A 144,179-nucleotide genomic window follows, 5' to 3' on the forward strand; every position below is an offset into this window, starting at 1 on the left:
AAGGTGATGAAGAATTTGATTAGGAATAACTTACTTATGTCCAGTAAAATTTCGTTCATCACTTTTTCTAGAACTATGTATAATTTTCAATTTATTACAACGTTTGTATTATCTGTAAACGAAAGTGCCTTGACATCTGACATTGCTACTGATGAAAGGTCACTAGCATTGCCGTGAGTTGTAGTGCCTGCTGTTGGGCGTACCAATTAGCATTGGGCACTGCGGGCCGCCAGCTCAAACCCGACCACCAGCATTTGTTTGTACTCATCATTATGTTCATTTTTTTAATGGATGCACTCTACTGTACGCCTAGGAGTTCAGATCTGTTCTGAATATATGTTGATGTTTATAACAAACGTGTCTACAGTCTTCATTGTTGTATTTCACTGACGATACTTCTTCATATTTGGAATCGACTGTGGTTGCGACGTGACATTGTTTTGTGGGGGCGACGTGTCCTTTAAAGCATCAGCATAATCGTGGCTCTATTAACTAGGCAACGTAAGAGTCGCCGCCCACGTAGACATGAAACGGAATACTTACGGGGCGTTTGTTTCAGCTCGAGACAACTAAATATCTCGAAACACAGCGCACGAAAAAAGTGTCCGAGGTGAGAAGTTATTATTGCTAAAGGTGACATCTATCTGTGATACGACCGCCAATCCATTAATAGTTGACAGGATAAACTTTGTGTTTTCAAATGGAAATTCCCCCCCCCCCCCCCCACAACCCCCCACCTCACCCCAACGACCTCCTCAAGTTTCATTGCATTTTCAGATTCTACGCCAAAACCTACGTATATTTTACTCAGACCATAATCGATAAACGTCAAGTATACTTTTTTTCAATTAAGAACAGACGCATTTGATTCTAGACTTAATTTACGATGTAAATGTAAACCTTTATGATCTAACCGTTGATATTTATGTTCAAAATTTACTTTAGTGTTGCAAATTTGATCGTATAGTACAATACGGTAAACTGTTTCGATATCTGATTAGAAACTGCGTCCCGCACAATTCGGGCACAACGACGAAGATGTAATAGTTTTCTATTCCCACCGAGATGCTTAATGTTGGTGAGTTCCCTTACCTCTCACCATTGGGGTGTTCGATTTCGGTCCCCTTGCCTCTCAACGTTTCAGTGCTTGATTTCGGTGAACGTGTGACTAAATATGTGTGCAGGTACGCCTGTCACTACCACTTCGTGGACACTTTGCCTTATTACATTCGCTGTGTAACATAGCGGTCATTGTGTCAATTATGGTGGTCCCATGCAAACACACAATCAAATCAGTTACGCTCACGACCGAGTTCGAGGATGGCCACCGGTTTCAAGCATGCCGATGGTCTGAGGTCTCACTATAGTCACCGTCATAGGGAACAAAAATATTTTGCTTATTTGTCAGAAATTTTAATGTCTAGCCCTGTTATTGGAAATGTCTAATCACATTCGCAACACTCAATTAACGTTTCAACATCAGTATTAAGCGTTGGTGCACAAAAGTTTACATTTACACCATAAATGAAATGCAGAATCAGATGCGTCGGTTCTTATTTACAAATGCACCCATACTTGATATTTGTCGATTACAGCGCCATCTACCACGAATGAGAAAAAATGGTTTGAGTAAAAGTGCGTATTTTTCGGCGCAAAATCTAAATATGCAGTTAACTGGAGGGTCCCCCATTTGAAAATAGGAAGTTGAACCTCCCTTCCCCCCACACAAGAGGAGTGGTTAGAGGGCGGTAAGTTGTAGTACGGACAGATTTCCCCTTCACTAATATTACCGTTTCATCTGGAACATGCTTTCCGTACGATGTGTCATTTTCAAGATATTTTGTTGTCTCAGTTAAAACAAACACCTTGTGGTTCCTAAAGTATGTGTATTCTACAAAGAAATGGATTTTTATTAGAGACGTTGGCCAGGATTCGATGAAACAGTTGAGAGGATTCCATCAAGTCCACAGATACGACAGATACAAGTTCTACTTGGATGGCGTAGTCAAGCAGTGGTTCGAGAACAAAGAAGAGTTGCTCGATAGCTGGGACAAATTCCAGGCCGAACTGAAGAGAACGTGTAAACATGTGATTATAGCCAGCAGCAAGTCTGCTTAGCAGAAGAACAATTGAAGAACGGTGCCTAAAGTCATGTGAAACGATACAGTCGTAAAGTACAGAATCTCTCTGTATCGTACCACGATGTGAAACGGAAAAAATGTCAAACTTGATGAAAGAGGGCACTGGTGCCATGTACCGACTCTTCTGTTAAATAATGTCACAATAATTGAAGAATCAAGTGGTGCCAGCACATCGAAGAAAAGCAACAGAAAAGTGTGTGACGGAAGAAGTATGGCTGACTCCTGTATGTGATCGCTATGGCAGTTATGCAAGGTCACCACGACCTCGCCTCTCCCATACGTCAGGTAGTAAGAGAAGACATACAGCATATTACGTCAGCGAGAACAGTCGGATTCAACAAACAAGAGTTAGGAACCATGAGTACCTACGCCATACATCAGGAAGAAGCGGTGTATCCACCTTTAGTACCAGTCTACGCCATTAGTCGAACACATCAGTAAGAACGGACTCGACTAACAAGGAATTATACCGCAGCCGTCAAATGACAGTGCAGCACCCGACCAACGAAGATTTAATAAAATTCTCCGCCACGTATAACACCCAGCACAAGAACTCTCATTTAGGTTAAAATGGTTCAAATGGCTCTGAGCACTATGGGACTCAACTGCTGTGGTCATCAGTCCCCTAGAACTTAGAACTACTTATACCTAACTAACCTAAGGACATCACACACATCCATGCCCGAGGCAGGATTCGAACCTGCGACCGTAGCGGTCGCGCGGTTCCAGACTGTAGCGCCTAGAACCGCTCGGCCACTCCGGCCGGCTCTCATTTAGGTGACAGAGGACAATGCCCCTGTATTTTCTCACGTAAACATCCTGGACAGTTCGTACACTACTACAGAGAGAGAAGTTTTCGATGACTACTACGGCGACAGATGTCAACCTTCACAACAGTTGTAATCACGGCAGTCAATAGCAGACGATTATAGTCGACAAGTGGGACGAAGGCCCACACTGCATACCAGACATGTCGCTACCCAACACACTGTAGCTGTTCCCCATCATCAGAGATATTATCCGCTCGCCTATTCGCCGAATTCAAGGAAACTAAGCAAGGCGACCGCGTATGGATGTGAAGTCGCCACAGATTAAAATACTCTATGCACAAATACCAAGAAATCTGAAAATCACATTGGCATCATCACTGATAGCCACCTTTGTCAGTGCCCCAATCTACTAGGGAGCTACCTTTCCTCTAATGTCGAATTCTCATCGCCGCCAGATGAAGAAGACTATGTTTCGAAGTACGAAAACGATTGTGCTGAAAGTCACAAATGAAAGTGCTCGGCTGACTGGATCATACATTGCAACAATAACTATCAATGACAGAAAACAGACTTCGAACTCGTCGATTAAACATAATGTTGTCGCGATGAAATTCTCCATTGCAGGCATCACATGTGGTCATACGCTGTGAAATATTAGTGCTCCAGATTGACGAACCTATTTCATTAAGCTTTAAATCATCCCTAGAAGTATTTACGTAGGGATAGGCGAACCATTACAGGAAGGTCAGCTTAATGCCATCGGCGAAGAATCGTACTCTGCTGGCACTACAGACTACATTCCAGAAAGCCACTGCTGAAATGACAATACGATCTGGCCTGACAGGAACAGTGTCAGCAAGTGTTAGCCGTCCTGCACCAATTTTTGGATGATTTCGATACCGAAGTGGAGAAAGACAATCCAAGCATCCCAGGGTAAAACAGTGCACCAAGACTAAGGACTGTCTACAAATATACCTGTTTCCAGAATGAGATTTTCACTCTGCAGCGGAGTGTGCGCTGATATGAAACTTCCTGGCAGATTAAAACTGTGTTCCGGACCGAGACTCGAACTCGGGACCTTTGCCTTTCTCGGGAAAGTGCTCTACCAACTGAGCTACCCAAGCACGACTCACGCCCCGTCCTCACAGCTTTACTTCTGCCAGTATCTCGTCTCCTACATTCCAAACTTTACAGAAGCTCTCCTGCGAACCCTGCAGAACTAGCACTCCTGAAAGAAAGCATATTACGGAGACATGACTTAGCCACAGCCTGGGGGATGTTTCCAGAATGAGATTTTCATTCTGCAGAGTCTATGTGATCGCCGTAAGCTTATTGACACCAGTGCTTACTAATTTAAGTTATATATTACAGCACTGAAGATGGTCACTAAGTGACCGAAAATCGATTTTGCGATAATAAACAAAAATATACGACCAATGCTGTCTCTCCTTTCAAGTATACCCATTATCTGGTCGTAGTGCACAGGACACCATGGAGTCGCCAATCAATAAGATCCAATATTGCTCCAAACCTTGAAGAATGAGGAGCTTACCAAAAGCGAATTCGAATTAATAAATGGAACATGCTCTAAGAGGAACTGTGATCTGATGTAGCATAAATGGTTGCTCCTCATCCCAGCTCATCTAAGATTAGCTATCCTGAATTCTTTCCACGACACTCCAACGTCTGTTTACTAGGAACACATGAAAACTCTTGTTAGAATATGACGCAAGTATCACTGTTCAGACTTGTACCACTCTGTTGGACTTTTACAGCGACTGTAAGGAAAGCCAGTGCTGGAAGCACAAGCTGCACTCTCCTCCTAGATGAATGTCACCCGCTACAGCCACATTCCACCGAATAGCAAGCGACTCTTGGGGAAATCCAAAGCCAAAAAACGGCTCTCAGTGAATAATTGTCTGCACTGGCTTCCCTGTCCGCTATGCTGTCACTAATGCAATACCTACTGCCAAGGCCCCAGGAACTGCAGAGCACCTCGTAGAAGACGTCATTTTCAAGCACAGAGCACCCCGTTAGATGATCTCTGATCGTGGAAAAGTTTTCCAATCGAGACAAGTGCCAGAAGTTATTCCTAGTTGCGACTTCACCCACAGAATGACAACTGTCTACCACCCACAGACGAAGGGCCTCACAGCTCACATAATGCTTTGATAAGACGTTAATAGGTATGCTCTCGATATACAGTGATATCGAACAGAATGATTGGGGGACAATACTGCCAGCCGTGGCAGTTGCATACAACATATCAAAGCAAGACATTACAGGTTTCTCGCCGTTCTTCCTGCTGCACAGCCAGGAGGCCGAAACAACATTCGATACATTGTTCCTTTTCGAACTGAATGACAGGATGAATACGTGGAATACCTGACCACCGAGACTGATGAAGCAAGACGTGTGGCTCACACATTAAGGACCCTGGACGCCGCGGGGAAGGATCGAGAGCGCTACAACATCAAGCACCAGCCCATATGATACGGCATGTGAGAACTAGTACGGGTATTTACGCCTGCGCGCACAGTGAGATTATCAAAAGAATTACTGAAACGCTACACTTGGTCGTATCATACCATTTGTTTATAGTGGAACGTCACGTACAAAGACGAAGATTGCGACCCATCAACAAGAAGAGAAAAGCGGTGAGACTTCTTCATTGTCCGCCGAATGAAGCCCTACTACAGTACTGAAGCACAGATCGACGACGGGGGCTTCTCGTTCGAAGAAACCGAAGACACACTTAATGATTACGAAGCTTCTTTGTAGTGAAGAGGATGTGTCAGCGCGTCCGGAAGGCGAAGATCCGCTAGCGCTACCATGCAGAAGACGATTAACGAGATCCAAATCTAGGGTGCTGTAGTCGGTTCCATCGAGAAGGTCTGCAAGTGCGTGCAACGTTGAGCAGAGGTTAGGGACGTAGGTGTCATTCTGCACGTCGGCAGCTCTAACATGTTGTTGTTGTTGTTGTTCCGGTCTTCAGTCCTGAGACTGGTCTGATGCAGCTCTCCAAGCTACTCTATCCTGTGCAAGCTTCTTCATCTCCCAGTAGCTACTGCAGCCTACATCCTTCTGAATCCACTTAGTGTATTCATCTCTTGGTCTCCCTCTACGAGTTTTACCCTCCACGCTGCCCTCCAGTACTAAATTGGTGATCCCTTGATGCCTCAGAACATGTCCTACCAACCGATCCCTTCTTCTAGTCAAGTTGTGCCACAAACTCCTCTTCTCCCCAATTCTATCCAATACCTCTTCATTAGTTATGTGATCTACCCATCTAATCTTCAGCATTCTTCTGTAGCACCACATTTCGAAAGCTTCTATTCTCTTCTTGTCCAAACTATTTATCGTCCATGTTTCACTTCCATACATGGCTAAACTCCATACAAATACTTTGAAAAACGACTTCCTGACAAATCAATACTCGATGTTAACAAATTTCTCTCCTTCAGAAACGCTTTCCTTACCATTGCCAGTCTACATTTTATATCCTCTCTACTTCAACCATCATCAGTTATTTTGCTCCCCAAATAGCAAAACTCCTTTACTACTTTAAGTGTCTCATTTCCTAATCTAATCCCCTCAGCATCACTCGACTTTATTCGACTACATTCCCTTATCCTCATTTTGCTTTTGTTGATGTTCATCTTATATCCTCCTTTCAATACACTATCCATTCCATTCAACTGCTCTTCCAAGTCCTTTGCTGTCTCTGACAGAATTACAATGTCATCGGCGAACCTCAAAGTTTTTATTTCTTCTCCATGGATTTTAATACTTAATCCGAATTTTTCTTTTGTTTACTTCACTGCTTGCTCAATATACAGATTGAATAAGAATGGGGAGAGGCTACAACGCTGTCTCACTCCCTTCCCAACCACTGCTTCCCATTTCATGCCCCTCGACTCTTATAACTGCCATCTGCTTTCTGTACAAATTGTAAATAGCCTTTCGCTCCCTGTATTTTACCCCTGCCACCTTTAGAATTTGAAAGAGAGTATTCCAGTCTACATTGTCAAAAGCTTTCTCCAAGTCTACAAATGCTATAAACGTAGGTTTGCCTTTCCTTAATCTTTCGTCTAAGATAAGCCGTAGGGTCAGTATTGCCTCACGTGTTCCAATATTTCTACGGAATCCAAACTGATCTTCGCTGAGGTCGGCCTCTACCAATTTTTCCATCCGTCTGTAAAGAATTCGCGCTAGTATTTTGCAGCTGTGACTTATTAAAGGGATGGTTAGGTAATTTTCACATCTGTGAACACCTGCTTTCTTTGGGATTGGAATTATTATATTCCTCTTGAAGTCTGAGGGAATTTCGCCTGTCTCATACATCTTGCTCACCAGATGGTAGAGTTTTGTCAGGACTGGCTCTCTCAAGGCTGTCAGCCACCTCAATTATTTAGCATTCATCGTTTCTGGAAGGTTCTCCCAATTTCTTATGTTAGTATATTATGAAATATTCGAAGTTTGTATAAATAACCGCTTGTAGTTCACTTTTGTTGTCCCTGTATGTAGGTGTTCATAATATTATACTCATGCTTTCAGTGCTAAGCGTTGTATTAGTCGACCACGGTGTTGCTGCACCTGAGAGTGAGGTGGCTTCGGTTGGCTCGTGTGTTTAACTGTCCATCTGAAGCCGATAAGAATGCGCTCTGCTGTTTTAACGGCCAGACAACTTGCTCTTGAAGCTATTTGAACTTAAATAGTGTATACGACAATAGTAAAAATTGATGAGGTTTTTGTTTATTATAATGTCACCAGGTGTTTCTGATAACGGCCACGGGAGGCCAAGTGCAATTATATCGTATGGTAGTGCATCATTCAAGACCCTGCTTTCGCAGTTTGATTTAATAGTGGTTACTATGTGACAATAGACATAAGATAAAGTTATGCTCCCATGAAAACATCTATCGGGATACTATAGGTAATTAGTATCCTATTGTATGATGTCTCGTAACTTAATATGCAACACTTTGCTATCAGCACGCTTTATTTCTGGTCTCAGAGGTCTGATTGGATCGTTTGTGGCATTTCCTGTTACATCACATTATTATAATTTACTTAATTGTTCAAGGATGTATAAATGTTCCACCTGTCCATGTAATATGTTTATTTCAACTAAAAATCTGCCATTTGGAAACTGAACACAAATAAAACCTTAATGAATAAAGAATCTCCATAACCAAAAACTGCTGCGTAATTAAATACGTCAGTACACAAGTTCAGTGTTTAGCAAGACGTATCTCGTAGTGTTTGAAGGATAAATAAATCTGAAATTTCCAATCTAAAATTACATGCTGGATGCCCTTGCGTGGTAAATACATTATTATTACTTCGTATCTGACGAGCGATATTGTGTAGCATGCGAATATAAATTTAATTTTCCACCTCGTAACTGGAATGCGAGCTTCAATGAATTAATCAAACGGAAGATCCGTTCAAAGAGAAAAATTCATGAGCAGCTGCACGGTGGGCTATGGCTGTGAAGTAGATCAACGACAAACATTCGGACGAGTCTGTGTGTTCTGCAACAGCGGCTGGAAGGCAGTGTGCAAACAAAAGGCAGAGCTATACAAGTAGTAACAGACGTAAATGGACGATACGCTGTGTTACGTTAACTATAGTGAAAAAGTTCCCGGTGCTAAATAAATAAATATTTTTTATCTGGTCAATGCTCGTGAGAAATTATTTGAAGATTTTTTCTCCTCGTGCGCTACTGTCACTGTTCATGAGAATAATTGGATTGTTGCCTTCTTAAACAGCACGTCGCAATTACTTTATGCGTATGTAAATATAGTGTACAGCGAAACAAGTGGAAGGCAATGTGCAAATCTAGTTCAAAGTAAAGGCCTAACACATTTAAAAAGTAATCCCTTTTGTAAAGGCCGGCCGGTGTGGCCGTGCGGTTCTGGGCTCTTTAGTCTGGAACCGCGTGACCGCTACGGTCGCAGGTTCGAATCCTGCCTCGGGCATGGATGTGTGTGATGTCCTTAGGTTAGTTAGGTTCAAGTAGTTCTAAGTTCTAGGGGACTGATGACCACCGATGTTAAGTCCCATAGTGCTCAGAGCCAGCCATTTTGTAAAAACAATTTAAGTTACTTTACAAGACAGGTTTTTTTCTGTGAATCAACAGTCCTCTTTGATAACTACAAAAGTAACAGTTTTAGTTCGTGTCCATATACATTCCAAATTTAGAGTCGTTTCCTAGTACAGAATTCGACATTTTCAGACGTTATGCAACTCCTGTATTTTACATATACAAGCACAGTGACGGAAGATTTTATACCTACGTCATTCTGTTGTGTTGGAATTTAAGAACGCGATAGTTTTCTACTGTATGTGATGAACTAGTCTTATGTGTCGAGACAGTAGTCGAAACACGTGATCCACGGGCAGCCTTCTTGTAACTGAACTACGAAAAATCGTCTTACGCACCAACTCAAAGCTTCTGTCTATTGTCTTGTGTTTATTTGTATCAGTATTAACAGTATTATTTTATCGCAGGTGAATAGAGACAAGAGCAGAGAGTCAAAAGCTAGCTAGTTTTCTTTGAACTGAGTTTAGTATGGTGAAAGTGATCGCTAAAAGCTATTTTTCGCCTATCGTTGCGTCACCATATCTTATGCAGCTTTATTTCCCCACATAATGTTCCAAGAAATCCACTGGAAAAGTTTTGTATTCCAGACAATTTTCCATTCCTTTCATCAAACAAGCAGATTAAATTTTACAACGAAAATTTTCGTGGCACATGGCAGCCGTAGTTAATTAGCCGTACGTTTCAGTTTCAGATTCTCACTCTCAATTTTATTACGCTCCACAGAGGTTAGCCGTGGTGCGCCTTTTCTGGCACACCAGCTCTTTGGTACGACTATCGATTACCCGGCTGTACTACGATCTTTGCCCCTGTTGTGATATGGTGGCGAGTATTTGCGGTTGGGGAGTTGGTGTCGGACTCGCTACGAGGCGCTAGGATGTGCTTGAGGGGACGAGGAGCAAAACACGCCAGCTCGCCCAGCAACGGCGCGGCCGGTCTACCATGCAGGACGGTCACAAGTTTGTGGTGCGCCTGCCTGATGTCAACTCCGGGAGCTGCTCGTCGCATTGCTTTGATTCCTGTTTTCTCGGACAGATCCATTCCTCGAGACCGCCTCGAACAAAGCTCTCCATCGAAGGTGTAAGTGGTTTTGGTGCCTTCGTTTCGTGGAACTATTTTATTTGTAGCGACTGTCACTTGTTGGTTAGTTGGTTGCTCTAATGTATGTGTTTTTGAAGTAAGAGCAGCCGCTAAGGTGTGTGATCGCATGGAGACCATCAGCTACTACTTCCTTTAAGGAAATACCTATCCCCAAAATATGTCGTAACTGTAAGGTATTGAAGATATTAGCTCATAGTCTAGTTCTGATTTTCTGCATACCAAGCTTACACAATTGGCAGTTACATTGCAGACCTATGCAACGAAATTAAAGTACACAAACCTAGTTTTGTTGTGATGTTGTGCATTTGAATAACCTGATATTATCTTGAAATTATTTCCATTTCATCTTTGGACACACTGTCGGCCTTAATCATATGTGTAAATATTGTTGGGTAAACTATGAGAGTGTAAAGATCTGATATTATTTTACATCATTGCATTTGTGTAAAAGTCTTAGTTCAAAAGTTTTACACCACTGATATTGCTCCAAAATTTAAGTAGTTTCTATTGAAAGCACTTATTGGTTTTTAACTTACACTGTTTAATGATCTCTTAACTTATATTAATTGATGTTTGCTAGGTGTTTGCCTTGTTTTCTGCGGTCTGTTTGTGTTCCAGATTTCGGCGAGTTAGGGTGTGTGGGAGCGGCGCCACGTTCCGCTTCGGTGCACAGAAGCTGTACCGTGTCGTCTAATGGGAAGTGACTCCCGGTTGGGCCCCGGCGTTTAGGTGTTGTTTTGGACGGCTGGTCTGCTGCTTCCGGTATTTTAAGTTAAGTCACCTTTCGCCCAGGGCGTCACTGCCCAATTGATAAACATTTAACATCTCTCATGTATTAAAAAAAATTTAAATTTGCTTGCCAATTAATTATATTAAGTGAAACGTATTGTACTGGCTGTGTTACTGCGCAAAAAATATTTTATCTGAGCCACCTTTTTAAATTACTTCAGATTTATTGTTCATTAAATAATTCTAATTTTCTGCTTGCTTCAGAAGGAAGCTATTGGTCATTTTGGATATTGTTTTTAAGACTGCCATGTGTTGATTGTATGTTAGCTGTTTTACAAATGTGGTCTTGAATAAATTGTTAATTTATTGATTTACTAGTTGTCTTGAAGTACTGACATTGTAGGGGCCTCGACCTTCCATGCTAATCCCGAATTCTTAAGTCACAAGGGGATCAATTTTTTTTCATATTTCGCCTAAGTTTTAAACTTTATACCCTTGTGAGCAGTACGATCTTGATATTGATCTTGTACAGTTTGGCAAATGAAGAGACTTACGCGGAACTCACCTTTGCTAACGAACAGGAAAACTGCTTATCGCAGAATAAGCTGGAATCTGTGATTTCGGTGCACTGATCGGTCAGATATTTGCTCATGCGCATCTATGGAGTGCTCTGTATTGAATACTACGCTCTGTCTTTAAGTCTGAGTGAGTGAGAGCAGCAAACATGTTTAGCGATCATTTGACTCCAATACAAAATGATGCTCGCAACAGAACTGCGTGTGTTATTATTCGAGAGTTACGCGAAGCCCAATTCGTGGAAAATGTGAGCGGAACTGCTTGCTCAAGAGTTTAAGGCTGGAAGTACAATATAGTCCGAAATGCGAAGTTTAATGGCAAAATTGTGCGCAAAGGGCTCTGTAGCGATTAACTAACGGAAAAGTGTCCGAACTTCACCAAACACTACTTGACTGAAGGAAAACATGGAATAAAGAAATTGTCGTGTCAAAAAATTGTCAAGAAGGTCATGCATCTGTATACAAAGGTACTGTTGCGCTGCGAACTACAGCGTCCAGACGAACTGTCGCATGTTACGTTCTGCGATTGGTTTATGAGTCAAGTGGAATCTTGACGTGGCCTATTGCAGCGTTTCAGGGATTGTGAACTGCTATAACATACGCTATTATCCATCAGAAAATCCCTACCAGTACTTTGAAGAGCCGTTGCATAATCTCAAGATTGGTGTTTGGTGCAGTATGTCTGGCATCCGCATCGCAACACAATTCTTTCACCAAACTATTAATGTTAACCGGTATGCCTAGCATCTGTTTAATCCGTATGTGGGTCTACACACAGAAGATGAACGCCTGTATGTATATTGTCAGCAAGATGAAGCAACAGCACGTACTGTCTTGACAACATAGTATTGGTAGGGGAGAACAATTAGCAGAGGCACAAAGAGAGTGCAATCTTTTGGCCAGGTCAATCGCCAGATCTCTCTACCTGTAGTTTCTAGCCGTGGCAAGTTGAAGAATAAGGTGTAGTCAAAGTGTTCTCATACACTACAAGAGCTACAGCACAACAATGAAAATGCTGACACAGCACTGTATCGGCATCCTTTCCAGCATCTTCTGTCACATTCTTAACGGCTTCTTTCGTGTATATATAATGTGACATATGTATCAATCTTCTCCTCTCTCCACCCATCACCTTCGTGGCTTTCATCTGTCCAATTCCTCGTAACCCCAATTTCTGCCAATCTCCTCCTCCCCACTCTTTGCCCGTCTACTCCTCCCTCTCTCTGGCAATCTTCTCCTAACCTCTTCGCCCATCACGTTTTCCCTACTCACTCTTTTCATCTTTTCCTTCCCTCTGTCAGCCGATCGCCTCTTTCCTCCCCTCCTCTGACCACCTCGTTCTCCTCCTCTTTCTGTCCATCCCCTGCTTTCCATCTCTCTCTCTCTCTCTCTCTACTCATCTCTTGCTCCCCCTTCTCTCCTTGTCCATCACCTCCTCCCCCTTCTCTCTGTCCATCTCCTCTATCCCACTCCCCATATCCATCTTCTCTTGGCTTCCTCTCCACCTATGCACCCCCCCCCCCCCCAGCCCCCTCGTTGCAAATCGTCCTCCATCCCTTCCTTCTGTTCATCATATGCTCACTGCAGATTGTGAGATAGGAGAGGGCAGTTGATCGACAGTGAGTGTTGAGGGGGGGGGGGGGGGGGCGTGCTAGCTTCGCCCGCAGATGTGTTTTACATATATATTACAGATATCTCCTCCTCCCTCTCTCTATCCATTCTCTTCTCCCCAAACTCTTAATGGCCAGCGCCACCTGCATCTCTCTCTGAACATCTCCTGAGTCCCCCTCTCTTTAACCATTCCCTCTTCCCTCCATCACTATCCATCTCCTCTTCTCCTCCCAGTCCATCTCCTCATTCCCTCGCACAGTTCCTTCCCCCATCTCTATACTGCCTATAACGAAGGAGTTGGAAACAGTTGCATGCATCTAACTATAAATAGCACTACAAAGCAGGGCTGGAATGCAGGCCAGTACTATTGCCAGACAATCTGCTTGTCATGCAGGACAGTCTAGTGACAAGTGCTGGAGACAGCACGTTTTTGCCCACATCTCCATTCCTATTGGAGCTTTGGGGCTATAAACCCCACAGTGCTAATACTTATATGGTCTGCTGTTTCTGCGCCAAATTTGGTTCAAATCAGTCTAGAGTTTTAGAAGGAGATCTCAGACCTATGTACATACAAACATACATGCACGCTGCTTTACATACCTAGAGAGATATTTTCTGGACCAGTTTTGTATTGCCTAAAACCTGAGTGAAGGAACAACTGGGAAGGCAAATGCCTGAGATCAACATCACTCACATATTTTCTTACTGCTGAAGATGAGATGGCTATGCATCTCGCCGTTAAAAACTGTATTCCTTATTACGTGGGTTGGGTTGATTTGGGGGAGGAGACCAAATTCCGAGGTCATCGGTCTCGGGAAGGATGGGGAAGGAAGTCGGCTGTGCCACTTGGAACCACCCTCGCATTTGCTTGAAGCGATTTACGGAACTCACGGAAAACCTAAATCAGGATGGCCGGAGGTGGGATTTAACCGTCGTCCTCCCTTATAACATGAACATCATTTCAGAGGATAAGCACGTTGTTCAACCATCAGTTCTTCCTTCTACTCTAAAAATGCTGAATACAGTATTTACTAGTGGGGCTGGGGTAGTGGGGTTAACCTTGCATGCAAAATCAAAATAAGTGCTATAGTGTTGGTGCTGTAGGTCTTACAATATATGATAGTTCTGTTGGCACACTGCCTTCGCTGACAGAAGCGAAGCAAAGCATCTCGGCACCGAAGTTACTGGACTCTGACATCAAACAAACGGCAAATCTAACCTTTTCTGGCTTATTGGTCACTGTTAGTAAAGGGCTTAGTTCCATAACAGTTATACCTAAAAATAAGTTTCAACTTTAAACCCTGCAAGTTCCAGTGTGCATGTTATCACGTTGTAGGAACGGAAAACATCAAGTGCCGCTTATGCAAACTAATTCCAAATTATGTTGCAAACATAACGTTTGTATTACTAAATAAATTTTATGATGTAGTTACAGACGAGAATTCTATGCACCGGACCACACACACTCAGTAAAGTATACTAGCGCCTAAGCTACGTTAATATAACCAGAAAGTCGTCTCTGATCACAAATCGTTGAAGTGCTGTTAAAAACTGGTTTTCAAATTTCGTTTCTCATGCGTATATTTCATTTCAAATCATTCTTTCATAATAGACATTCCCACACAGCGTTAACGTCCAGTGACTGCATAAAGATCATTTATAACTAATATTTCAGAGTGCAGTGGCCAGATCATCTATAACTAATATTTCGGAGTGCAGTGGCCCTACTGCTGGAAATCTAATAGCAATACCTACGTAAATTTCTAAGTAGAATTTTACTACGACCTGTCCAGTTTCAGAACACTACAAACTTGCCTCACACGAATTGTACCAAGAGACGAGACGTCTCTGATGTCATTAACAAAGGCTGTGGCCTCCCAACCGCGACAATGAGATAAACCCAAGGCGCGAGACTTGCCAGTGTCAGTACTCTCACTTCCCTCCCATTATTGACTTCCTCTAAGTGATCACTGTCAGACTTACTTAATGACATTCACTTAAGAAATTGTCAGTCCACTGACTGGTCCGATATGGTCTGCCACGACTTCTTATATTGTGCCAACCTCTTGCTTTCCGAGTAGCTCTTACCCCCAGCTTCCTCAGTTGTTTGGCGTATACAGGGTGGACCATTGATCGTGACTGGGCCAAATATCTCACGAAATAAGTGTCAAACGAAAAAACTACAAAGAACGAAACTTGTCTAGCTTGAAGGGGGAAACCAGATGGCGCTATGGTTGGTCCACTAGATGGTGCTGCCATAGGTCAAACGGATATCAACTGCGTTTTTAAAATAGGAACCCCCATTTTTATTACATATTCGTGTAGTACGTAAAGAAATATGAATGTTTTAGTTGGACCACTTTTTTCGTTTTTTGATAGATGGCGCTGTAATAGTCACAAACATATGGTCCACAATTTCAGGCGAGCAGTTGGTAACAGGTAGGTTATTTAAATTAAAATACAGAACGTAGGTACGTTTGAACATTTTATTTCCTTTGTTCCAATGTGATACATGTACCCTCGTGAACTTACGATTTCTGAGAACGCATGCTGTTACAGGGTGATTACCTGTGAATACCACATTAATGCAATAAATGCTCAAAATGATGTCCGTCCACCTAAATGCATTTGGCAATACGTGAAACGACATTCCTCTCAACAGCGAGTAGTTCGTCTTCCGTAATGTTCGCACACGCATTGACAATGCGCTGACGCATGTTGTCAGGCGTTGTCGGTGGATCACGATAGCAAATATCCTTCAACTTTCCCCGCAGAAAGAAATCCGGGGACGTCAGATCCAGTGAGCGTGCGGGCCATGCTTCGACGACCAATCCACCTGTTATGAAATATATTATTCAGTACCGCTTCAAACCCACGCGAGCTATATGGCGGACATCCATCATGTTGAAAGAACATCGCCATTCTATCATGCAGTGTAACATTTTGTAGCAATATCGGTAGAACATTACGTAGGAAATCAGCATACATTGCACCATTTAGATTGCCATCGATAAAATGGGGGGCAATTATCCGTCCTCCCATAATGCCGCACCATACATTAACCCGCCAAGGTCGCTGATGTTCCGCTTGTCGCAGCCATCGTGGATTTTCCGTTGACCAGTAGTGCATGTTATGCCGGTTTACGTTACCGCTGTTGGTGAATGACGCTTCGTCGCTAAATAGAATGCGTGCAAAAAATCTGTCATCGTCCTGTAATTTCTGTTTTTCCCAGTGGCAGAACTGTACACGACGTTCAAAGTCGTCGCCGTGCAATTCCTGGTGCATAGAAATACGGTACGGGTGCAATCGATGTTGATGTAGCATTCTCAACATCGACATTTTTGAGATTCCCGACTCTCGCGCAATTTGTCTGCTACTGATGTGCGGATTAGCCGCGACAGCAGCTAAAACACCTACTTGGGCATCATCATTTGTTGCAGGTCGTGGTTGACATTTCGCACGTGGCTGAACACTTCCTGTTTCCTTAAATAATGTAACTATCCTGGGAACGGTCCTGACAATTGGAAGATGTCGTCCAGGATATCGAGCAGCATACATAGAAAACGCCCGTTGGGCATTTTGATCACAATAGCCATACATCAAAACGATATCGACATTTTCCGCAATTGGTAAACGGTCTATTTTAACACGGGAAATTTATCACGAAGCAAATACCGTCCGCACTGGTGGAATGATGCGTGATACCACGTACTTATACGCTCGCGACTATTACAGCGCCACCTATCACAAAGCGAAAAAAGTGGTCCAACTAAAACATTCATATTTCCTTACGTACTACACGAATATGTAATAAAAATGGGGGTTCCTTTTTAAGAAAATGCTGTTGATATCCGTTTAACCTATGGCAGCGCCATCTAGCGGGCCAACCATAGCGCTATCTGGTTTCCCCCTACAAGCTAGACGAGTTTCGTTCTTTGTAGTTTTTTCGTTTGATGCTTATTTCGTAAGATATTTGGCCCGGTTACTATCAATGGATCATCCTGTATATTCCAGTCACCTTCAGCTTTTACGTTCTACAGATTTTTCAGTACCCCTGCGTCGATTTAGTGGAAGTAACGCGCTGTTTGACATAGGTTCCTATCCATAACTAATCCTACTCACGTTATACCATTTTCTGTCGATTTTCCTCTGAGCAGAAACCCTTATTATCTTTACATTTTACTCCACAATATCGCTATATATATCCACTAAGCTTTTGCATTTCCGTTGTTCCATTTTCCGTACCACATGCAGGCTTCACACATTCCACACACCGACTCGTAGAATGTTCGGTTTTCATAGCTTAATCCATCTCTCGCTACTTCCCACTTGGCAGTCCCCTTACGGAGAACCGAATAGGAGCTAACACGAGATCCTTTGCCAAAGGAGAGAAAACCATGATACTTTCTCAATTACACACCACCAGTGCTGTGAATACACATTAAGTATCTTTAATGCAAGTGGTTCCTGTTCCCTTCTGCATCACAACGTGAAAGAAAACAAAGATTTCTGGTCAGACGAGTACGGGTTAATGTCAAAAACAGCAGAAAACGGTATAGCGGGAGTAGGATTCGTTATGCACAGGAAACTAGGAAAGAGAGAGAGTGAATTGCTGTGATAGAGTTGCACTCATCAGAATCGACAGCAAGTCAACACCTAAATTAATACTTCAGGTATACATGGCCGACCTCGCAGGGTATATCAGGATTCCGAACGGGTGATTCAGCATGTAGAGAGGGAGCTGTAGATTCGCGTGTGGAATGAAATGGACTACCGTTTCGATGTTTCTCGCATGTTGCTCGTTCTGAACGTATGGCATCGTGTCTGTAGAAATATACACTTTGGACCACCTCCTATCCAGAGACAGGCGCAATGTGTTTCTATCTTTCGCAGTTTGTCTGTCATAAACAATTGGAATCTGTTCTTTCTTTTCGAATCACCCTGTGTATTGCTTCAGTTAGTTATTAGAATGTATTAGGTGAATGCAGTCTTCCCATGCAACCTTTCTTTGAAGGCAGCGATGAATGATTCCCATGTACGTAGTCAACTGTTATCGTTATCGTTTAGTAGTGTATCTGTGTAGCACAAAAGCGGAAACTACGAGAGTTTGCTTCCACAACATCTTGCGACATCTTATGTTTGTTAGATGGTGTTATCATGTGAATTAAGCACTTCCTGGTCACCTTTGAGGATATAATTTTGATGACATGATTTTCTATCAGAACTTTCAATTATGTACCACATTATTTTGCAAGTTAACAACTAAGTAAAATAAGGTGTTACAGAAATGAAAGTTATGATACAACATTTCCTAGTAAGGAAAATCATAGTCAGTGACGAGAAACTTCAGATTTTGAACCGACCATATGGAGTAATTCTTGTTGTATGCTATGTCATTTGTTCATTTTCTAAGGACAGAAATACACTGCAGTAAGTATGTTCACCGAACAACTTAGTATTGAACAAACTATTATTAAATTAAAACATGTGACAAGTAGCTGATAAGCCATACTGGAGAACTATCTCAAAACAGGAATCTTCACAAATTTAGTCCTATGTCATAAACGACTTCGTATAAAATTCGTATGGTCAATGAGACAATAAAACAATATTCGCCCTTCAGGCGCTCTACGTCCTTCGCAAAATCATGTCCTTTAAGTTGTCTCGTAGCTATTGACTTCAAGGTACTCCAACTTAGGGAGCTATAGCCGAAAAGAATTGCTAACACATCACAAAGTAGTATCGAAAATTATGTATTGCCAACTATTAGCTATTCACTATAACTGCAAAGGAAGTGGAAAAGATGTGTTTAACAAGGTAACAATGATAAAAAAATCCAAGTTAAAACTACCATCTTCTAATATGTAACGCAGGATCTGACCAAGAACTTCGTGGTATGGATGTGAGGTTATGAGGTTTGATGGCATTATTAATAACATATTGGGAAAGAAAAACAAAGTAAAACATCACCCGATCCGGCTGACGTAGAAGAGAAAACATCGAAATGGACACTGCACTCACCTGTGGCCGCAGAAATTAATGCCAAGGTCAGGTTCTAACGTCTACCTACCGAGGTAGACGTTAGAACCTCACCTTGGCACTAATTGCTGTGGCCATGAGTGAGCACAGTGTCCAGTCTGGGCACGACGTTGCCAAGCGATTTAAAGGTAACTACTATGCATAAACTCACAGCTTGATATCTGCAGTTAGATCGAACGACTTACTCAACGAGACGAGCGAATAAAGCTGAGGCTACAGCATGGGTTACTTAAGTATCTTCTGTGTGTTATGGGTGTCCGTTTCAAATAGGTAGAAAACTGGACTTCAAAGCTGGAGATCCGAGTATCAGTTGTCGATAGGGTGCCTGGATTTTCTCTTGTTCCAGTCCATTGAAGATGGTCCCAGATCTACTCTGCCTGCTGTCAAATGAATAGCGGAGATTTTTGCCCGGGGAATAAAAGGCTGTTGTGGCGATGGACCCGCCACACTAAACCCTTCCTAGTGCCGCGGCGAAGATAGGCCATACCCCACTCACAGTCACGCGTATAGGCCGATACAGGTAGGCGCCACAGACTTTACATTATTTGTGTATCGAGTGGAAGTGCCTCCACTGACGTGCTACTTTAATGAACCAACAAAACGTGTTAACAAACGACTAGCATCGAACGTAAAGTGGCCTTAGGATGGGCTCGGTACTGTTTCCACGTTGATAACTATTGGTCTGTTCCACCTGTGTGAATGTGCTTTGATGTATTGCTTGTCTGAGAGGCACACATGTGGTTGCGGTTATGATAAAAATTTTTATGCTGCAGTAATAAATTAGAGTGATGTTCACTCTACATGCTCGGTTAGGGAACACATTATAACTCGGAAACGAAAGTTTTACATGACGTAAATACACATTTAATTAATAATACACTTACATTGTCATTGAATGACTCTCTGGAGTAAGATTTCAAGAGCTCAGCAGATATGTGGAAACTATAGACTGAAATTGTTGGAATTTAAGTGGATGTTTAAGTAGTTTTCAGACTATATACACTCCTGGAAATTGAAATAAGAACACCGTGAATTCATTGTCCCAGGAAGGGGAAACTTTATTGACACATTCCTGGGGTCAGATACATCACATGATCACACTGACAGAACCACAGGCACATAGGCAACAGAGCATGCACAATGTCGGCACTAGTACAGTGTATATCCACCTTTCGCAGCAATGCAGGCTGCTATTCTCCCATGGAGACGATCGTAGAGATGCTGGATGTAGTCCTGTGGAACGGCTTGCCATGCCATTTCCACCTGGCGCCTCAGTTGGACCAGCGTTCGTGCTGGACGTGCAGACCGCGTGAGACGACGCTTCATCCAGTCCCAAACATGCTCAATGGGGCATAGATCCGGAGATCTTGCTGGCCAGGGTAGTTGACTTACACCTTCTAGAGCACGTTGGGTGGCACGGGATACATGCGGACGTGCATTGTCCTGTTGGAACAGCAAGTTCCCTTGCCGGTCTAGGAATGGTAGAACGATGGGTTCGATGACGGTTTGGATGTACCGTGCACTATTCAGTGTCCCCTCGACGATCACCAGTGGTGTACGGCCAGTGTAGGAGATCGCTCCCCACACCATGATGCCGGGTGTTGGCCCTGTGTGCCTCGGTCGTATGCAGTCCTGATTGTGGCGCTCACCTGCACGGCGCCAAACACGCATACGACCATCATTGGCACCAAGGCAGAAGCGACTCTCATCGCTGAAGACGACACGTCTCCATTCGTCCCTCCATTCACGCCTGTCGCGACACCACTGGAGGCGGGCTGCACGATGTTGGGGCGTGAGCGGAAGACGGCCTAACGGTGTGCGGGACCGTAGCCCAGCTTCATGGAGACGGTTGCGGATGGTCCTCGCCGATACCCCAGGAGCAACAGTGTCCCTAATTAGCTGGGAAGTGGCGGTGCGGTCCCCTACGGCACTGCGTAGGATCCTACGGTCTTGGCGTGCATCCGTGCGTCGCTGCGGTCCGGTCCCAGGTCGACGGGCACGTGCACCTTCCGCCGACCACTGGCGACAACATCGATGTACTGTGGAGACCTCACGCCCCACGTGTTGAGCAATTCGGCGGTACGTCCACCCGGCCTCCCGCATGCCCACTATACGCCCTCGCTCAAAGTCCGTCAACTGCACATACGGTTCACGTCCACGCTGTCGCGGCATGCTACCAGTGTTAGAGACTGCGATGGAGCTCCGTATGCCACGGCAAACTGGCTGACACTGACGGCGGCGGTGCACAAATGCTGCGCAGCTAGCGCCATTCGACGGCCAACACCGCGGTTCCTGGTGTGTCCGCTGTGCCGTGCGTGTGATCATTGCTTGTACAGCCCTCTCGCAGTGTCCGGAGCAAGTATGGTGGGTCTGACACACCGGTGTCAATGTGTTCTTTTTTCCATTTCCAGGAGTGTATTATGTGCGTTCCCGCTTCGATGTAGATATCAATGAGTGCTTCCTGCAGGAAGCCAGGTGAACTGGTGAAGGTTTAGCCTTTGGATGGGAGGGGCAGTGGCCACTGAGCTACCGATTTTAAGTATCATTCTCAAAAGTGATCGCGGTCCTCTGGTTTGGAGCCAAGTTGCAGGCTTGGTTTGTAAGCCCTAACGATTCTGTGACTATTGCACATTTATCGACGTCTACTATCAGGGGGAGATTTGTAGGACCCAGTACTCACTAGAAGCAGCCAGTAGGGAAGCAAAGTAAGTTGGTGTGTGCTGTTTTTTTTTTTTTTTTTTTTTTTGTTAAGGGGAGAGATATCATTCCACTGGCCTGTTAAATGCTCTGATTTTAGAGTAAAACAACAGACACAATCATTTACGGATGAAAAATCCATCTGGCAGATAGTAGAAAGAGAAAGGTATTCGTTAGCTGCAGGAGCATCCATGCAAAGTCCCGGAAATAGTATCGCTTGTAATTAGTAATAATGCATACATAGTGCTAGTGACAGAATGGTAAAGGAAACCAGTTGTTATTCTAAAATTTGAAATTTCGAATAGAGTGCGTACCACAAAAATGGGCTGGACACCCGTGGGGGAGGCGTTTGTATAGCCGTAAGTAATCCGATTGTATCTAGTGAGATTAACAGAGATTCGAAATACGAAATTATTGAAGGTGGATCATACATAGCAGTCCGATTCTTTCACTAAAACACTGCCTTACGAGCAGCCGTGGCGGAACATTCCAAGAAAAACCTGTGATGGTTGTAAGTGAATTTCATGGTCACTTAGTAGTATTACTAGGAGATTTCAACTTATCGACTATAGATGGGAGACTCAAGTCATTAGAGCGGACAACATCGGCAGGGAATCGTGTGAAGTTATTGTAAATGCCTTATCAAATAATTACCTTGAGCATTTAATAAGAGGACCACGTCGTGAATGTAACATCAGAGACCTCCTGAACAGAAACGCCTCGATAGAGCAGGGTATCAGCTATCAGAACGTCGTTATAAATCACTGACTACGAGCGTCAACAGGATTGTAGAGAAAGGTAGGCTGATATTTCGGCTTAGTAAGTGCGACAAGGAGCATGTTTCAGATTACCTTGGTAGTCAATACAAGCTAGTCATCTATCTCTGTAAAGGCTGAGTAAAATGGTCGAAGATAAAAAGTGTTGTACAGTACGCATTAGACAGGCATGTGACGAGCAAAGTTGTGCGGAATGGGAAATATCTCCGTGGGTCAACACCCGTGTTAAAAAACCACTCCGAAAGCAAAGGCAGCTTCACATTTAAACGTAATTAAAGCCTTCTCGACAAACAAGGCTGAACGAAGCCTAAATAACCCTAAGGAGAGCTGTACGTTGAAAGTTAAACGAATTCAAAAGTAAAATTCTACCAGTCTGTCAGAATATCGTAAGAAGTTTTCGGTTCATACGACGTCAGTAATCTGTGTCTCTCAAGACCCTTAGTGGTCATTGATATGGAGAATTGCAGAAGTAAAATAAATTAAAATTCATTTTCCACCATTAAATCGTTGCTAAAATTTAAAAATGACATAGCGAACTAGGTGACAACTAAAGAGAAAACCGACAAAAATATCCTAAAGAGGAAAAACAATTGGGCCTGATTATACACAGACACCATTATACATAGAACATGCAATATAACTGCGTCTCTTCTAGCAGCCATCTACCTTAGACCGCTGCAGAAACAAAGCGTTCAAAGTGATTTCAGAAAAGCGCAGATGATAACCGTTTTCAAGGGTGGTCGAACAGTCTTACAGTATTGTAGGCCTATGTCAGGGCGTCAGTCTGCTGTAAAGCCTCGAAACACGTGCTATGCTCATGTGTTACGACCTTTCTGGAGATCTAAGGTCTCCTCTGTAGGAATCAACATTCCGTATAGAGGTAAGGCGTTTGTTCAGGAGACCCAGAAGGCAGTAAACACCGGCGTCCAGGTTCTTGCCGTGTTTCTCGTCCTCCGGAGCGCTTTCGGTACAGTTCCACACAGTCATTTAATAACAACGGAAGGAATGCGAGAAACAGAAATTCATCGAAGAATATCACACGTGTGCTGAGATCACTGAATGTCCTTTGTAAGAGTCGAGGCGAAGCACAAACGCTTCTAGAGACGACAGATGTTGTTGTCGATGATGCACAGTCTGGAGCGCCACTTCGCATTCCCAGTGCTACTGTCCACAACTCGGATGCCTTGTCAAAGACCAACGAGTTACGTTAGCAGCCACTGCTGCAGAGGTCGGATGCAGTTCGAAATTGCAACGGACAGACTGCTCTCCGTACACTTGTGCCATTCTTCGACGAATTTCCGTTCCCCACACTCCTTCTGCTCTCGGGAAACACGCTATACCCCTTAGCTCTTCTTTTAAAGCATCCATTGCCCTATTTACAGTACGACTGAGAGCACAGGATGACTGATGATGGCGTCTGTTTGCTGCGTTTCACGTAGGTGTCCGCTCCGCGTCCCTCTAATGCTAGTTGGGGCCTCAGCGCTGGTATGGCGACCGCACCTTCTTAGACAGGCAGTGACATTACTATCTTTCCTGCAGTTTTCATTTCATAGTCTCCAGCTTTTTTGTCTTAATGTATCTTATACTTAAAAAACATAGTTGATAACGTCGGAAGTTCCATAAGGCTTTTGAGGATGAGTTTGTGTAGAAAAAAGTGTCAACACTATCAAACTGTAGTGAAATGCAGTAGGCTTCCAGAACTTCGACTCCTGGTCCAGAATTGGTCGTTGATCCTCAACAGAAATAAATGTAACTGTTTATGAGTTCTCAGTCTTTTGACTGGCCTGACACGGATCGCCACGATTTCCTCTCCTGTGCGAACCTATTCATCCCAGAGTGACACTTGCAGCCTATATCCTCAATTATTTGCTGGATTTATTTCAATCTCTGAAGCTTTTACCCTCTACATCTACATCTAGTACCATGGAAGTTACTCCCTGATGTCTTAACAGATGTCCGATCATCCCATCCTTTCTTCTTGTCAGTGTTCCCAACGTATTCCTTTCCTCGCCGATTCTGCGGAGAAACTCCTCATTCTTTAACGTATCAGAAAACCTGGATATCTACATTCTTCTGTAGCACCCTTTCTCAATTGCTTCGATTCTCTTCTGTTCCGATTTTGCCACAGTTCATGTTTCACTACACGTCAATTCTGGGCTCCAAACATACATTCTCTGAAGTTTCACTGCCATACAATGCTGCGCTCCAAAAGTAAATTTTCGGTTAGTCTCTTTCATGTTCGACGATGACGCCAGGATTCTGCGACCACCAATTTTTTACATTATGGCACTTCACTCGATAGATGAGACGTCGATTCGTCCGAAAAGATGAGCCATTCCGAAAAAGCGTCCTCTGCCATATCCTAGAGAATCGAAATGTAAAATCCGTACCTTCTATTATGGTTGTCGGGATACAACTGCTGTAGCAGCTGTAACTTGTAAGGCTTCATATGCAGGCATCGTTTCAGAACAAACCACACCGTTATTTGAAGATATACATGTTCCTGGCTTAATCGTCTTGTGGACTTCCGAGTGTTTCATGTGAAGCGTTTCGGATACGCTCGACATTTTCATCAGACGTGTGTGGCCGACCACTACTCTTCCCTCTGCATATGCAACCAACTTCCAAGAATTTAGTATGCCAGACATAAATTTGCTTGTGCAGAGGCCGCTTGTTGCTTAATTGACGGCAGAATGCACTTTGTGCTTGAACAATGAAATGACTTCGTACGAATTCGAAAACAAAAAATTAGTTCTCTTACGTCGTAGTCACCAGGTTGCTACAAACAATCAACGGCACAGCTTTGTCAAACCTTCGAACTTTCTCTATCCAGTAACACGGCCAATGTGTTTCCATCTTTTATAGTTTATCCGTAATAAACAACTGATACCTTTTCTTCCTTTTTGCAGTTAATAAAAAGGTCTTTTAACAAAAGGATGATACAGGACACGTTCAGCGGTTGATTAGTATGTTATGAGAACTGCATCCCGACTATATTTAAAAAAAATAGAAAAAATTAATTGCTACAACGCTGAAAAACTTTTCAAGTTAGACGTTACCATCCAAAGCCAATAAAACAGTAACCATATTTGGAGAATCAAGTTACGGGAATTCAACATCTACACAGAAAACATCGACTGTTAATAAGGAAAGTAAATTAACATCTGTGTTGATGATACTATTTGTTTGAGACTATCTGCAACAGTTCTCTGTTATGCGCGTTTCAAAAAAAATGTTTAAAATTCGTGTGAAATCTTATGGGACTTAACTGCCAAGGTCATCAGTCCCTAAGCTTACACACTACTTAACCTAAATTATCCTAAGGACAAACACACACACCCATGCCCGAGGGAGGACTTGAACCTCCGCCGGGACCAGCCGCACAGTCCATGACTGCAGCACCTGAGACCGCACGGGTAATCCCGCGCGGCGTATGCACGTTTCAATAAAAGTCTCAGGTAAGAACGAACAGTGATACATTTCTCTAAACTTATGAAGAAAGAAATAGATAAACTGCATTCTAGGGGATATGATAATCAGGAGTTGGTAAAATTAGTAGACCGTCCAGAGTGAATATACTGTAAGCACTATTCACTTAACTGCTGGTTAATTGTTCGTTTATAGCAAGTCTGATTATCATTGCTGCTTAACAACAAAATCCGTAATCAGTGTTGCTTGGCGATATTACTGATGGAAATCGATACGCGAAGTTATTATAAACTATTAACATTGACGCTCACATTGAATGGCAGGGTTATTGTTAGAAATTATGACCAATTTGTCCACTCGCATTATTTTTATATTTCTAGGAAATAAGATTGGGGATATTAAACATGAGAGACAGTTTCGAACAATTTATATTTTTCCGACTGAAGTGTAGATATGATAGTTTGATGAGCCAAGAATTCGGCAAACCAACATATAATACATACTCCTTCTGCAATTACAGTTTCGTTAAGGAAGAGGCTACATTACAAGAGATATTTCGGGAATGTAGAACTTATCTGCCGCTAAGACCTAACATCTAGGCAAAAAGGATTTTACTTTCTGGTCTTCTTTAAAGACCTGCTGTTAGATGCAACTAAAGGGACGTATTATTTAAACGTTATTGATTTCAGTCAAGATTTGATAATTTCAACTTATTGCTTTTTTACAACTCACAGGCGCGTACAAAACAACGTCCACAGAGTTCTTATTAGTAAACTTAGGACTATACACGACGTACCTAGAAAATCGAAGACTAGGACTTATTTACGAGTTACGAAGAGGAAACGTAGAGAGTGCGAAAAAAAGCTGTGGAGGTTCTTGGTAGTAGATATGCAGTACGGAAATGCGTGGACAAGGAATGGAAACGAATGTGGTCCAGTGCATTTACAGGCAATAGGGTGCGTTCACTTCTGCCAAACATTACAGCCTGGAGAAGAATGAAAAGCTTAGTTCCCACAAGAGGCCTCGTCCATCTATGAGCATAGACAATGTTCCTCATATCCATACAGTTTTAAGTGTAAATAGCTGTGAGTGCGTTGACATTGAAACTGCAGATCATGTCGTTCTTCATCCCGATACCGAACGCTATAGTTGTTCAATCGGACAAACGCCTATGCACGAAATGTTGCGGTCCAGAGAGACTTGTGACCATTGTGATATGTTGCAGGTATTCACTCACAAAAGAAACAACAAGCGTACATCACTGCAGAACGTGAAAAGTGATACTCCAACAACAATATGCGAAGGTGGCAGGAAGTTACAATGTTTGCCTCTGCAAGTGCAAGGGCACTATACACGCAGAGCGGAAAGACGCGTGCGGTTCCAGCAAGTAGAGCTACGTGACTTGCCAGACACGAAATCTACTTTTACTGAGTCGTCTCAGGCACCGATCCCTGGTCGTCGAGGTTTTTTTGAGTTATCAGTCTTCTGACCGGTTTGATGCGGCCCGCCACGAATTCCTCTATTGTGCCAACCTACTCATCTCAGAACAACCTATACAACCAACGTCCCCAGTTAGTGCTGGATGTACTCCAATATATGTTCTCCTCTACAGCTTTTACCCACTACAGCTCCTTTTAGTACCATGGATGTTATTTTCTGATGTCTTAACAGATATCCTACCACCTCGTTCCTTATTCTTGTCAGTGTTTTCCATGTATTCCTTTCCTCGTCGATTCCCCAGTGAACCTCCTCATGTTTAACCTCGTGAGTCCACCTAATTTTCAACATTCATCCGTGTTTCTTACTAGTAAACTTCTCTTTGTCAGGAATACATTTTGACTGTGCTGATTTTCTTTCTGTCTTCGTCACTCCGTCGCTCATAGATTATTTTTTTGCCTAAGCTGCAGAATTCCTTAAATTCATCTACTTCGTGAACACTAATACTGATACCAAGTTTCTCGCTGTTCTCATTTCTACGACTTCTCATTACTTATATCTTTCTTCGTTTTACTCTCAGTCCACATTGTGTACGCATTAGACCGTCCATTTCATTTAACAGCTTCTGTAATTTATCGTCACATTCAATGAGGATAGTAGTGTCATTAGCAATTCTTCTCATTGCTTTCATTATACCCTGAATTTTAACTCACTTTTGAACTTCTCTTTTATTTCCGACATTGCTTCTTCGATGCATAGATTGAACAGTGCCGGTGACAGACTACATCCCTGTCTTTACACTCTTTAATCCGATCACTTCATTCTCGGTATTCCAGACATATTTTTCCCTCTTGGTTCTTGTAAATATTTTATATTAATTGTCTTTCCTTGCTCCTATTTTCCTCAGAATTTCGAATATATTTTACTATTTGACGCTGTCGAATGCTTCTTCCAGGTCGACAAAGCTTATGAACGTGTCTCGATTTTTCTGCAACCTTGCTTTCATTATCAACCTCAACGTCAGAGCTGCATTGCTGGTACATTTACCTTTCTTAAAGCCAAACTAATCGTCATCAAACACATCCTCAGTTTTCTTTTCCATTGTTTTTCATATTATTTTTGTCAGCATCTTGGATACATGAGCTGTTGAGCTGACTGTGCGATACTTCTCGCACTTGTCAGTTCTTGCAGTCATAGAAATTGTGTGGATGGTATTTTTCCGAAAGTAAAAAAAAAAAATGGTTCAAATGGCTCTGAGCACTATGGGACTTAACATCTGTGGTCATCAGTCCCCTAGAACTTAGAACTACTTAAACCTAACTAACCTAAGGACATCACACACATCCATGCCCGAGGCAGGATTCGAATCTGCGACCGTAGCAGTCCCGCGGTTCCGGACTGAGCGCCTAGAACCGCTAGACCACCGCGGCTCCGAAAGTCAAATTATATATCACCGGGCCCATACATTCTACACACCAACGTCAGTAGTTGTTCTGTTGCCACATCCTCCAATGAATTTAGAATTATGATAGAATATTATCTATCCGTTGTGCCTTATTCGATCTTAAGTTTTCCAAAGCTCCTTTAAATTGTGGTCCTAAACACTGGATCCTCCATCTGTTCTGCATCGGCTCTCGTTTCTTATTCTGTTACGTCATCATACAGGTCTTCCCCCTCATAGACGCCTTCAGTGTACTATTTCCACTTATCTGCTCTCTCCTCTGAATTTAATAATGGAATTCCCATCGCACTGTTAATATTACCAACCATGCTTTTCATTGCAACAAAGGTTGGTTTGGTCATTCTATGTACCGAGTCAGTCATACAGACAATCATTTATTCTTGATTTTTTTTCATTTTTCAGGCAGCCATTTCGCCTTATCTTCACTTCTTTTTTATTATATTCCGAACTGATTCGTATTTCTGTGTTCCTGAATTTCCCTGAACATTTTTGTACTTCCTTCTTTAATCTATTTACTGAGGTATTTCTTGTTATCTACGGTTCGGTTTCTTCGCAGTTACTTTTCTTGTATCTATGTTTTTCTTTCCAACTTATGTGATGGCCCTTTTAGAGGGACATTTCCTCTTCAACTGAACAGCCTGCTGAACTATTTCTTATCGCAATGTCTATAGCCTCAGATATTTGAAGCGTGTATCTTCATTCCTTAGTACTTCTGTATCCCATTTCTTTGCACATTGATTCACCCTGAATAGTTCCTTAAACTTCAGCCTTCTCTTCATCATTACTGAATTCTGATCTATGTCTATATCTGCTCCTGGGTACTCCATAAATCCAGAACTCAATTAGACTTTGTCCTCTCTCATTCCCGGTACCAAGATCATATTGTCCCGTAACCCTTGCTTCTCCTTCTTCCCCTACAACCACGTTCCAAAACCACTATGAGTATTATATTTTCACCACTGTTTATGCACTGAATTACCTGTTGAGTATCTTCATATATTTTGTCTATCTAACAGTGATAATTCCATGTATTCTCTCCCTGAGGCCCGAGGGGATGGCGACCAAGGCCGCACGGGAAGTAGCTCGCACGAGCTAGCAATATAGCGGTGGATTGTCAGGTATGTTCACTATAGTTCGACTGCCTTTTAAAATACATTTGCAAGAATGAAAAGGTACGACGCACAATTCTTACGATAATTTTTTAATCTGTAATTGAGTGACGCACCATACATGCTAAAAGCTGTTAGATTAACGTGTCTTGAATTAATTTTATTACTTTTATTTTGTGAGGAAGAAATCTATTTTACACTGTTTAAATGTATTGTGTATGACTTAGTTTTACATAACTGTCGACAAATTGCAGATTGTGGCTCTAGGTGCATGTGGCAATCATAAAATTTTGTTATTTGTACAACCTATAGCGAAATGTTTCTAATATCACGTTTACGCAATTTTTTTTTAAATTTTTGCTGCCATTTTCCTGTCCCAACCCAAAACTGAAGAGCTTCAGCACATAGCGAAACCAGTATGTGATAAAAGTTTGTGATCCCGACGGTGTTTGTTTATCTGTCATAACAAGAGAGATCACTGTTCCTACGGCACGACATCCGTCATGAAGTACGTACCTAGTCGGTTGAAGAACGAAGTCAAGGGTTTGGAAAAGTTGAAATTTAAAATTATGAAAGAGAACAAAGTAATTAACTTTTAATAAGACCTATTTGCTACACTGCGAAATCAAGAGGTATGCTTAAGTGAAAATTTACAGTGTGTCACGGCTTGCAGGCTACAGTACACGTAAAAGTGAACAATTGTGTGTTAAACTGCAGGTAAGGGAGGATGATAAATGTAAATATTTGCTTAGTAAGGGATTACTCTAATGTCATTTACGTGTAAATAGCTTGTAATCTCCTTTACAATTGGAGCCTGTTTGGAATGTTATCGAACAAAAACAGTGTGTTATTATAAACATGCCAACGTCGCAAGCTGAAGATGAGGATATAGACGAAGCATTTGAGGATACTGAATGCATAGTTCAGTATTTAATAGGGGATGAACACCTAACAGGCATGGGTGATTGAAATACGGTTCTAGGGGAAGGATTAAAAGGATTATGGGGTAACATGGGGTTGGTAATATCAGTGAGAGAGCAGTAATAGTAATTGAGATCTGCAATCAATTTCAGCAAGTAATAACGAATACCCTGTTCAGTAATTGCAAGTGGAGGAGATACACTTGGAAAAGGCCACGACATACAATGACCAAAGAGAAGAGGATGCGGAAGGCAACGGAAACTACTGCACTAGAGGTACATAACGTGTATCCACAGGCCATCTGGCCAGTAACTCCAAGCGGTCATGATGATCTCTCCATTCGGATCCTCGGGAGAGAGCAACCAAGGGAGAGGTGACCATGAGAAAAAGGTTGAGTAATCGACGAAAGGATAACATTCTACGAATGTTAGAAGCTTGAAGGTGATAGGAAAGCTAGAAAATCTGAATAGGTAAATTCAAAAGCTCAATCCAGATGTATTGGGGGTCAGTGAAGTGAAATGGAAAGAAGATAGGATTTCTGTATATGAAGATGGTGTCTGTTCTTTCGGGACATGCACACGCATTGCCCGAACTCTTATGGGACTCGGTAACATTGTCTGCCGCAAGTAATGAGTGTAATCTGCAGGGACACTACGAACGTACTGTGTGGACATTAAGTTGGGAATGTGAGTCGCACGGGGTGCGTGCAAGGGATAAATCCCTGCAATCACACTATCCTCTGTGCCCTCGGTGGCTCTGGATAGAGCTTCTTCCATGTAAACAGGAGATACTGGGTTCGAGTCCCGGTCGGGGCACACATTTTCAACTGTCCCCGTTGATGTCTACAGCTTATGGTCTTGATTTAATTATCGTAAGGATATTTGTTTAGAAGAGTATAGAGAAACATCTACAGCAGCACTAAATGGTATAACGGGTGTAGGATTCATTATGAATAGGAAGGTAGGGCAGAGGGTGTGTTAGTGTTCAGTGATAGGGTTATTCTTATCAGAATCGACAGAAAACCAACACCGACAATTATAGTTCAGGTATACTTGATGACGTCGCAACCTGAAGATGAAGAGATAGAGAAAGTGAATGAGAATATTGAAAGGGTAATACAGTATGTAAAGGGAGATGAAAAATCTAATAGTCATGGAGACTGGAATGCGGTTGTAGGGAGAGGAGTAGAAGAATCGGTTAGAGGAGAATATGGGCTTGGGACAAGGAATAATGGAGGAGAAAAACTAATTGAGTTCTGCAATAAATTTCATATCGTAATAGCCAATACTCTGTTCGAGAACCACATGAGGAGCAGATAAACTTGGAAAAGGCCGGAAGGTACCGGAAGATTTCAATTGGATTACGTCATGGTCAGGCAGAGATTCCGAAGTCAGATATTGGATTGTATGGCGTACCCAGGAGCAGAGATAGACTCACATCACAACTGAGTAGTGACGAAGAAAAGGCTGATGTTCAAGAGACTAGAGAGGAAAAATCAATGCGCAAAGGAGTGGAACACGTAAGTACTAAGGAATGAAGATATACGTTTCAAGTTCTCTAAGGCTGTAGACTGCGATAATGAAAAGCTCAATAGGCGGTTCAGTTGAAGAGGAATGGACGTCTCTAAAAAGTGTAATCACAGAACTTGGAAAGGAAACCGCAGGTACAAGGAAGACAACTGCAAAGAATCCACGGATAACAAGAAACACTTCAGCTGATCGATGAAAGAACGAAATACTAAATGTTCAGGGAAATTCAGGAATACAGAAAGGAAGTGCAGAAAATCTAATGCGAAAAAGGTCTGGGGCAAAAAGGAGAGAGCAGAAAGGAGGAAATAATGTATTTGAGGCCACCATGAGGAGTAAGACTTGTATGATGACATGATAGAAAGAAAAGTGGTCGATATAGAAGAGACAGGGGATACGGTAATACTATTAGATTTTAAAGAGCTTTGGACGGCTTGAGATCAAATAAGGCAGCAGGTATAGACGAAATTCCATCGGAATCTTAAACTCATTGAATTCATTGGGGGAAGTCGCAACAAAACGACTATTCAAGTTGATGTGTAGATTGTAAGATACTGGTGGTATGCCATCAGACTTTCGAAGAAACATCATGCATACAATTCCAAAGATTGGAGCAAATGAAAACAGTTCATGAATTCATAATACATAGAACAATCGAAATCAAAATTTAGGATTTGTTACATTAAGAGTTTGGCCTTAGGAAAGGTAAAGACACCAGAAGGGCAGCTGTGACGCGATTGGTAACGGAAGCAAGACTAAAGAAAATCCAAGACACGTTGAAGATTCGTTGACCTGGAGAAAGCGTCCGACATTGTGAAATGCTGCAAGATGTTTGACATTATGAGAAAAACACAGGTAAGCTATAGGGAAAGAAGGGTATTAGATAATATGTACGAGAGCCAAGAGGGAACAATCAGACCAGAAGACCAAGAACGAAGCCCTCCGATTAAAAAAAAAAGTTTAAGACAGGGATCAAGGCTTTGGCTCTTATCGTTCATTCTGTACATCTAAGAAGCAATGAAGGAATAAAAGAAAGGTTCAAGAGTTTGATTAAAGTTCAAGGCGAAAGTATATCAATCATAAGATATCCTCAGTGAAACTGAAGAAGAATTACAGCCTTTGCTGAACGGAATGAAAAGTCTAATGAACTCACACTATGGATTTAGAGTAAACTGAAGAATGACAAAAGTAATGAGAAGCAGCAGAAATGACAGCAGCGAGAACGTTAACATCTGGATTGGTGATCATGAACTACGAGAAGTTAAGGAATTCTTCTACCTAGGCAGCAAAATAACTCATGATGAGCGGAGCAAGAAGGACATGAAAAACGGACTAGCATTGGCAAAACATGTATTACTAGCCAAGACAAACCTACTAATATCAGACATAGGCCTTAATTTGAGGAATACATTTCTGAGAAGGTACGTTTTGAGCACAGCATACCACGGTAGTGAAACGTGGACTGTGAGAAAACCGGCAAAGAAGGGTATTGAAGCACTGAGATGTATTTTGAAGAAGAATGTTGAAAATTGGATGGGCCGATAAGTTAAGTAATGAGGTTCTCCGCAGAATCGACGAGGAAAAAGAATATATTTAAAAGACTGACAAGAACAAAGGATAGGATGGCAGGGCATATGTTAAGACATGATGAAATAACTTCCGTGGTACAAGGGGGAACTGTAGAGTGTAAAGAGTGTGGAGGATGACAGAGATTTATATACACACAACAAATAACTGAGAATTTAGGCTGCAAATGTTACACAGAGGTGAAGAGGTTGGCAAATGAGAAGGGAAATAGAAGCACTAGAGAGGCGATTCTGTTGGTGAGGTTGATAATGGAAGCAAGGCTAAAGAAAAATAGACACCTTCATAAGATTTGTCGACCTGGAAGAAGTGTTCTACGGTGTCATACGGTGGAAGATGTTCGAAATTCTGAGAAAAATAGGGATGAGCTGTAAGTATAAGGAAAGAACATTAATATAAAATATGTAAAAGAACCAAGGGCGGGGGGGGGGGGGGGGGCGGGGGATAAGACAGGAAGCAGGAAGACCAAGAATGAACTGGTCGGATTAAAAAGGGTGTAAGACAAGGATGTAGTCTTTTGCCTGCACTTTTCAGTCTATGCATCGATGAAGCAACGTCGGAAATAAAAGCTGAAGAGTGAAATTAAATGACATTGCTATCTTTAGTGAAAGTGAAGAAGAGTTACAGAAGCTTTTGAATGGAGTGAAGAGTCTAATGGGTACAGAACAAGGACTGCGAGTAAAACGAAAAAAGATGAAAGACGTTAGAAGTAGAAGGAAAGACAACAGCGAGAAACGTAACAATCTGATTGCTGATCACGAAGAAGACAAAGTTAAGGAATTCTTATACCTAGGCAGCAAAATAACTCATTATGGATGGAGGTGTGAGGACGTAAAAGTCAGTCTAGCAATGGCGAAAAAGCATTTCTGACCAAGGGTAGTCTACTAGTATCAAACATAGGCCTAAACTGGAAGGAGAGATTTGGAGCACAGCATTATACGTTAGTGAAACACGGACTGTGGTAAAATCGGATCAGAAGAGGATAGAAGCGTTTGACATGTGGTACTATGAAAGAACGGTGAAGGGTGACTGATGAGGTAAGGAATATGGATGTTCTCCGCAGAATCGACGTTGAAAGAAACTATGGGGCAGGATGACAGGACATTTGTTAAGGCGTCAGGGATTAATTTGCATGGTACTAGAAGAAGCTGTAGAGGGTAAAACCTGAAAAACAGAGATTGGAATGCATCCAGAAAATAATTGAGGATGTAAGTTGCAAGTGCTACTCTGAGATGAAGAGTTTGGCACGGAAAACGAATTCGTTGCAGATCGCATCAAACCAGTCAGAAGACAGATGACACAAACAAATGTAACTAAAATTGACAAATAACCTGGAGATATGGTACAGATCAAACAAGGGGAGGTACCATGACATGACCGAAGAACTTGAAATTTATGCTGGCAAAGGAAACGACCATGATAAATCTCTTAACGAAGGGAATGGAATATCCCTGCAAAGGTTTCTTTAATACTTTCGATAACTTGCTCTAGTAGGCGTAGAATGGCTGATGATTTTCCTCGTTTCGCTAACACCAGCACGTTTATGATGTTCGCTGGCCATGAAGGAAGACAGTCCCTGCTGACTGCAGCCTGAGACATCCGTTAACCGACTACGGCATCGCTCGCCGCTCTGCCTGCTGTAGTATGTGTTGCAGTGCCCTCTAACAGCTCACTTTTGTCGAAGTATTAGCACCTAACTCCTCCGTTAATTCGTAGCAATTGTTTCGCTAAAGCTGTAGCTATTCTTGTAACTTAACAAACTTTTCCTCCCTTTTTTATCTTACAGCATGACTCCATAGTGTGCATTTCTTAAACTGTATGCAAATTGGTAAAGTTGTTTTTTAGTCTTTGGAGGGTTCAAGCTATGCGAATTAGATATATATTCTAATTTTGCACTGTCTTTCAAAGTACGTAAACAAGAACGAAACTATATGTGGCACAAAACATTTTTAAAATGCGTTATTATATGATGCTACATACAAGCTGAAATGTGTTACACTAACGTGTGCTTTAATTCTTAATTTTCATCAAAAACTTTTAATTTATTTTATGAAGAAGAAATCGCCTGTGCAGCGGTTTAATGTTGCCTACTTATCGATCATTTACGCACAGGTCATCTGATTACACGATTTTTTCGCACACCATATCCTTGTATTTACGTTATTTTTATGTAACTGCAATTTGAGGCGCCAGGTATGTACATACTTTTTGTTATTAGTACAAACTCGTACAATCTTTGAGCGAAGTGTTTGTAATATCTAGTTTACGGAATTTTTTACTGTTGTTGCGTTTTTTAGTGCTCTAATGTAGACCTGAAGATCATCTGCTATGCAAATTGATGCATAGTCGGTAATAAAAAACAGTGTTCCAGATTGTGTTTGTTAAGACAGAACTTTAGTTTCTTCTTGAATACGGAGTGTTGTTGGATAAGTCGCAGGTAACAGAATAATTTGTTTCACAGTCATGTGTCCGAAGAAGAATGGAATGGAGAAACACTGCTACACAAAGTTACAGCCAAGGTGCTGTACTCAAATTTGTCAGTAAAGAGCTATGACCTACACTTAATTGTGAAGGGTGTTAGAGGTAGCGGTATGGTTTCCTGGTACAATTTGTCACTAGGGCTCACAGATTCTGGTCCATAAAGTTGCACGAAAACTAAGTCACAGAAAAATAGTGGGAGATATGTCATCAAAAATGAGGCCAAAGCGTCGGTGGAAATCCAGTTTCCGTGCTCGGCAACCTTTCAGGTAATGACGCCACGTGTGCGTCCTTTTCCAGGAGAGCGTGTGCAGTTAATTAAAATCTGAGCGCCATCCGACGCGTGTCAGTGACAATAGCGCGGACGAGGCCGGCGGGACAATATTGGACGCACAATGAGGCTATTACTGCAGCCGCTTTTCAGCGTAAAACACCGGACAACCGTCTGCCCGCACGCGCCAGCGCCGAGTACTATGCACTCGGTCTGTTCATTGGTCTCGTCTCTCTGAAGAGTGAGAGTCTCTGCGACAGGAAGCCGACAGCTGTATTACGCATCTTATTAAACAAATCTCAACGGCTATAAAGGATATAATGCCACTCACTGTTCTGTGTGATTTTTAGCGACAGATTTCAGTTTTTTTATGACACAAAATTATATCTTTTAAGTCGAGAGCAATTTCTATGTATTTAACGATGACGTCGTTCTCTTATCCTTGTGTTCATCCCCTTAAAGCTGCATTAGTTTCTTTTAGGATTTCGCAAAGAGTATGCACACAGCCGCGCGGGATTAGTCGAGCGGTCTAGGGCGCTGCAGTCGTGGACTGTGCTGCTGGTTCCGGTGGAGGTTCGAGTCCTCCCTCGGGCGTGGGTGTGTGTGTTTGACCTCAGGCTAATTTATGTTAAGTAGTGTGTAAGCTGAGGGACTGATGACCTTAGCAGTTAGGTCCCATAAGATTTCACACACATTTGAACATTTTTTGAGTATGCACAAAGCTTTAGTGAAACACAGAGATTGTCGGTTAAAAATGATACCGTTCGTACTGCCTGAGGGAGAAAGTTATAATGAAATGTATTTTAAGATACTCTGCAGATTTACTATCGAAAATTATAATTTAACACAGTATACCGGAACCACTGTGTTATGTTAGTATATTCCCGAAAGGTAGAAATTGTGTCTCATACCGACACTCAAACCTTTGTCTTTGAAAAGAAGGAGGAGGTATAGGCGGAAGTAAAGTTGTGATGGTAATCGTCAGTGGCGCCTGGAGTGCGCAGTGTGCAGAGCAGTTTTCCGTAAAAGGCAAAAATTCGTGATTTTTAGGTCCCGGTCTGGTACGCGGTTTAAATCCGCCAAGAAGTTTTCAGATCAACGTAGACTTCACTCCAGAGGGAAACTTCATTCTGGATTTCAAATTAGTTCCGTAGAAGTAGAGCAGAATTCCTCTGCGATTACAAACACTCTAGCACAGCGCCAGGTCAGTGTCTTAACGTTCTTTTCAAAGAGAAGATTAGGGTTTAACGTATTGCCGAGTACAGGGTCACTACAGATGGAGCACACGCCCAGTTTGGAGAACGACAGGGAAGTAAATGTGCCATGCCATTTCGAAGAAATCTCGGGAACCTTAAAGAATGACCGTACAGGAAATTGTACCATCATCCTGCCTGATAAGTGCCCGTTGTCTGATCACGGCGTCACCTTCTGATGATAAATTTTATTTGGACTTTGAAAAACATTCACAGAACTCAAACAACACAAATAAAAATAGCCAACAATCACAAACACGGCTCGAAAAGACAAGACGGCCTTTATTCAGCGATGATGTTTCACATATAGATACTCTCACAAAATATCTAATTTTGCTGTAATAATACGGTACAAGCCTTGTCAGGATTCTATTTCATTTACGAGGAGTGCCCAGAAAGTAAGTTCCGATCGGTCGCGAAATGAAAACGACAGTGAAAATCCGATAAAGCTTTTCACAGATGTGTTGGGCAGTGTCTCTAATATGACCTTAGATAGCATCACTACGCTCTTCTCATTTCTGAGCTCACAGTGAGCGCGTAAAGATGTCTAGAAAATAGTGTCTCCCACCAAGTACGAGGGCCTGGTAGAAATTCCGTCTGAAGCTATGCAGCCAACATTACATAACTGTCGTGCGGTTTCTTCTTCAAGACAATTCTCAGCCGCATTCTGCAGGGGCAATGAAGATGCTCCTGCATCGTCTTCAATTGGAAATGTATGATTATCCACAATACAGCCCGTAATTGTCTCCCTCTGAGTTTCATCTCTGCTTACAGGAACCGCTGGGCATGAAGACAACATTTTGGCACAGATAACGAGCTGCAGGCCAGCGTAGATAATTGGCAGAAACCATTGGCGGCTGCCTTCTATGATGAGGGTATGGAAAGTTTTAATCAGGTACAACCGGCACATATGTGATAATGTGTGTATGGGAACACAAGCATTTTATACTAGCCTCAGCAATATTTACAAATTTTGTAGTACGAGTCACATCGAAAAATACGGTAATTACACGTGTATCAGTTGTGAAATCTAAACATTTGATTAGTGGAATCCAAACTAGATTTTAGATAAATAATGATGCGTGACTGTAACGTTAAAAATTTACACTGAAGTGACAGAACTCATGGGATCCTTCTTAATATGATGACGACCTCGGGACTGTATTTCAATTCCATGTGTAACGTTAGGATACTATCAAGACCATGTATATACCATTTGCTGGATACATGGAAAGTTAACCCATCAAATGAATATATCTTCTCCATACCATATCCATAGTCACTGAAAACATGTTCGCACTGTGTTTGTCAGTCAGTTTTAGTGCCTGAAGCAGCTGCATCTTGTAGGCATAAAGGCATAACCTCGCCTGCAAGACTGTGTATGCTGTTAATCGTAGCGTTGACAATACGCTCGCCGCCGATCACATTTTATCACACTCCTTCCAAACGCCTGGAGTATTTTGTCTACGTTGATGTCTGAGGTAAATAGGCGACCAGCATTCTGTTTACATGTTCCAACAAAATTCCAAGTACTTTCTCAGGGTGGGGGTTCCCTTCCGTATTGCGTCCAGATGTTTCATTGCACTTGGGTATTGGAATTCGTCTCTATGAATTAGGCTACACACTGATCTTACTTCCGTGATACCCATATTTTTCGTAAAATCTACGGCACCTGGAAATACAGAACCAACTGTATGAGTTATCCTGTTCCGTACTGGAAACCAGTTATTATTATCAAATATAGTTTTAAATGTATTGAAGCAGGAAGCTAGTTATTACAGCTCTAAATCTACTGAAGACTGTAATACCTCCACTGGTGGCAACTTTGACTTACAGCGCCAGTGGCCCAGCACAAGGTGAAGTAGACCCCCGCAGAGTGGGCGCCAGAGACACATTCCGCACAGGGGATAGCTTGAGTGGTGCCCTAGCTTCGCTCAAGAAAGGACACCTCCTGACGTGCCCGGCCGGTAACGATAAACGTGCCGAAAACTCAGTGACCCGTGCAGCCACTGGGACGAAGCACAGACACCAAAGTATCAAGAATGCATGCGTGAAGGCACATGAAACTGAAGAACTGCAGAAGAAGTCATTCTGCTGTAAAAAACGTTTTTTTGGACTGTAAGGAGGTTGCTTATAAATCATGACTGCCAGCAATTTCTTAGACTAAGCACAAGCATGAGACTCCCCATACCTCAGGCAGATATAATAGCTGTTACAAATAATATTATGTAGCTGCCTTCCTAGCAACTAAGGAACGCTGAAAAACATGGGCACAGTATGCGACCAACGCTGGGAACAGCCTTGACAGTAAAAATATGAGAAAGACACTAACTTTCGAGTCACACACCACCCCACACAACATAGAAAATATACACTTCGGTCTAGAAGGAGTGGTCATCAAACGGCGATGAGTCATTGGGCGGCACTGATAAGTTATCCCGCCAATGACAACGCTGGATGGAGGAAACTTTCAAGGAGTGATGGACGTGAGACTGTCGTTGAGAGAGTGTGGAAGAGAGAGAACATAGGAGCTCTTCCATCGATCGCCTACATCCACCTCCCGACACCGTGTTATCACTGCTTCGGCTACGGCTACACACGATGACAACGCAGAGACCGTACCTAGGCCTGGCTGCCGACTTCACCACATGACGAGTGACCACGAAGGATGGTGAGATGATGCATTCCCCCCTCCCTCCACTTAATAACTGAGTCACATCCACGCCCAGTCAAATCGGTCCTGAGATTTGTAATTTTGTTTTTGTTTTGTGTAAAAAACATGGAAATAAATGCAGCGTTTTCATGTTTTATCATCTTACCAATCTGTTTTAGTCTTACATGACTCCCTTAATCTCATGGCAGTTGTTCTTTGATTTCACATAATTTTTGATGTCATCTCTCCCACTGTAGAAAAATGGAATTAGTTAGCTGAGCATCAGTTTTTCCAAGAGATGAAAGCATTCTCAGTTCCCTACGTTTTCGGCGTCCAACGTAGGGCAATATCGTTACTAATTCGCACGTCAATTTAAGCAAGAGATCAAAGAATATCTCAATTAACTATATTTTTGGCGCCCAATGTGGGGCGATCACATTGGTGATTTGCATGGTGATTGATATCACCGAGAATTTTGAAGGATTCACTATAAGTCTAAGGTTGCGAAAATAATTTATGGACAACCTGCAGGTCCCTGTATCTCGCTATATATTCAGAAAACAGAGATTTCGGTCATCTGCGATCTTCAGGAAAATACGAGTCGCCATCTACATATGGACCAAATATTTGATGGCACCGGTACCTCCCGAAACCAATTTCCCGAAGCGCAGTGAGCGTTGTCTCTCCCCCTCCCCCCCCCCCCCCTCCTCCCCAGTTGAATGGGAAACCCCGCCGGCGACACTAAACGATGAAATTGTCCCAGTAACGGCGCGGCGGCAGGGCAGCGGGCGCGCTATTTCTGGCTGCTGCACGTGGTTAGTGGGCCAGCACCGCCTCCGCCCAGCTACACTGCGAGCCAGCTTCCTATTGTGCTGCAGATTCGCCCTGCGCGGGACGTAAATTTTGTATGTTATCGAAAGTCTATTCGTGTACACCACACACCGTCACACACTTTTCTCAGGGTGTAGAGTTCCTGTCTCACCACATCGGTACACGCAATACGAGTACTTTTCCTGGACGTATTCAAATAAACAAGAGAGTGGATCACATGGCGTGCTTTTCAGAATGTTCCATTCATGTATAAAGTTTGTCAACCGCTGCTCGATGTGTCATCGGTCTAATTTCATTTATTCACATAGGAAAGTGTAATGCTAACTTGATGATTAATAGGACGACCAATTTTAAGTTCAGTTTATGTGTTCCATAACTGAGAGCCTCGCATTACGTGGCAATAGACAATAACTTTGTACTTTTTTCGATTCATTGGTATGGATCTGGAATCGTATATTATTTCTACGAAGATGGACGCAAACTGTTTATTTCTGCCTTCATCACTCTTAACGGCATGTATGACTTCAAAGCAACGCTGTTTTGACTATGTAACTCTCGACTCACCTTCGATCTTATGATGGACAATCTGTCCTAGTTTTTGATGGATAAACTGCATCGTCTTTGTTATTTGGATGACTGTCGCTTTTTCGAAGACTTTTGAAGTACATGTAGGCTGCCTCTAAAACGCGCTGAAGTTATGTTCAGGCCGTGGGGCTCTCACCGAATGCGAAAAAGCGCCACTTCATCGACCAACGAATACAAATCTTGGAGCTCCTACGGAATAGCAACGGCGCCCGTTCTGATCCAGAGAAAATGAAAGCAGTCGCAGATTTCCAACTCCTCGGCACATTCGTGATATAATTATTCTTGCTATGTACTCGTACTACCAGTGATACACGGAGTGTCTCCCTGTAGTTGCTTTTCCAAGGGATGTACTGTGGCTCATCCCTTGCAAGACCTACTACAAGGAGACTGAGCCGTGGTAAAAATTGCTGTTTTGAAGAGAGCGCCGCGGCGCGAAGTGTGAAGCAGTCGCCCTCCGTTTCTGGCGGTGGCGTCGCTGTGGCAATCGCAGCTCTAGTGTCTCCCTCTGGTTGGAAAGGGGAAAGGTTGCCTGTTCACGTGCATTTAAGGGGCGCTATGAGCTCGCCAGTCAGTCAGTCTGGGTCAGTCTCTCGTCCCCAGCTTGCTAGTCTGTCACTCGTCCGCATTTGTTAGGCATTTAGTGTCTGTCGTTCGGATCAACCTTTAAAGCCGGCAAAATGAGAGTCTTTCCCCTCCGCCAGTAAGAGAATTCAGCGAATGGTCGCCCGGTCGGGGCTTAGTTCCTGCATCTGAGTCTGCGAGTTACGCCGCCAGTCTGTTCGAGTTTGCTCAGGCAATGGTCATTGGCGGTTGGATCGATCGGTTGGTCGGCCACGCACTGAGACACAAGATGACTTGTCCGTCTTGAGCGTCGGCGCATGTGAGGTCGCCACGTGAGTCCAGTGGGCCGCGGCATATAGCGAGGGGTAGTGACTTCACGGTCGTCATGAGAGCAACAGGATTCAATCCACGACATCAGTCTGGCCGGTGCGAGCTGCGACGCCATGAGACGGGAGATCGGCGCGCCTTCCTACGTCCATTGAAGCGGCTGGCAGCGGATGGTTCGGGAGAGCGATTTGGGGGTGCTGCGTCAGGTCTTCTCGAGAAATCGCAGTTTATTAGAAGTTAAGTGATTGGTGATATCTTGTTTGATTTACTCTTGTTAAATTCTACTTGTTTTCTTGGTGAGGTCACCAGCCGTCTCGCTTTGGGGTCGTCCCACCATTCTTCTCCGTTTTCCCAACCGCGCGAAGGTGTTTTTTTTATAAATTAGGTGGTCCACTTTTCCCTTGTGGAGTAGGGGCGGGTTAGAGCAACCTGCGGTTCGGGTTGTTGGGTAATCTCCATATCAATATACAGTACGTTGGTAGCTGCCTGTATCATGTTTGTCGGATTTTGTGTGTTAACCAATTTATTGCTTGGAGTGTAACGGCCTAGTACCTGAAATATGCTTTGATCTTTGGAAACTTTGGTATTATTGCCTATGATCTTGAGAGGCGGTATCTGTGTGCTGTAGAGCATCTTAACTGTTGTTTGGTCAACCTTGCAGAATTTTATATAAGATTGCATTTCATGGGCTTTTTCTTAAATTATCATTTTAGTATATAAAGTTGCCACCCTTTCACCGTAAGACTTTTCTTAGAAGTTAAAATCAAGTTGAACGTTTGGTGGCAAGGTTAATATTTTAATTGTTAGGGTTTTGTACCATTTCCATCCCTCCTGCAGGGGGGGTGTATAGTTTTTGTGCTTGTGTAAATTGTTAAAATTCGTACTTTAAAGTACTCTGGTGTGTTGCAGATTTGCACCAGTGTAGTCTTTCATAGGCTGTTGTGAGCGGTCGTAACTACGGCCGTGTCAAAAGGGAATGGCAAGGTTCTCTGCCCAAAAGCTCATACAGTCAAAACTTGTTTCTTTGTGTATCTGAATAAATTGTAACTTTGATATTTGGAGGGTACTTTCTGATTATAATTTTAAATCTGTTTCTTTTATAAAATGCTTTTAGGCACTATTAAAGTGAATAAAATTCCCATTTGTTAAAAGGAATTTCTTTATGATTTCAACAGTTACTCCCTGGCAACTACGTCCATGCTTACATAGTGTGATTAAATGTGTTAATGTTCTTGATGAATCGCTAGTAAATAAAATAAATTCTTAAGAATATTCTTTGAAAGTAAATCACGGTTCAGAGACATAAAATTTTCCTGTGATGTACAGGAATAATCTTTCCTCTTCCTTAAAAAGGCGCTAGCATTTCCTCCAGTTCTAGCACTGTCTCACGAGATTTACTACAAAACCAGTGGATGTGGCACAGATGCGGTTCTGGTACAAATTCGTAAGAGTGCTTCCATTGGACCGTCCAAGCCCAATAGGAACTACTCTACACATCCCAGAAAGAGCGTCTTGCAGTTGTTTGGGCCATCATTATGTTCTGGCCGTGTTTATTTGATAAACCATTCACCATTCTGGAGGATAACGATTCTCTATGCTGCCTGTCTAACTTGAAGGATTTGTCGCGTCAGCTGGCGCGATGCATACTGAAGCTTTAGGAAAAGGATGTGATAGTGCCAGCACAAGAATACCAACTGCATCTCAAGGGATCCTGAAGCAGGAAACAGCAGCTTGGACGAAATCCCAATCATCGCTGCATTAAATGACATTGTTACTGAAAGGAGGGAAGTTCCAGCATTGCTGAAAACCATTAAAACATTGGAGAATGAGGAATCTGCCAGAGGAGAATTTCATATAATAAAAGGAACAATGCAGCACAGGAGGTAGTGGGGCTATTTTGAATTTTTTTCACGACACTCAAAAATCTGGTCATCTGGGAGTATTGTAGTCTGTAGATAGAAAACGATGCAGGTATCACTGGCCAGGTCTCAACCGACATGTCGGACACTATGTAAGTCATGGTAAAGAATACCAATTTCGTAAGGCTGTGCCACAATCCGGGATATCTGGTACCAATTCCCGCTGCAGCAGTACCATTGTGCCCGAATTGAATCGACCTCTTAGGGAGGTTGCCCAAGTCGACAAACACCTAACAGTGGAAAATATTCACTGACTGCCTTTCCAGCTATGCTGTCGACAAAGCTATGCCGACTGTCAAATCTTCATAAATTGCGAAGATCCTTGCAGAGGACCATTTTCAATCATGAATGATGATCGTGGAAAAGTTTTCCAGCCCAGACTAGTATCAGAGGTAATTTTACGTCGCGAAATCACCCTCAGGATGACAATTCTCTACCACCCATAGACGAACAGTCTCACAAACGCTTTAATATGACATTTGCAGGTATGTTCTCGATGTGCTTGTTGTCGAGCAGAGGGGTGCGCTAGAACACCGTACCTCGTGACATTCGGATACAAGACATTGCTTGCTTGCTTCACACCTTTCTCTTTTCTCCGCGGTCATGGGGCCGAACCAGTAACGCATACACTCAGGATAACTACAAGATCCAAATAAGCAGCAAGACCAAAATAACCAAGGCAGCTGCTGGCTCGCAGAAAGAGGCCCAAGAGAAAGACCGACAGCACTTTAACGCAAAGCACCGGCCAGTGAGATTTGGTACGGACATTAAACTCTAACCTTCCTGCTTTTAAGACTTGACATGGATTTTTACGCCTGTGCAGAAGGTGGGACTGTTGGAAAAGTTATCACTGTTTTGGAGTGAGCTGTGTGGACTCATTCTATGTTCTTACCGTGGTATCAACGTTAGATACCACACTTGTTAAGTGTTGCAGTTATCTACCGCGGTCGGTATTAGTATCGTTGGACCTACGAGTCCAGTGCCGCTAGGGCCCTCCGCGGCTTGTATCAAGTTCTAGCGAGCTGTCGTCCACTCTTGCTCGGGACGTGGTAAAGTACGTAGCCTTCAGCTGATAGGAAGCTAACTCTAACAAGGCGCTTAGTAACTTATGACCTAAGTGAGGCCTCTGTTTATAATTATACGTATGCAGCCAAGAAGAATCCTGTACAACCAGTTAAGTACAATATACATTATTTTTTACCAGCGACTTCTAATTATTTTAGTCGTTGCAGATCCTGACCACGCAGCCAGCACCTTATCGATGTTACTGAAAAAAACCTGCTGTGATTTATATGTTTCTATTTAGCATTTGCCACCAGTCAACATTGGCGACGAGTCGTTCGCCGTCATCATAACACTTACATCCTTCCCTACTGGCGCGATCCGTCTCTGTCTCATCGCCGGGTGTCGCTTCGGTCGTCTGTTAGTTGACTCTTTGGTTGTAGTTTCTTGCAGCTGGTTGTTGACCGCAGGGGCAGGCTGCCTTTTGCAGGGAGAGAGAGATGGTGTGAGGGAGAGAGAGAGAGAGAGAGAGAGAGAGAGAGAGAGAGAGATGGTGTGAGGGAGAGAGAGAGAGAGAGAGAGAGAGAGAGAAGAGGCAAATGTGACGTACGTTGAGCTGTTCGCGGAGCTTACGGGCGCAAGATTGTCTAAGCGCCCGGTGGTCGGTAGAGCTGTGTTGGTTGGCAGTACTTGAGCCTAATGTAGACGCAACCGGTTTACTCTGAATTAAGGAGGCATAGTTGCTGATGTGGGTGTTTGAGTACTATTCATTTCCTGGTGCCGTCTGTACTGCCCTTTGGGGGTAAGGTACTCGTTCCTTGATTGACACATGTGCTCCCACGCCGAAGTTGCTCCCGCTACGCTGGATAGCCTGTCGTTCTCCGTCACATTGTCTCAAGTATTAAATTTACCTTTTGGTGCCTGTGTTTCAAATCATCCTAGTGCCATATTTGATGTGTTTAATTTTTTTTTTAATTGCAACTTGATCAGTACCTGCTTATCTTGTCATCTGGGCATGGAAATTAATTTTGTCATGTGTTCCAGGCCACCGCGTGTATTAGTGGCCACTGAGGTCGAAATTGAGTCTTATTTGTATTGGAAGTAGTTGCATCCCTGACTGAGGTAACGTCCGTGGTAAGCAACCGCTAGCGGCCCAGTGAATCTTGGCTCATTTGGGCAATTAAGTTTCCTAGCTCTGGTGACATTCTGCTCCTTTCAAGGAAATTAATATTTACTATTCTAAATATATACTACTGCAGTAGTTTCAGTTTTAGCCCTCAAGATTTGCCTGTAACCTTTTAAGTCACTTAAGTTAAAGTGTGTAATAACCATGTGATATCTTGGTTATTGTCTTAACCCGTTACATTTTATTGTAAGATTAACCTGTTAATCCACATACAGTTCTTGTTGTAACATTCTTGTTGTAATACGTAAGGTTTAGTTGGGGCTTGGGACCAGGTTCACTTTGAGTTTCTTGCCTTGGTCTAAGGATTTTCATCTGTTTTATGACTATTATGCATGAATTATATGTCTGCTTGTTTGCTCTCGGCTTTCTGAGCTGTTCTTAGCGTTTGGAGACGGCGCCCCGTGGTGTTACCTGTTACCTCCGGCTCACTGAACGTAGCCTATCCGCGCCGGCTGTGTACGTGCGCCCGGGCGACGCGCTGCTTCCCGTCTCAACATTGCCTCTGAGACGTTACGGCCTCGTGGCTTGCTACGGTATCCCTCATAAGTTGAGTTTCTATCTCGTAGAAATTGGTAGCTAATTTAACCCGAAGTGCTTGTTATTCTGACTCATCTTATTCAGGCCGGCCAGGGTGGCCGAGCGGTTCTAGGCGCTACAGTCTGGAACCGCGTGACCGCTACGGTCGCAGGTTCGAATGCTGCCTCGGGCATGGATGTGTGTGATGTCCTTACGTTAGTTAGATTTAAGTAGTTCTAAGTTCTAGGGGACTGACGACCTCAGAAGTTAAGTTCCATAGTGCTCAGAGCCATCTTATTCAGACCTATCCTGCCGTGCCTGCCCCTTCGATGTTTTCTCTGTTGGAAGTTTGGTTTTAACATAACAGTTTTAATTTTGGTGTAACGCTCAATTTATTAAATGGTATTTTATTATCTTCCCACGAAGATATCTTGATTATGACCAAGGAGCTTCACTGATTGATGAAATATTGGATATTTCTATTGAAAATTGTTCCCGTGTTCGTTGCATAAAATATTAGTACTTAACTGGCCTCAGCTCGTCAGATACCAGGCTTCTATAATCTAATGTTACTGCAGTTATCGTAAGTAACATTCGTTAATGTCAAGTACCCTCTGTGGCCAGTCAAATGTTGGAATTGTAAGCTTTAGCATTATTGCTGTCATTGTTTGCCCAGCGCTAAGGGCATGTTTGTTATATTTCATTGTGCTACTTGCTTGTCGATCCTTCCTAAATTGATGCATTTTATTCGTCTAAATTAACTGATTAATCATCAACTGTGTTAAGTGAAGAAATTTTGGAGTAACTGTCTGAATCATTTATATTTTATTAGTGTTTTGTGTTTGTGGCTGGGGGGGGGGGGGGGGTGTTAGACTGAATGGCGAAGGAATTCTTGCTGCATCGCAAGTGCTACCCACAGCTCCTCAGATAAGAAAGCTAATTATCCAGAGTTACGGTAGATACTTCTTAAAATCATACTTCCCTTTATTATTCCTCTCCGTTGCGGCACTTGCTTGACCTGCACACTGCAACTCCATTTAGAATAAGCCAAGTTAAAATATGTGCACTATACTTATTGTTGGTATATCACTTGATTGCTGCACTCCTTACTTCTGAATTGGCAGAAACTTGAAGACTTCAGGCTGTCAATGCTTTGTGTCTGACCACAGTCACTAATGGTAATAAAACAAATAAATAAATAATAATAATAATAATGCTGCTTACAGCACTATAGTAACCCTTATGTAATTACTGTTTTAGTGATGTCAATTAATTCATTTAACTGTTCCAGAGCGAGTAATGAAGCAATTTCTGGATTATTGCAGGTACTTTCTATCACTTTCAGAAGACATTTCCTTGAGACACTTAGCATTTGTTACGAATATGTCCAATTCTTACCATAAGCGATGGAAGGGGCAAAGCACTACATATCTGTTTAGTGAGTGGACTATGTGAGGAACCTGTAATATCCACAGCTTTAATGCTGCTGAGAAAATGTAATTATTGGTAACTTGTATAATCAATATTAGAGTCTTACAAAATTGTGATGCTAATCATCTTTTGAAAATAATTGAGTTTCGTTGAAACAGAATAGAATCGTTTTTTCACTCCTCATAAAATTTCATTTTACCCCAGAGGCGGTAATTACTCCCAAGTTCGGAGCCACTGATATAGATCCATGGTACTGTAATTGGCTCGAACGAGACATTTTGAAACAGTGGGTCACTACTTGGCCAGTAGAGAGAGTATCATCCCAAGTTTTGTGGCATGCAGGGTCGAGTAGAGATTAGTGTCGCGGCATACTTAGTGTCGTCAGTTCAATCCCGACAACTTACGATTATTTGTCATGTAGTATTTATTGTTTCTGAAGGTTCTCGGAATTTATTGTGTTTGTAACGTATGCATATTCAGCAATATTAGATGTGTGAATAAATAGCAGTTCTTTCCTTCAAGGAGTTTAGTTCTGTTCTGGCCGTACATTCACTTTCGCAACGAATATGCTTTTTAGTCCTAAGCGTTGTTCTTTATTGACGATGCGGTTTTCATATTTATTCTTTATTCTGTTTACAACGTGACGACATCACAGAACTGATAAAGTTTTTCTATTATTTCATTAATTCTTCGGACACGTTACTAAATCCGAAGAACGTTTCTGACAGGCTAGATGTACGAATTATCAATTAATTAAATATATTCCCTTGGAAATTGGTTTTGTAATGTGCATGAAACTCCCTGAGCACTTTGACTTGAAACTGTGAATATGCTCAGCCCGCCCAAGGGCTACTACTGCATTGGATGACCGCTGCCTACGGATTATGGCTCGGAAGAACCCTGACTGCCACGCTACCATGTTGAATAAAGCTTTTCGTGCAGCCACTCTCAAACTGTGCTCAATAGGCTGCATGATGTACTACTTCAATCTCGACGTCCACGACGAGGTCCATCTTTGCAACCATGACACCATGCAGCGCGATACAGTTGGGCCCAACAACATGTCGAATAAGCCACTCAGGATTGGAATCACGTTCTCTTCACCGATGAGTGTCGCATATGAATTCAACCAGACAATCGTCGGAGACATGTTTGGAGGCAATCTGATCAGGCTGAACGCCTTAGGCACACTGTCCAGCGAGTTCAGCAAGGTGGAGGTTCCCTGCTATTTTGGGTTGGCATTATGTGGGGCCGACGTAAATCGTTTGTTGGTCATGAAAGGCGCCGTAACGGCTGTACGATACGTGACTGCCATTCTCCGACTGATAGTGCAACCATATCGGCAGCATATTGGCGACGCATTCGTCTTCATGAACGGCAATTCGCGTCCCCATCGTGCACATCTTGTGAATGACTGCCTTCAGGATAGCGACATCGCTCGATTAGAGTGTCCAGCATGTTCTCCAGACATGGACCCTAACGAACATGCATGGGGTGGACTGAAGTGGGCTGCTTATGGACGACGTGACCCAACATCCGCTCTAAGGGATCTACGCCGAATCGCCATTGAGGAGTGGGACAATCTGGACCAACAGTGGCCTGATGAACTTGTGGATAGTATGCCACGAATGGACCAACAGTGGTCTGATGAACTTGTGGATAGTGTGCCACGACGAAAACTGGCATGCATCAATGCAAGAGGACGTGCTACTGGATATTAGAGGTTTCGGTGTGTACAGCAGTCTGGACCACGACCTCTGACGTTCTCGCTGTATGGTTGTACAACATGCAATGGGTGGTTTTCATGAGCAAGTAATGATGTTTATGTTGATTTGTATTCCAATTTTCTGTACAGGTTCCGGAACTCTCGGAACCGATGTGATGCAAACATTTTTTGATGTGTGTATTAGCCCGACGCAGATCAGCAGTCAGCAAACTAGCTATGTACTCAGGGTGGTTACGGGATTATAAATAATTAATTGTCTCTCTCTTGAATTATCACAGATTGTCCTCAATATATACCAAAAGTATAGTTAAAACTCATATGCTTATAGTACCACATAATAATTCGTAGGTCAGTTCAGTGTGAAATAGTAAAACCCATAACTCGAGATCGTGGTTTCGTCTCGAATGCCAATATAGGGTAAGAAGCATAAGCTTTTGCAGATGAAATCTTATACTAGAACTTGAATCCTGTGACCAGGCCTATCCAAAAGTGAAATATGTTCAGTTATTTGTAGCCGCCGCGTAGCTCGTGGAATCTGAAAGTAAGTTTGGTGTCCTAACCGGCGGCACGTCTCAAAGATGAGCTGAAAGAAAATTACTAACTATTTTCTAGTATAGCGCCTAACAATGGTCAATGTTCCGTTAAGGCCACGTCTACTCAGGATACGGAAGGACTAGGTTTACAAATTATTAAGTACCATACACAAGTTTGAAGTCATGAACTACCATTTTTTTGGTTTTGTTTACAACTTACATCGACTGTTACAGCAAGATGAACCTCAGACAATCGTTCCTTCCTCTTCGAGTCCAAGAACAGAACAACTCAACCAGAATAGAAAGTTCAGACACAGAATCGCCAATATCCATGGAATGTTCATCAAGGCATACATTGCAACGTAATGCATTTGTTTACTCGCTGGCATACATCGCCAGCTATTGATACAATAATTATCTATACATGGCATTTCCAAACTTCAAATTCATAACCACCCCAGGAGATAAACTATAATTGCCCCCTTGGATGGCTGGAACAAAGCTATTTATGCGCACCAGTCAGACCACCGTACTGTTCTATTATAGTTTCAAATTTAACAACAATGTTCATTTACGGTTCTTAAATTACCTTTTCAAATATCGTATGCACAAAATAGTAATTAACATATATGGTTTGCCTAATTCTATGGGAGGGTAACTACAATATTTCCCTTACCTATGTGGCAGATGTTTCAGTCCGGAAAGGTATTAATAAATCTCACCAGAAAATGAGTTAACCTCCCTGTCTAGGTTCGTGGGCACGGAGAAACCTGGAGTTGAAAACCAGCCCAGGGTCTTCAGACTGTCACCATGGCCACATCCATTCAGTGTCTCCCTAAATCCCAATTTAGATCTTGCCTCTACTCAATGACATGTTGATCGAATGTTGCTCAAGTGATCACATCAAGGAATGCAACATGAGAAAACAGTGAAATTATGATCAGATGAATAGAAATGAAATAAAAACAGTCTTCTTGTAGGTGATAAGCTGGGCATTTTTCACTTTTAGTGGAACACACACTTCGAATGATTCTACTGAAGCTTGTTACCACAACGTACGTGCACTCATCACACGTAATACACGTCGTTGATTGCCGATTTTCAGTCATTGCGACGGCGGTGTGACGAAGACGGTAATGCGACGATAGACGATACAGCAGGTGACGGAGCTTAAGGTATATCTAGCCTCGAGTGCCAATCTGATAATCCCGTCAGCTTTTCCCACAGCTAGTAAGGCACTACTGCAGGAGAAAGGGACGGTGCAATTATTCCCCAATATAGCATCCTCTTTATTTCCTTCGACACAGCCTCGCATTTACTCCAAGGCACGGAGTAGGAAGCAAGACAGAACGTCTGGTGCGGATATACCTGCATATCGTACATATAGCCTCAAATTATTTCTGGTTTTTCCGAAAATGTACCTGCGTATTTACTCAATAGTCGAGAAAGCTCATGCTGCTGTTCAGTAGTTAAATATTCTCACTCTCTGTCTTTTATTTGACTCTCTTGTTGTATTTTAACGAGTTCTTCATCATAATGTTCTTTTATTTCAGGATACGCCCTCAGTGGTACATTATGCTGTATGTTAAGTACAAAGGGTTCCACTTCTACATGTTCGAACTACCGACAGTACCTATTGTGCTTTGCCATTGTTTTGATGAATGGTAATTGCAAATTCTAGGTAGGCTTTAGTAGAAAGGACAAACCCTGAGATATGTCAATCATAGCGCTTCTTTCCCTCAGTATGTCCCATCGCAGGATGCAAGTTGAAGTTAAATTGTTAACAATGAATATCGCTTCTTTTCCTATTTCTGTTCCTGCCTGCACCTGAGCTTTGACGTTTTGCGGCTTTCCCTTTATTGCCTCCGTAATTTTACAATTTTGAACCGGCAACATGGGCAGTCTTTTATTTTCGTTAATGACATTGAAGAAATTTTCAGACATTACCGGCATAGCCGAGCCTGTGTCAGTTACAACCGTTGCGAATACACCATTTACTTTTACATGTACCACAGAATGTACGATCTCGGTTTGTTGGTCAGATCATTTACGCTGTTCTGTGACTAATTCCTCCCGCAAATCCTGGCCGTCATTATAATGCCGCATAGCAATCTGATTATTATCGTTTTCTACTTTGCCTTCGCTTCCATTCCTAGTGGCCGAGTGCCGAAGGCTTACATCTACCCTCTGTAGTTTTTTGACTATCATCAGTAACTTCTACCATTTTCACGTTGTGTTGTCTATTTGTACTATTCTGTGTGGTACCCGCGTTATTAACGCATGTCGACGTCGAAGTATTTGCTGGCATGGGAATAGCTTCTACATTACTGATAAGGATTCCTGTTCCTGCCTAGCTGACGGTGCCGACCAGTTAGCAGCCATATTCTGCCGCCTCTGGCTACCTCCTTGTTTCATACTTTTGGGCTGGAAATTACTTCCGTAATTATCCTCATTCTTCCTATTTCGATTCATCGTATCGCTTCTACTCTTATTGTGAGAGCAGTTACCGCTTAAAATACCATTTACTCTATTTCCATTCCATCCTTTTCTCGTTCAATCTCTCATGGTTATTACCAACACCTTCGTATCCCCAGTTACTATTCCGGTGTTGGTTTCCATAACCGTTATTCCTATTTTTGTGGTTATCAATTGTCCCTTCACCGTTATTATTTGGTTCTCTTGCATCCTCTTGTATCAAATCCAAAGAATCCACGACCGACATGAACGTCTCTAAATCACTGTCTGGTTCATGTGTCAACTCTCTCCGTATTGAGATAGGCAACCTGGATTTAAATAGCCTAAGCACTCGCGCGTGGCGATCGGATATGACCAGTACCTCGTTTTGTTGACATATTTCTAAAACATTGTCTGCGCGTTCCTAGCTTTAAACTGTACATCTCAGGCAAATATACTTGTTTCTGTAGTCTTTCTTGTATACTAACTGACCAAAACCTGGCCCAAAAATGTTGCTCGAGCTCGCTAAAAGAGAGACAGTTCTGTCACCTCTAATGCCAATAATGGCCATCTCCGGTAATATATGATATAACAAACTGTATCTTTTGCCTTTCCTGCCAAGGTGCAGATAACACATTTTTAAAACTCTTTATGAATATTACCGGATGAATAGGTTTCTTTTCTTCGGAAAACTCCTGAAAGTGTCTGTGTTTCAACAATGACTCTTCATGCAAGAGTGGGTACATCACTGCGCACATCTGTCGGTTTATTTCTACATGCATGCACTGCGTATGGACTAACAGTCACATTATTTGCTGGTGCATTTCCGTACGTGTCCCGATTTGACACATTATTACTACACTTCTGTACATTAAATGAACTACTGCAGCTCGGACTAGGAGCCGCACAGTTCATGATCCTATGATCACCCAATGGTTGTCCGATAATCTCTACGTCTTAAAGGTTCGTGGTTTATGTTTGTACCTTCATGACTTAGGTCCATCACGGTCAAGCATTACTAAGTTCAGCTTCTACCTTTCGTTCTATATTCAAAGAACTCTCCTCGATGCCCGTGGACAGTTGTTTGACTTTGGCATCAAGAGGTTCCTGTACTTTTTTGACCTCGGATACTTCTCCGGCCAAGTTGTTTACTTTGTCTGGTAAATCTTTCAAACTTCTTGTAACTTCAGACACATTTGATTCTACCTTTTCTATTTCGTTGTTAACGTGTTCTAATATACGTTGATCCCTGTCATCTAGAGCACGATTAAGCTTCTGGACTAACGCTTGTTCGCGCTTGACTAACATCTCGTCCACTTTAGCGTTTATGTTAGTCTCAATCTTTTCGAAAAACTCATTTTGCCGTTGGATATCTTCCTCACGCTCTCCTTTTCTCTGCTGTTCCATTATGTCCAATTTCTGGAACAGTAACGCAAGCATATCGCCTGGATTTGCTAGCTCTGCCTGCGTTCGTTTACTTGCGGCTGCTCTCTCGCAGATAATTTCAGCCGCGCGTCCGACAGTTTCTTGTCCATCCCAGCGGTTGTAAATTCTGTTGATAAATATCGGTCTGTAATTCCGCACTGTCAGGTGGGATCGTAATTCGTTCAGTTTCACTAACTACAGACCGTCCTGCCAACGATCCAGGAATATTCGCCACCTGGTCTTCCGTTTCATAACTTTCAAGTTCCAAAGGGTTACGTCTTGTACTTGGTCTAACCATGGAGCTAACCGATGTAAATAGCGTCACACGCGAAAGTGAGAGAATAAACAAACAACACTCTCTGCACTAAGTTACAATCGAAATGGTAGACGGAGACTACGTGGGAAGTTTGTTATGAATTGCATGCGCCCAGACACTACTAACTAGCTTCAATTAGGAACCTGGTCATGTGCATTCGATTCCTTACCTCAGTCTATCTTTGATGTCAGAAGCAGCGTGAGTCTGCGATCATTCCTCCAGATTCTCAGTCAGCTTGTCGGCATTGGCGTGCGTATAACACAAGTAACGGAAACGTTTTATTCATTAATTGCAATTAACTATATGCTTTTATACATACATTTAGTCCATGACAACAATGAAATTAGGTCTCAGTATTCTAGTTTGGATTTCGGCCTCACGAGTAAATGTTCAGTGCAATCAGCTCTTTGTGTACATGATCCGAGCTGCATATAAATATTATATATATGTATATATAATAAAAATATGATATATTAATAATTTTTATTTGAATATTAATAGTAGTAACCCATTCTTTGCCAGAGAGGCTAGATGTACGAATTATCAATTCATTATATATATTGTCTTTGAAATTAGTTTTGTAATGTGAATGTGAGTTAACTCACTAAGCACTTTGACTTGAAACTGTGAATATGCTTTGACAACTTTTAATAAAGTGACGCCAACATAAAAGACAAATAGCTCTAATAATACTATAATTACACTTCTGTTAGATAATTATGCACTCTGTCAATGATTAATAACGCAACATTACTGCTAGCCCCACGCTGATCAGCAATCAGCAGACTAGCTATGCACTCAGAGTGGTTACGGGATATTAATTAATTAATTGTCTCTCTCTTGAATTATCACAAATATTCCTCAATATATACAAAAAGTAAACTTACAGCTCATATGCTTATAGTACCAGATAATAATTCGTAGGTCAGTTCAATGTGAAGTAATAAAACCAGTAACTCCAGATCGTGGTTTCGTCTTGAATGCCAATATAAGGTAACAAGCATTATCTTTTGCAGTTGAAATCTTATACTAGAACTAGAATCCTGTGAACAGGATCTGCCTGGGATGTTATCTCGCAACCTTGAGAAAATCTGAAAGTGGAATATATTAAGTTATTCGTAGCCGCCGCATAGCTCATGTAATCTGAAAGAAAGTTTAGTGTCCTAACCGGCGGCATGTCTCGAAGATGAGCTGAAAGAAAATTACTAATTATTTTCTAGTGTGGTGACGAACAATGGTCAGTGTCCCGTTACGGCTACGTCTACTCAGGATAAGAAAGGTTTAGATCTACAAGTAATTATGTACCATACATAAGTTTGAAGTCATGAACAACTATATTTTTTGTTTCGCTTACAGCTTACATCGACTGTTAAAGCAAGATGAACGACAGACAATCGTTCTTTCCTCTTCGAGTCCAAGAACAGAAGATCTCAACCAAAACAGAAAGTTCAGACACAGAATCTCGAATGGCCATGGAATATTCATCAAGGCGCCCGCATCTCGTGGTCGTGCGGTAGCGTTCTCGCTTCCCACGCCCGGGTTCCCGGGTTCGATTCCCGGCGGGGTCAGGGATTTTCTCTGCCTCGTGATGGCTGGGTGTTGTGTGATGTCCTTAGGTTAATTAGGTTTAAGTAGTTCTAAGATCTAGGGGACTGATGACCATAGATGTTAAGTCCCATAGTGCTCAGAGCCATTTGAACCATTCATCAAGGCGTACATTGCAACATAATGCATTTGTTTACTCGCTGGCATACATCGCCAGCTATTCGTACAAAAATTATCAATGCGTAGCATTTACAAACTTCACATTCATAACGACCCCAGGAGGTGCAGTACAGTTTCCGGCGAGTATGTCAATCTATTTGATATTACACATGTACTCCCATACTTTCGACGTTAAAATCTGAACTTCAGTATGGGATTCTGTCGACACACATCGCAGTAAAAAGAAATACTGCAAACAAGCTTCAACACTGTTAACATCTAAAATTCACTATGATTTTCCTACAACAAAGTGAACAGTAACCTAATGATGTCGCTTGCGTAAAGAGTCTTTGTGAGGAACGTGTTCGTGACGACGTCACTCTCCGTATGATGGTAGGCCTCTGTCGGCGCTCAGGACAAAGACCAAACGATTGGAGAGGGGGTCCTGCCTCCGTCCATTAAACGGAGAGCGCTGGGAGTCGCTCGTTACCCGATACGCACTCGGGACGTGTTGTGACCCGCAGGATTCGTCTACATGGAGTCAGCAGCTACTTCCTGAAGTACGACCAGCCGTGGAAAGGTCGCTACCATCGCGTCACGTTAAAGGCAGCCCTCCGCTAATGGCCGTTTCAGCCACATTTCTACCTCCCAGCGTCCTTTCCACTATTTTGTTAAGTTTGTGGTTGAAATCTACAGCATTTTCATTTCACCAACCATTTCCATTGAGTTTTTCTTGCACCTCCGTACTAAATCGTGCAGTTTTTCCTTGCGATGGCATGCTCTGTTTTCTGATTTTTGTGGCATAGTATTTCGTCATATCGCACAACTCTACCAGTTGCGTTTCTCTCGACATTGATCCCCGAAGTGTCGAATCCTCAATCAAGCATCGGTTTCTCCCCTTCTGGTGAAATCACAAGATGTGCAGTAAGATAACTTTGCTATATGTTACCGAACTCAGTAATGTTGCATGTTTCACATTTTTAGACCTCCGTACCTTATAAGATCACTTTGATGTCTTAAAAACTCCTTCTCCTCAGGAACAAGAGGACGTATCAAGTTGAACTGCATGTCAGATACAAAAGGTGTATACCTAGAACGATGAAGTTTGTCAAGAATAAAGGTTTTACAGTACAAATCAACGAAAAATTTCGAAACTTGATAATTCATAATAACATCACACGAAAAAATATTTTCTTTGTTTTGTTCGACGTCAAACTGGAAATTGAAACCATCAGCAGTTTTGCATTCAGGCTGACTGCATGACAATGGTAAAAGTCAGACCTCTACCATGGAATGTCTTTATTGCTCATGTGACGCGTTTCGAAATTTATCCATTATCAGATATTCAGGAGCGATTCTTACACGTAGACTAGTGCGCGATTGTTTGTTTCTCGTACAACTTGAAACGTCATATCTCCAAGCAGCAGTCGCTTCTGAGTATCTGATGAACAAATTCGGAAAGGACGTGTTGAGTCTATCAGTAGATCAGGTTTTACCAGGCCTGGCCTGCACCTCAATAGGTATGGGAAGAGGAGGCTGGCAAAGCTTATAGGTGACGTTGAAGTGGATGGTAGTGCGATCACTCACTGAAAAATTCCTGTAGCAGTTGGTGTTGGAGCTGCACCTTTGTTAGATTGAAGTCAGCGGATAGGTATACCAGCTTAAAGGAAGTCCCTCTAACTAAGGGCTCGCCTTCAGACGACATCACGTTTCTAAGTAGAGAAGGCATTAGCGTATTTCATCAAAATATAAGACGTGTTTGAGATAAAGTTAGTGAACTGTTGACTCTGAAATTATTGGTATATCGGAGCACCACTTAAATAATTTGACAATTCAGAGGCTTCCTTTACCAGGATACAGATTAGCTCGCTGTTTTTCGAGGAGTTCCTTGCGGAGTTGGTGAGTGGCCATGTACGTAAAAAACCAAATTCCATTTGAGTCCATAGACGTATCACGGCACTGCACTGAACAGATACTTGAACGCTGTGCAGGGGCAGTTGAATTTAGCGAAACTAAACGACTAATTGTTGCTGTTTATAGGTACCCTAACTCTGACTTCAGAGCATTTCTGCTCAAGCTGGAGAGGGTTCTTGATTCACTTTATAGCAAGTACTAGTAATTAGTTATATGTGGTGACTTCATTATTAATTTGGTATATGACGGTGGAAGAAGAAGGATGTTGCTAGAACTCCTAAATTCATATGATCTGATTCAGAGTGTGTTTTTTCCAACTAGGGTGCAAGGGAACAGTAACACAGTCATAGACCATATTTTTATTCATTCTTCGTTACTAGATGGGCATTCTAATAGTAAAAGGGTGACAGGATTTCAGACTATGATGTACAAATTTTAACACTAAAAGGTTTTTGTACTCAAACAAATGTCACATATAATTATATAAACTATGTAGGAAAGTTAATCGAACAGCAATAGAAAGTTTTTTTAAACCTCGTCAAGGAACAACAGTTGCAAGATGTTTATAGTGCCGATAACATAGATGACAAATGTAATGCTTTCCTTAACACATTTCTCATGCTCTTTGAGAGATGTTTTCCATTATAACGTTCTAAGCAGGGTACCAGAAGTAGAAGGCAGTCTGGGTGATTGCCTAGTGGGATAAGGATATCATGTAGAACAAAGCAGGCATTATACCAAAATTTTAGAAGTAGTCACCCTCAAGCTACAGTAGCCCACTATAAACAATATTCTAAGGTGCTTAAAAATGTTATTAGGAAGGCAAAGAGTATGTCATATACACATAGAATAACTAATTCACAGGATAAAATTAAAAATTGTGAAGAAAGAGTCCGGTCAGCAACAAAAAGGTCGATGATATAAAGTCAGTTCATAGTAAAAATATTTCTGTTAATGATAAATCAGATATATGTGTACTGTATTTAACAATCATTTTCTCAGCATTGCTGGAAAATTAAACAAAAATTTAGTTTCTACAGGGAATCATAAAATGCCTTCCCACGACTGATGTCCGAAATACCTCTCTGTGATACAGACAAGGCGGAGACTGAGTCAATAATTGAATCACCAAATACTAAGGACTCTCATGAATATTATGGCATGCCTAGCAGAATATTGAAGTACTGTGCCGCACGTCTTAGCCCTGTATTAAGCCAAATTTGTAATTTTTCCTTTAGGAATGCTCAGTTTCCTGAACGATTAAAGTACTCAGTAGTAAAGCCGCTTAATAAAAAGGGTAAAGGGATAATGTAGACAATTTAGACATATTTCTATGCCATCAGTGTTTGCTAAAGTTATTGAAAAGGCTGTGTATGTAAGGATAATTGATCATTTTATGTCACACGATTTGCTATCAAATGTACAATCACCTCTTACTGTAACAACTGACGCCAAAAGGTCATTATTCACAATACTGAGAATGGCTGTGATATGGGGTCTGGGTGGGGTAAGGTGAAATGGAGGGCGCCACAGGGATCAGTGTTGGGGTCACTCCTGTTCCTTATTTATGTAAATGATATGCCCTCTAGTATTATGGGTTGATATAAAATATTTCTGTTTGTTGATTACACCAACTTGATAGGAAAGGACGACGTGTGCAACATTGGCTCGGTTTCAAAAAGTGCAGTTATAGATATAAGTTCATGGCTTGTAGAAAATTAACCCTGAACCACAGTAAGACTCGGTTTTTTTCAGTTTGTAACCCACAAATCAACAAATCCTGACGTAATTTCACAGAATGGGCATATGATTAGTGCAACTGAACAGTTCAGGTTTCTTGATATTCAGATAGATAGTAAAATGTCGTGGAATGCCTACCTTGAGGATCTTGTTCAAAGAATTAATGCTGCCATTTCTACTATTCGAACAGTATCTCAAGTAAGTGATCGTCCAATACGAATATTAGTCTACTTTGCTTATTTTCATTCGCTTATGTCGTATGGTATTATATTTTGGGGTAGCTCTCCCCATTCTAAAAGGATATTTCTGGCTCAGAAACGCGCGTTTCGGGCGATAAGTGGTGTAAGTTCACGAGCCTCTTGTCGATCCTCTTTCAGGAGTCTAGATATTTTGACATTGGCCTCTCAATACATATATATAATCGCTACTGTCATTTCTTGTTAACAATATTAGCTTATTCCCAAGAGCAAGCAGGCTATTACTCAGTTAATACTCGGCTTAAATGAAGCCTACATTTGGATCACACTTCCTTAACACTTGTGCAAAAAGGTGTGCAGCATACTGCTGCATCCATTCTCGGTAAGCCACCACAAGACTTCAAAAATCTGAACAGTAATCCAAGCACTTTCAAATCGAAGCTGAAGAGTTTCCTCATAGGTCACTCTCTGTTGTGAATGGGTGCTATTCTATCAGTCTGCGCAACAGATTAATCTGAGGTGTACCCTTTACCCTGTGGCTCCTGCAAGATGCAATTTCCATCCCCACACTACTACAGACGTCAGACAGACGCTCCTAACGTTCTAAAGACAAATGCCTGAAAAACTGTCAACAATAAATATCTTCTGGAGTCGTCTGCTATAAGGAAATGACGCAAAAATTCACAATATTTCTTATGTAACTAGTGGGATACTTGGGTATGGGAGTAGTGCTAGTTAGTGTAAGAAAAACATGAAACTAACGAAAAGCATTATTTTTTTCCTTGCAAAAATTCTGAGAAATCACAATGGCACTTTTAGTTATGAACTGAACAAGTTATTTCCGGGTTCTTTTCGGAATGTGAAGTTACCTCTTAACGATAGGATTCGCTAATGAAATTTCTATACAGTGTTTAACGTTGTTATTGACTTGGCAAGATGGCTGAGAGCCACGCCTGCTCACCTTGAATAATTATCCGTTAGAATGTTGCTAGGTACAGTCGAGGCTGTCGCATTTGTAATGCAGTGAAGTGTACTGTTGTGCAGGAAATATGGGGCTCGCAAGAGCTGTAGCGCACAATACCATAAGCTGCAATGACTGCTGCCTGCACTGCTCGCTGCTGACAAATAAGATAACTCTCATTCTATCTGGATTGACCTTCGCCAATCAAACTCTCCCTACACCTTGATCAAGTCAAGGACTCCTATTCGCCCCTAGTCTAACTATTGGCATGGTACACTGGTCAGATAACCAGTCTACCACGTTGCCACTCAAAACTTCGCTCGTAGGCATTTAAATATAAGTCTGTCCGTTCACACCGCACAATAAGTGTGGCGGCCAACACAGTGAACAATGCTTAATCACAAGGACACAATATAGAGTCACACTCCGATTCGCTCTCGACAAAGGTGTTCTCCCAGTGAAGAACTGAGGAGTGACTTGTTCCTCACCCTTTGAGTACACATACCAGCGCACATGCTCTCGTTACGTGTTCTCGCTCCAAAAGCGACAACGGAACGGCCCCTCTCCATGCCAGACATGAAGGGGTACATCTTTTTTTTCTGTTCCATTACTCCTTCAGCTCAAGGCATCAGAAATATCGTCTGCCAATCAGCATTGCTCTTCTAAAACGGGAGAATGATGGTTCGTGTAAGGTGACCAATCCGGGAATCTGTAACATCGGTGTTTGGCGTTTGCTGTCTCCCTGTGAAAACCTCTGAAACTGCATGCTATGTTTGTAAAGAATGTGCAGTCTGGGCGCTCCCATACAATATAGAGGTATTTGCTTTTAAGCTGAACACAGGCTTGTTTTCCCTTTCACTCGGACAAATACTGTCTCCTCTACGGGCGGTCGCCGGCCGATGTACATAGGTTGACTCGTCCTCTGAAGGGACCGGGCTCCTGGCGTGCGGGTTTCCTCTCCCAGACTAAAAGCTTATGTGACCGTCATGTCTTGAATGTGTGTGTGTACAGCAGCCTCGAGTATTTCAACCCCGGTGCGCACTTGCGATTTACTTGTTATTTGCATATCGTTTATTGAATTCATGCAACATTGACTTTATCTTATCGAGTTTGGGCTCGAATGAAGCGGCTTCATGTGCGGAATATGATTGTGAGGGAGGAATGGGTAAGCAGTGAAGGTCAGGAGACCACGACGTCTTACAACTCGTATTCTGTCGTGGAGTTCCTCGAAAAATTAAGCGATTCTTGTTGTATTGTTGAATGTGTTTACTTAAACTTATGGCTTGACTTTTTCGGGTTCATAACTATCCTTTTTGTATGTATTATTACTTTTATGTTGTAATTTCATGTACTGACACGTCCCATGACGTTGGAGACTTGCTCCTCAATTTGGTCCTACAGAACTCTACGCGTAAGTAAATAAATAAAAAAAAAAACAGAAAAGTATTTCCTTGTCGGATGTTTGACTTTTACCAATGCGACACAGGTAGCCTGAATGTAGAACTACTGATTATTATAATAGTCATCGCTTGCCTCCTGCATGACTTTGGGTCACATACATGTTATTGAAATTAAAAGGTTCTTGAAAATCTTGTAATCTCTGGGACCAATACCTTGCCAGTATCAATGTCGATTACAGGCAAAAGTGGTCGAGATTCTGGATTCTCAGAGTGAATGAACTGTCTATATGCATACTTAAGTTTATACGGATTCCTCAGTGCGCGAGTATTGCTCGCATCTGGACAATTTATATATATTATGTGTGTTACTTTTTTACTCTGTAAAATAGCTAATTTTTAACTGACACATTATGCCTATGGAAAAGTCGAAACATGTAAATTGTAACTTTATGTCATTAAAAAGTAACCAAAACATTGTATTCCATTGTCAGTGCGTCTTTCAGATTATTTAATTCGAAAACTGTATAACGAGTTTAGTTGAACTAGTCATCCTCATATAAATTTTTTGATCAAGACAAAATAAGTTTTATATAAAAAATTGTTCTTATACCACAGTGAACCAACTAAAATTCTGGATATCTTGTGTCTGATATGGCGCATGATGTAGCATATCGTAATTGTTCATAGGGCGTAACGAACCAACCATTTCACAGCTTGACGTAATTTTCCTATTGTCACTTCTAGCGTTCTCAGATCTCCAAATACAGGTATTGCACAGACGTAAGGAAGCACCGCGAGAAATGCACGATGGATGAAAAGATATGTACTCCGTGAAACTTTTGAATCAGGTTCTCCAATTTCTCTGGTCTATCTGTTTCCGAAATTATATTTGTATTTATTCGTCTCGAATCGAGTACCAAGCCTATGCTTCCGTCCTTTTTACTCACAATGTGTAAGGGTGAATTATATGGTGATTGGCTGGTTCAATTATGTCGTTAAAAATACTTGCTCTCGATAACTATACGGTATGGAATAAGGTGGAACACAAAAGGGTTTATGATCTTTGACCTGACATTTGTACTGAAAATCTCTAATGCTACCCATCTTTGGTGCAAATACCTCCGCATGTGATCTCAATATGTCTTCCCAATTTTTCCTATCCTGGAGCGAAATATCATCTATTTCCTCTATCTTATTACTAATCTCTTGATGAATTTCTTCTATAATTTCTGGTGGGAGTGGGCCATGGTTTTCCTCAAACTTATATCTAGTGTGTCTCTCCTCTAATTCTTCCCCTTCTTGACTTAAATGCAATTGCGTTACTTTTCCCTGTTCTTTTTCGTGATTCAAAGTTTGAATAAAATAAAGTATTACATCATCTATTGTTACGAAGCCTTGTGGTATGTAAATGTGAACCTTATGCTCATTAGTGAAATCTACCCCGATTATCATATCAGCTGTAAGTTTTGGCACGATTACAAAATTGTTTTCAAACTTGTAAACTTGGCAATTGACTGAAAGATGTGTTTCGTACTTAACCTCAGTTGCATTTGTTCCTAAGGATCCAAAAACTCTTATCCTTTTTGTCCTTAAAATCGGTTATTCTTTCTGTCTATTGCAGCTTTCAAATAGGCTTTCTGATATAGCCATCACTTGACTCCCACAATGTATGATTGCTTGTTGTGATTTCACCAATGTTTATCTTTAATATGGATTGTATAATTGTGGATGTTACGATTTCCTTTTCTTGCATCAAATCCTCTGCTATAGATTCATAGCTTAACCTGTGGATAATTGGACTTTCCCTTTGTGTTTGTGTTTGCTTTGGTGTTAAGTCTGTGAGCAAAACTGTTTGCGACCTATCTAATTCCTTACGTCTCTTTTAGAGCACCTGTCTCTATTTTTCATGCATTTCCAAACATTCCGGGATATACTCTCTCTCTATCTCCTCATAGCCACCAATGTTATACACATTGCGCGGCTTTTGCGTTCGCGGTGTCTGAGTTTCGTTTTCTTCTGAGATACCTCGCTCTGTTTTATCCCGTTCATTTACTTGATTATCGCTAAACATATCGCTAATTTCCATTAACAATTCTTCTTCGCTTAACTCTTTTGCACACGAAAGTGGTGGCAATTCCTCCTCACTTTCGGAATTTTCCCATTGTATACTGTTCTCCCAGTGTATGTAGCGTAGTGCAAGAGTATCTGGTGCTGACTTTTTATCGAAAATTTTCCTAAGTCCCTGTCTATCTGAGTTTTGGCTGTTGTCACTGTTTTCTAATTATGATTTATCTCCTTCCAGGACATGAATGTTCTGTTTTGATTGTGTTTATGTGTGGTCGTTCGTTTGCCTAACCTCTTCCGTATTTTTCCATCAATTCTTACGTTTTTCTGGATTCGGTGGCCTAACTTTTACTTGTGGTTTCCGTTTGCTGTATTGTTCTTGTCTATTTGGACCATAATTTCCTCTGTAATTATTCGCGCATTGGTATCGCCAGTTTCTGTTTCTGACGTCGTGACATCTTTCGAAGTACCCTTGACCGTTGGCATTTCGATTCCAAAACCCATATCCATCACTGTATGAGGGGCCATTACTGTTCCTATTTTGGTACCAATTACTTTGGTTCTCGTTTCTATGCCAATTACCTTCATTATGCCACTGTCCTGGTCTGTTAAATTGTCTGAAATTATCGGTATTAGGATTACGATTATTATTATTGGAATATTCGTTCCTAGTCCTCTCCTTTTGCTGTTCCCGCTCCTTTCTTTTTTCTTTCGCCTCGTCTTCTCTAAACATGAATTCAAGTTCCTTTAAGACCTCTTTGAATTCTTCGGTATTTTCATTTTTTTCTACTGTGGCCTGTTGATATTTTGCCGGTAACTTCATTCTACACAGACGTATCAGCTCTCCGTTACTGCATAGTTTGTCTAGACATTGATTCTTTTTGTCCATTGTGTCAAAGAATTTTACCACGCTTTTCTCCACTGAGTTTTCATATGGCGTCATCTGAAGCAACTCGTATATAATTTTGTTTTGCGCCTCCTTAGACCAATATCTTTCGAGAAGTGCTGTTCTGAACTGTAGGTAATACGTACAGGTAGCAGCGATCTTTTGCACCACCTCCGCTACTGTTCCTGACATGTCTGCACAAATGAAGTCAAGTTTGTGAGCCACGCTCCAATGGTTTGGCAAGCCTACTTGGATCTGATCGATGAATGTGCGTGCATGCAAACTACCGCCGTCTTCCTTGATATTTTGATATTTCTATCTGTTAAGGAGTGGTCTGTATCATATCTATTCATAAATCCGGTTTGTGTCTCATTCATGGACTAAAATAATCTGCCACTGCTTTTGTCAGCTAGCCTATTTTTTGATAATCTACTGCCGGTCTCCATATGCTCAGTTTCCTGCCCCATAATTGCATCATATCGTAACATTGGTGAACAGAAGTGTTGTTCGTTTGTCTCTACTCTCGTCAATAGCGGTACTGTACCTGTGCTACTGTTATATTGTGTCATTGGATTTGCTAGTTCAGTCGCCTGTCTTTCTATTGGTAGCTGCTGACTGCATGTGTTCTGTTTTTCTAGATACTGTGCCTGGTTCTGTGATATCTCATGTATTACTTTAATCGGGGTTTTCTGTTTCGATTTCTGCGCGAGTGTTACGCCTGACCTTGGTCCTACTTCAACTTTCTTAGATGGCGCGTGTTCGTGTACTGAATTAATGCTTGACGTGTCAGTTCCACCTTTTTTCAACGTTTACGATGTCCAATGGGACCTTGTTCACGGCAGTGTGTAATTGCTGCTGACTTTGTGTCAGTATCTGAATTCTTTCTCTAGATTCTTTCGCGTCTTTGTTTATCTGTGTGATCTGTCTATCAATTCTAGCGATCCCTTCTCCCATCTGGATTTTAACCCTTTGAACCTGTGTCTTTATCTCTTGCCTCGAGTTCTGATTATCCTGTTTCAGTTGCTGATTCTGTTTCGTCATCGATGTGTTAATATCCTGATTCTGTTTCGTCATACTATCGTTCATTTTTTGTAACATCTCCATGATCGCGTCCTGTCCTGTAACACGGCCTTCTTCTGAACTGTGTGTTCTCGTTCTATTGTTTTCTACACGGTCAGTTACGCCGTTTACTGGGCTATGCTGTGGCGTTTCTAAGTTTCATCACTGCAACAATCCGTGCTATCTTCCCTTCTCCCTGTGCTGTTCTTTGTGTTGAGGTCTAGTTGCATATGCCGTTGAACCATTACGTGGCGCAAACAACTCCGCCCACTGCCCTCTCCGTTGTGTATGTCTTGTGTTTGCAGGTACATTTGCGTATGTTACGGAAACTTTTCGTGGCGCTCGTAACACCACAAGATCCTCTGCCTGTTGCTGAGGCTTATTTAGAATGTGTGCAAGAGGTTCGATGTATTCTAAATGTTCCCCCTCTTCCTCACTGTCTACTTCTCTTTGGACGTCAGCAAACAGCCGATTTATTAACTGTATTGACGCGTATTCTATCTCTGAATGTGCGCCAAACAAACTCGTTTCTTTAACTCGTTTCGCTGCTAATCTTTGCCATTTCCTGTGTGGGATGTCTATTTCTGGCTCAGAATGTGCCCTACACGGAATTTTGTATTCTGTAAATTCGATGTTCTCGAGCCTTCGATTCCCATCTGTCTGACCTGTCTCAATTTTATCCCAATCTAACTGTGCCTGCTGATTCTGCAGCACACCGACTGTCCTTTTCTCTCATTCGCTGTCTCTCCTATTCTCAGCCTCACCGTCTGTCCTATTCTCAACAAGCTCGTTTATTTGCTGTTTATCTGGTTGATTCACCCCCATCTTGTCTACTTGCTGTCCATCCCGTAACCTTTTGGCTTGTGCTCTGGTTAACATGGAAGTTCTACGAACACACCACAACCCTATCTACAAAACTCTACGACCACTTAACAGTTGGTTGCAACAACGTCGTGACTTCTCGGCTGTTCTGTGTGCTCTGCTACAGTCTCCAGTATCCACCTTAGCGCTTGAAAAGGGAGAAAAATCTTATTTCTTAATTCTAACTCATTTAATGCTGCGTCACTCTGCGTTTCTGCGTCTGCCTGCATCCGTGTCTATCACCTGAAACTCCTATGCCCCAACAGCAACTCAAAAACCGTAAAAATATAAAATATTCCTACACAGTAACAAAAGACCTTGTCGCTACAATTCTATTTTCCTCGATACTTGTATCTATTCTAATTCATAATCTTTGCAATTATTTCTCTACAATATGAAAAAAATTGTCAACTAGAATAGCGACCTGCCGTATCTAACTCTGATTTTACCTATCCTGGCAGTTTTACGTATCCTGGCAGTTTTACCTATCCTGGCAGTTTTACCTATCCTGGCAGTTTTACCTATAATTGCAGTTTTACCTATCCTGGCAGTTTTACCTATCCTGGCATGGTCGCCATTTTCTGTAAGTGGGTAGGTTTTATTTTGTCAAGATGCACAGTGGATTGATCCAACAGGTACCCTTTGGTTCCTGCCAGAAACAATTTCGACCTCACACTACTACAGAAGTCAGACAGTTGCTCCTGATGTACCAACAAGAACTGCTTGAAAAACATTCAGCTATAATTATCTTCTGGAGTCGTCCACTGTAAGGAAAAGACACAAAAATATTCTATATTCTTACATAACTAGTGGAATACTTGGGTACTGGAGCATTGCTAGTTAGTGTAAGAAAAACATTAAACAAACAGAAAATATTATATATATTGCAAAAAATTCTGAGAAATCAAGTGAAACTTTTTCTTATAAAAATAATAAATTTCCAGGTTCTTTTGAGAACAGTAGATTGCCTCTTATGCATAGGAATGCTATTATTTTACAAAGTATGGAAAGGTTCTTTTCTCCCATTTCTTTAAGAATGTTATTTTCTCAGCAGAATGGCTGAGAGCAACGCCTACACAACTTGAATAACTTTTCTAGGTACACTCAAGGCTGTCGTGTGAGAAATGTAATGGAGTGTACTGTTGTGGAGGACAGATGGGGCTCTCATACTTTATAGCACACAATACCATGAGCTGTGACAGCTGCTGCCTGCGCCACTCGCTGCTGACAGATAACACAACTATCTCTTTATATCTGGATTGACCTTCGCCAATCAAACTCTCCCTGTGCCTTGATGAAGTCAAGGACTCCTATCCACCCCTAGTCTAACTATTGGTGTGGTACACCGGTCAGATAACCAGTCCACCACGATGCCACTCAATATTCGCTCGCAGGCATTTAACTAGTACTCTGTCCGTGTTCACACCTCACAATAAGTGTGGCGGCCAACACAGTGAACAACGCTTTATCGCGAGCAGCTCAATATAGAGTACCACTCCGATCCGCTAACGGCAGAGCTGCTCTCCCAGTGAAGTACTGAGGAGAGACTTTGTTCCTCGCTCTTTGCATACATGTACGAGCGCACTCGCTCTCGTTACGTGTTCCCGCTCCAAGAGCAACTACGGAACTGCCCTTTTTTCTGGAAAAGTTACCTGGGTATATCATTCGCTGTCTTCACCCACTCCTCTGCCTCTTTGCATCAGAAATATTCCGCCAATCAGCGTTGCTCTTTTAAATGGGAAAATGACGTTTCGTTTTAGTCGACCTATGCGGAGATATATAGCATCACCATTAGGCGTGTTCTGTCCTCCAGTGAGAACTCCATGACTGCACAGTTGGTCCATCTAAAATTGCCTCTTCAGGGCTCTCCCACACAATGTGGCAGAATTTGCTTTTAAGTCGAACATGGGGGTCGTTATCCCTTCGTTCTGGCAAAAGCTGTCCTCTCTCTGGTCGGTCACTTCAGCCGAAGTAGGTGTGTGCCGACCCACCCCTCTGAAGGGATGGGATTCCTAGCGGGCCGGCCACCTCCCTAGAATGAAAATTCCTGTGACCATCATGATGTGTACGCCAGCCTTGACTTTTTCAACCTTGGTGGACACTTGCGATTTACTTATTAGATCCGCATATCGTTTACATGAATTCATACTAAATTGACTCTACCTTATCGAGTTTGGGTTCGACTGAAGCGTCTTGAAGTGCAGAATACGATTGGGAGGACGAATATGTAAGAATTGAAGGTCAGGAGATCACGCCACCTTACAATAATTGAACATAAATGCAGATGCTAGCCCAGCCTGTTCGTTGCGCTGGTGTTTTTGATTATGAACGGCACTTGTGCGATGTTCTTACATGTTGTAAGTGTCAGTCATGTTCAGAACAGTGTTCTGTGTAGTAGTGAGTGCATTATCAAGTGAATTCGAACGTGGGCAAGTTGTTGGTGCTTGTATGATGGATGTTTCCATTGCCAAGGTAGCCAAAGTGTTTGGTGTTGCTAGAGGCACCGTATCTAAGATTTACATCGCATGCAGGGAAAGCCGAGAAACACCATCCTCTAAGTCTCAACGCAGACGAAAGCATGTGTTGAGTCATCGTGACGAACGGTCTTTACGGAGAATTGTGGCAAAAAATAAAACGACGATAGCTGCAGAAATGAATGTCTCTCTCGCGAACCCTGTCAGTACCAAAACAACACGAAGGGAGATCCGTAAGCTGGGAATTTCTGGGAGACCTGGAATTCGAAAACCACTCATCACTGATGAAAATACCTGTACCACGAAAACCTGACATTGAAGCTTTAAAACCCTGTCTATGTGACACGTTCCAGTATTTATTTACACTCGTGTTTTTAGTCGTGTGGTTGGTATCTGAGAAATGTCTGAATCCTTTTTTGGTATCAAAATACGTACATCTCATGCAGGACAACACAAGGGTAATAAAAATTTAATTTTGAATGTAAATATGTGGGCCGGTTCATCAAACAATTCGTCTGCGATAGAGAAACCCGTTTTGAATGATATTTACATATGCCATTTGTGTGCGATTCAAAGTGCCCATGAAGTTAGCTAATGTCTATAATCTTGCAAACCATCATAGTACTAGAACTGTTATTCTAATTTCAGAGCAAATCAACATAAAATTCAACGCATCTGACTTTCTGATAGAACTGCTTGAAAATTCACAAGACTGCACTGTACTGAAATATTTTAAAGGTATTAAGCCGTAGAATTGATACAAAATTTTTCAAAAATACACTCTGATAATCACTGTGCCATACAATGGTCATGATATTTCATGGCAGTTAAATTTATTGGCATATCTGCGCGCATGGAACTCTGGTCTGTTCTGCAACCTGTTACTATTAAGTTAATAATGAAGCTACCAAAAATAAAATATCATTCATCGTACTTGCGATGTGCAGTGCAAGATGGTATCTTAACAATTTTCACAAAATGCTTCTCAGTACATTACTCGCGATGTGCAATGCGAATATCGAAACATAGTCACGAAAGTAAAGAACAAAAAATGATGAATTAACATAACGACTGATAAATGAGGCCAAAGACTCCTAGTTTAACTATGGTTCATTGAGCCATTATACCAAGACATCCATTCATAAAGTTTTCACATCCAGGAAAGTTACCTAAATATTTCTTACCTACACTGCTGTGTACAATACTTTCCTCGACACTTGTTTCAACTATAAGACAAAACCATATGACGCATTATAAGATTTCAAAAGTAAATTTCAACTATACGCGATCTTTTAACAATAAGAAATTACTCACACACAAACATTTTATATATATAAACTGTATTACCTGAACAGTTGACTTTTGTCGTTCTTCCACTATTAACGTCTCATTTTATTTCCTCAAAACATATTACAACAAAATCCTATTTAAGAGACATTTCGTCCACTACAAGGCAGGCCAGCGTCCATCCTTCTCAAACCAAGTACGATACCATACTGTCCAGCACACACTCACTGCTACTCCCTTCCAAAGAACCAAATTCTCTGACCGACATCTGTGGTCTCAGAACCAGACTTACAAGGGATAAGATTATACCGATATTAAATTTACAATTTTGGCAAAAACTCCTTGAAAATCGGCATGACGAATAGGACAGTCCCTTTCATATGGCGCAATAGAAGAATATCTTTTGGTCAAATGGGTCTCGTTTCAAATATATTTTGGTATAATGAATCTTGTTTCACACTGTTTCAGACTTTCGACCGAGTTAACTGCAAAGGTTTGCGTGACCATTTTGGCTGTTCGAGACCATCCCATACCACAATATTTGTTCTCCGGTGGTGATTATGTGTACCAAGAAGACAGAAACCTCGTTCACACTGCTCCCAGGACGCGTTTTGTGAAAACGAAGATGAACTGTCGCATCTTTCATAGTCACCACAGTCACCAGATATCAACATCAGTAAGCCTTTGTGATCTAAGAGTGCCTGATCGCTATCCATCAAACCGTTACCTGAACTTCCTCATTTCGTGGAAGAACGGTACAAGATTCCCATGGGGATCATAAGGTGTTTACCTAATTGAGGACGACTGGAGGCTGTTCTGAATGTCAGCGGTTTTCCTACACTTTATTAGCCATGACAATATGTTTTTGGTTTTCCCATATTTTGTCCACCCCCTGTACATCATAGAGTATTACTCGCCATCTGAGACTGGCGTAAGCATGTTTTGTTTTACAATGGATACAATATGACTATGTGCTTGTAGTACAAATTTGTGCCTGTGAACTACAATGTTTTCTTCCTTTGTAAATTATTTTATGAAATCATGATTTTTAATTCTAAAATTATTAGAAATTTGTAATGATGTGGTTCCAGTACCATTTCCACTTACATAAATTGTAACACCCCAAGAAACCAGAAAACCCAAATAAGAATGTCATGATAATTTAAATTAGGGTACAGTGTTATCCTGACAACTGACAATAATATTAAACCTTAAAGTTTTGATGAACATCAATTTCAATAATTACTGAGTATGTCATGATATAAAGGTAGAAAGAAAGAAAGGTTATTTTTAATTAGCTATCAAACCTCTCAGTAATAACTGCAAATCAGTGCGACGAAAGTTAAGTCCAAAGTAGTATGTCGGTCAGAGATAACATTTATTGTGAAAGAGAGTTGTAAACGCGGCGAAAAGGAAATTCAATGAATCTACAATGCTCGATCATGGGAATGTTATTCGCTTGCTAGCTTGCTTGCTAGCAAGTCGTGAGAGAGCACCGTTCGTTATAGTACTACAAACGGAGCGCTACGAGATTGTTTCTATTAAAAAAAAGTACTATTATGTGATAGAGATGCGCGGACTTTGTTCTCAGTTATTCTGACTTCAGAACTTGAACTGAAGTGATATTCAGATAGTGTACGACGAGTTAATGAACTTTAATTATTGGAGATATTATTGTTGGACTCAACCTTCCTCAAAGTGAACAGTTACAACGAGGAATGGACATAGTATCGAAGACTGCAATACCTGATTAGCCTTGAGTAGGAAACATTAATACGACCACACGAAGATAATAAAAATACGCCGATTGTAAAAGTTGTCATAATTGTCACGATCACCGAATTGAAAAGAATCGTAATTGATCTGACCCATCGGTGTGCGTGTGGTGTGATGATTGTAAACTAACTGCTAAGAAGGAACAATAAAAATTGTTCATCAGTAATGGAAATCTCACGTGTTGGCTCCATCATTAATTAAACTGTGTGATAGCTGATGATCAAAATTAATTAACCGTGAACATTTTAATTGAAAGAGTGACTTGATGAACATTGAGCATTGAAAGGGGTGTTTTGCCGAAATTATATTACGACGCACGAAAGCAAGATAGCATTATAGATTATCTCTGGATTTGCGTCGTGCCGTAGTGAACAATTCTGCCTAGCAACGTAACAGGAACTACTGATACTGAACCGCAAATGAATTTTTCCTCGCTTCAGTGGTGTGAAACGACGCCGGTCATGAATTATTCACTCAATATTTCAATAACTAACTAACCGGGCATAGCAAATCATCACAAAAACCATAACAGACAATTAAAATCAGCAGTTCGCATCGTTGAGAAGACTGTGCGGACTCGCAAATGGACTGTCATACATTACGTGAGGAACAATTTTTCTTATAGATTTTCAGGGGCTGTTCCACGTTATCCAACGGGGACAACCATCACTGCGCGTCGCGTCTCCATTCCACCAACAGAGCTGTAGCAGTAGCGGATCAACATCAACGGCGACAACAGGAAGGGAGAGGGGACGTCACAATGTTAAAGTGTCGAATACAGTCATTGTAATGCATTCCACCAGGCATGTTCCCATTTTGACTCAAATCTACACCACGGGCGGTATATTCAAAATGTCTATCTCTCCACTGTTTAACGAACTATTGCGTATTGCTTGTAAAATCAGTCATAATACTGATTGTTTATATTAAACTGCTTTTGATTAAAATTGCCTATTTCTTTCAGCAAAATTATGAACTCAGAAAAAGCTGCATAGCTTCTTTTAATAACAGCACTTCACAAATGCGTGTGGGAGATTTAATATTATGGCCAAAAACAACAATAATAACAACAGTGATGTTGCAATGTGGCAGGCTGCGTAAATTAACTACCGTTAGTATGAATATTAGTGATAATTGCCACTACTAATCTTCCAGATGAATGACGTTTGTGGCACTTTATTTGGAAAATAATTAGTATCGTCCTTTTACTTAAAATTTGGTCATAATTATTATTACATTGGGGTTAGTTATGAATGCCGATTATTTTGGTCGTATGGCTTTGTGTAACAGATTGGCAATGATCTTCATTATTTAAATGACAATAATTTTGCTGTCTGCATAATTTTTATTCCTTTTGGGATATTACTTATGTTTTGACTTACAAACGTTTCAAGTTATTCATTGTTATGCTGTTACGAATGATCCTGTTGTGTGAAGTAGCACACATCAGGAACATCTTCCGCGACCTATGATCGTAGAGAGAATATCCTGTTAGCGTCACTTATATGGTGTGTCAACACTAGTCTAACAGGAAACATAGCATCGCGCACATCGTAACCAGTTTGTCCTTCCTCTTTTGCCCTCGCCGGGGTGGGGATCCTACGACAGATGGTTGTTTCGACACCGGAAGACTTCCGCTTGTCTCTACGCTCTCAAAAAGTTTCGGAAGATATCTCCATAGCATATGAAACGCAAACTCGTCCAACCACTCGTTCTATCGAGCCTCGACTATTGTGATGTAATTCAGCACAACACGAGTAGCGAAAACAAACAATGAATGCCTGTGTGCGTTACGCCTGGAACATTCATCGACATGGCCAGGTCAGAACTTCATACACCCAGAGTGGTTGCGGCCATGTTAATAACGGAACAACCCCACGCTAGTTTTACCGACCCCACATTTTGCAAGCACCCCAGTACGTCACTTCGTAAGTTAAACACCGTTCGTGCCATAATAATTTAAACACAAGACCTAACTTAATAGGTGTCGTAGCTGTGTCCATTCATAAGACCAAAATTTTTGTCAACTCCTTCGCCTCTGGAACAAGCTGCCCTGCAGTTTTCGTACAATTCGACTCATTCTACTTGTAGCAAAACCTCGGAGCACTTCCTTCTGTCACCAACATAGCGGTTTCTCAAAGATAACATATGTAGCCAAATTTCCCTCTGCTAAATAATAAAGCCAGTGCTCCTAACTTCTCTCAATTAGGCTTGTTTCTCTCGTCCTTTCTGTATGAGTTTTGAGACATTCTCTTTCTCTTGATTCTTTAATTGTGTTTCATCACATTCCTCTTTCCCTCTATCCTCCATACCTATTGCTATTAGTACTCATAAGTGAAAACCTACCTTACTGTAAATCTCTATTGTTGTATTTATCATCTAAGAATCTGAAAAAGTGTATGTATTTTTTAAATTTTATCTGTGCTGTTGTAACTTCTCCTTTCTAAATTTAGTATAATGTGCTTATTGTAATGTATGCAACGTAAAATATGTAGAACACCTGTTAGATGTAAAAGGTTTTGACTGCCATAATCTTGTCAAGTTAAATCAGTAAATGAATAAATAACGTTTAGTTGATGGCTGAAGAGTTGTCCTACATAGAATTCGTGTTCGATATTATGCGAAACTATATCATCAGCGTAATCTCAGAGTATTATGTCGACATGGAAAGAGAGTTCAGGATTTATTTTCTTCTGCATTTGACTCTACGCTTTCAGTTTTTTTCGTCGGTGGAGACTTCAGAGGTACTTTTGTGCACAGACAGTTCTTGCTCGTTTCCTTCTTAAGTGTCCCTATTGAAGTGCTGGAAGCTCTACAATGTTAGCAACTGTCGCCTTTTTGGCTATCCAGAGACACCCTCAAATAACAGCATTTTTGCAAATACACTCACAAATGCAGGCGTTCGTGCTAGCACTACTTCTGTTTATGTTGAGGCATCGGTTTTCGGGAAGGGATTTTTTTAGAGTTGAAGCAAAAGAAATAGTGGAAGTAGGGCTTTCATAACTTGATAAATCTGTTTTGGTTCACTCTACGTATTTCGCTTTACTGCTTTTAGCTACTTCTTTTCTCCGAATTATGCAGTGCCGTCTCTCTCCAGACATGGTGATCCACAGAGCAATTAACACGCTTCGCAGGAAGCGAATAAATCGTTTAATGTTGGGCAGTTATTCCACATTTGCCCCAAGTGGTTTCTCATTTACACGTTCGAGTGCTGTTAATCGGATTGGGAACATAACCACACACAGACGAATGTAGGCTGCTCTCCAGGGCTCTGGGACTATAGTGCCATTATGAAGAAAGACATTCGTTTTTGCAAGCTTGTCATCTGTTCTTATCATAACATTTTGTCCGGCAGTACGACTTCTTGACCTAACTCTTCCATCACTTGCCCTTTTGGATTTTCTGTAATATGCGTGTCACCAAGGGAAAGCATCTTTGAGTAGTAGTCAAATGTCCTGAGTGTTGGGTCAAACATAGCCACATCGTCAATTATCAGTAAACATAATTGGTAATGGCGGGCGATGATTTACGCTATGAGTCACCTTCGTTCTGTCAATGGCCTTGTCAAAGAAGGAGGAGGAGCGCACTGAATTTCAGGACAATCTATCCTTCTTGGAGTGGGATATTTTCCCTAAAAGGCGGAAGAATCAGCAATGGTGAATAGCATATAGAAGTAGAGAGCAATTGAAAATACTGAGTTAAAGATACATAATTTGTGTTCGCAACACACGTGGTATGTAATTTAAAAATGGTGATCGATCCATTTGCACGTCTCCAGATTAGTCCCCACATTCAATCTCCGCAACAGATCTGTTTTGGGGCAGGTGATCATGAGAAAAGGATTTAATAACCGACAGTAGGGTAACATTCTACGAATCGGAACGTGGAATGTTAGGAAATAAGATACGAGAAATTAGGGCTCTTACGGAGGAATACAAACAATCGTTTTTCCCTTGCTCTATTTGCGGGTGGAACAGGAACGGAAATGACAAGTAGTGGTACAGGGTACACTCCGGCAAGCACAGTACGGTGGCTTGAGGAGTATCTGTGTAGATACAGATGTAGAAGTTTGAACGAGTTAGAGATCCCAGAAAATCTGAAAAGAGAAGTTCAAACACTCAATCTAGATATAGAGAGAGAAAGTGGCAGGGAGGCCCCTATCAGGGATCTGATGACGTGAGCGAACCAGAAATAGGAATCGTTATGAAAGACAGAGCCTGAGTTTCATACAGCTTTGAAGACTCGAGGTTAAATAAGGTGTGATAGGTAACATTACCTGAAATTTCTGAATTCATTGGGGGCAGGGAGGGGGGGGGGGGGGGGGGCAACGGCAAAGAAACGACTGTTCACGTTGGTATGAGGACAGATGTGTAGCTTCAGACTTAGGGAAAAATACAATCCCGACGACAACAAAGGCACGCAAGTTCGACAACAATCGCAAAATCAGCTTGAAAGCTCAGGCATCCAACTTACTGACAAGTCGAATGAAAGTGGAAGGAATGCGGAAGGAAATTGAGGATCTGTTAGATTAGTACTTCCGCTTTAATAAAGTACCAGAGACGCAGTTCTGACATTGCGACTGATAGTGGAAGCGGTATAAAAACTTTCATGGAATTTGTCGACTTGTTCAAATAATTCGATAATGTAAAATGGAGGGAGATCTTTGATACTCTCCGAAAAATAGGGGTAAGTATAGGAATACCGGTAATATACGAAATGTACTTGAGCCACGAGGATAAAAAATAATGGACGGTGTAGCGGTGTAGGACAGGGATGCATTTTCGCCCTACTTTTCAAACAAGAGATCGGAAAAGCAATAACCCATGTACAACAGAGGTCGGAGAGTGGTTTTACGCCCCAGGATAGTTCAGCCAGTGGACACTAATCATTCGTCCAGGCAACTCCCGGAGGCCGAACTGGCTATGTCAGTGACCAGTAGACTGCCAGCTAGAGAAAATGCTGAGCGAGTTGCAGTTGCAGCAAACACGGAAAGTATCACAACACGGAAAGACCGAACGCCCAAGTCAGCAAGTGAAGCATAATTCCATCACGGAGGCCGGGAGATACCGTCATACTACTGACAATTTTCGTGAGGAATGCTAGATACAGCGCAATGGCAAGTATTTAGGTGCCAAAACAGCAGAAAAGAGCCTCTGCAATGGTACGTTGAGAAAGTCTGAGGTCGCTAGGAGAGTTGACGGAGAGGGAAGATCAGGGTACATGTCACTGTTGTCCTCACTATCGAAGGTTACACGCCAACATAAACGCCCCACCCTTCTGAACAAATGCCTCATTGCCGATTGCTGAGTGCCAACTTTCCAGTTCATAGTCTCGTTTCTTGTGTCAGTTGCTGCTTTAGAATAAGAGGCAATGCTATGGAGGTCGACCCTCCGCATACCTAGCTGTCTCCGATCGTTTATGGAACCACGAGTCCGTCTGGAAAGACGCTGCTGTTGCCAACCTCTCTGACAACTTCTGAGGCATCTCTGATGGGGCACGGAGACCACCATCATCCTTCAGGCCTGTTGGTGGCTCACCTGCGTAACCTGAACGCTATCCGTTTCACCCTTCAGGAGTCTGGACCACTGCTGCTGGACATTCCATTCCTGTGGTAGACATCATTTCTGCCAGCTCCTGGTGGTAATGTGAGTCGAGGGCACGCTGGCCTCGCGCAGCTGACGAGGCGTTGCGTCGCCAGCTGGGCTGTGGCGTGGCGCTTTGGAAGACAATCCAGTATTACTGCCTAATAAATGCGTTATTGTCACGACGTTTTCTTGACACTCTCGAGCATAACTAGGTCCTCACCACTGCATCCCACCTAGCTCTCTCCTGACTACTGTAGGAGTCTGGGACTGGGACTATATTTAAGGCTGAAAGGTTGTCAATGATACGTTTTCCTGGTGGCATTTCTTTCATCAGTGAAAGTAAAGAGGGGTTCCTGGAAAAAGGAATGAACAGTGTAATTAATATAAAATATAGGTTGATAATGTATCGAAGAAAGACGAAAGTACTGAAAAGTAGAAGAAAAGACGTTATCCAAAAACATGACATCAAAATTTGTAACATGAATTACACAAAGTTATAGTATTCTTCTACACTGGAAGCAAAATAACGCATGACAGACGAAGCAAGGGCGACATAAAAAGCAAAGTAGCACAGGAAAAGAGGGCATTCTTGGACAAGAAGTCCATTAGCGTGAAACATGATCCTCAGTTTGATGATGACATTTCTGGGAATGTACGTTTGATGCACAGCGTTCTGTGTTACAAATCAAGGTCCTTGGAAAAATCGAAAAAGAAGAGAATCGAAGCGTTTGAAATGTGGTGCTGGAGAAGAATGTTGGAAAGTAGGTGAACTGATAGCAAATGAGACGATTCTACACAAAATCTGTTAGTATAGAAACATATGGAAAGCACCGACAAGAGGGAGCGACAGTGTGGCCGGCTGGTTCTAGGCGCTTCAGTCTGGAACCGCGCGACCGCTACGGTCGCAGGTTCGAATCCTGCCTCTGGCATGGATGTGTGTGATATCCTTAGGTTAGTTGGGTTTAAGTAGTTCTAATTTCGAGGGGACTGATGACCTCAGATGTTAAGTCTCATAGTGCTCAGAGCCATTTGAACCACATTAGTGTAATGCAATTGTCTCTGAAGTATTCATTTCCACTGTGGGGAAGTCAAAACTAAAGATTGTTTTTCTGTTGCAATTAAAAGAAATCTGTCACATTGCTAATAATGAAGGCATAAGTATAGGTGTAGGATTATTTAATTTCACTTGTGGTATGTGTGTGTTAGCTGAAATCAGAGCGCTTTCCACGCCAAATTTCAGTCCAGTGTGTCTTTTAGTAACATCTTAATGTTGAATTAGTACTGAATTAATTAATGATTGCAATAGTAAATTTTATTAATATGAGCAAAGTATTATATAGTTCTCTATGTTTGCTGGTTTGTGTAAAAAACTAACGCCAGCGGTGTTGCCGAGAGGTTCTAGGCGCTTTAGTCTGGAAACGCGTGACCGCTACGGTCCCAGGTTCGAATCTTGCCTCGGGCAATGATGTGTGTGATGTACTTATGTTAGTTAGGTTTAAGTAGTTCTAAGTTCTAGGGGACTGATGACCTCAGATGTTAAGTATCATAGTGCTCATAGCCATTTGAACCATTTGAAAAAACTGTCTACTGCTGACCACTATGTAGTTCGCTCGTTAGTTGTGTTTCCTTTGCACTGTTTAAAAGGAGCATTGATGGAAGACTCTTCAGCAATCCATGTCCATTTTTCTTTAAACTTCAAGTTTCAAAGTATTATGCCTAATTAGGCTCCTGACCGTTTAGTATTTTATTTACGTGAACTTTGCTACATTCACTACTTACAAAATTAAAGTCTTTGAGCTTTCTATTAATTGCCATAGTCACGATATTTATGTTCGATGCCCTCTATCCATTAGGTAGAAACACGGTCAAATACAAAATTCCTCCCAGAGGGTAACGTTAGTTGTGAGGGCGTTATGCTTAGCGCTTACTTGCAGCATATACGTTGTACTTGGCACCGTGTGACAGAACGTTCGTCAATTTCACTTACAGAGATAGTTCAGAACGTAAATATTGCATGAAAAACAATAGTAAGACGAGTATTGAATATCCAGCGACATGAAATTGTATCAGGTGAAATAGTTAGTAGAAAGTTTCCCAGATCTGAAAGTTAAAGACATAAAATAGTAACAAAGTAAAAATGGATGCAAAAACGGAAGTAGACCAGGACGAGCGGGACGGGAAAGTACAGTGTGCATTATGTGACAGTAGTTCGCTTAGTGCAAACATATATGATGCCACGAGACGGCAGCAGCCTTATCACGTATCATACACACGTAACCGATCAGATTCAAATAATGAACTTGTCGAAAATGAAACAAAGCAGGTAAGAGGACACGATCGGTAGTTATATCAACGAATCGATGGATATGTTTTATTCATCGATGGTCAAAAGTGAAATGAGTGCGTCGCGAGAGGGAGAATTTGAATATGAGGACGCATCAGAACAGGAAAGAGAAAAACCATTAGAAATGACTGAATTGTTAAAAATGTTGGCTGCTTGGATTTCAGAACAAGGTCAACAATTTGCAGACCAAGGTCAGAACATTAACGAACAAATTGCAGCTCAGAATAGTGACATAAACGACCAAATTGAAACTCTTGGGAAAACACAAAGTAAGCAAATTGAAATGCAAGAGGTTAAGATCAGTAAACAAACTGATGAAGTAAATTCAAGAGTAGGTATAGTGAGCAATGTAACTAGAGATTTAAAAAGTGAAATGAATATTATTAATAGTAATGTTGCCACTATGCAATGACAAATTGATGAAATTAACGATAGATTTAACAACAAAATATTGAAAATTCACGATAAAGTAGACCCTTTAATAATAACTAAAGTTAAAGAAAAAATGTTCGACCGCTACGGTCGCAGGTTCGAATCCTGCCTCGAGCATGGATGTGTGTGATGTCCTTAGGTTTAATTAGTTCTAAGTTCTGGGCGACTGATGACCTCAGAAGTTAAGTCACATAGTGCTCAGAGCCAAGAAATGTTCGGTCTCAAAACTGAAGTAATAAGTAAACGTAACACCGAAATTTCTCAACTGAGACAAACAGTGACTGAGTCCAGAAGAGAACTGAGCAAACTAGTAGCAACCTGCGAGCAGAAATGCGAACAAAACACTTCTCTGATTCAAGGCAAAATGTGCGACCTTGAATGAAAGATGAGAGAAAGACCTAACTATACTACTGAAAGAATACGTTGTAGCAAATTACTAGAGAGAGAAGAACGTTTAGACCCAGCAAGAAAACATAACGGATGGCTTCCCTAGGACTTCTTGTAAAACTGCGAAAGAAATTTTCCTGGTTATTTGACAGATCAAGATAAAATTAATGTGGTTATCAGTGCTTTAGCAGGTGATGTGAAAAGGTGGGGATTAAATCTAGAAACAGACTGGCTGTCATTTGAAGGTTTTAAGCAAAAGTTTATTGAGGAATACTGGTCGGAACAAAAGCAGGACTATTTATGGCGAGAATTTATTATGGCCAGACTATACGATAATAGAGGCAGGAACTCTATGAAAGAATTCTATGAAATGTGGAAGCTGAATAATTTAAGAACTAGGCAAACTGAATCCGAGATAGTGTGGAAGCTGTGGAAAAATCTCCCAGAGGATTCGAAACGATATGTGGGAGGCAACCACAAAAGCTTCCCATCATTTTTGGAGAGAGTAGGAGATGAAGATCAGTTGAGAGGAACCTGTGACTATCGTAAAAACAATAACAACAAACGAACAAGCGAAAATCACGAACAGAGCGAACAAACGGGAAACGAATGTTACTGAATAAATACAGTACAAAGAGGTGGCGGCAGAGCACATGGTAACGTATCATGTCGTGATAGGGGACCTGTACCGCGAGACTTTCAAAATAGAAATGACACAGAAAACTGAGACCTGCGTGTGTTACGGGCCAGATTCGAGCTGACAATTATCTAGGGCCCAAACTGGAGAAACCATACCGGGTTAATAAGAACGAGTGCAAGACACAAGCAAATGGTAGAAACGCGCCACGATTTGGTGTACGCAAAATGACAGGTAGGGATGTATATGAGTCACGCACGGGCTACAAAGCGACAGGCAGTAGCCAGCAAACTAGGCCTCAGGGTGCTTTGAGCATTGCGGAGCGATCAGCTGGCCACTGTGAGACTGAAATAGCTGCAATAAAAAGAGATGACGTCGTGAAAGAGGTCAGTGGAACTGTTCCGTTCGAGAATCAAATAAAAAATTGGACAAGATAATTAGTGGAAATGAAAAGGGGGACATATGTGGAAAGGAGTTGTCAGGGATCGATAAAGAGCGGGGTGATGTAATTAACCGTGTAAGACAATTTGAACAGGGAAATGCTGAAGCAAGTTGTACGGCCAAAAATGTGATAAAAGAAGGAAACGTTGGAACAAAGACGTTATCCGTAGGTAGAAACGAGGTGGAAATAGGAAGCGCCGCACTAGATGCACATGCCGCAACTTAAGAAGAATTAAGTGAGAGAAAAGAAGGCTCCGCACGAAGTACCCGAGTTGCCATTATTAGAGAAAGTGGAGTAGGAAAAAGTAAAATGGCCAGTATAAGCGAAAATCTGGAGGAGAATGAAATCCTCAGCAGTGTAGATGCGATCCTGACTGACAAACATATTGCACAAACAATTATTAGTGATGGCGATGAAGATGTCGATTGCGAAAATTACATGTGAACCAGTGAAGTCCACGATGATTATACCGACTACAAAGTGAAAGCTGATGTCATCCGAAGTAATTTTGAAGAAGTTGCTGTAACCGTAAATCATGTACAGAATTAGGAGATGACCAGAAAACCAGAAATAACGAAATATCAAACAATGAATTAGCTCGTTGTCTTAGGACCGCATTCATGCTTGAATCAGATAATGAAGGAGAACTCAGTGATAGTTCAGAGGAAGAAGACATAGAAATAGAGGAGGGGGAAAAAAACTTTACCGAAAATGAATATGAAAGGCTAAATGAAGTTCTATCAAAGCAAAACCCAGCGGTAGACACCGAAGCAAAGAAGAAACAGCCTCTAGATAATACAATGCTGGGGCAAGATTTGTTTACGGTAGTGAAAGATTTTGAACTTTCAAAACCAAAGGAGCCACCTGACGATACGATACGATGGCAAGAATTGAATAGGATAGTGAAAGATGTACAAAGTAGAAAACAAAAGAAGCCACCAGATGTAGGTGATTGGTCAGTAAATAACAGCTTACTGCAACCACAATCAAAAGCCATGGGGCAGGTTTTTACGGGTTTTGAAAATGTAATGAATACCCTCCATCAGCCGGCCGCGGTGGTCTCGCGGTTCTAGGCGCGCAGTCCGGAACCGTGCGACTGCTACGGTCGCAGGTTCGAATCCTGCCTCGGGCATGGGTGTGTGTGATGTCCTTAGGTTAGTTAGGTTTAAGTAGTTCTAAGTTCTAGGGGACTGATGACCACAGCTGTTAAGTCCCATAGTGCTCAGAGCCATTTGAGCCAATACCCTCTATCACGAAAGTGCAGGTTTCACATCTGAAGAAATCCTGCTAAATTGTAAAAGTGTAACTGAAGAGACTTTACAATTTCCACTCACTTTACAATTTCCACCCAGAATTGATCATAAAACGAATAAAAGAAAAAGCGAAAGTCAGATCAAAAATGTACGATAAGGGCCTCAAAGTGACTAAAGTAATAATTGGGGATTTAGTTCCTGTAAAAACTCACGAAAAATCCAGTGAGAATAACCAACAAATTTCTAAATTTAAATATATTTATAATGGTCGTTTTGAAGGGCAAGGAAATCCGCACACAAATACTTATTATCTCGTGTACCCGAAGTCTAAGATACCATTGGGAGTAGGCTATATTGTAGATCTAAAATAATCATAATAATGGGCGAAAATGAAAAAGTGTCTATGGTATTTAATATATACGTTCTTATTCATGATGATGTGTTATCAAATGTTATCGTGTTGGAAAGAACTTTTCTGTTGCCAGATTCTACGTAACAAATATGAGCTAAGGGAAATTGACAGTGGTTTTTGTTTGAATCTGTCCATTCCACAATGCGATTTGCTCTTTATATGCGTCCCAACAAAATAAGAAATTAGTTGTTTCTGACCTTCCAGCGCCTTACTGTGGACAGTGTGCAGCCAAGTCCATTTAAAATGAAAGGTCGGCAACCCCCTCCGGATGTTCTAAGTCCGTTCCCGCTTTCGATTTTCGTTCAGAACTTCGACAATGGCTGATTTTAATCGAAAAATCATTATCTTTCCAGGCATGCCCAATTATTTAGCCAAAGTACTTTGCAGTAACATGTAAAGTATCCATACTCGTCGTTCAGTTCCATCAAAACCTATTGCAAGGGACAGTATAATAGTGTGTGCTACTTCAACGAATTTACTATTAATACCACAATTTTCATCACAAGTCCCCTGCCTGCAAATTTAGTAAATGATTCTCGATGTATATGGTAATGAATCCTGTACAAATCATATGCCGATAATTGTGATTTTGCTATTTGTTCCTCATCTGAATCATTAAATTCTTTCTGTGTGGTATTGTAATGTCGTTTCATAGCAATTTGCGATAAACGTCTATTACGTGACGGCATAGTGATGCTTGAATTTCTCATCCCTCTGTCATTCAAATTTATTTTTTAAAGCTAGAGAGTCTCGTTTTGTGCAAACAGCCGCTGTACTTCTGAACTTTCATCATATAAGAAACAAATAGAGAAGGATCAATAGCGTTGACTGCATTATTGTGCCTAACTGAAGAAAGTTGTACCAACCGAAAAAGGCCAATTGCCACACCACACTGCTAAACGAAATGTCGCCATATACCGAGTATTTTGAAGAAGGACGGAGCAAGGCCAAGCCGTATCGAGCTGTCCCGAGACAGGACCAGCCTCAGACCGTCCTACATTACATTACTATCGTCACGATCGATCTGTTCATTATTTCGCAATTACTTTCAATGTAGTAACATTTAGATGACGGGCTGAACTGACACTAGAGATGTCATATACAACTGTACTGTTGTGGAGTCATGAACGCAAAGAAAGAAAGGGTCATAAGTCTTTGTTAGTTAGGAGATACCGAGGGGTAGGTTGAGCCGCCTAATGGGAAAGCGCTTTTCGTCCGATGACCTCAGTCGAAGTAATCATTTAATCATTGAAATTGTGTGTGCGTGTGTGTGGGTGTGTGTTTATCGCTGTGTCATGTTTGTATTGTAGAATAATGAGAGAAGACAGTGTAGGCACATAACCCAATCCTCTCGAACCACACAGAATGGACCTTCTGCTCAGCCGGCCGCTGCGGCCCAGCGGTTCTAGGCGCTTTAGTCTGGAACCGCGCGACCGCTACGGTCGCAGGTTCGAATCCTGCCTCGGGCATGGATGTGTGTGATGTACTTAGGTTAGTTAGTTTTAAGTAGTTCTAAGTTCTAGTAAATTTATGACCTGAGATGTTAAGTCCCATAGTCCTCAGGGCCATTTTGAACCTTCTGCTCTAACGTCCCCATTCGACGGACGGATCACTGTAAGCGTCCATTGTCGTCACTACTTCAGGGGACACTAAGCAGAGGTTTGGAATTTAAACCAAAACAACTTCGCAAAATCTGGAAAGAACCCAAACACGTATGTCTACCAGAATTCTCTTACGGGAAGGCCATCGTTACAGTTACCTTTATAAAGTAACACCTGACAATTACACATGTCGTCCAGTATACGGTTTATATTTGGAAAAATTGTTTAATCCATGCCACTTCAGTTATTGTCTTCATTCACTGGACAATTTTATGGAAGATATACAGCATATCACGAAACCTGAAGTCCTTTACTATAACACTTCATTGCTGGGAACATCTTGTAAGCGGAAGATTCGAAAACACGCTTCGGTGGCAAAAATGGGAATCATTGGAGGGAAGGCGACGTTCTGTTCAAGGAGCACTATTTAGATTACACTACTGGCCATTAAAATTGCTACACCAAGAAGAAATACAGATGATAAACGGGTATTCATCGGACAAATATATTATACTAGAACTGACATGTTATTATATTTTCACGCAATTTGGGTGCATAGATCCTGACAAATCTGTACCCAGAAAAACCACCTCTGGCCGTAATAACGGCCTTGATACGCCTGGGCATTGAGTCAAACAGATATTGGATGGCGTGTACAGGTACAGCTGCCCATGCACCTTCAACACGGTACCACAGTTCATCAAGAGTACCGAGTGGCGTATTGTGACGAGCCAGTTGCTCGGCCGCCATTGAGAAGACGTTTTCAATTGGTGAGAGATCTGGACAATGTGCTGGCCATGGCAGCAGTCGAACATTTTCTGTATCCAGAAAGGCCCCTACAGGACCAGCAACATGCGGTCGTGCATTATCCTGCTGGAATGTAGCGTTTCGCAGGGATCGAATGAAGGGTAAAGTCACGGGTCGTAACACATCTGAAATGTAACGTCCATTGTTCAAAGTGCCGTCATTGCGATCAAGAGGTGACCAAGACGTGTAACCAATGACACCCCATACCATCACGCCGGGTGATACGCCAGTATGGCGATGACGAATACACGCTTCCAATGTGCGTTCACCGCGATGGCGTCAAACACGGATACTACCATCATGATGCTATAAACAGAACCTGAATTCATCCGAAAAAATGACGTTTTGCCATTCGTGCACCGAGGTTCGTCGTTGAGTACACCATCGCAGGTGCTCCTGTCTGTGATGCAGCGTCAAAGGTAACCGCAGCCATGGTCTACGAGCTGATAGGCCATGCTGCTGCAAACGTCGTCGAACTGTTCATACAGATGGTTGTTGTCTTGCAAACGACCCCATCTGTTGACTCAGGGATCGAGACGTGGCTGCACGATCCGTTACAGCCATGCGTATAAGATGCCTGTCATCTCGACTGCTAGTGATACGAGGCCGTTGGGATCCAGCACGGCGTTCCGTATTACCCTCCTGAACTCACCGATTCCATATTCTGCTAACAGTCATTGGATCTCGACCAACGCGAGCAGCATTGTCGCGATACGATAAACCGCAGTCGCGATAGGCTACAATCAGACCTTTATCAAAGTCGGAAACGTGATGGTACGCATTTCTCCTCCTCACTCGAGGCATCACAACAAAGTTTCACCAGGCAACGCCGGTCAACTGCTGTTTGTGTATGAAAAATCGATTGGAAACTTTCCTCGTGTCAGCACGTTGTTGGTGTCGCCACCGGCGCCAACCTTGTGTGAATTCTCTGAAGAGCTAATCATTTGCATATCACAGCATCTTCTTCCTGTCGGTTAAATTTCGCGTCTCTAGCACGTCATCTTCGAGGTGTAGCAATTTTAATGGCCAGTAGCGTATTTACAGAACCAGCATTAGAGGCTGACTGAAGGAGGTTCTGTTGCCGCCAACGTTCGCGTAAGGCCGTGTAGCTAAGATGAAAGAGATTAGGGCTAGTGCGGAGGCATATAGATAGTCGTTTTTCTCTCGCTCTATTTGGGAGTGGAACAGGAACGGAAATTACTAGTAGTGGTATAAGTACCCTCCGCCATGCACCGTTCGGTGGCTTGTGGAGAACGTATGTAGAAGTAGATATAGATGTAGATGTAGAAAGTACGAATGGCCCCCCCCTATAATCAAAAGTAGAAGCTACTAAGCTTCACACTAAGATGCATCTACTATTCGTAGCAATGTGAGCAGTTATTTCGTGCCGCTGCTTTTTATGACAAGAGAAATGTCGTGAGCAGCAGATGCCACTTTATATTGCTTTCATTGACCTTGTTAAAGCGTTTGATTTAGTGAGCAGAAATGGGTTTTTCAAACTGTTGCAGAAGATTGGATGCCCACCTAAACTACTGCAGGTAATTGTCTCTTTCCATGAGAAAACACAAGCAACAATTTGCTTCAACGGTAAAACATCGGAAGCATTCCCTGTTAATAGCGGTGTGAAACAGGGGTGTGTGTTAGCTCCTACATTATTTGGGATTTTCTTTTCCCTTCTGCTCAGATTTGCCTTTGAAGACTGTGAGGAGGGAGTGTATCTACATACGAGGTCTAATGGAAATCTTTTCAACATTGCTCGCCTCAAGGCCAAGACCAAATAAATACAGTTGTTATCCGTGAGTTGTTATATGCGGACGATGCAGCTCTAGTAGCGAACACAGAAGATGAGCTGCAGTATATAATCAACAAATTATCAAATGCCTGTGAAAAGTTTGGTCTACTCATCAGCCTTCAAAAGACTAAGAATATGGCGCAGAGCACTACCAACCTTCCATCCATTTGCATTGATGGCAATCCTCTCCAGATAGTTGATGACTTTACCTACTTGGGATCCACAATATGTAGCAACTTGTCCATGGACACTGAACTTACTAAGAGAATCGCAAAGGCATCATCTGTCATGGCTAGATTGAAAAACAGAGTATGGAACAACGGACTGCTTACCACAAAAACTAAATTAAAAGTCTACAACGCTTGTGTTATGATCACCCTTCTCTATAGCTGTGAGACATGGACAACTCTTTCTAGGCATGAATCTCGACTCAACAGCTTCCACCTCCGCTGTCTCCGGAAGATCCTTCAGATCTCTTGGAGAGATAGAGTACCCAACACCGAAGTCTTTCATCGTGCAAGCACAACCAGCACCTTTGCACTCCTGAGTCATCGACGTCTAAGATGGTTGGGACATGTCAGGCGCATGGATCCTGAATGGATACCGAAACAGCTGCTGTACGGCGAACTTCAGGAAGGTGTGAGGGCAGTGGGACGACCGCATCTTCGTTTCAAGGATGTTTGCAAGAGAGACCTGACCAAGACCAGAATCAATCCAAGTCGCTGGGAAAGCATTGCAGATGACCGTGTCAAGTGGCGAGTAACTGTGCGCAACGGCGTCAAGCTCTCAGAGGACGAACGCACACAGGAACAAATCAGGAAGAGGACAAAGCGAAGAGACAGAGCGGCTTCTGTTCGAAGTCCCTCAAATTTCACATGTCCAAACTGCAGTAGGGACTGCCACCCTCGAGTGGGACTTTTTAGCCACAGCAGACGCTGCAGACTCTGAACCAAGCATGCTACACCATCATCCCTCAAGGATGGACGGATGCCATGAAGGTATTCACAACAAGACAGAAAATCAAGCCAGTGTTATTCACATACGTTATAGTGATTTAATTACGATACTTTTGTTCAGATGGTAAAAGGTTGCTTACTATGTAATATGCAACTGCTTAAAAAAAAATGCTCTGAGGAGCAAATTAGCGGCTTAATAAATCAAGATTAAACTTATTAATGCGGTAGCAGGTGAGTTAAGAATTGTCTATTTCTCAGACACTGCTGCTTTCATAAGTTTAATTTAATTTGTTGTATTGGTGATATTAAATAACGACTGAAATTACAAAAGACGATGAAAGTGCTTCCTGGATTCCTACAGCAGAGGTCACGGCGCTTTCACTTTCTGTGTACTCTGATGCAACGTGCATCTTTTATTCCATGGTTCACCCGGAAACACCGTAATTTTGCTTTCTTCGTAGGGCCACAAGACAGCCACTTCCCTTCTACCCTGCATCTCGCGTGGGCAACCTCATACATAAGAGATAGCGGCTGGCAGCCAAGTTGCCTACACAAGAGTGCTGAACTCAGACGGCGGCCCATATTTCCAAAAGTAGTCTGCAGTTCACGTACTCACTGCGTGTGTAATCCAAAGAGTGACAGACGCCCACATAGGCAAAAGTGTTATTAAATGGTATTACTCACATTTGTAAACGGGACAGTAATCACGTTTCACGAAACTCACTGCGTGCCGACGTGAATACAATATAAAAGTGTTTCCTCCGTACGCGAATAACAAAGTGAGACAGCTGGAATTTTCGATAGTGAGCGTTGCTTAGTCCTCCTCCAACACTTATCGAAAGTTTCATGCAGATTTATTCAGGATTCAACTAACTTAATGTGGTTATCAATGTATTACATTAATTTGCCCAATAAATTATCTTTACCTTTTAAAATATCTGTGAAATACGTAAACCATCCGCTCCAAGGAAACGTCATGTCCATTTCTTAGTTTTGTAGCACTGAGTCAACCGACCGACTAATCTCTATTCTTCAACAGGAAGTCAGTTTACAGTAACATTAGTTTACTACTTGCTTGCAAAACTATAAAATATATGCGTCATTGTTAAATAGTACTGTGGTTATTCCTTTTCCATGGTACGGATAACTCTTTGACATATTCTATCAGGAAGTACAAGATGTTTAAGACGACACTTTGCTAGCCAGCTCTGTGGTTGTTTAAGAAGCTGCCACACTACTTTACCTTTGGACTCTTCTGACGTCACTGTAGAATTTCTAGGGAGAAAAACGCACTGGGGACTGCTGTTTGTGTAAAGTTCAAAAATGGTTCAAATAGCTCTGAGCACTATGAGACCTAACATCTGAGGTCATCAGTTCTCTAGAACTTAGAACTACTTAAATCTAACCAACCTAAGCACATCACACACATCCATGCCCGAGGCAGGATTCGAACCTGCGACCGTAGCGGTCGCGTGATTCCTGAATGAAGCGGCTCGGCCACACCGTTTGTGTAAAGTACATAGTTTTACCTAGTGTTCGTGTCATTCGAATCTCGGCGAACCACTTAGTACTCGGTTTGCTTCCCGTTGCAGATGCAGAGCTCACTGGCTGTATATATGCCGTTCTTGGCAGACAGGTAATCGACTGACTGGTGGATTATCGTGCAGTCGTCTTGAATAGTAAGGAAAGGGCAGACGATAGTACTAATTAATGGCGTATGATGAGGGCCTCCCGTCGGGTAGACCGCTCGCCTGGTGCAAGTCTTTCGATTTGACGCCAGTTCGGAGACTTGCGCGTCGATGGGGATGAAATGATGATGATTAGGACAACACAACACACAGTGCCTGAGCGGAGAAAATCTCCGACCCAGCCGGGAATCGAGCCTGGGCCCTTAGGATTGATAGTCCGTCGCGCTGACCACTCAGCTACCGCGGGCGGACTACGATAGTACTGAAAACCTTTGACGAAACTCTTCCTTTTACCTACAGTGCCGTTCAACATAGCTGTAAATGCGATACAATTCCAACGTCACTATTCTCTACACGAAGCACCAGCTAGCCTAGTGGCATGCAATATCAAATCCGTCATGTCCCAGACCTTAACTTGAACGTATATATTGACTATTATATTTTCCACAGCCCTTTTGCCGCCTTCAACAGCCTCAAGGTCGACAGGGCGCTCATAAATGTTTCACAAAATTCTTGGTTTACACGTACCTGTGAGATTTATCCCACGGCCTGTATCTATAGTTGGTGCTCACTCTGCTTAACGTTTGTTGATAATATTCCATCCTGATTAAAAATAAAGAAGCTCCGCTTATAGTGATAAGACATGTTTTGTACTATGATTTCCGTTCTTTCCTGCGGCGATGACAATTGGTAAGTCCAATACATATTTCATTGTAATTGCGACTTACGATTGTATGTTACGTAACTTGTAACGTTCATATGTAACCACAAAAGATATTTTGTTCCGTGAGCGGCGCAGCGAGAAACTGGCAGCGACAGCAGTCTTCACATCCGATAAAACCCCACCCGAAGTATTATCCTTCAAGTTGGTGGCTAGAGGGATGGAGAAGATCCCAAGATCATAAAGTTCTTGATATGACAATTTTTATTAATATAAAAGAGAGAAAGATATAGTTTATGCAGAAAAAACTTCAGTCGTTTTTGAGATCTTGAAAGACCAAGAGTTGTAATGTAATAATGTTATTATTTATTACGTTACACAATGCTGTATGCATTGTCTTCAAGTAAAACTTGTATGAAATTGTGGGAATTAATCTGATGATATCAGAGTTATTAATTTTTGAAAATTTTTTGAAGAGAATCTCTGAAGAAGTAGTACTGAAAATAATACTGCCATTTTACGATAACACGTCATTAATAACGACATTTGAATTCACGCTAATAAGAAGATAAGTGAAGGTAGTGAGCAAATGGTCTTGACTAAACCCATTGGTGAGAGGAAACCAATGAAAAGTGGCCATTGATATTGAAAATCATTCGTAAGTTAAAACGACCCAAACAGTTCAATGAAGTGAGTGTTGAAATATATCACAGTTTGTATTTAATTTGAAAGGAATATGTTACGTATCAGAGACCGTACGATTCAAATGCGTGCAAACAGTGACGATCTCTCGTGGAAACAAATCACACGGATTCTAAGTGAAAAGTGCAAATGTACGAAATTCCGTGATATTATAGGTCCGTATCTGTCCAATAAGTGATGAATGTTTAACATCAAAGAGCCATTTTTGTAAGTAAGCGGGCTACACACTAATTATTTCTGTCAGAAAAAATATATTTTAACCAGCCGCATTCACGGGGAGTAAAGGATAGGGCAGTTAAGCGTGATGTTCGTGTCGGTATAGCAATGGGAAATCAAGGAATCCGGTTCAGAATTAGTTTATAAAAAACAGTATATACGTGGTACATTATGGAACTTAGGTCCACATTCAGAATGCGAAAGCGTATAAGAACCTGTCAGTATTAAATTATCCTCAAATGTATGTGAGATACGATCTTCGGGGATGTAACTTGCAATCTGACGAAGAATATGTACGTCGTCTAAGGCACATACTGTTGGCTGAACAATGAGGTAACCCAACTTTAAGGTCGCACCACTATACGCTGCTGTACTGGCTGTTGCAACCGTCGATAATTGCACTTGACTACTGTAGAACCTACTACTCGCAGCCTCTTAACTGCAGCCGTACTGTCATTCCATAGTCCCTAAAATATTTCAACATAATGCCAAATTTAATAATACTTGAAATGTCTTACATGTTACAGCACACGTATCTTTATGATGAAAAATTATTTGTGGAATATCATTAAATTTAACACTGCATCCATATGAAGTTTTCTTACACAACAGAGAAAGGTGCCAGTTATGTCTTTTGAAATGATAAAATGTTGAAGATTCGGCCCATGTTTTGAACATAATGGGACAATCACATCTTCTTTGACGACTATTTACAACAGGAATGTCAATATATGACTAAAAATGCGATCTATGTGTCAGACAACTTGAAGAAACGATTCAACAAACGAGTCTTATGCATTTACCTTGTTGGCCGTCACAGTGTGTAATGTATTCTTCTGTTAAAAAATTGTTCAAATGTGTGTGAAATCTGATGGGACTTAACTCCTAAGGTCACCAGTCCCTAAGCTTACACACTACTTAATCTAAATTATCCTGAGGACAAACACACACACCCATGCCCGAGGGAGGACTCGAACCTCCGCCAGGATCAGCCGCACAGTCCACGACTGCAGCCCCTAAGACCGCTCGGCTAATCCCGCGCGGCTATTCTTCTGCCTTATAATCCAGTCTCCAGTAGGATGCAACAGCAAAAAGATGGATATTTACAACATTTAGCCTATGGTTAATCTCTGACTGATGCTAACGAGCGAAACGTGTCACAATTACCTGGGAGTATCAAGCTCAAATATCATTTCAGCCAATTAACAATTTACATGTTTTCTGTAAACGTCGTAAGTAGAATGTTCTCATGATTCTTTCAAAATGTCGCAGCAGATAGTTTACCTTTCTCTTCTCCATTTAGACTAGTTCATCATCTCTCACGACGCCAGTCTCTAAAAGACGATAAAATCATGCTTTGCTTCCTCTATGTTTGAAATATTTACACTGCAAAGGATGACAACAGAGATCAGAACTGGAGCGATTACGAGTCCACTGTTGAGGGTTGCATACCTTAGAAATCAAGGTGCCTCTGTTAGATGCAAGCGATACTGGCCTCTCTCTTTCCCACTATAATCCTACGAGTTTGACGAGACTTAGAATGGTGGCACTGCGATCGTTTCCTACTCTTCGACTCGTTCCCTTACTAAAGCGCGCAGGAGAGTGTCAACAGGGGCGACTCTTGAGTAACATCTACACTTCTCTTGTTAGCATGTTAAAAATAAGGTCTTTCGCCAAAGCTCTCCCTATCTTACAAAGATTCATCTCACTAACATGATAAAATATTTATAATTGGAACGGAATCCTGAAACAATATTTTATTAAACAAGTAACAGAGGACATGAGCGGTCAATAGCTTATAAAAAAGGGCATTCTCGCAATAATAATAAACCTCCAATTTTTTCACATACATTGCTGTGAACAGATTTCCATTTCATCATCAATGATCCTTTAGAACAAGTACATTATTACAATGAAAAAAATCAGTATTTACTTGGATATTGTGGTAGATAATGAAGTACGGCGTTTGTGATTCGGTGGCACTCAGCTGCTGTGAAGAACGCAGACCATTTAGCGTGGTTCGTGCCTCAGTTGTCTAAAAGGTATCCCGAGTACTCATACCTGTATGGGCTGAAGTGGGTTGTGAAGTTGATGTGGAGGCTATACTACCGCATCCGACTATGGTAAAGAATCTAATAAAATCCGGTACAGACGCTCTTAGAAAGGTGCTGGTCCCACGAGTTACTTCGGTTATTATGGATGAAAGAATTTATTTCCAAATTCATTTGTGGCTAGATGACGCCGTAAAATAACCTACACTACGGTGACTACCCATTGTTAGTGAAGCGTGGCGTACAGAGAACAGAGTTTTCGATGAGGGAAAAATAACGGTTCATGTTTCATCGGAGCTTCTTAGCCGTTGCGAGTCCTTGCAAATTTCTCAGGATTCAATGAAGTCAGGGCCTTCTGTAGGAGATCAATATTCTAATATAGTGGCCACTCTGAAAAAATTCGCTAGATCTCCTGGCTCCTATGTCACTGTCTTTGCACTTTGGTCCCACATACTTTGATGTCAGGGTTTTCAGCATCGCAGCCAGAACTAAGTCATGTAGGAGAGACAAACTTGTGTAAAGCACTAGCTGCACATTTGAAGAGAGCTGATCTTTCAAACAAACTCATAAAATCGCTCAAACAAGAGGTTGAAGTCCGATAGAAAACTTTGTTCTACACTTTGCTCTCAGTACGTTATACTGTGATGTAGGTTAAGTAGTGGTCTGCACAAAAAAATTGAATAGACCACAAACGAACTTCTCAAAGTTCTCAAGCCATTCAAAGAACCTAGTAATAATCTACAAAGAGACAACTATCCAACCACTCACATGGTGCTTCTCAGGCGGTATTAACTTCTGCGTGATCACTTTAGTTATAATAAATTAGATAGTGATGTCATGACAATATTTAAATTAAGATGCAGAATTTACATAGAAGGACCAGCAAGATTAAAGTGCACTTTTAGCACAAGATCGTGAGCTGTGGCCAGCTGGCGCCAGCGTTATTTTGTTCATGTATCGTTGAGATCGATTGTGGTTAAGTTATCTTAGCTTTTCGCGTGTCTTATCTTCTGGGTTGGCGGGCGAACGGAGTGGGTTGTTAGCCTTCGACGGGTAACCAAAAAAATGGCTCTGAGCACTGTGGGACTTAACATCTGAGGTCATCAGTCCCCTATAACTTAGAACTACTTAAACCTAACTAACCTAAGGACACCAGACACATCCATGCACGAGGCAGGATTCGAACCTGCGACCGTAGCGGTCGCGCGGTTCCAGACTGTAGCGCCTAGAACCTCTCGGCCACTCCGGCCGGCTCGACGGGTAACCCTCGGGATCTCGTGACATTCGCGGGGAGACGACTGTCAACGGCTGCTGAACGAGAGTGATGATCGTTACACATTGTGGTTTGAAATTCGTTGGGCGTTTTGGCGTCATGGGCAGCTTGGGGATACAAGTTCTGTGACTTTGCTGGGAACACAATTTGAAGGGAAGCGGTGAAGCTGTGGAACCCGCTCCCTCGTATTGTGCACCTAATATGGAGAAGGTCGTCGTAATTGTTTGCACTCAGAGACTTTAAACTTCATTATTATGGTGAGACTTTCATAGTCGAACCTTAAGACGCTGTGGAAGAGTTTAGTTGGCCCGGTTAAATGGTGGCCGTTATTTGAAAATTATCTCAGAAGTTATACTAGTGCTTTGTGTGTCTTGCAATCAAATGATTTTATGTTGCCGTTTTTAAAGCCTGCACTCTATTAATACAGTTGTTCATGTGTGAGTCCAAGGTTCTCTAGAGTGTTTCTATGTTTCAGAGTTACTGGAATGTCTTTGTGATTCGGGCAGCAACTTTCGATTGTGCCAGCGCCTTGGTGGGAAGTGAAATGTCATCCGTGGTCTAGGCCTGGCAGTGTTTAAGAATCTGGCCACATCCGGAGTTGTTCACATATCGCCTTCCAAAGCCTTCCGTCAAGGCGGGTAAAACCTGTTTGTATATGAAGTTGTTTTCTTAAATATTACGGACTGGCAACTGGCTAAACCTTAAACTGCATAGCATCCGCTGAGTTCGTTGTGCAGTTTTTTCTAGTAATTCTTTATTAATACATCTGCGTACGTAAACATTTTTTAAAGATCAGCGTTTCTGTTGTAGTTTTTTTATTTAAGTGGTTCTATCATGTTATGTAATGCCATCTTAGCTTGGCACTAGTGTTCCAGTGTTATTAAGTCACCCTATACCTGTAATTGTTTTCATTATATCTATTCCGAGGGAAGCCCTATATGGGAGTTTGAAGTTCTCAAGGTTGTTAGTAACATGGTTTTCTTAATTCAGAATTGTTTGTTATACTGAGTACGTTGGGTTTCTAACTGTATTTTCAAAGTTTTCTCCAGTGACTCGTCCACAATTTGTAATTGTATTTTGTTTAGCGGTAATGTCAATAAACTGTCTTAATTATAAATTGTGACTACCAACCATGATTCCATCCCGCTTCCTCGTTTATAGCATTCAAGATATGGTGTGTAAGTGTGGTACGATTAAGGATTCACGTATATGACCGCAACATTTTGATGCCCTCGTATCGTGATGTTTTGATGCTGAGCACTAAAGACAGAGATGATTTCTAAGAAGTTGGTGTTACGTATGTAAACATTTCAGGTGAGTGAATAACTAGATACGCCTATTATTCCATGATGATTCTGAGTGATTATTGCTACAAATTATAATTCCATTCTTTCTAATTGACCATGGTTCACACGAAAGTGCATCAGGCCCTCGAAAACGCCATATCCGTTGAAATTCCAGAAGTGTGCTAGACGTCTGGACCACGTGGAAACATCGCTAAGTACTCTTGTACCTCACAATCGCTGAATCTGAAAAGGATGCATAGGTGGAAACTGATATCCTCGGATGACAGACGGAACAAGAAAAGACAGTGCGTTCTCGATATGTGTGGCTAAGAGCATACGTCTTCGGGACTAATGTTGCGGATGACATTTTACTGGTTCACATTAATGAAATACTCTTGACTTATTACAACGCACAAAAAGCCAAAGTTGCAAATTTCGCTTCTTTCCAGTATGATGGAAGTTCATATTAACTTTTGATTTACGTTAATTAACGTCGACACTATTCAGAAATAAAGACAGTATTATGATACCCTAATGTTATTTAAATTTAATGATCATTTCGAACGATCTCCTACAAATACCTAGATGGCGGACCATGATCTCATGATGACCTTGGACCACAGGCGGATAAACGATAAACGAAAAAGAGTTGTCACGTTACCGTAAGCGGTCCTAAATGTCATCGGGTGGATTTCCGATGCGTCTTTCGGATTTGAAACGGCACAAGGTGCAGCGCAAGTGGCTGTGCAGTGGAAGTGGGTGCCCAAAACACACAGGGGCAGCACCATTCATAGTTATACACTCTTTATTTAAGTTCAGAACTCTATGAACAGTCACTCGGTTTAACTGGTTGTAATGACTACAATAAGTAACAAATTTCGCATACCAATCAGTGATAATTCCAACGACTGATATCATTCCTCAAGGTAAGTAAACACGGGTATTCAGCCACCCCCTTTATGCCAAAATTGTGGTAACATTTCATCTCAAAGTCAATCTTAAATTCAAATTGTAAAAAAAATAAATAAATAAATAAATAAATAAATAAAAATAAATAAAATGGCTCTGAACACAGTGAGACTTAACCTCTGAGGTCATCAGTCCCCTGGATCTTAGAACCACTTAAACATAAGTAACCTAAGGACATCACACACATCCATGTCCGAGGCAGGATTCAAACCTGCGACCGTAGCGGTCACGCGGTTCCAGACTGAAGCGCGTTAGAACCGCTCGGCCACACCGGCCTGCATTGCAAAGAAAATTTACAGGCAAACCATAGTCGTGATGAGATTGCACTTAACCATAGGGGCTCAAATAATGAATGTTCTTCCTCTACAAATAAGTAACGTTTATAAAAGTCTTCTAAAAATTTTAAAACAACATGACTGAACAATAAAACAAATACACCTAAATAGCGGGGACAAATAGTTGCTAATTTCCCCACGCCTGTGACCAAAATAGATAGGATTAATTTTAAAATACTTTTGCTCCTGGAAGGCAATTACATGCAATCTTTTCAAAAATTTCAAGTATAAATATAGAAATAATACACAGATTAACAAATGTTAACACTAGAAGCAGCCAATCTCAAGGGCAAACTACTATTGTTTCTACACGAATCTAAACACTAGCGTATCTAAAACATAAGAATTCAGTTCTTACGGTTTTGGAGGCCAGAGTAATGAATAATTTAGTCAAACATTCAATGTGAGCGTGAATTAGCAACGCGCAATAGAATTATGATATTAATTTGCCATTTCAGTTTTCAGTTACTACTAATGAAATTAAAATAACAGCAGAATACCAAAGACGTATAAATTTAGGCCGCAGCCCCGCCGGTAAGAAAGTCCAATCATTCTCGACTCCAGGCGAGATGTCATGACGGCGCCACACAACAGACTACTGCGGCTGTAATCCAATAAGCCACATTTACAAAAGACTAAGACTGGCCATAAGCAAGCGAGAAAAGGATGGATCAAATTCAGTTACAGACATACAAAACAACAGATTTATCAGGCTTTTGTGGATACCTAAGAAAATCCAGGCCGGGAGAGGACACATGCGATAGAAAGCAAGTCACACCACTAGCAGCCAGTAGTGACAAGTACACAAACGCAGCAAACATTAGATTAAAGCACTCAAATTCACTCTTGCCATTTAAAAAACAGTATAAGATAAAACAACCAGAGCTCCGCTAAAAAAGCATCATACATGATACAGATTTAAATCTGCATTAACAGTAACCACTCTTTAGGTTATCCAATATTCTTTAACTGCTAAACATAACGTCACTCATGTTACCTTCCTATCCCATTCATAACTGCTATTTAATTTATTCACAGGATAGTCACGCGTTAACGAGGACTGTCATTATTTCAACAAATTAACACAATGGCGGCAGGCAGCTCTCCACCGTAGTTTAGCACATCGAGTTCAGTTTAAATGGCTAACAAAACTGCCAGCAGCAGCACTAGGTCACGTTAGAGATTCCAAACACAAAGGGCTTACAAGATGAGACAATATATCAGAAATACGTTGCACATGCAACACTACGCTCTCACCACGGTCACTTGAGAAAAGAACCAGCCATTAGCAACTGTCGAGGGAATAAAATGTCGTCCTGTAGAACGCACTAGTAGCTTGCCAGGAAAACGCGGCAGGCCCCGCTGTACGTCTACAACTTAGCCGTGGCGGAACGGCCCGCAAGAACACGTCTCAGGTTCTTGTTGCACACGCTGCTAACTTGTGGTGAAGCCATCTCGGACGTTGTAGCACGCAGGAGACGTCTGTTGTCCGTTCCTAACTGCCCGCGGCTCGGAGCCACACTTCCCAGCTGCGCGAGAGCGGCCAGCACGCGGCACAGCTGCCCAGACCTAACGCTCAGCAGAAGATAGCACAAATGTGCGAATCGCCGGCAAGCAAAACGCCTCCGTTTGTAACAAACCCAGCGAGGAATAGCATTTTAAAACAATCTCTATAACAGCGCAAGATATGACTATGTGTAGAACGCTAATGGAACGAGAATGCTGATTTGTATTAGCATGTCAAGCGTGTCAGTATGGGTATTCCTTTTGTCATGGTACCTTCCGTTTACAGGTTATAAAAGGTGAACATTAATAAAACCGACAAACTGCAGGGACGGATTACAGACTGGAAATTGAGGGAAATAGGTTTTCTGAACTTTTGTCCGGAAATGGACGGTGTGCCTGCAACGACAACAAAAATGGTTCAAATGGCTCTGAGCGCTATGGGACTTAACATCTGAGGTCATCAGTCCCCTAGAACTTAGAACTACTTAAACCTAACTAACCTAAGGACATCACACACATCCATGACCGAGGCAGGATTCGAAACCTGCGACCGAAGCAGTCGCGCGGTTCCGGACAACAGCGCCTAGAACCGCATGGCCACCGCGGCCGGCGCAACGACAACAAATCGTCCCTGAACACAGTACACCAGTTACATCGCGTCCACGTCTCAACAGATGTTCAAAGTAGTCTTCACGGGACGCAACACACGCGTTCGCACGCAGCATCTTGGATTGGTGCACTCTACCTCAAGTATCGACCTCTCTCTGAATAGCGTCACAGACGTCGTGAACACGTCGTTGAAGGTTCCTTGCATAGGAAGGGGTTCACTGTACACAACGCTTTTCAGATGAACCCAGAAGTAAGAATCTAGGTGATGTAGAAGACCACGCTACAGGGCTCCAGCGTCCTCTCCAACTTCCGGGAAACATGTTGTTGAAGTGTCGCCGAACTGTAAAGCGGAAGTGAAGCGGTGCTCCATCACGCAGGAAACACATGTCATATTTGCAAAGGCACATTCTCAAGCAACCCGGACAGGGTATTCCGCTCGAAGTCCAGGTGCGTTTCTCCAACAAGGCGCTCTGATATAATAATCCGTCAAAGTAGGTTGTCACTAGAATCTCTTCCCACAATTGATGCTGAACTGTTGTTGATGCGACGCCTCAAGCATTCACTGAGGACTGTCTGTAGCCCACAGATGACTGTAACGCAATGTGATGACGCCAGTTCTGGTAAAGGTTGCTATGTCAGTAAAGAGGCCTGATGACTGAAATCCCACAATTGTGACTGACTGGTGGAAAAACCATCGACAAAATATTTCCCATGGAAGGAAACCGACTGTTGATAATCTTTGTGCTCGCTGCAGTTAATAGGGATAGTAGAGCTTGTCATGCAGTATAGGCATAATCGTACTTTCGATTGCACCATGTTGGCGGGCCATTTGCCTGGAGCTTATATTGAGGTTTGTCTCAATATCCAGAAGAACGCGTGCCTCCAAATCTAGCGTATGCACAGTCAGCCACCTCCTGCACACTGGTCTTTCCGAAAGGACCCACGATCACACAAAAGCCCAAAAAGGGTTTGAAATGTTGTGTAATGTCGTTGGTGCCTGTGAGGATACATATTATCATATAGCCGTGCTGCCTCTCGACTGCTTCGCCGTACACTAAACCACCTCGACTTTTTCCCGACATGAATACCGGACCACTCTACTTCTTACAGTACTCTGCGTCAATCACGCACGCTGCAACACACCAGGAACAGGCGGCACCTGGTCAGCGGATCTTTCAATCGTCAACACCATCTACCGTGGCAATAATGCATATCCGAACACATGTTCGTAGGACTTTTTTTCCTCCATTTCGAGTCAGGAATCAGTCCTTGCAGTTTGTAAGTTTTATACAGGGTGCAGAAAAATTGTGTCCCGAAATTTTAACCCTGGATAGCTGACGCTACGGGGAACCAAAATTACTAATGTTGTGTAGGCTCACAACGCACAATTTTTAAACCACGGAAACTTGGTGCCACACGCTCCCTGTTGCCGGATGCTCTGGGCAACGAATGACCGCGAATGCTTTGCCTACCGCAAATCGCGATGTATCCAACGTGGCCAGCACGCTCGGTGGTAGTGCGCCGGCTTTCCACCCTGGAGGCCTGGAGGCGAATTTGCCGGAGTCCCGACACGTCCATTGTAGTTTCACGATAAGGGGTACCGGGAACAAACCCGTCAACAGCTGTTAGTTCGCATACAGAAAGTCTTTCACAAATTGTGTCAGCCTTGAAAAGGGCCTTTTTTGTAGCTAGGACTTGGTTCACTTAAAGCAGGTGCTCTAACTGGCGACCCTCTGACGCGACACAAGCTTGGTAACATCGAAAGGTGTTTTGCCGAACTCTTCCTGGCATTGCCCTCAAGTAATTGGCGGTATGCAGAATGCGATCCATCAATTCCTCTTCGTTTCTAGGTGGTTGGCGTCATGGTGGGTGAACTAGAACCTTGAAGAATACCCACAGGAAAAGGTCCGGTGGCGTGCGGTCTGGTGATCGTGGGGGCCATGTCCTACGAGTGTTGCCAACTTAGTGGATTTTCCACTAAAACTGATGGTTTCTACCGTCCTTTTTGTGGCGAAATATTGCTTCTAGTGGCTGGTGGATTTTATAGTGGTTTAGTCGAATTCAGTTTCAGTTACAGAAAATGCAATCTCTCAACTACTAAGCTATTTAGAAGACGAAGAAATGTGCGTAATAGGTACATGACTGAAGAAATAAATAACAGGTTACCAGAAAATTTGGCGCTGTTGAAAAACATTTCCAGATTAAGTGTTGAACAAGCACTTAATCATAACAAAGAAAATCTAATTGATATAATGGCTCAGTTCAATAAAAGTGTAGAATTTGTAGCAAGAGTGGATGATCAGTGGCGACAAAGTTTTGCATTTGAAAGATGCTCAAGAGGAATCCAGATTTGAGGAATTACCGACGTTTGCGATTACTCTGCTAATACTGCCTCATTCTAGTGCCGATGTTGAGAGGCTATTTATCAGTATGAATGTATTGAAAAACAAGCAGAGGAATAGAATGAAGTTAAGTCTTTCAACTACTATATTAAGAATACGATCTTGTTTGAGACTGGAAGGAAAATGCTGCAACGAATATGAAATTTCAATTAACGTTGTAAAACAAACCGGTACCTAAAAATCATATCAGTCTGAAACTGACGAAGATGCTGATGCAGACAAAAATTATTCATCTGAAGAAGACGAATTCGTTTAAATAATTAGCTGTTGTTATAGAACTTTTTGTATGTTCCTGACTTTGACTTGATGATTGATTTATTGTATGTTCACACTTTGATTGTGAATATTTTATTACTTAATAATGAAGGAAACTAATTACTAATATACTTATTGTTTCCTTTCATTATAATTAAAATATTTTTAGTTCAAATTTTAGCGATTGTGAGAGTAGGGGTATTTTTGTTAGCGGTTTTCTGGTGGTTTTTGCTCTTGAAACAGGTGGAGAGCTCTCTTTAACGGTTGGCAACAGTGGTCCTAGAAGCACCTCTGTCAATTACCAGGCCGCCGATGATTTCATTTAAATATCCGCGTACAACCAGTGGAGCATACAGAAAAACCTCAAGGAGGGGGCGCTAAAGATATCTTGAGCAACCTTTTTACTTTTACCGTAAGAAAAAATCATTTAAGTCACATGCAAAGTTTAAGAAAGCTTTATTTAAGCTAATTATACACACATACATGACAATGCCATCTTATGATATAAAAAAGTTACAATTGTGGTTCTCTTCCTTAAATAATGATTTCTATGCGCCTGTTCTTCCATGCAAATTGATTAATAATGTCGTCAATAGGACAATCAATGTGTTGGTGAGTGTTCAACAGAGCTAAGCCATTATGTCGCTGCTCCTTGCGGGCCGAAGTGGCCGTGCGGTTCTAGGCGCTGCAGCCTGGAACCACGAGACCGCTACGGTCGCAGGTTCGAATCCTGCCTCGGGCATGGATGTGTGTGATGTCCTTAGGTTAGTTAGGTTTAACTAGTTCTAAGTTCTAGGGGACTAATGACCTCAGAAGTTGAGTCCCATAATGCTCAGAGCCATTTGAATCATTCGCTGCTCCTTCATTGTCGACCTCAGCCATGTCCTTGTACGCAGCAACGTTGAAAAACTTCTTTCTACTGTAGCAATAGATGCAGGTATACAAGTAAATATTTTGTACAGCGTGTGCAAAGAAGGACTGTCAGATGTAGCACAAACAGACAACACTCGTATAACAGAATCACGATCATTAAGTGCGTTTATGCTGGTTTGCTTGTATTGAAGAATCTCTCCCATTAGTCGCTTTTTAATCACTCTTCAAAGAATGGTAGTTCGGTTAAGCACTGATTCAGTTTATGTGCCAGATCATTACCGTCATGTTTCGGTAGTTGTGAGAGCAAAAGTATGTTGAATTTTACATGATAAATATTTCCTTCTGCAAAACTTTCATATCAGTAGTAACATGGTCCAGTGTTGAAATAAAAACAATTCTTTTCCAATATGTCATAACATCATCATTATGATCGCCGTTTTCCCTTTGTCTTTGTCTGTCTGTAAGAGGAGGAACACTCATCTCCAAGTCTAATTCTCCCATAACTGCCTTCGCCTCTTCAACAATACGAGCAAAGTGGCTATCAGCATTAGTTCTCATGCCGTTGTACACCTTGAGCGTCGAATTTAATTTTGCTTTTGCCATTGCGATGTCCAAGACATAGTCTTATAAGATTTTTCTGTCTCGATATATTACGCTCACAATGTCACTCAGTGTAAGCGGAGTGATAATGAACTCGCAATTGGAAAGAGCTCGAAGGAGAATGTTGGCTTTGGCAGCCGTTGTTCTATCCCTCCGACACTGTATTTTTTTAAGAACTTTGCAACCTGTTCCGAGATCAGCTGCTAATTGAATTACAGCATCATGACGCTCAAACCATCTCGTTTGACACTGTGACCGCAGCGAGTGTTTTAGGTGACTCTTCAATGTTTCGAACCGCTTGCTGGGCGCTGTAAAGAACGATACTACTTCTTCAATAGTACCAATTGAATTTCTCACACTTGTGACCTTGCAACTGCGAGAGACAACGAAGTTGAGGTGATGACTTCGAACCGGTACTACTTGCGCGTTGATCGCTTTCTCTCTTACTGTAACCACGGCTCCTTTTAATTCTGACATATTGACTGAGCAACTATCACAGCCTATACCCATACAGTTCTCCACTGACAGAGAAATGCTTTTCAATCTCTTTAGAATCGTAGCACCTAATACTTCACCACTAAAGCTACGCTCTTCATCTTGACTCTCTTGAGGTTCATCGTCAATGTATCCACTACAATCATTGTCTTTGTGGATGTCAAAGAAACCCAAAAATCTTTCTTGTAATTTGCCGTCGCCATCAACATATTTTGTAGCTAAACTGAGTTGGGCGATGTGCGAAATGCCCGTAGTCTCATCGATGATTATGCTGCAGTAACGAGAATGTTTGATTTCCTCCAGTATTCTCGATAACATCACTGTTCCACAGCATCAAGTAAGTTCGTTACACGTTGTTTTACTTATGTAAGGGGCGTTCACTTTAGTGGCCTCAAGGTGATGTTTTAGTTCCAGTCTACAGCGTCAGTTCTCAATCTTAGAAGAGCTCTAAATTTTCCCTCGTTACTCGCTGTACTTTCACGATCATTTTCGTTTTCTAACAGATTCCGATCATCTCTATGCCCCAGCAGAGGAACATTTTGCTTTCCATGAAATGTGATTGTTTTTATTATAGGTACAAGATGGTCTCTGTTTTTCCTAATGCTTTCCACTCTCTGTCTTGACAATCGATTTACGACCAGAAGTTCGCGGTTGTCTCGTGTCATCAAAAATAATTTTATATCTGTTGGCGCTTGAACGTGGTACTTGAGTGAGAGTGGGTCTCAAAATCACCATCTTAGTCAGTAAGTCTGGCAAACTTTGTTACTGGTTCAGTCACAAATTTCTTGGCGATAATGTATTTCTTTCCTCCAACCATTTTATTTTTCACAAAAACTGAACAGTTAATGCAAAGAAGTCCCTTTTTAACTTGTGAGAACACCAGGCATGGATACTATTCAAAGCGATTATAGTGCACTTGTCTGCGTTCAACCCGTCTCCTCTTGTTGTGTTCGGAAGTAGGAAAGATACGCGCATCAGAAAGAGTTTTGCATCACCTCGGTTCCGAGAGTTTCGGAACCTGTATTGAAAATTGGAATAGAGATCAACATAAACATCATTTCCGCCCTTGTTATTACTCATGAAAACCACTCATTGCATGTTGTACCACCATAGAGCGAGACCTTCAGAGGTGTTGGTCCAGATTGCTGTACACACCGGTACCTCTGCTACCCAATAGCAAGTCCTAATGCATTGATGCATGTCTGTATTTGTCGTGGCATACTATCCGCAAGTTCATCAAGGTACTGTTGGTCCAGATTGTCCCACTCCTCAACTGCGATTCGGTGTAGACCCCTCAGAGTGGTTGGTGGGTCACGTCGTCGATAAACAGCCCTTTTCTACCTGTGCCAGGCATGTTCGATAGGGTCCATGTCTGGAGAACATGCTGGCCTCTCCAGTCGACCGATGTCGTTCTCCTAAAGGAAGCCATTCACAAGATGTGCACGATAGGGGCGCTAATTGTCGTCCATGAAGACGAATGCCTCGCCAATATGATGCCGGTATGGTTGCACTATCGGTCGGAGGATGGCACTCACGTATCATACAGCCGTTACGGCGCCTTCCATGACCACCATCGACGTATGTTGGTCCCACATAATGCCACCCCAAAACATAAGGGAACCTCCACCTTTCTGCACTCGCTGGATGGTGTGTCTAAGGCGTTCAGCCTGACCGGATTCCCTCCAGACACGTCTCCAACGATTGTCTGGTTGAAGGCATATGCGACACTCATCGGTGAATAGAACGTGATTCCAATCCTGAGCGGTCCATTCGACATGTTGTTGGACCCTTCTGCACCGCGCATCACGCTGCCTATCGCGCACTGTTTGAGTCGTAACACGACGTCCTGTGACTGTACGAAAAGCACTATTGAACATGGTGGCGTTGCTGTCAGTTTTCCACCGAGCCATAATCCGTAGGCAGCGGTCACCCACTGCAGTAGTAGCCTTTGGGCGGCCTAACCGAGGCACGTCATCGACAGTTCCTGTTTCTCTGTATCTCCTCCATGCCCGAACAACATCGCTTTGGTTCATTCCGAGACTCCTGGACACTTCCCTTGTTGAGAGCCCTTCCTGGCACAAAGTAACAATGCGAACGCGATCGAACCGCGGTATTGACCGTCTAGGCATGGTTGAACTACAGACAACACGAGCCGTGTAACTCCTTCCTGGTGGAATGACTGGAACTGGTCGGCTGTCGGACCCCCTGCGTCTAATAGGCGCTGCTCATGCATGGTTGTTTATATCTTTGAGCGGGTTTAGTGACATATCTGAACAGTCAAAAGGACTGTGTCGGTGATACAATATCCACAGTCAACGTCTATCTTCAGGATTTCTGGGAACCGGGGTGACGCAAAACTTTTTTGACGTGTGTGTAATCTTTTCCAGGTTTTCTTGGAGCTGTGAGAAGCTTGTGTTTTATATCATCAGTAATATTTCCTGACACTAATATATCCGTATAATCGCCAATATTCGTGGGATTAAAGGAATCAGTAAATGAACTTTGTTGTGGAAGTTTCGACGAAGTGCATGGCTCTGCCTGTACATCTGGTGGTGTTTTTGCGGCTGAAAGGTAACCAGAATCTTCAGATGTTTCTACATTTCTTTTTTTTTATTACATATTGATTCACTTTATTATATTGTTACGACGTAGATGAATTACATGCCAATTAATCACGAATAAACACTTTATTCGCATAGAAAAATGCAACGCTAGTACACTTAGCACTAAAACACACACGATCACACGCCACGTATTTCTAATCTCACTAATTATAACACTTGGTGAAGTCCATTGTAACAGCCAATAATCGCAGTTGTTCACTTTTTATCGCTTCCAAGTTATTGCGACAGTTGTAGCTTTCAAACTGACTACCTGGCAGCGACTCTACTTCCCTTATGTATGTGACTCCGTTGTTTCGAGAACATCCGCTGCCAGAATGTTTGCTTCCAGACTTTTATGGAGTGTGAGCAAATACCTACTGTGAAGTGACAAGGTACTATGTACGTTCCGACGTATAAGGACGAGTTTCCAATGATGACGTCATTCGGCAGTTCATGTGTGTTGTAACACCTTAATGAAGCCCAAAACCCAATTAGGAAAGACCATCATGATGTAAAGTAGGGAAAAGTTATCCTGAAAGGTACGACATCTTTGCCGATGATATAAGACCAGAAAATATTGATAAACACCATCATTAAGCATTACATAGTGTGTTTTGGTAGAAAAGAAGAAGAAAGAAAAGTCATCTTCAGTTATTTGCCAAACATCTAAGTGATAATTGCAAATTAATACCATGAAAGTTAAGTCCAAAGAAATGTCGGTCAGAGATAACTTTTATGTCGAAGGAGTTGTAAACGCAACGAAGAAATTCAATGCGTCTACAATATTCATTCACGGAAAAAGTAAGTTGCTTGCTAGCTATCGTCCTATCAAGTCATACGAGAGCACGGCTTGCCATGGTTGGGGGAATGGAGTGCGACAAGGTTGTTTTATTTTCAAGAGTCGATGTTGCGTGACGTAGACGCACGGTTTTTTTTTAACTGTTATTCTGACTAGAGACTTGAACCGAGATAGTATTCTGACTGGGTATACCGAATTGTTGGACTTTATTAACGGAAGTAGGCAACATTGGACTCAACATTCATATAAGTGAACTTATAGAAAGGAATGAACAAAGTTTCAAAAGACTATAATACACGTTTAGTCTCGAGTAGGAGACATTAACACGAATACATGAAGAATATACAATTACGCCGTGGGCTAAACCTGTCGTAATTGTCACGATACTTGAAACTAACAGAACTGCCAGTGCTAATTAACTGTGTGTGCGTGTGGCGTAATGTTTATAAAGTATTTAGCGAAAAGGAACAATAAAATTGTTCATCAAAAGTGGAAATTCAACGTGTCGCCCACACCATTCTATGAATATTTGGTAATTGCTCATCAAAAGTTAATGAACAGTGACTAACTTAGAAGTAAATTCGTGGACTGTTAGTTGTGACAAGGAAGGTTTGGACATACATAATGTTACGACGCTAGATAATTAAGACACTGTTAAAGAGAATCTGTGGATCTCGCGTCATATAGAGCGAACAATTTTACTTAGCAACGAACAAACAACGACCAATACGATCTGCAATTGAACTTTTTCCTCGCTTCTGGTGATGTGGACGATGCGCATGAGGGAAGATTCATCAATTACTGCACTAAAGTGTTAATCGGGCACATAATAACTCGACTTCAAACCATAAGAGACAATCAGAGTGCGCAGTTCGCATTAATAAGGAAACTGTGCGGACTCGTAATCAAACTTTAATCATTACGCGAGGAACGATTTCTTAAGAGCTTTTTCAGTTCTTCTCTCTAGTTAACCTACGGAGACATCCATCATCGCGCACCGCGTCTCGACTCCACCGACCGAGCTGTAGCAGTAACAGCTCCACGGCATCAAGAACACCAGCACGCGGCGGAGAGGGGACGTCTCAGTGAGGAACTTTTATTGTCGATTCTGTTCCTTTCTAGTGCATTCGTTGGAAAGTATATATAGTAACAATGCATTTTAGTAATGTTCTCGAAAGTCACTATTACCGGAGATATACGTATCAACAGTTTCCCATTCCTAATTCGTATTACGGGTTAGATATAGGGAAATATTGTTAGGTTATTAGTAAAACTATGTTCTAGAGCGAAGCTTGGTGTGAATGCCTCTGACGTGAGGTGGAGACAAACAGCAAGACCTAATCGACACGTGTGCGTATCACTTTGCGAGGGATGTTTGTGAACCGACAACCATAGCGCTGCCCGTCAACCGACGAACGGCAACAGGGCAATTCCACGGCCGATTGCACCCGTAGGTTCAAATAAGTGCTTTGCCGACCTACACAACATCAGTAAGTTTGGTTCCCACTGACATCAGCTATCCAGGGTCAAAATTTCGTGACTCAAATTTTCTCCACCCGTATATATATGACATGTGTGTGTGTGTGGGGGAGGGGGGTCTGTATGTGTGAGTGTGTGGGGAGGGAGGGAGAGAGAGAGAGAGAGAGAGAGAGAGAGAGAGAGAGAGAGACAGAAAGGGAAGGGAAGGGGGGAAGAGAGTATACATCCGCAGCAAGAAAAGTGAAACTAGTCGAAAAACGGTAATTGCCTTTGGTTTGTCACTGAATAATGCACGTGAAATGTTGCAATTTACATGAAAAATATAATGGAACTTACTGCCAACAATAGTTACTTGATATTTAAAGGTATCCTATACTGTTTCAATATGATTTCCATAGAATCAGTTCTTTAGCTCTGTATGTGTGTGTGTGTGTGTGTGTGTGTGTGTGTGTGTGTGTGTGTGTGTGTGTGTGTGTGTGGGTGGGTGGGTGTGGGTGTGTGTACGTGCGTGTGTGTGCGTGCTTACCTGTTAATATCAGTAAATAGCTGGCGACCCGCCCCGGATTCGCACCGGTAGCGGAAGAGTTGGCTAGCTTAGTGGTAATAAACTAAATACCCAAATTTTCCTCCTGTTTCCATCTGTCTATTACTCCAAACCGTATCGAAATCGTTACAGTAGCTCCTGAGATAAGTCTTGGCATGGAGACAGAAAAAAACGCAGTGGGACTTTAATTTTTAATATGAAGAGATAATCGTCATACCAACCACTGTGCGCTCAGGGGCACTGTTGCGGGCCTCTTTTATATGTCCTGTCATGTACTCGCACTGCTTCCTACACTGTCAGAATACACTGTACCCGACAATACTTACGCTGCGAGTTTACGTTATAAAGGGGCAGCGTAGAGACTGGCGTATCGAGTCTCCGAACATACAGAGGTGGCGAGTTCGGTGAGTATAGTAAAAAATTAAACTCTGTCGCAACGACTAAATATTATTTTTCCCAATAATCAGTTTCTTTGGAAGCTATTAGGTATTATTAATAAACACTGAGAAGCCAAAGAAACTGTTACACCTGCCTAATATCGTGTAGGGCCTCGAGCTCGCAGAAGTGCTGACTCGATTGATGTCTGAAGTAGTGCTGGAGGGAACTGACACCATGAATCCTGCACGGCTGTCCATAAACCCGTAAGAGTACGAGGGGATGGAGATCCCTTGAACAGCATGTTGCAAGGCATCCCAGATATGCTCAATAATATTTATGTCTGGAGAGTTTGGTCATCAACGGAAGTGGTTAAACTCTGGAGCGTGTTCCTGGAGCCACTCTGTAGCAATTCTGAATGTGTGCGGTGTCGCATTGTTCTGCTGGAATTGCCAAAGTCCGAGGGAGTGCCCAGTGGACATTAATGGATGTAGGTCATCAGACAATGTTTACGCACGTGTCAATTGTCAGAGTCATATATAGACGTATCAGGTGTCCCATATCACTCCAACTGCAAACGCCCCACATCATTACAGAGCCTCCACTAGCTTGAACACTCCCCTTCTGACATCCAATGTCCATGAATTCCTTAGGTTGTCTCCATACCCGTACACGTCCATCCGCTCGATACAATTTGGAACGAGACTCGTCCAGGCAACATGTTTCCAATCGCCAACAATCCAATGTCGGTATTGACGGGTCCAGGCGAGGCGTAAGACCTTGTGTCGTGCAGTCATCAGGGGCACAAGAGTGGGCCTTCGGTTCCAAAACCCCATATCGATGATGTTTTGTTGAATGATACGCGCGCTGACACTTGTTGCTGGCCCAACATTGAAATCTGCAGCAATTTGAGGAAGGGTTGCCCTTCTGTCACGTTGAACAGTTCTCTTCAGTCTTCGTTGGCCCCCTTCTTAGAGGATCTATTTCCGGCCGCAGCAATGTCGGAGATTTGATGTTTTACTGTATTCTTGATATTCAAGGTACACTCGTGAAATGGTCGTTCGGGAAAATACCCACTCCGTCGCTACCTCGGAGATGCTGTGTCCCATCGCTCGTACGCCGACTATAACACCACGTTCAAACTCACTTAAATCTTGATAACCTGCCATTGTAGAAGCAGTAACCAATCTAACCACTGCACCAGACAGTTGTTGTCTTATATAGGCGTTGCCGACTGCAACACCGTATTCTGCCTGTTTACATTTCTCTGCATTTGAATACGCATGCCTATACCAGTTTTTTTGGCGCTTCAGTGTGTTATAACGTGGATGTATTTTGAACTGATCTGACGCGTGGCGCTAATCCACTGTAGTCGTATTCTCTGTTGACAGCTTCCGTAACATCCCTACAGCTTCTAGCAACATTTTCGTTAAGTATATACAGATGAAAGGGGTTCATTGAGACTCCTTTCCCTGGCAACCGCATAGGATTTCGTAACATATAAGTGTTTCCTATTTGGTAGGACAGCTTAGGTAAGCAGTGATAAAAAGGCTTTGCAATTTCTTATGACTTCTAAGATAATGCGTGGACAGTTAGTCATTTTTCTGTTTCATTTGACGTGATGTGCATATTTTAGCTGACTCTGTTGGCTTGATTTTGGCCTGTCACCGATGCGGCAGCCTGTTGAGTGAGGAATGAGCGATATGTTTCCGTTATTTATTGATGTACATCCTTTTTTATTCCTTTTTTGACATTTTGGTGTTAATTTATGAATCTTAGTGAGTTAATAGCGTATTTGAATGTTTTCTGGAAACAACCATTGATGCATGTGTAGGGTGGAATCGTTGCCAAAGTGACGTCTTGGAAAAGTTTAGCAGAATACAGGGACTACAGGGCGAGTCACAGATTCACGATAGGCTCGAATTTTGGGAGGTTGTAGTTGGTCACTGGGACTGGATGTTGTAATTTCTTACCTGTATGAACGTGGCTTCGCCATGATGGGCACTCGTGGTCCGCCTGGATAAGCAAGCGGTCTCCCTGTTAGGGGATCTCGCTGATTTTTCTGAGTCAGATATGAGAATGAACACTTAAGCCATAGAATCAACTAATCCGTTCTCTTTCAGGCTTGCGTTTGTAAGGGAAGAGTTACAGGGTCCCTTGATTTTGACTATTTTTTGTGAGAATTACGTGACGAGAGCGTAGGCTGAAAGTCATCCTTTGTGTGGACCTTGAGCCATCGACCGGTGCAGATTACAAATCCAGTTCCAATGTTCCATTATTTTTAAATCACAGTTGGCTCACATACAATTTTTGCGATGGTTCATACCAGTTTTGATGCTGATTCTTTTGTCGTTAGTTCACGAAGCCTTGTGTACCAGCACCTCCACGTGGTTCCATTTTCAGCACTAGCAAGCTATAGTACACTCATGTTAAAAAAAATGTTCAAATGTGTGTGAAATCTTATGGGACTTAACTGCTAAGGTCATCAGTTCCTAAGCTTACACACTACTTAACCTAAATTATCCTAAGGACAAGCGCACACACCCATGCCCGAGGGAGGACTCGAACCTCCGCCGGGACGAGCCGCACAGTCCATGACTGCAGCGCCCAAGACCGCTCGGCTAATCCCGCTACACGTATGTTCAGGTAAAAGCACAACACCTTGAAGGACTAGAGATAGGACGTTCGTATTCATAGGACATTTTCATTAGTAGTTCTGCAGAAATGATTAGTTTGAGCTGTGTCTGCTTATGGGTTCAAGGCCAACAATTACGTCACTGCGTAACACAACCCAATGATAAAATGTGCCTGCGGTTCTCGTTGTCGCTATAAACCGAAGGTAACGGATCAGTGTGACTTGAGCAGATATGCATGGTGCCTCACAGACGTATGGCCGAAATGTAACGTCAAATTACTGAGTTTGAAAGAGGGCGCATTATTTGCATGAAAGAATGTGATGCTTACGTACGTAAAATTGCTGCTCGTGTAGGACCAAGAGTTTTGGCAGTGCAACAGGTGTATGCAGAATGGTTCACGGATGGCCTAGAACACGGCGAGGTGGGTCAGGTCGCATCACCAGGCAACCTCCTGAGAAGATCGACAACTCATCCGAACTGCATTGCAGGACAGATCTGCGTCCTCCTTGACTCTGGTGCAACAGTGGAACACTGTAACACATCGTACACTATTTCGGCGTGGGTTATGTCCCCATTGTCCGCTTCTCCGCCTACCTTTGACGAATGTGCAGAAACATGCTAGACGGCAATTGTGTATGGAACGACATCAGTGAGGACGAGTCCAGATTCTGATTGAAAATGATGTCCGCATTTTGGTTCGATGCAGACAGGATAGTGGCACCACAGCGATTGTATTCGCGTAAGACAAACAGCGCCAACTCGAGGCCCTAAGGTGTGGGGTGCCATTGGGTATAACCACAAATCGCAGCTGGTGCGTGTCCAGGGCACTGCGACCAGTGTGACGTACGTGAATGACATCCTGCGAACCGTAGCCGTGCTCATTCTGCACAACACCCCAGACGCCATATTTCAGCAATACAATGCACGACTACTTGTTGCTGCAGGAACACGTGCCTTCTTAGTGTCACAGGATGTCACCCTTTTGCCTTGGCCCACCAGATCACTAGACTTGTCGCCAGTAGAAAACGTACGGGATTTGATGAAACGACACGTGCAGTGCTGTGACCCATTGCTGACAGTCACAGATGAACTGTGGAACCAGGTGAATGCAGCATGGATAGCTGTACCACAAGACGCCATTTGCTCCTTATGCGCGTCGATGTCATCAGTATGCAACAAGTTATCAGGGCCTGTAGCGGACTGGGCTACTAGTCAACAGGAAACATCCCGAACCGAGGTGACTGAAATTCTAATCATTTCTGAAGAACATACTAATGTACATTCCCTCTGAATGTGAAAGTGCTATCTCTAGTTGTTCAAGGTGTCCTGTTTTCTTTCTGGATGTGAGTGTAATTAATGTCCAGACGTACTAATTTCTCAGTGTGGTCTTGGTTCGCTTTATGTGAATACGGTGCATTTCATTTCAATTTCAGTGATGTTTTCTTTGCGGATTGTAATAGAAACCTTGTGTACCAGCACTCCCATGTGGTGCCAGATACATCAATAGCGATCAACACTACTTCATGTTTTGTTTCATGTTAAATTCTCTGTGTGTTTTCTTGACATGCGTTATGTGAATTTCAGTAAAATTCATTTCAATATTAGTGATGGTTTCTTTTTGCATACTAGTCCAACGCCGCGCGGGATCAGCCGAGCGGCGGTCTAAGGCGCTGCAATCATGGATTGTGCGGCTGGTCCCGGCGGAGGTTCGAGTCCTCCCTCGGGAATGTGTGGGTGTGTGTGTTAAGGTTAAGTAGCGTGTAAGCTTAGGGACTGATGACCTTAGCAGTTAAGTCCCATAAGATTTCACACACATTTGAACATTTGAACTAGTCGAGCATTTGCGTGCTTCATTTTAAATACCGCGAATGTTTTTGAGCTGGTTTGGGTGAATCTTGAGCATGGTTACTTTGTCCACAGTGAATCCGTTATTTTCACCTAGAGTTCCACGTGACCTCAGTCATAGAGGCACTCACCTTCGGCTGCCTGCACTATTAAAATTGTAGTAATCAATTACTGCCAGAAGTGTGGGCAGGCCTAAATTCTGTGAGAGACGGTTTCGTATTTGTAGGATGGTAGTATGTGGGGAATCGCCCTGCGAAGTCCGAATTTTTCTTCACCCTGTAAACAACTCGCACACACACACACACACACACACACACACACACACACACACACACACACACACACGACTATAAAAGGCGTCTTGTGGAACAAGATGAGGATAGGAAGCCGCGTCCGGAAACGTCATCCAACGACGTTACATAGGGTCCAAGTTGTAGGCACCGATGCTTGTACTAGGCGTCCCAAAAAACACCGACAAACTCTATGGACACATTGCGCGAGGCTCCTCCCGTCGGAGGTTCGAGTCCTCCCTCGGCCATGGGTGTGTCTGTGTGGTCCTTAGCGTAAGTTAGTTATATTTAGATTAAGTAGTGCGCAAGCCTAGAGACCGATGACCTCAGCAATTTGGTCCCATAGTCCTTACCACAAGTTTCTTTTCTCGACGTGCCAGGGACTCAACAAGTCGTTGGAAGTCCCCTGCAGAAATATCGAGTCAGTCTGCCTCTACAGTCCATGACTGCAAAAGTGTTGCTAGTGTAGGATTTTGTGCGTGAATTTATCTCTCGATTATGTCCCATAAATATTCATTGTCAGGCGATCGGGGTGGCCAAATCATTCGCTTGAAATGTCCAGAATGTTCTTGAAAGCAATCGCAAACAATTGTGGACCAGTGACCTGGAGCATTGCCATCCATAAAAATTCCATACTTGTTTGGGAACATGAAGTCCATGAATGGCTGCAAATCGTATCCAGGTAGCCGAACATAACCATATTCAGTCAATTACCGGTTCAGTATGACCTGCGGATCCAGTCCATTTCATGTCAATACAGCCCACACCATTGTGCAGCCACCACCAACTTCCACAGGGCTCTGTTGACAGCTTGGGTCCAAGACTTCGTGGTTCTTGCGCCACACCCTGTTATGAGCTCTTACCGTCTGAAATCGGGACTCATACGTCCAGGCCACGGTTTACCAGTCGTCTAGGGTCCAACCAATATTGTACCGAGCCCAGGAGAGGCGTTCCAGGTGATATCGTACTTTTAGCAAAGGGACTCGCGTAGGTCGTCTGCTGCCAGATTCCATTAACGACAAATGTCACCACACTGTTGAGACGGATACGTTCGTGGTAAGTTCCACATTAATATCTGTGGTTCCTTCAATCAGCGTTGCTTATCTGTGAGTACTTTTCACTCTATGCAAACGTGCTGCTCTCGCTCTTTAAGTGAAGGCTTCTAGCTATTGCGTTGTCCGTGGTGAGAGGTAATGTCTGACTCGGTGGATCTCGGAACATTGAATTCCCTAACGGTTTCGAAAATGGAATGTCCCATCCGTCTAGCTACAGATACCATCCCACGTTCACAGTCTGTGAACTCCCGTCGTGAGGCCGTAATAACGTTGGATACCTACTGAAGTGAATCACCTGAGTACAGTCCGCCCCCAGTAGCTGAGTGGTTAGCCGGCACGGTAGCTCAGCGTGTTCGGTCAGAGAGCCAGTTGGTCTCTGTAATAAAAAAACTGAGTGGAAGGATCAACAAACAAACTTGATTGGATGTTATGTGGCATCCGAAACGACCGAACACAAAGATCAACAACGAACAAAATGCCTAAAAATAAATAAATAAATAAATTGTCAGCGCGACAGAATGCAATCCTAAGGTCCCGGGTTCGATTCCCGGCTGGGTCGGAGATTTTCTCCGCTCAGGGACTGGGAGTTGTGTTGTCCTAATCATCATCATTTCAACGCCATCGACGCGCAAGTCGCCGAAGTGGCGTCAAATCGGAAGACTTGCATACGGCGAACGGTCTATCCGATGGGTAGCCCTAGTCACACGACATTTACATTTTTTACCTGAGTACAAATGACAGCTCCACCAATGCACTGCCCTTTTATACCTTGTGTACGCGATACTACTGCCATCTGTATATGTGCATATCGCTACCCCATAACTTTCGTAACCTCTACATAAACTGTGTAGCATTGTTTACTGCTACCGCACTGCGTGACAGCGGCAGTCATATTTTTGCTGTGATTGTGGCAGTATTATTACCTGTACGCCAACGAAATTTTTGGGTGTGTGTCGTTAATGTATGAGCAAATTACTGTTTTATTTTCGTGTCAAATGTTTTACTATTTGACTGTGCTGATCATACATAAGCCTAGTGGTTTCCGATGTGATTTATGTGAGCATTTATTTTTCTAATACCGTTAAATTCAGTGGTCGCCCATTGCTGAACTTGATGGTGCATTACTTCGGGTTTCATACTTTCCAGTTGGGTACTGTGTAGCTAATCAGTCAGATTCAATCCGATCTGCGTTATATTTCTACACTTCAGTGGTTGTTAAGCAGACACGAAGGTGACGGCGTTTGCCACAATAGTCCTGTACGCCTTACGAGGCGCATGTGACACTAAATAGGTTACGGTGCAATATTTTGTAAAGTTAATCGCGTCGTTACAAGGTAGCAGAAGTTCCTTAACATTTGCAGACTGTGGGAAGGTACCTTTGCGAAAGCAGTTGTCCTTCCATAGCGAAACTGTACGGTTGCGATCTGCGCCAGATCACGGTTATAACTTGACGGATCAACTTAGGGGAAGCCTCATTAGTTGTTTATTCTCATCTAAAAGGTCTTTCTTTGAATCTGAGATAAACCTTGTCCAAATTAAATTATCAGAACGGTAAATTAGCAGAATGATGATTGCAGTAGTTTCTCTGACATCGAGCCTGTTTGCATACATACCAGTGGTAATGCTATGGGGCTTCAGGTTCACGACTTAACAGCGTAGTGCTGCACAGTCCATAGTACCGTCCTCATGACATCACACACATGCAGGGGCACAGCTGCGGCAAGGAGAGTAAGGGGATGGGAGTTGGCACATACAAGCATGTGCACACAACACACACACACACACACACACACACACACACACACACACACACACACACACCATTTGCTCTCCCAATCAGAACCCATTATTTTATTGCCACAAACAAATGAAATAGCCCATCAGTAACTATCCCAGAACCACCGTCTAGCTGTTGTGATTCGTTCTCTGTATCCCAAAGGTGCCATCTTTGTTCTCAGAGTTCAATCTCTGAACCCGGGAGCTGCCATCTTGCTCTGATAATTCGATTTCTCTACTCCAGAACTACCAGCTTCGTTCTCATAGTTCAATCTCTGTACCCCTGAACCACTAACTTGTGTGCTAGTTCTATCTTTCTACCCCAGAGCCTCCATCTTGTTCTCATAATTCGATTTCAGTTCCCAAAAGGTGTTACAACAGTAGTATGGTCTCTGCCCTCCCTGTTACGCCATCTATCTCATAGTTCGGTCTATGGCTCTCTTCACCCACTATCTTTGCTTTTGTAGTTTGATTTTTGATCCCATAAATAATAAAGTCACATGGCATTGCTGCCTCGAAGACTTCAAAGGGCAGGTTCAACTGCCTAATTGTAAACGATTTTCTGTCCTTCACACACAATAGCACTTTTTCTTTGTGAAGTGCGAGATTGGTGTGTTTATGTGTAACTGATAAGTGTAACTGATCTTAATGGATGTCTGTTGTGTCATGTCATGTTTGTGTTGGATATTGAGAAAATGGAGGCGGTAAAACTCAGTGCTGGCACAAAGCACACTCCTCTCAAACAGCACCAAGGGAGCCACTGAGCTTAACGCCCCTATCCAATGGACAGATCGCCATTAACATTGCCATATGCTCTCTCTTCATGAGACGCTGTAGAGAGATCTGGAGTTCATCCACGTCACTAGTGCAAAGTTTGGTGATCAGGTGCTTTACGCTACCACCTCTCATCCCCTTTGCTATAAAGTCAAGCATGTGGTGCACCTAACTGATAACTCAACCAGTTGTTGGACATGGCCATGGCCATGTGACAAGTGCTCAACACTCTCCCGTGGGAAAATTGTCTTATGTTTATAGTAAATGATTTTAAAAATATTTTTGGTTCCAATTCTAAGTAAAGTGCAGACTGTTGCTTTGGTGATTTAAATTTAAGGCCTAGAGACCTATGTCCAATTCTAAGTCACATTTTGTCACTATGTTGGTCCTAAGAAAATATATCCAATTTACTTAGTGGTACTGTCTTGTTACTTGCAACCACTAAGGTTTCTTTTTTCCATTTCGACACCACAATGGTATGTTTTGTATTATGCTTAAATTATGCTTGCTTCTGTTAAATGATACGTAAAAGTTTGCTAAAAACAATTCCATTAGGACATCTGAAGTCATTGAGAAGCTTCGATTTGATCATTAAGCTAATGAAAGGCCATTTGTATACCTTGGGTTGTGGACACTAGTTTGAGGGCTGTTTCTGCATTTATTAAGATTCTGGTGATATTCGTCCTACACTTAAACTACTAGTGATTTTTCGTCCTTGGTCGGTAGCAAGGCCAACTGTAAGTATGTGCCTCGCTCGAACTTATTAACTTTAACTAGCATCGCAAGGCCAATCACTATCGAACTACGCTTTAATCTTAATGTCATATTAGTTATTAGATTTCCTTTAGAGCCAGGGCAAAGACTTTGGTTTTATTTAACCTGTCCACTGCTTAAGAGAGCTTCGGTATTTATGTTGTAGTAGACTATCTACCCTCTCTCGCCTCAGGGCAGGGTCCCCAGGTCTACATCTGGTGTCCGTTGTGTCGTCCGCGACTTTGTGCCCTGACCTGACGTAGGGTGGCTCTATCACTCCACTGCAACTTCCGGGTATGGTGTGCCTCGGCATGACTTTCAATGTAAATTATTAATTTTTAATGTTTTCATGACTAGTAATTTAAAAAGTAATTTTAAAAGAATATCTAAACTGTCTCCCTTCTGGTATTTCACATTTAACGCCTTTTCTTAAGAGTGAAATCTCAAATTCAATCTTTAATGTGTCTTCTAAGCTGAGCCTTGTACCTCGTTGGTGTTGAAGAAAAGAAATTATTGTTGGTTAATAAGTTGTTTTAAAGAGTGCTTGGTAACAAAACGATGTTCAATAGTTTCCTCCAGGACCTGTTGGCTGGTGTCCTCCTTAGACACTTGCGGTTGTTGCCTGTATCAAGCAGCTTACATCTAACTTTCAAGGCTCATGGAGGTTCTCCACCGCTTGACGAGGTCTTGTCTGTTATGAGTACAGCATCTGTTGTTGCAAATAACGTTCGAGGCTCGTTGGGTACAAAACAAACTACCATTATCTGACTTATTTAGGAGATTTTCAGTCACCAAGTGAACTTTCATTGCAGAAGAAGATAAAGTATCCACGTTCTCCAAAATTTAATTGAAATTGTTAACTGTCTAATATATCTTTTTATTCCATTTTACCCTATACTTTCTTGAAGATATGTTAATGACGGTATACACATCGAATACATCATACTCTCCAAAATTTAATTGACGTTGTTTATTGGCTAATATAGTTTTTCATTGCTTTCGACCAAAGACTTTCTTGAAGTTATGTTAATGATGGTATATACATCGAATATTCATCACCAGAGGTTCGTAGAAGCGTTTATTTTAGAAGTTTTTATTTTAGAAGCGTTTATTCTTGGAGGAACAAGAAAATTCATCACGTCCTGCACTAGAAAAATGTAATAAATTTATTGACGGGGTAATACAGCATTTTATTATTTTCGACTTTAATCATACTTAGATTATGGTATTTGTGGTACATCGTCTGAACTATTATCACACGGTGGTTTTACAAAGTATTCTGTTGTGCTTCACAGCATGTAGGTAATAAATGAGGCACGCCTTAGTTTCTGCTACCTAGCTTTGGCTACTTTCTAAGGTCACCCAACTACCCACTTTCAACTACTTTCCCATTCAAAACACGCTAATAGATCGTAAGTAAGAAAACCAATATTCTTGAAGATAATTTTTATTCATGTATGCATATATGTTAACACACAGAAAACATCTCTTCACTTTCCGAAAACTCGTCAGTAAACCTGCTGTATCAAATTCGGATAAAATTCCATGGTTTCCATGACTACCTTCACATCGACGTCGGGGGCCAAATCCGACAGTCGTGAAACTTCAAAGTTCCTACTTTTATGCCCAGAGGACAGCATATGATTGGCAGGAGATGACCTATGCTCAGGTAGAGTTTGTTTGCACTTGCTGCACAGTCAACTGCAGCTCCAGGGCTTACATCAGGCAGTAAACTACGACAGATCTTCCTTCGTGCTCTGTCGTCATCAAGTACACGCCTAAGTGCATTGTTAAGTGCATAGCCTGTTTCTCTATTCAAGTTATTCTCACAAAGCCTAATTTCAACTGCTTTCCTAATCACAGAGTCCTTGAAGTGCGATGCATGAGCAAGAATTATCTTTTGTTCAAACATAATCTTGTGTCTTTTTAACAGACTGTGCCGATCACAGTTTATCTTTCGAAATTCCTGTATGTAAGTTGGCGCTGATGCGCAACAAAACGACTGGAAGCGGCCCATGTACTCTGCCCCATGTAACTGCTGCCACACTCCCAAGAATACTAGAAATACCTGGTACTCTCAGACCGAGCTTATCTTTAACAGCTCGCAACATTTCTTTAGCTTTTCTATGTGGCTGAAAGACTGGTCTGATTCCTTCCCTGTTTAAGACTCTGCTTCTCCTACCAGCTGTTTCACCACAGTTCGGAAGTCGCTCTGCGTGTTGATCCGCTGGCTTGGTTGAATGGCATCACATCTTGGCTTACTCGACAGTTTTGACCTACGATCAGAGAAAGAATACCCGCTTCTTCTGAACATCTTGGAGATGAGGCACTCGTTGTCCGGACTAGATCTCACTCTGTGTATTATAATATTCAACACAGCTCTTTCCTGAACTGAATGAAAGCTACGACATTTGAGATACAGTTTGTTTGTGTTGGTGTTCTGTACACAGAACAGTTGAGACGTCCGTCTGCTTTCCGTTGAACCAACCCATGTAAGAAAGATTATTGTCTATCTTGGATGCAATTATCGAAAGCTTGTGATTTTATGCGAATCTGATGCAAGTTTAACGAGAACTTTTTCCCAAGTGCTCTGCCCTGAAAGGCTTCATAGCCACTCTTCCTTCATGTTTTTTACTCTCCATTTAATAATATTTATCTTAATTTTCAACTGATAGTTCAAATCTGCATTGAAATCATGTAAATGTTCCTCCAATCACTTACCTCACAAAAACAAAGGAGGAATGTTCCCCAATTTTAATACACGTATAATTTCTTTTTCTGTAAACTATTTATTGTATACCCTTAACAGTTATTTGAATACCTTCTTGCAATTTTTCTAGCTGAAGGTATACAGGAATTTTAATTTTACCCTTTACATCCTGTCTAGAAAATTTATTAAGACCTTTCATATTCTCTTGGGTGCAAAATGGCAACTTTTTCCCGTAATATAGTGAAATTTGCGTGATGATGATGATGATGAAGTCCCATACTCCGTTACAGAGCATATAGAATTTTAAGTTTAGCTCTTTAACAGATCAGTGATCGATGCAGTTATTCCATTAGTTTTAAACCCTGTAAATGGCTTTTCTGTTACTATATGTATAACTTCGAGACCATCAAATGCTGATTATGGCAAACCTTTTGTAGCAGATCCAAATGGAAATGGAAGATTATTTACAGTTTTTTTTCGTATATCCTCTAATATGGTAAACAACTTTGTATTGGCTGTTTTCTGCAAGTTCTGAAGATGATGGAGCAAGAGGTCAGAGATTAAACTACAAGAGATCGGACTATAAGAACAAAGCCGGTGGAGGGGGCCTCAGATATTGAAGTGCCATTATAATAACTTTGGGATACAGGCTCAGAATTAGTAGAGTAATGTAATGGACCTGTGGAGATCCAACTAGAAGTAAAAGATGGTAGCTCCAAACACACCATAGCAGTGGAACGAGAGACTGAACTATGAGAACAAATGTAGGCAGCAAGGTGTCAGATACGGAACTACGGTTGCAGAACTTTGGAGTACAGAGATTGAACTAGCACAGCAAGCTGGTGGTTGTGAGGTACAGAGATCGAACTACTAGAATAAACGTGGTGGCTCTGGAGTACAGAGATCAAAATATGAGAAAAAGATGGTGGCACTGAGGTACTCAGTGACTGGCTGGTTCATTATATTTGTGGCAGTAAAACATTGGTTGTGACTGGAAGAGCCAAATGTGTGTTAGTGTGTGTATGTATGTATGTGTGTGTGTGTGTGTGTGTGTGTGTGTGTGTGTGTGTGGTTGCAGGAGCAAGCACAAGTGCCAACTCCGATCCTGGAGATTTGTTCGCCACAGCCATGCCCTTGAATGTAAGCAACACAGCCGTGAGATCACTCTGGGATGGTACTAAGGACGGCATGACATTCTTATTATATGAGACATAAGCCACATAGTCTTGCTACTTGTACATCTGAATAAAAATGGTCGGTGATACCTACCGATTGTTCAAACTTATATGAATACTAGTCATCTATAGTTGTTCTTTGCTCAAGTTATTCTTGGAAATACTATTCGCTTGCAACATTACCTGGAAGACTGAAGATGTGAATAGTGTCTCCAGGATTAGATGCTACAACGGTGTGTGGATGTAGTTGACGGTTTCTGTGAGTGACACTACCAGGGAGACATGACTGGGTTTCCCAGTTTCATGCAGGCAGGACACAGGGAGTATGAGAACAGCAATGGGAGGTATGTGTGCAAGATGAGCGACAAAATGGCCACACGTGGTCAAAGAACATTTTTACACGATTCATTCTTAGCACAAAATGTTATTTGTTAGTAGGTGGGTACAGCACTAGTATTTTTCAGATATTATCAGGTGAAAAGACTAGGAAATACGCCTGTAATTTAATAGGTACCTCTGTTATAATCTCAACAATATCTTTAAAATCCACAGACAAATTTCAAATACACAAGGCTAAACAGCAGAAAGTAATTACGTAAATAAAAATACATTCTCAGTAAATCACATTTTTGAGGTGGACTAAAAAGCACATAATAGACTCTAAGACAATAAATAGAAAAAAAAACAAAAAACGACGCACCACGAAGGAATTATCCGAATAGGACGGAAATCGATAGATGTCATGTACATTTGCGGACAAATAAATAATCATAATTTCAGAAAAATTTGGTGATTTACTCAAGAGAAAGAGCTTCACAAATTGCAAGTCAGGTTCCTGGCTCGTTTCGAAGCGAGACTCATCACTAAGCAGAAACCGAAGATCTGCCTGCAGAACTCCCTGACAGTGGTGGGATACCAACCTGATTGTCGCCCAACATACGGCCCGACAACCTGAAGTGATCGTCTGAGGTAGTATTTCAGGTCATAGCAGGAAACCTTTGATTGTCAACCGCGGTACCCTTACAACACTATGCCCCGTTTTGGTGCCCTTCGTGGTAAGCCACCTGGACGTATATTTCAACCTATCTTGGCCAGCAAGGTCGCCGAATATCTCCCCAATTGAGAACGCTTGGGGCATTATGGGCAAGGCCCTCCAATCAGCCCGGGCTTCTGACGATCTGAAGCTCCAATTGGACAGCATTTGGCACTATACACCTAAGGAGGACATCCAACAACTCTGTCAATCAATGCCAAGCCAATAACTGCCAATAACTGGAGGTGGACCAAAGCATTATCGAGTTGCCTAATTTGTGAAGTTCTTTCTCTTGAATAAATAATCCAGATTTACTGTAACTGTAATCGTTTGTTTTTCTGTACATGCACATAGCATTTACTGATCCCATCCCATTCAGATAATTCCTTTCTTGGTGCATCGCTTCTTTGTCTTGGAGTGTAATTTCTCCTAGCCCCTTACATAATGTGAACCTTAAATACATATGAAAATACTTACAAGATGTAAAATTTAAAACGTTGGGTTCATCTAATATATAATAGTAAGGAGTTGAATTATTCCTGCATCAGTAATGTACTGTATGAGACCATCGTTGTTTCTTCTAAATCTTCCAAGAGTTGTTATTGCTTTTAAGAAATCACAGTCACAAATTGTGTAGACTGTCAGCACCGGGTTCAAAGTCGATATGGGACTAGGGAAAATTGCTTTGTAATTTTTAGTCTGGTTTAAAAATATAATAAAAAATTATTTTCATTTATGTAATTATTTGAAATGTTTTACTGAGAAGTGGGTGGAATTTTTGTAGCACCATAACTTCAGCAAACATAAATTTATTTCATATCCTTGTTTCCATAACTAGGTATTTATTTCGTTCCAAATTCTTATTAAATAATAACTAAGTGATGATGTGAGGAAGCAATAAAATGTGATTGCTTACGACACGTGGAGGACATCACCAAGGACTGGAGATAGTGGGACTACCCCTGTTGTTCACCGGTGGGCCAAGCATGCGAATTGCTTCAACAGTGCCTGCAGCTACAGGGTGTTCAATAACATATCACAAAATCATGCCAGTTAATGGAATAACACTAACTTCTAAGTTTGGCAGTAAACAAAATAATAATTTCATTAAACTTAACTAGCGACACGAATCACCCAGGACGTTTTAATTACGTCGTTGAAATCAATATGTCATGTGTTGTTCAACGATATATTTGCAGACTCGTTTCACGTACAACGCTTCATCAGAACATCATACAGTGATAAGCCAAAACATTATGACAAGTGCCCACCGCGATGTTGTATGCTGCCTGGTGGCAATGCAGGCACACGTAACAAAAGCGTGTAAGCGAGGCAGACCGGATGATGAACCATCCTAGCGAAGATATGGGCTGCAAATGAGGAAATCCATTGAGAAAAGCGACGTTGAAAAGGGCATATTATTATTACACAGATCCTGTGAACGGGTATCTCGAAAACGGCGAAAATGGCCGATTTTTCACGTACTACTGTCATGAGCATCTAGGGAAATACGTAGATGGACAGTGAAACTATTAATAGGTGCTAGATGGTTGGACGTCCACAACTCTTTACGGACCGTTGGGTTCGGAGACTAGTCTGCTGTGTAACGTGGGACAGATGATGATCTGTGGCATCTCTGCCGAAAGAGCGCAATGCTGGTGCACGCACAAGTGTTTGGGGTACATCGGCCATCTACATTGTTGAACATAGAGCTCCGCAGCAGACCACGTCTACGTGTGACCCAGCGACATCTTCAATTACAACTGCAGCGGGCACGGGACCACCGGGATTCGACCGTCGATCAATGGAAACGTATTGGCTTTTTGCGTGAATCAAATTTTTCCTACAATAGGTAAGATGGTCGTCTCCACAAACGCCGTCATCGAAGTGAACGGCAGGCGCAACGTGGAGCGCGCCACGGACGCAGGCTGGTGGGAGTAACATCATTTTACGCGAGACATTCTCCTGCGCTTGCATGGTACCTGTGGTAGCAATCGAAGCAGTGGCAGTTGGGAAACACTTGCGGCCCTTCATGATCGATGTCTTCCTCGATGGTGATGTCATCTTTCAGCAATATAATTCTCCGTGTCTCGGAGCCAGAACCGTGCTACAGTGGTTTGAAGACCATTATAATGAACTCACACCGATGGCGACCAAACTCACCCGACGTATGGAATCCCATTTGGATCTCTCGATCGCTGTCGGGTGCCATTGCCGCGTCCTCAAATTAGCAGCCCGTTATTTACGCGAATTACATGACCTGTGGGTAGACATCTAATTCCACTTACTTCCATAAACCTACGAAAAAAGTGTCGTATCCCTGATATGCATAATCAGTTATGTACTTCGTTCCAAAGACGGACAAACAAGCTCACAAGCAGGTGGGCATAATGTTTTACTCATCAGTGACATAATACGTTAGTACGTAGTACTATGTCACATAACTTCCTTCTGGACTGATGGTGGGCTACAACCTAGTGAAACAGTGGCATAAGACGTGCCCAGAGACTAGCAAAATCGTTGCTTTTCGAAATTTTAGAGACATGGAATGGAAGATACAAATTTGAAATTTCAATAAAAAATTATAATGTTGGCTTCTGCCAGTTTCTCCACTTTTCTTAGCAGAATTCATGTTAGTCTTTTCAAACAGTGACTTATTAAACTAACAGTTCTGTGATTTACATACCTATCAGCACCTGTTTACTTTGGAATTTGAATTATTATTTTCTTTTTGAAGTCTGAGGGTATTTCGCCTGTGTCATACATCTTGCTCACCAGATGGAAGAGATTTGTCGTGGCTGGCTCTCCCAAGGCCATCAGCAGTTCTAACGGAATGTTGTCTACTCCCAAGGCCTTGTTTCGGATTAGGTCTTCCAGTGTTCTGTCAAATTCTTCACACAGGATCATATCCCCCATCTCATTTTTATTTACGGCCTCTTTCATTTCCATACTATTGCCCTCAAGTACATCTCCCTCGTGTAGATCGTCTATATACTCCTTACACATTTCTGATTTTCCATCTTTTCGTAGGACTGATTTACCATCTGAGCTCTCGATATTCGTACAGGTGGTTCTCTTTTCTGCTAAGTTCTCCCTAATTTTCTTGTAGGAGGTATCTATTTTTCCGCTAGTGCTATATACTCTTACATTTTTCCTCTAATCATTCCTCCTTAGTAATTTTGTACTTTCTGTCAACCTCATTTTTAGACGTTAGTTTTCCCTTTCGCCTGCATCACTTTGTGCATTCTATATTTTTTCCTTGCATCAGTTAAATTCAGTGTCTCTTTTGTTATCCTTGGATTTATAGTAGTTCTCATCTTTTTACCTATTTGATTACTGCATTCACTGTTTCATCTCTCCTACTGTTTTCTTATCCCCTGTTGTTGTCAGTCTTTTCCTAATGTTTCCTCTGAAACACTCTACAACCTCTGGTTGCATCGGGTGTTATTATTTTTTGTATGTTTGATCAAAAGCAGTTATTAATATATGGATATATTGTTGGAAATGGGGTTATATAATTTGAACTAAAAATTTCCTCACTGCTTCAAACCAGCATCTTGGTACATTTTTCACACTTTCGCCTTAAGGCACTCCACAGTAGAAAAGTATATTTCCTTACTCCAGTTTTAAGAGATAACATTCCTTTTTTATGCGGCGCCGTCTTTTTCTGAACGTATAAAAATTATTCTGGAAAACTAAGGTTCCTTTTTTCAAATGAGAAAATATGTTCCAAGACACAGCTCGGTCATGTGCCGAGGAGCAAATAATAATAAATCAAAAACTAGCAACTGGAATCTAACACAGACTTCTATTTTCAAGAGAGGTAAATTTATTACGCTATTAAAGAAACTAAGTGCGCGTTCCATGGTAAAAGACCATCTGTTTTTTCCAGGTACTAGGTGATGGACTGCCGACGAAGTATAGTTTAACTGTCCTCACGTTATATAAACTGTTCTAAAGTAAACAGCATTTCACTCAACTTAAAATTCTGTCACTGAAGAACTGACAAAATGTTCCAGTTAGCTTTAATGTATTAAACATAATTTAAATGAATAGAACGTGACCTATTTATAATTTCTGCGCAAAACAAGTCTTCGTGTCTAGATACAATAAGGACTGTAGAAACTGGCGGAAACTGCCTAAGGTGGTCTCTAGTGCGCATTCCTTCATGCGATTCTAAAACAAGTCACTAGACTGAAGTACGAATGGAAAAGCATCCTCGGTACACGATTCTCTATACTCTCACCTGCGAGTTTTTCGGCTAGGGTGAGTTGAAATGTCAGAAGTGGAAAGGAGACTACAGGTAACTGTTTACAACTAGCTTCAAGAAACTTAGTAGTTTTCTGGCCTTCGTTCAGCAGGTGAAGGAAAGACTAGCACTGACGACTGAGATTATTTTTACTTTGCTTCTCATTCAGGGACACCATACAAGGTGAACGAAAGCGATATGAATGTGAGTGAACAATAAGACCCAAACAAGTAGAAAATAAGAAAAACAAGAGTGAATGTCTGCGAACTGAAATGAAGACACCCTGAGAGTGCAGGGAGGCTAAATGATGGGAAATAGATTAACAAGACCCTGTTACATTCCTCGTAATAAGACCTAGAGGAGTAAGTAATAGAAGATGCATTGCAAACATCGGCAAACAAGGGCAAACCTGGATGCAGAACGCTAACTATAACATTAGGAGGTGTGGAAGAGGTCTGTTTTCAACAATAGTTGAGAAATGGCCTGTGATTATGATGACGATGATGATGATGATGATGACGGTAGATGTTTTTTGGAGATATGAAAACACTGTGCGCTGTAAAAATGATACTCCATTAGAATTAAATAAACTTGATTTTAAGGTGAAAATGTATAAATCTGTAGACAACTGAACATGCTGACCATAAATGGTAAATCTGTGATTGCGGTTAAATGCTGATATCTTTCGAATTTAGAATTGATAAACGTGTCTAAACAATTTTAGACTTAACTGAGTACCATCTGAATACGCAAACTGAATGATACGGCTGAGAGATTAAGATGTTCGACATCCCTTTCCTACCTGAATAAGGTTCCAATAACTATTTGAGACCAATGTCGTGAACATTCTATCTACAGGCATATACATTTCATTTGTTGCTGAGTTAAGTACCGTCTGTAATAACCTCGACGTTGACAGGACGTTATATGGACTTCTTTCCTTTGTCCTGTGAGATACTATGGAAGAATAAATTCTCTTACTGTAATACGAAATAATACCAGTGATGTGATGGATACTCCGATGGGATAAGAAAACACCGACATTTCTGCGACTGAAGAAACTAGGAGAATAATACCAATTGGGATAGAAATTAAGAACGACCATCGAGCAATTAGTGCCAAATATAAGTGAATACAAAATAAGATCATAACCTTCATTTGCCTGCACAGTTACGTACCTCATTTTTTTAGTTCCTTATCGCATGTCAAACGTAGCTCAGCTACAACACGTCTCTTCAGCTCGACCCCGCTAGTAGTAGTCCGGAATATGGCTGCCTTCCGGATACAACGGTCCCTCATTCAAACCACTTGGGCGCGCGGGGTAGCCGCGCGGTCTCGGGCATCTTGTCACGGCCAGCGGGGCTGCCCCCATCGGAGGTCAGAGTCCTCCCTCGGGACTGAGTATGTGTGTTGTCGTTAGTTTAAGTTAGATTAGGTAGTGCATAAGCCTAGGGACCGATGACCTCAGCAGTTTGGTCTCATAAGACCTTACCACAAATTTCCAATTTTCCAAACCACTTGTTTCCCATTGGCTGAAGGTGAACTTGCGCCCTCCACTTTTGTCCGACTCGAACTTTCTACAGCCCCCTAAGACAAACTCTGTGCTTAGCTTACCTCATGCTATGCTTCGGAAAGCTTACTGTTCTCTGACTATCTTTGGGTTAGCCCTTCAAAGTCCCATTTCATTCTCATATCATGCCCTCATACACAATGAGAGATTAGATCGGACGAGGAAGTGTGACACGTAGGAGTACTCATCGAAATAAAACACAGTGGTGCACATTTCCATGTCTACTGGCCGAGGTTTATGATTACCGCAGAAAAAGCCCTCTTGTCCAGTCATACGTTATTGTAAACACTGCCTAATTCGTCTTCTGATATCGTCTGCATATCAACAATACTTGTGAAGCGTACTAACGGTACCGTTGCATGTGTTCCAATTTGATCTCTTTGACGATCACATAGTATTTATGCGTTTGACAGTTGTAATGTGTCAATTATTAAGTGTGAAATTATCACAAAATGTGCACTACTGTACTTGTACCAAGGCACAGCAAGTTTATACGGACTGTGTTAACGCAGAATATCGTGACAGTTACGTATGTTCTCCATTTATATGGTTCATATATGACATAAATGTACGTTTGATCCATTGATGTACCATGTGGAAGTATTATGGTTTAAAAATGACCTTTTTAATTCCTTCATTAACTATGACGTTCTTGTATTCTATGGTTTTTTTTTGTTTTTGTTTTTTGTATCTTATGGTTTTCTCATCGAAGAAGATTATAACACTCGAAACGGGTAGAGAGAAATATAAACTTGTACAGCTGATGTCAAAAATATGCTTTTCCCAAATTAGTTGATTTTCTTTCCACGATCAAGTATCTTATTTCTGCGTTCGTATGATGACCGCAGAAAGAGAAAACATGCTACAATCTGACCATGAGGAAGGTACACAACTGCGAGGGAGTGCGATAAATGAGAAAGCTCTTTTTACATTGGACACTAAATCAGAACCAGAACCTACGTTCATTGTCATAGTATGGGATGGAATTGGAAACTGTTGTTGAAAATAGTGAACGGAAGAAATGAATGAACGGCGTATTATAAAAAGCAGAGGAGTAGTCACAGGCTATAGAAAAAGAGAATGGAGAAAGGCAGGGGGTCGTGGACATTGCGAGATAGCGTGACCTGGACTGTTTGGAGCGAGGAACACGGAGAGACATTAGGGTGCGGCATGTGAACGACCCTCGTGAATGGTAGGGCGGCGTCAAAAACCTTTCTCAATTAAAGCGCGGCGGCGGCGGCCTGTGAATCGGAGCTTCGCTATCTGCAGTACGCGGTGACGCCGAAGGACGGCGGTAACGAGAAACGCCAGCGTGAAGCCGACTGCCTACCACCTGCCTCGATTTCAGGCGTTGTGCGTCAATAGACACAAAGTAGCTTTTCAATCGATATAAGGTCATTGTAAAGGGCAGATCATATTTATCTACATCAGCTGTGAATTATGCGGTCCAGTGGACTGCCGTCGTTGTATCGAAGGAGAAAGAAATAATCCATGGGGAACGTACCGTTTAATTCCGTACTGAATAACACAGTGTGTCATGTGGCACTAGCAAGTGGTACGACTGAGTACAAAATTTGACGATTTGCTGAGTAGTGATTATTTTTTTCTCTTTCACAATGCTAATGACTACGTGGACAAACACGTAGTTAACGGACTGGATAAATGAAGAGCTATCTTGGCAGAGAAAATAACAGATGAAATTTAATTTGTTTTCAGTGCAGGATTGATAGTGACTAACCACTGTATCATATTACAAAACATAGCGGCAAACATCTTAAGAACGCCACATCTTATAATATTTCGGGGTAGCACTAAGATATATTAAATGGGAAGGTAACATTAAATTAATTTCTTTATTAACTTGGAAGCATCGCAGCATAACGTCTGTAGCAGATGTGTTGCGTGCTGGGGCGAGACTTTCCGTTAATCGTCGGGCTCAGTCCTCCCCCTACCCACCATCATTCTCCTCACACCTCTACTGTACTTGCAGGACCTTTCCGAACCTTTTGGATCAGGATCGGAGTATCTACAGGAAACGATTCTTCATATCTACAATCTTATGTGCTACTATTTCATCCGCATCTACAATCGGAATGGTCAGCGTTTACCCTTCTCATAATTTACATTTTGACGACCTCTGAAAAATTACTGCCGGTCAGTGAATACTCTGTTTACCCAAGATTTTAGGACCATGCTCTATAACGAACTGACAATGAACTTCGATTGATGGTATGTTCGGGAGCTTTATCGTAGGTCTACCCATGTAAATGACAGGAAAAGAAAAGAGGGCATAATATCTCTACATCAACATTTTGTGATTGATGGCGTAGTGTCAGCTGTTTTCATGCTATACGATAGATACGTCCTGCACCGAATCTTACAATGCATGACCTGCTGTTTCTAGGACATGAGTGAATAATATATTCTTCTTGATTATAAATATGATTGCTACAAACTGCAACACAAAATACAGTTGTAGTACAGTAACTTCACATAATTAAGAAACGTATTGCAGAATGTGGTAATGCTTGTTGCAATTTTGTGTGGTTAAAATTACAAGAACAGTGTCTGCCTCAACCACTTTTCTCCATAAACAATCAATTTCCCTCGAAAAAAAGCTATGATACGAAAACAGTACATACTCTAGACTTTGTCTTTTTTTTAATTTTTTTTTACAGCCTCCTACGTATCTCAACGTATGCTTCCGCAATTAGACTATACGATATTGCCATACGGCTTTGTAGCCTTGTTAAGCGATTCTTTATTGTTTCATCGAAATTAGCTGGATGTGTCATAACATATGTCAAGAATAACTTATTCATTGTTTGACCGTACAGGCCTGATATTATTAATGGGTTTACATGGTTTGTAACTGAAAGTGACATTAAGCTCATCAAAAAGTGGTATGTCTTGTTTTTACGAAGAATAAAGATGATCATCATTCTTGTATTAAATGTTGACAATAGTAAATTCAATCCATATTAATAAAACGAATATCTTAATTCATAGATCGTACACAGATCATTTCTAAACCTGGCTAGCTAAGTTCTGTTGTAGGGAAGCAGCCTACTCACGCTGTATAAAATTCACATCAGTCTTTCCATTGTGTGCCAGCCTAGTTCTGACGTCATAAATGTTGCGCAATACTTTAAAAATCAAGTAAATAACCTGAAACGTTTCTAGCATGTCAGGAGTAATACTAAATCAATATGTGTTGAATGTCAGTTCAATAACTTTTGTAAAAATCGTTAGCGCAATAGAACAGAGCTGGAGACTTAAATATTTATATTTAGATTCCTTTTCATAATAATTTAGTAGAAACAGTATTTTGGATCTCACAAATTAAAATTTTAGTTGAAATTCATAATTTTCTGGTTTTTGTCTTAGAAATTAAGGAAGCAAGACAGATTAAGTAGGCGAATAAATAAGGCTAGGATGTTTAAATTTAAGTAGAAGGGAGATCCGCTATAATCATAAAGATGTGAGAAGTTTCAATTGAATAACTATAAAATTATAGCGATAGCGTATCTCCAAATGGCAAGTTCAGAGCTTGTCTACTGCGTGTAGTGTAATTAAATTAATTCTCTCGCCCAAAATAATTGACTTAACCACGTCAGACATTCGTTATGATTATTTACCTGTGTGCTGATAGCACATTTAAATTGAGAGCTTCATCAGCCATCAGCAAAGGAAGCTACGATTTATTCAATAACTTAAAGTGGTGCATTACAAGTCCAGCGGCTAGTCGGGAGGGCCGATTTGATCAGGCGTTCCCTTAGCCGTCCGCACCGCGGCTTTATATATAAGAACGCTGTGCAAGGGAGTAAGGCCCCAGTTCTCTCCAGACGCTGAATAGCACACCACCTGTGCTGGGAGTCGCGTCGCGTCGGTATAATTGCTATAAACAGCCTCGGATGCCGTAATAAGTTACTCGGGATACGCGTAACCATGAAATCGTTTTCGAGTGAAGTGTTAATTCTGGGATGACTTTAATGATCTATCTTCAGTTTGCGTATGTCGTATTTTCACGTGCCGCCGCGGGACAGACATTCTGCCTTTATTTAGCGTGGCGTTTGATGAACATTATCGTCAAATTATGGCGAGCATTCACTTAAACATTTAATTTGGACAGTTATAGTTGCATCAGCGCATTAGACTCTGAACTGATCTGGTAGTTGGATTGTGTGGATCCTCTTTTTTTTTTTTTTTTTTTTTTTTGATCTGTGACTTTCAGAATATAGCGAACGTTTTTACAGGATCGTTTTTGATTATGAATCCCAGACAATCTCCTAATACCTCAGAGCTATAAGCTGTAGCTATAAGTGTATTTCTCAGATGAAGTGGGCACTAGGAATTCTAATTACAGGCTTCACGTTTTGCTAATCACTTTCTGGTTGCCAATATTGTAGTTAGAGAGCCAGTGTTGAGAACGGCAAAAGACAGCATAAATAATAGGAACATTTATATAACAATTAATTCCACCCGCCACCCCACATATGGTGCATCGTCCGGGAAACAAACTGAGTAAAAGTGAAAGTGATTTTTAAATATTCGGATTTGGGAGTGAAATGCGACACGCAACTGAGTAATAGAACAGTAATAGTGTTACGTGTGCATGTGGACGACGCAATTGGATTTACAACGCATCTGGTTTGACGGAGCTGGCACTGAGTCTAGCGGCGCTGCCGGCATCATGAGAAGCCAGTTTCGTCTCACCGCAGTCGTCCGCTGGAGCAACCGGAGCCGCGCCTGCAGTTGCGGGCCACGCAAACACACAGCAGACGTTGAAATGCCGTCTGTAGTTCAACGCGCCACGTCGCATTAGTAATCCTGGTACGCCGCGCCGGCAACACCATACGTCGTGCAGAAGAAACTAAGTTAAGTGAAAAGCTGTTAAAATTTTTACTAACCTGCACTAAAAAACTGTCAGCGAAGGAACCGCCAGAAGAAACTGAGGTTAAACTTAAATCAGAACCTATTTCTGTTGAGGGAACTGTAAATCCAGGCAACGATTCAAGTGTAAATATGCATGAAAATAGTAATGTTAAGGTGAAATATGAAGTATTGTCTCCTGGCAGTAGTGTGAGAAGGGGCAATGATTCAATAATAGAGACCCCTGTAGTAAAGCAGAAATTAGAAATTGTTAATTTATTGGATGATAGTTTATCTGATGAGTTAAAAACGAAAGAGTCATCAGAGATGGTAGAGTTTAAGAATGAGAAGTTAGATATGACTGATCAATCAGATGTTTCATTTAGTTTTGATGATTCTGATGTTGGAGCTAGTTTTTCGTCACCTGAGTGTGATAAAAAGCCAGCTAGTGAGCAACACAAAGATACTGGGGCTATTGATTTAAATGTTATGTTACAAGCAATAGCTACCAGTAATGCTGAATTAAAGTCTGAAATAACTAAGGTAAAAAGCAGTAATGCAAAAATGTCAGCCAGTAATGCTAGAATGAATGCTGAATTAAAATCTGATATAATTGAGGTAAATAACAGAATTGTGGCCAGCCAAACTAATTTTAATAAACGGTTTGAGGCAATGGACAATAAATTAGAATCCAATAAAGCTAAATTAGAAACTTCCTTCAAGACTGGCTGCAATAAGTTGAAAGACGATCTGGGCAGTTTAAATTATAAAATTAATTACAACCATGAGGATATTAAGAAAAAGGTTGCTCAACAATTTTCTGAAATGTATAAAACAGAGTAAAGTAGCTTCAGTAACTTCTGGTAATGGTAGTATGCAACAAGTTGCAGCTGCAAATGCCGCTTTTATCGGGTGTCGGCAGTTCTTGCGGTTCGATCCAGATAAAAATATCCACCCGTTAGATTTCTGGAACGATTTTGAAGATGTGATTCCACCAACTTGGTCTGAACGAGAGAAAATCTCATTTATTAGAAGCCATTTAGCAGGTGACGCCATGCGTTGGTCAGCTGATGTTATGTTGAAGTGTAAAACATTAGCGGAATTTAAAACAGCTTTCATTAATGAGTATTGGTCTAGCAATAAACAAAATGAAGTGTTGAGAGAATTTTGGAGTGGAAAACGCTTCAATGCAGGCAAGGAATCTGTTAAAGAATTTGCTAGGTCATGGATCTCACGTTTGTCACATTTGGCCGAAAAGCTAAAACCTGAAATGATAATACTAGGTCTTGAAGCCAAACTGCCATGGTATTGGCAAACTAGAATTATATCTGCCCCTAGAGACAATCTGGATCATTTCATTGAATATTTGGAACGTGTAGAACGTGTGGCGGCCAATGAGGAGCAAGCACGTAATAACAGAAATGCTAATAACACTAGTAATAATTTTAAGATCGAGCAGAATGGCAATGTAAACATCAGAACAGTAGGTGTTCGTCATCCTAAGAGAGGTAAGAATTGGAGAAATAATTATCAGAACCAACAATGGCATCCAAATGATAGTAATTTTGTTCCAAACAAAATTATGCAGGTAAACAACAGTACGGAAAGCAATGCTGTGCCAGTTAGCTATAATGAAAATAAAGGAAACAGTAGTAGCCCGAGGCAGGAAAACTAGTTCCGGTCTATGAGGACACTGGCGCTCACCAGGCGGTTACTTTTCCTAAGCCAGTAGTTACGGTAATTGGTAAGACAGATCAGAATACTCAGACTGAACATGTGGATGAGGGGTCGGTAGCATCTAAGGATACAGCAGAAATATTAGATCACTCACAGTATTTGATAGATACCATGTTAGAGACGCTTTCTATGTGGGAAGATGAAGTGGGCACTAGGAATTCTAATTACAGGCTTCACGTTTTGCTAATCACTTTCTGGTTGCCAATATTGTAGTTAGAGAGCCAGTGTTGAGAACGGCAAAAGACAGCATAAATAATAGGAACATTTATATAACAATTAATTCCACCCGCCGCCCCACATATGGTTAAACGGCCGGGAAATGCATCTTTTCTACATGACAAACCAAACATTATTAAACAACAACAATAATTCCACCTGCCGCCCCACACTGTCTTAGGACAATCTCCTACTAAAGGATATAAAACAGTTACATTCATAAGCGTCTAGAATTTTCCATTTAATTCTCTCAAAAGATAACTAATGAAGGTGGGAGGTGGTGGGGTAAGAAGCTAAAAAGGGGAAAGGACGACAAGTACTGCATATGTTAAGCTGGACTTGATTTGTCTGATTAAATTTCTAATCGCAGCTCAGTCTGGTTATTTAACAGCAGGTCCTAAGCGCTATCCATAGTTCCAAAGTATGGCAAAGAAATGAAGTTACATCTCCGATTTGACAGCCCCCCCATGAACCATGGACCTTGCCGTTGGTGGGGAGGCTTGCGTGCCTCAGCGATACAGATGGCCGTACCGTAGGTGCAACCACAACGGAGGGGTATCTGTTGAGAGGCCAGACAAACATGTGGTTCCTGAAGAGGGGCAGCAGCCTTTTCAGTAGTTGCAGGGGCAACAGCCTGGATGATTGACTGATCTGGCCTTGTAACATTAACCAAAACGGCCTTTCTGTGCTGGTACTGCGAACGGCTGAAAGCAAGGGGAAACTACAGCCGTAATTTTTCCCGAGGACATGCAGCTTTACTGTATGATTAAATGATGGTGGCGTCATCTTGGGTAAAATATTCAGGAGGTAAAATAGTCTCCCATTCGGACCTCCGGGCGGGGACTACTCAAGAGGACGTCGTTATCAGGAGAAAGAAAACTGGCATTCTACGGATCGGAGCGTGGAATGTCAGATCCCTTAATCGGGCAGGTAGGTTAGAAAATTTAAAAAGGGAAATGGATAGGTTAAAGTTAGATATAGTGGGAATTAGTGAAGTTCGGTGGCAGGAGGAACAAGACTTTTGGTCAGGTGATTACAGGGTTATAAATACAAAATCAAATAGGGGTAATGCAGGAGTAGGTTTAATAATGAGTAAAAAAATAGGAGTGCGGGTTAGCTACTACAAACAGCATAGTGAATGCATTATTGTGACCAAGATAGACACAAAGCCCATGCCTACTACAGTAGTACAAGTTTATATGCCAACTAGCTCTGCAGATGATGAAGAAATAGATGAAATGTATGACGAGATAAAAGAAATTATTCAGGTAGTGAAGGGAGACGAAAATTTAATGGTCATGGGTGACTGGAATTCGTCAGTAGGAAAAGGGAGAGAAGGAAACATAGTAGGTGAATATGGATTGGGGGGAAGAAATGAAAGAGGAAGCCTCCTTGTAGAATTTTGCGCAGAGAATAACTTAATCATAGCTAACACTTGGTTCAAGAATCATGAAAGAAGGTTGTATACCTGGAACAATCCTGGAGATACTAAAAGGTATCAGATAGATTACATAATGGTAAGACAGAGATTTAGGAACCAGGTTTTAAATTGTAAGACATTTCCAGGGGCAGATGTGGATTCTGACCACAATCTATTGGTTATGAACTGCAGATTGAAACTGAAGAAACTGCAAACAGGCGGGAATTTAAGGAGATGGGACCTGGATAAACTGAAAGAACCAGAGGTCGTACAGAGTTTCAGGGAGAGCATAAGGGAACAATTGACAGGAATGGGGGAAAGAAATATAGTAGAAGAAGAATGGGTAGCTCTGAGGGATGAAGTAGTGAAATCAGCAGAGGATCAAGATGGTAAAAAGACGAGGGCTAGTAGAAATCCTTGGGTAACAGAAGAAATATTGAATTTAATTGATGAAAGGAGAAAATATAAAAATGCAGTAAATGAAGCAGGCAAAAAGGAATACAAACGTCTTAAAAATGAGATCGACAGGAAGTGCAAAATGGCTAAGCAGGGATGGCTAGAGGACAAATGTAAGGATGTAGAGGCTTGTCTCAATAGGGGTAAGATAGATACTGCCTACAGGAAAATTAAAGAGACCTTTGGAGAGAAGAGAACCACTTGTATGAATATCAAGAGCTCCGATGGCAACCCAGTTCTAAGCAAAGAAGGGAAGGCAGAAAGGTGGAAGGAGTATATAGAGGGTTTATACAAGGGCGATGTACTTGAGGACAATATTATGGAAATGGAAGAGGATGTAGATGAAGATGAAATGGGAGATAAGATACTGCGTGAAGAGTTTGACAGTGCACTGAAAGACTTGAGTCGAAACAAGGCCCCGGGAGTAGACCACATTCCATTAGAACTACTGATGGCCTTGGGAGAGCCAGTCATGACAAAACTCTACCATCTGGTGAGCAAGATGTATGAGACAGGCGAAATACCCACAGACTTCAAGAAGAATATAATAATTCCAATCCCAAAGAAAGCAGGTGTTGACAGATGTGAAAATTACCGAACTATCAGTTTAATAAGTCACAGCTGCAAAATACTAACGCGAATTCTTTACAGACGAATGGAAAAACTGGTAGAAGCGGACCTCGGGGAAGATCAGTTTGGATTCCGTAGAAATGTTGGAACACGTGAGGCAATACTAACCTTACGACTTATCTTAGAAGAAAGATTAAGAAAAGGCAAACCTACGTTTCTAGCATTTGTAGACTTAGAGAAAGCTTTTGACAACGTTAACTGGAATACTCTCTTTCAAATTCTGAAGGTGGCAGGGGTAAAATACAGGGAGCTAAAGGCTATTTACAATTTGTACAGAAACCAGATGGCAGTTATAAGAGTCGAGGGGCATGAAAGGGAAGCAGTGGTTGGGAAAGGAGAGAGACAGGGTTGTAGCCTCTCCCCGATGTTATTCAATCTGTATATTGAGCAAGCAGTAAAGGAAACAAAAGAAAAATTCGGAGTAGGTATTAAAATCCATGGAGAAGAAATAAAATCTTCGAGGTTTGCCGATGACATTGTAATTCTGTCAGAGACAGCAAAGGACTTGGAAGAGCAGTTGAACGGAATGGACAGTGTCTGGAAAGGAGGATATAAGATGAACATCAACAAAAGCAAAACAAGGATAATGGAATGTAGTCAAATTAAATCGGGTGATGCTGAGGGGATTAGATTAGGAAATGAGACACTTAAAGTAGTAAAGGAGTTTTGCTATTTAGGGAGTAAAATAACTGATGATGGTCGAAGTAGAGAGGATAGGAAATGTAGACTGGCAATGGCAAGGAAATCGTTTCTGAGGAAGAGAAATTTATTAACATCGAGTATAGATTTAAGTGTCAGGAAGTCGTTTCTGAAAGTATTTGTATGGAGTGTAGCCATGTATGGAAGTGAAACATGGACGATAACCAGTTTGGACAAGAAGAGAATAGAAGCTTTCGAAATGTGGTGCTACAGAAGAATGCTGAAGATTAAATGGGTAGATCACGTAACTAATGAGGAAGTATTGAATAGGATTGGGGAGAAAAGAAGTTTGTGGCACAACTTGACTAGAAGAAGGGATCGGTTGGTAGGACATGTTTTGAGGCATCAAGGGATCACAAATTTAGCATTGGAGGGCAGCGTGGAGGGTAAAAAGGAGACCAAGAGATCAATACACCAAGCAGATTCAGAAGGATGTAGGTTTAGTAGGTACTGGGAGATGAAGAAGCTTGCACAGGATAGAGTAGCATGGAGAGCTGCATCAAACCAGTCTCAGGACTGAAGACCACAACAACAACAACAATGATACTTTAATCTGTTACTCTCAGGACGCATGTAAGTAGCAATATCGTGACGGTCAAATAATGAACATTATTTTCCTGACATGAAATCCAACTAGTTTGGGAAGGAGCGTAATTAATTGCATGATAATAAGTACGAAATCGGAATTCCTATATCTACACAGAAGGAAATTAACGTCAGTCGACAAATCAATAGAATATAAGCAATACTGGCTCTGTTACGAGAGGAGAATAGACAGTTCTTCGAGTTGTCGAAAGTAGTGTACAATGTAGTTGTGTTGGGTGGGTGATGAGTACCATATTTTCCATTTCTATTGCTCCGAAAGTCACTCTTTCTTTTTTTTATCCAACATTCAATCTGTTAAATCCCTGAATATCGCGATGGTGCTGCAGTGAAGTAAAACGAGCAAAAGCTACGCTGTAGGTAGTGCAGCCAGGCATCGCTAGCATCGCATGCACGTATGGGGAAGGGAAGGGGCAGAGCTTCCTGTGGCCCGGCAGTTTGTAAACAAAAGAGACCGGAGGCAGCGTGTGGGCGTTCCGGTGCGCCTGCGCCCTCATCGGGAGCGAGGTCTCCGCGCTTAATTGCGGACGGATGAGCCGCTGGCTCGATCGGATCCGAGGATTGGCCCTAATACGCCAGCGCAAACTTTCACCGATGTCGCCCGACCAGCAGTCACACAATTATAAACCACTCGTCCGGCGGAAACTGGGTTAGCAGGTAATATCGCGGCCACAACCGGGTCATGGCCTCCGGTAATCCTCGCGCGCAGTAAGCGAAGCTGTGGGCTCAGACCGATGGCTCTCTGAATTCGGTTCTGCACTTTCATCTGAATATGTACGACGCGTTGTCAATTTAAATGGCGCCTGGCTGAAATAAGCCCCGTCTGCCTGCCAGTCGTTTATCTACTTTTTCCTATGGATCGTTGGTTGCCACAGAACAAAATTAAATAATAATAATAATAATACAGTCACAATAATACAGTCACAGTGTCCTCTGAGTACGATTGCCATTCACTGCAGATCATTTACCTGTACCAGGTGCCCACTAAATATTTGTGTTCATCTACAGTGTATGGTAAGACTATAACGCTCTATAAAAGGTCTCGCTGAAATAGTGATACGGAGAAGAAAACGGCAAGACATTACATGTATGCGAATAATTAGAGTTACGTAAAATTCGCATATGCCATAAATGAGAAATCTTTTAAACGTGTACGAAATGGTTGCTCTAATGCTACCTGTAAGTCCGTCCTGTTTTTGGTTGATTTCGGAGCTCGATAAAATGTGAAATCGTTGTATTTAAGCGAAATTGATTAAAATTACTATATTTCGGCGAAATTTGCTACGTAAGTGCTAAAACATCTGAATTCACAGGAGCCAGACATGCACTGTTTTTAATACATCCGCAGCTATATGTGAGATCACCATATAAAGATGACAAAAGAATGAAATATATTGATTACAGACTAACACTTGTCCCGTAACTACATATGTGCAAGATACAACCCTCCGCTAACCTGTGCAACTGATATTTACGCACTATCGAGTTACCACGAAGTACATAAAACG

Source organism: Schistocerca piceifrons, chromosome 1 (genome assembly GCF_021461385.2).
Source record: "Schistocerca piceifrons isolate TAMUIC-IGC-003096 chromosome 1, iqSchPice1.1, whole genome shotgun sequence".
In the NCBI taxonomy this organism is placed as follows: domain Eukaryota; kingdom Metazoa; phylum Arthropoda; class Insecta; order Orthoptera; family Acrididae; genus Schistocerca; species Schistocerca piceifrons.